The sequence below is a fragment of the Lampetra fluviatilis genome, chromosome 3 (genome assembly GCF_964198595.1).
Source record: "Lampetra fluviatilis chromosome 3, kcLamFluv1.1, whole genome shotgun sequence".
NCBI lineage: Eukaryota > Metazoa > Chordata > Hyperoartia > Petromyzontiformes > Petromyzontidae > Lampetra > Lampetra fluviatilis.
This window is the reverse complement of record NC_136277.1, coordinates 26,516,324-26,631,894: the sequence shown is the minus strand read 5'-3', so window position 1 is coordinate 26,631,894 and position 115,571 is coordinate 26,516,324. Positions and strand designations below refer to the sequence as shown.

Genomic DNA, 115,571 nt, shown 5'->3' with positions numbered 1-115,571 from the left:
TATTAAGGGAGCCCTACAACATGCATCCCTGATTGGGCTTTGATCGTGGGCTTGCAAGTTCGATAATGAATCCAACGCCAGGAATTCGAGAGCGTAATGGGATGAAGATGTCTGAATGCTCCGCAATGCACTCGCATTGCACTGTAACGACTGACTCTGAGCACGTGTCTCCCGTCAGCATCTTGACACTCTGGGCTCGGATGCACTCACCCCTGCCTCTGTGCATGACAATAGATACCACACTGATACTGGTAGGAACGAAGTGAACCAGCCTACAATAGATTATATCGTCCGTCCGTCCGTCCGATGTCCGATTAGGTGTAGCAACATCGCCCCCTACTGCAAACACTTGACAGGACCCTACAAAAACCTTTAGACTCAGTGAGGCTTTCCTGGCTAAACAAGTGTAACATTCCCTTATAATTCCCTGAGATAGTTTTTAATTAAAACATTTAAATTAAAAATTAACTCACAGCGGCCTAAAGCCTACAGCTAGGCCTAAAGCCTAGAACTAGGCCTCAAACTCTCCCTTCGTATCGTACCCCCGCCATTTCATTTTATTATAGCCATTCATTTGTTCGTTCCTACCAGCCCACCCCGCAGGGACCTGTTAAATGTGGAGGAATTGTAGAAGAAACAACCTATTGTTTAAAAGCCTCGACACAAAGGGTAAAGTGATGAAACAGCGACGGGGACAAGAATTTAGTTAGACAAATTAACAGAGGTGTGGACTCGAGTCATGTGACTTGGACTCGAGTCAGACTCGAGTCATGAATTTGATGACTTGCGACTCGACTTGGACTTGCATAACAATGACTTTGTCCCACCTATGAGATGTGGACTCGAGTCATGTGACTTGGACTCGAGTCAGACTCGAGTCATGAATTTGATGACTTGCGACTCGACTTGGACTTGCATAACAATGACTTTGTCCCACCTCTGCAAATTCATAGTTTCTAATAATTCTAAGCTCGATTGCATCAACTACACACCATGCGATTTCAAATGGCACTGGCATGCATTGGAATTGATGGAGCCTTCTGCTGGGATGAGTTCTCTGGCCAACATTGGGTGGATTCAGATTGGCCATTGAATAAACTCGAATTTCGGCGGCCTGTGAGCCTCGCCCGTCGGCCCCACGAATGTCCTCTTACCCCCCTCCCTCCCCCAATGTGTGCAGCTACTCCTGACTCTCTTGTACATAGGATGTTTAGGCATATATAGTCAGTAGATAGAGGATACTACTGACTCTAATAATTATATTGTATATAGGATGTGTAGGCATATTTGACTACAAAATACATTTATTTTGGGGGGGGGGGGGGGGTCGATAATTTTTGTAAACCTGTTGGATCAACTTTTTACCCCACATCTGGGGGGTGGGGGAGATTACTTTCTATAACTTTTTCATTCAGGTCTTCTGAAAGGTTTTCATATAATTTAGCTGACGGACAAACGGAACGCCGGGCTTTTATAATAGACAGATGGAGTTTTTGGCATGACCTTGTTCAACACAATGGGCCTAATCGAAACTTTTGTTTCGTATACATTTACAGTCAACAAACATTAAGTGTGTTGAAGTGGTAGCACTGGCAGAGAGCGCGTCGACTAACATCAGTGGCAAGTGACATCAAAACCAATCCTGGCACTTACCCACCCTTCACCAAACCTGCACTGAGCAGCGTTGTGATGTATGATAAATTAATAAATCACCCACCTCCCCCCCCTATTACTGACATGACCTGGAGAAGAAGCCTTCATTCACTCGTGAATTGACAGTGGCTAGGATCAAACAAAACATGTTTATCCTGTACATTCATGGATACGAAAGCGACTTTATACGTCAAAAGACGAACGGTCTGGATTTGTGTTCAAATTCAGAAATGAAATTGATGCAGTCTGGAATTGTGTTCAAATGAGAAATCGAATTGATGCAGTCTGAATGTGTGCAAATGGAATAGATTATAACACACAAGAGGGCTTAACTGTGAACGTAGAGGCGACTAGAGATGACAAGCGCTAGCCTAACACGTGAGCCCTCGAACATGTGGCAATTATTATCGACGCAGCAACCGCTGTGTGCCAGGGAAGGACATATACGTCCACTGGCAGTAATTATATTTTTTTTCATCGCCGGAGGCGCACAAGCTTAGTTCTCGGCTCACGTCGGCTTGCAAGTAGACGTACACGTTCCAACATGTACAGCCCATTGTCAATCTGCTGCTGGATGAGGGCCTCCCCACACCATTATGCTGATAGTGGGTGTTATTTGTAAATAGAGTACTTCACATTGCTTAGTGAGGGTTGGTGAAGATAGTCAGCATATATGTGGAAGTATGAACGTTAGAATTATTTCGCTCCGTACGTAGCAAACCGTGATAATCGGAGGTGCGGTGGGAGGGCCAACATACTAAGCACAAAAAGCAGTTGTGAATAAATTATTTCTCAATCTAGGTTTAAAGGTGCATAGCTCCAGTGGGCTTCTTAATAAGGGAAGCATTAAATGACAAAACTGCAATTCCCCCTCGCCCCCCAGCCTGTAAGGGCTGTCATCTACTGTGTTCAACAATTTATTTACGATTCAAGCTCAACCCTGCTCATCTTCTGAGATCTGATGAGACAGGGAGCATCCCACGTGATTTGGTCTCGGTCACAAGTTTAAAAACTCTGGTTTTCCTGTACAGTCAAAACTGCTAATTCATCGAAACAATTGTCATAATCGAACTTTAAAAAAACTAAATCAAGCGTTGACTTGTAAATACGGGCATAGATTCTGCCCGTTTAGTTGTATATTTTTTAAATACGCAACTTTCACATGCCTGATATCACTAGTTGCTCATTGTTATACATTACTGACGGTTAGGGACAAGCTACTCATGTTTGAATGATAATTAATCTTCTTAATGTGTACTAGGATTAACCAACACTACATCTGTGACATCATAACCTGCTCGGCACTCTATAACACAACAGCGTTCATATACTCATAGCTTACGCTCTCTTATGTGCCATTAGTTTAATCTGTGCCGTGTGACATCACAGCTTGCTCTGTAACTACACTGCATGCTGTTCTTTGTGACATCACAGCTTGCTCGGTGCTCTATGCCATGACCGCTTTCTCTGTGCTCTCTAACATGACAGCATTGTGCACTGATATCACACCTTGAACTCTTGCTCTGTCACATCACGGCATACCCTGAGAGTGACATGTCCTGCCTAAGCCCACTTACTTGTTCGAACAGTGAAACTGATGTCTAATCCGTGTGTTCCTCCTCCTGCTCTTCAGTGCAATGCCAAGCATGCTGCTCTCCGTCGCTCTTCGCGCACATTTCACCCTTTGTTCCATTTTTCTTTTGCCAATGTCCACATTGATGATTAATACATTTATACCGCATTATCATGAAGCGTGCGCTCACCATTTTCCATCATATTTTCGATACCGCAAAAGGCGTCACGATGACATTTAACATTTGCCATGCATGTTGTACGTACGTTGAACTTCTTTCATGCCGTACGTAGCCGACCGCGCTACTAATCGTAGGCGCACAAAGTGGTAAACGATGGTGACGTGGCCCAGTGGTTTCGCGTTTGTCGCTTGTTGCAAAGGTTCGCGATCCTGGTGCATGAATCACAAATACTCGCCGTCTACTTCTCAGCGGCGTTATTTTAAAACCAGTAGGCCGTGTGTACCAGTGTCATGGTGCGCAGTTGATACATTACTCGCAAATTAACTTAATTTGGAAAGCAACGTAACAACATAGCCCCCGACTGACACTTGCAGGCGAGCGCTGTATTCGCCTTGCGCCACACAGGGACAGCTGCCAGCAGGGGCTCTCACGTCGCAGGGTGCCTGGAGATGTACTGCATGGGTTATTAAGTGGCGGTGATGGTTATGATGAAGGGTACGTATTGTTACATGGCTTTTTTTCAACTATGAACCTCACAGTCCTATACAAATATAAAGGCATGCTTTCTAACGTCGCTCATTCAACAGTTACTTGTATTACCTTTACCTCGAGTACAATTCATTGCAACAGTACAATTCATTGCAACAGTACAATTCATTGCAAGAGTACAATTCATTGCAACAGTACAATTCATTGCAACAGTACAATTCATTGCAACAGTACAATTCATTGCAACAGTACAATTCATTGCAACAGTACAATTCATTGCAACAGTACAATTCATTGCAACAGTACAATTCATTGCAACAGTACAATTCATTGCAACAGTACAATTCATTGCAACAGTACAATTCATTGCAACAGTACAATTCATTGCAACAGTACAATTCATTGCAACAGTACAATTCATTGCAACAGTACAATTCATTGCAACAGTACAATTCATTGCAACAGTACAATTCATTGCAACAGTACAATTCATTGCAACAGTACAATTCATTGCAACAGTACAATTCATTGCAACAGTACAATTCATTGCAACAGTACAATTCATTGCAACAGTACAATTCATTGCAACAGTACAATTCATTGCAACAGTACAATTCATTGCAACAGTACAATTCATTGCAACAGTACAATTCATTGCAAGAGTACAATTCATTGCAACAGTACAATTCATTGCATTCATTGCAGGTCAATAAAATATTATAAAGGGACAGACAAAGTCTACGTGTTAAACGGACAGATTTCAATATACAGCATTACTTTATTAATGATCAAAAAGGTAGAGGCTATACATCGTAAAAGTTGCATTATTTATACAAAAAAATACAACTGTTGATACCGGTAAACTTTTTCAGCTTTAAAGCCAAGTTATGGCACTCTTTAACATACACAGTAAATATATATGGAACAAATATCAAAGTCTGAGATGTTAGTGAAAAGATTGTCGATACTACATTATATATGAAGATAAATAAACAGTTACGTGATAGACAAACATTTAAAACGCACAATGGAAAATCTCGTGATAGTCATATGCTATGTACTATATACTAAAACAAATCATGCTACAATAAATTAATAAAACATGCCAAATAGTGTCCAGCAGTAGGTCATTTTCATTATGGTTTCAGTTTTAAATTAAAAATCTTGATGGCAAATTCCGTCTCGTGAAGAGACAGGGGAACGCATTTCACTAACTCTGGTTAAACAATTGATTTGGCGATGTCAGCAACATTGTGTGTGTATTTTTTTAGGTTAACAATGTGCATATGCCACAATCACATAACGTAATACATGAGGTTGCTATTACTTCAATTTTTTTTAAAATAAGCTCATGCCTCGCTTGGTTGCGTCAAGCAGTCTAGGTCATTTATTCGGAGAATGTTGGTTTTAAAGGTAAGGCATGTAACGAGTACACGTTCGTATATTTCAGGCAAAGTTCAAGATACATTAAACTATTTTTTTTATTTGACCAGGTAAGGCCCACTGAGCTATACAGCTCTTGTTTCAGAAGCGAACTGGCCACAAATTGCAGCCAAACACTCTAAAACGCATGTTGATTCTCAAATGTCGAGGGAAAAATCAGAGCACCACGGAGAAAAAAATCCACACGACCGTGGGGAGAACATACAAACTCCAAATATAGAGGCATCAGGGTCGAGGATCGAACTCCACGTCCTCCTGTATACCAGGCGAGGGAGTTAACGTCTCACCACCGTGGCGCCCCCTATATTATAACTATGCCTCACATCTCTATGATTAACTGCAGTCAGTTTACAACAACCCCGAGTTCTTATCGACATTTTCAAACTCAAAATGTAATTATTAGCACCACACTAGTCTTTAAGTAATTCATAGTTGTTGAGCACCTTTATTGAAGTCTTATTTTAGACAATGAAGTCATCTGTTGAATACTGCAACAATATCCACATCTGTGGGTATTGGACGTGTGTGCACATGTGTAATTAGCAAAAATCCAAAGCTTTTTGTGATGCCAGCTGAACCAGCTATTAAATTAGCATTGTTGATTCGTGATCCAAAACATTGACTTGAAAAATATCCAAGGCTATTGTGATATTAAACATATCACTGTATTTACAACAATCTCTGCTATTGTTCCACTGCGTGCGTGTTAGGCATGTTGGTAATGTCATAATAGATCTACTTGAAATTATTGTTCAAATTATTATGAGCAGAGGTCATACGGAAAAAATAATATTATGAGTAAAGGTCAAATACACGATAAAGTGATGTTTGGCAAAAGCAGCCAATTACATTTTCAAGTGCAAGAACTGCAATGAAATTGAATGGCAGTTGAATGGAATTTTTCCAGTTTTCATCAGCCACCGAAAACGATTAACTGCATTACATCATTTCACCGTGCACAACACATCTTCACGTGGACAAAAATACCACATATTTATCACAAAACAGAGACGATGCTGCTACTTCACGTGACGCAAGCACACGTCCCACTCTTTTTTTTTTGTCCACGTAAATATTTTGTCGGTGGTTCGCCGCTCGGTTGATGTCCGCGCCCTCATTGGCTCGCCCTCGCCGCGCCACCGCTCTGCATTTCGCGGACTCTGGCGAAGGCCCTGCCTCCGCGCACCGTCGCTCCCCTCCGCCGCAGCCCTCCGTTGCGGGTCCTCCCTCCGGAGGCCACGCTGACCCGGGACGACTGCGTGCGCGTGACCACGGACGGGGAATTGCGCACCCTCTCGAAGAGGCTCTCGCGCCCAACCGCCCGCTCGCGGCAGGCGAACATGAGGCCGATGCCCACGTCGCTCTTCATGACACGCGACGCCCCGTCGGACGTCCCGTCGTAGCAGCGGCCGAGCGCGATCTCCTTGGCCGTGCGAGGGTCCTGGTCCGTCACCGTGTAAATGCCGTAGTTGTGGCCCAGTGGGTCAAGCGGGGCGAACATGGTGAAAGCTTGGCTCGCATTGTTAGTGGCAAGGGGAGGGTGGTTGGCCAGGTATTCCTGCAGGATGGCGTTCACGCTCTGACGCTGGCAGTCTCCCTGCGGAACGACGGTCACCAGGGTGCGGTCGATGCGGCTCTCGTCGTAGAGCATGCCCCCGCACTTGAACTCAACGCAGGCAGCCGACACGTTGGGATAGGTCATGTCCTTGACGCTGCGCACGTCGCGCACGCCGTACAGTTGGCCCGTGGTGGCTGGGTGCGTGCCGCCAACGTTAGTCGAGCGAATCATCACCTCCTTGGGCCCAGTGATCTTCACCTTGACGTAGCAGGCACGGAACTCCTGTGGCTTGGGCCACCAAGACAAATAGTTGGCCGTCCAGGACATGAGGTCATTTTCATTAAAGGGTATCTTGTTGAACTCGTACCTGTCACCCTCCACTCTGTAGAAGCGGAAATGGCTGGCCGAGTACGGTGCCTGCTCACACTCCTTGAGATTAACAAAAGCATAAATGGGGCCATTAGTCTCGTCTGGGAGGTTGGGATCAGGCTTGGCGAGGTTGATTTTAAAAGCTGTCTTCTTTACGGCCGAATCTTCGTGGTCCGTCCGCTGGTACTGCAGCTTGTCGAGGAAGGGGCGCGTCACGCCCACCAGGTTGGGGTTGAGTTTGGGCGATGATGGAGCGGCCTCTAGCTCCTCGGCACCCAGACTCGCTGTCACGTAGGCTGTGTAGGCATCTGGCTGGAGGCTGTCGCAGAAGGCAGGTAGGCAGGCTCCGTTGGGTCCAGTCACCACGCTGTCAAAGCGGCCCCATGCCCGCGGATTACTGGCAAAGCCGGCCTTGGGCTCCATGTTTATGAGCGAAACCACAACTCCTTGAACTTGTTCGCTCTGCATGAAGCTTTCACTTCGATACGTGCGCACTTTGACATAGCAGCGCCGCTCCTCGGGAACGTCTAGGTTAAACATTCGCCGTTCACGGATCTCAACATTTCCAATCAAGAATGTACGCTCTTCCCTCTTACTACGGCGACTCTCCGAGTACTTGAAATCAGCCTCTTCCTCCCAAAGCCCCGTCTCAGTGTTTAATGACCAGAGCTTCATTTTGTTGTGATGCTCCGGCATTTTTATTTGGTTGGAGTCGATGTAAATCTTCACTTTGCCCGAGTTGAGCGTTTCCTGCAGTTGCTCGTCTTTGAAGTCCACGGAAAACATTCCGTACGTCCTAAGGGGGAATATGTCACCTTCCGTGTCAATGTAGTTCAGGTCGCTCGGTGCAGCAGCTGACGTTGCTATCACGCGTGGATCTAAAAATGTAACACTGGCTTTGACGAAGCCGCTGTACACCTCTCCGTTAGCCAGGTAGAAGGAGTTCGGCGGGATTTCCATCTCCGCGATGGGATCTTGGCCCTCTGCCTCCCCAAGAGGGACTATATTAGTGACGGCTGGGTTCAGCGTGACGTGCGGCTTTTTCCGCAGCATCTTGACCTCAATGAAAACGGTGCCTCCCTTTTTGTTGAAGGGCAACACTTTAGTCGAGTCCACCAGCTTCTGCGAAGGGTCGACGAACGTCACGACCAGCCTCTCGGTCTCCTCGGGCACCGAGAAGCTGAAGGTGCCTTTGTACCCCGTGAACCCGACGCGGTTCTTGCCGATGTAGATCTGCCCGAAGCGCAGGGGCTCGTTGTTGTCGGCCGCCACCGCTCGCCCGCGCACCAACACCTTGGGCTTGACGCACTTCCCGCAGCCGCACTCGGTCACCGCCATGGTGGTGAGCTTGTAGCCCTGGCAGGCTATGTCGCGCTCCTCCATGCGCGCCACGCCGCAGCAGTGCTTGGTGGGGTCGCCGCACTCGCCAAAATCGGCGGCTCCGGCGCAAGGCTTGCTGGGGCAGGCGCCCACGTCCATGTAGAGGGAGTTTGAGTCGTTCTGGAAGCAGTCGTGTGGCAGACGGATGAGATTCGCCGTCGGCGTGGGGTTACAGGCCGGGTCCTTCGCAGCTAAATCAGGAGCGGCACGTCCACACAAACGCAACGGCAAAGATGTCACACGGGGCATTGAACGCAAGTGCGGTATTTTAACGAGCTGGAAATGAGCCCCTGTAGTCACATTACATTACCAGTCACGTATTGGCCATTATAATACACATTATATAGATAAAGAAATCATGCAAAACGGCACTTCTTAATTTTTTATCGGTTCTTGCTAGGTAATATTTATTCTGTAATATTTATTCTGTAATAGAATATAATTCAACAATGATGCATCGTGCTTTTTCAATCCACCGCTGGGGGACGGTCGCCTCCCCACGCTCTGTGGGTCACATGTTATTTGACCATACTTCACCGTGCCAGTCCGTGTGGGTTGGTGGAGGCAGGGAACATAGCCATGGGGGTATAGAAGGATAGTACAACAATATATATTGGTCTGCACTGTCCTCTGCTGCTCATAATGTAGCCCCCCACAGAAGCCTATAACACCTGTTGTGCTCTGTGCATATATGCCTCTGTATATGTATGTATGGATATATATTTTATTAAACATTTATTCATGCTATGCACATTGTGTTGTTCTGAATTGTTTTTTTTTGCACCTATTTTACTGTGTATTTTGTACCTACCCCAGGGCTTTCTTGTATAAGAGACGTATTCTTTCAGTGGCAGTACAACTGGTTAAATTAAATAAAGGCAGCTACTATGGCCGGTATATGTGTACATCTGCTTCATATAGGGTGCTTCAGAAAAATATTAACACTTCTGAGAATTTGCAACAACACCACAATAAATATGCCTCCGGGCTCTGGAGATCACCTGGAGAAGATTCCAGGCACGTGTTGACAATGATGGCGAACAAGTGGAGACTCTTTGAATTTTTGAAGCTATTAACATTACATTTGTTATCATATTACAGCGTATTATTACCCGCTCTTTTTCCATTAAAAACGATAGTTCCATATAAGTGTTAAAAAAGATTTTAAGCATCCTATATTTACATCATTCCTACAATACACAACCCTGTCATTACTGTCATCGGCCAAGGTGCAGCCCTGCAAATGCTTGCACAGACCACTGCTGGCAGAAGGGCCTCCATCGGAGCGAGCTCTAGGAAGCTCCTTTATAGAGTACTTGGCCTACTCTTCCACGCTGGACAGACATCTTGGAAGAGGTGGGAGTACCCACACTTTACCCTATCACATGCGACCTGCCAATCGTCTAATGGAGGTGTTCCCGTTCACACAGAGGCATGGGCAGAGGCACGTGCGTGGCAGGGGTGTTGAGCGCCGCAGTGGCGGAATGTTAACTCCCTCGCTTAGTACGCAGGAGGTCATGGATTTTATCCTGACGCGGACGCCTGTATATTTGGAGTTTGCATGTCTTTCTCCCCGTGGTTGCGTGGATTTTCCTCCGGAGCCTCCGGGTTTTCCCTCCACATTTAGAAATATGTGTTGAGAATATTTGGCTGCTACAAATATCCACGTGATAAGCCACTTCGTTGAGCTATCGCTTGTGGCCAGGTCGCTCCAGAAAAATAGCTCTACTGCTCAGTGGGCCTTCCCTGGTAAAATAAAATAAAAATGTAGTTTAGTAAAAGAAACCTGCACTATTGTTTTAAATGCCACACCAAAAGATCAAACCGTCGACCTGTAGATTGAAAGTCCAGTGAGCTAATCATTACATCACGGTATCATTCAGTCGTTAAAGTACACCTTGTTATTCATGGCAATATACACACTCTTTTTGTACTATTGCATTGCAACAAATGACCTGTTAATGTGTTTTGTGTTCTACATCGAGTAGCACAGCGTGGTAATGTAATTGCCCTCAAGAGTATATTTTCTGGGAACTCAATATTGTTTTCTACAGCCGAGAACAATTAATACGATCTCTGGGGGTGGAGGAAAACAGATTGTGGCCTCTTAAAAAAACAAAACAAACGAAAAATAACTGCTGTCAAAAGCCACAGCAGCACATTGGCAGTAAACACGGGGGCTCTTTTGTGGGGGGCTTGAAAGCTTAGATTAATTAGCCGGGATGATTAAAGGGAACGAATGTTGCATGGTTGGGTGTGCATGCGCTGGCACCAGAATGAATATTCTTAGTCGTGGTTCGGCTCTGGCTTGGCCTCTAACACTCAGTGCTCAGCTCAAGGCATGAGCCGCTCACTTTCTTCCAAAGACGCCATGACAGGCTCAGCCGTGGCTTGGCTCAGGCTCGTGCTTGTGAAAATCCTGAGCCTGGGTGGTACGCGTGCTCAGAGCCGGCTCAAGTTAAGCGTGACTTTGAGCTGGCTCGCTCGAAGCGAGCCAAACCTGAGCCGAGCCACGACTAAAAATAAGAAGGCCTAAGGTGCAAGGAGGACACTGTGCGTTCTCCGTGAAAAACTTACGCAGCAATGAGAGCTTGGCTGGGAAGGATTTCACAGCACCAACCTCGCTCACAGCCTTACAGTGGTAATCGCCGGCTTGGTGGAGCCGAAGATTAGAAAGCACGAGGCTGCTATCTTGTTTGTGTCCTCCCTGCAGCATGGAGCCATTGTGGTACCTGCAGACATTAGAACACCAGCCAGCACACGCATAGTTGTACACATGCATCGCAGCATGATGCAAGCCGTTATTCTGTTTAGAAAGAGTTGTAAACGACAGCAGGAGCTTAGTCATCTTCACAAAGGTCATTTGAGATACTCTAACGGGGTTTACCGTGATGCTACAAACGACGCCGTGGGTTTTTAGATGCAGGCGATACGTGTAGGTGGTTAATTAACTATGTAATATGCATTTTTTAAAATGTAATATGCAGCCCAGCATATTACAGCAAAACAGTAAAAATGTATTCTGCGCTATCACGGTGTTCTAAAAAGGTATACCCACTGCAAGCAATTTGCTACATCATAAAAATTGTGGAGATATATTTAGTTTAACACGTAGGCTTTTGCGACCAATATCATCCATAATTTAGTTTTTTTGGGTTAGATCGCGTAAATGCATGCCTACAAAGGGCAGCGTACTTCAATAGAGATTACCGTTGGTCGGGCTATTTTAATTAAAAAAACAATAGACAGGAACGACACGTTTAAAGGGCTCGCATAATGCACATGCATAATGTACGTTGCCTCAGTAATCCCCCCCCCCCCCCACATTGTGCAAGAGCGCAGAAGGGTGGTCAACACATCTACGCCTCTATATAAGGAACGAAACAGGTAAACTTCTCGACAAATCTGGCTGTCGCCTGATGAAGCTAGTTGTAATTACTGGCGAAACATCGTACTCAGTTTGTAAATGTTGTGGCTTGCCTCTCCAACACACCGGTGTGCTGTCCTAGTGACGAATTGGCACGTTCTGTTCACGTGACAACCCTTACTAGTTGGCTGTGTCGGGTAGTGGCGAGTTTTAACGACACATTTATATATTTACGTGATCTAACCCAAAAAACCTCTATTATGGAGATATATTCAGTAATTAAGATAAAGTGTAAAACTACAAGGTGTCTTTAATGATATCATCCATTTTGTTATCCGAAGGCTTTCATGGCCAATGTCATGATATTATGAATCACTAATGAATAATTCAAACGTTGTGATTAGACAGCAGTTTGAAGTGCACAGCTAAAATATCTTACTATGCGCTTAAGCTTTGTAAACCAAAAAGCTTGAGTGATCTCGACAGCACGTAACTCATAAAAATCACAGTCAGGATGTTGTAGAATACCCAGGGACCCTCTAAAATCTCAATAGGACAAACATCACCGCCGCTATGTCTGACATGCGGAGGTTTAAAGGGTTTAAAAAACCCGCGCGAAAATAAAAGCTACGCGTTACCGAGTGCGTGTGTTTGCCGTTGCATTGCCCAAACATACGCTGAAGATGATAAACACCGTTTGATAAAGGGTCCCTTTGTGAAGAGACCGCATCATAGTACCCACCAGATGTATTTGGTGGGCAGGGGGTGTCCTGTGGCTTTGCAGCAAAAGGTGACACTCTGGCCCTCAAACCGAGCTCGGCTCTCTGGGTGCTTGACAATTTGTGGCTTTTCTGCGCACGTATAAAATAGACGCGGTTAGTGTACGTTTATACAACTTTGGCCATCGAAGGTGCAAAAGCAATTCATTTATGAATCGCATAAACCAGCTTACATTGGGAGGATGTTACCTCCTGAACCATTCTATGGTAGTGGCGTTTTTTTCCCGTCCCAAGCCACATGTTCATCTTTATTAGTGCCCTATTTATGTTTATGATAAATAAATTATGCAAAATGTCTGCATTATAATTCAAACATCGAAAGGTAATTATTAGCTTTAATTGAATATAATGTTGTAATAACAATAATTTACAGCTCCTTATCAATCCACACCTGGATGACGACCTCCCCATATCAAGTTGGTGATAGGGGTTGTTTGACCATACGTCACCATGTTGGTCAGCGCTTGTTGATCAAGGTGGGGACTGGAACCTATTCAGATATCACTCCCCACTGACGTGACCAGGAATCAAAATTAGGTCCCCAGGTATTTAGCGCAGATCATGAACCACTGGACGAATGCCACCCCTGCATTAATAGAACTGCTGTCAAATGTACAATAACACGGGGATGTTACATTTTTCAAGCGACCAGACAGATGTTATGTTAAATGTGGGAAAACGTGAAATTGGGGAACCACTGTAATTGCGTCAATGTGAATTTTTTTGGTGACTTTAATTTGTTTTATATTGGATGTGGGAGAACTCACAAAGGTGGTTCGTAACAACGGGGTGCCACTGCATCGCAAAACAATGCCATATCTTTAACTCCAGTGCCATAAAAGCCAATCAACGTTTGAAATTGTACGTTAAAAAAATGTATTGACCAAAAAACGGTCAACTCTGAATTGCACCCCAACAATAAGCCCTGTGAATAAGGCCCCACACGGCCCGTAACACGAGGTAGTTTCTTTATTGTTGGGAGTGTACCGTGTGTCGGAAACGTGAACAAAGGTGGTTAAAAAACATGGTAGTGGCCAGAATTACGCGGCTCTCTCTCATCCGTGTGAACCCACCGGCCAGCTGGAGGGTGGCACGCAGGATGCCTTTGCCGCGAAGTTTGGGCTGCACCCGAAAGACCGCCGGGGCGAAGCGGTCTCGGTGCACGCCCAGCTCCGTGTGGTTGTTGGCGCACACGCCGTGCATCTCGAACACGCCGTTGTGGTCGGTGCGGGCGAGCGCGCGCTCGGGCACGAGCTGCTGCACCGCGGAGGGCGGCGTGAGACGCATGGTAGCGCCGGCGAGCGGTGCCCCGCCGTCCGCTGCCACCCGCCCGTAGATGGTGTGGCCCTCGCAGAGGCACACGCGGCAAGACGTGTCTGGCCGCCCCTCCGGACACTGCAGCGCGCAGGCTGAATGAGAGGTCGCACATACATACGGAGACAAAGATCCCCCGTGTAGCCTTGACGGACTGTTGGGTCAAATGCTGTTGGCGAGTAGCACCGATGAAGGCTGGCGTGGCACACGAGGATGTGGGTGGTCAGCACATCGCACCAGGTACCCATTTGAGGCTGAGTCGACCTAGGAAAGGCTCAGGACAGGTTCAGATAATCGTCACCTGGTGTTGGTGGTGTGCAGGAATCAGACTTGGCTTGCTGGGTCATAACGCATCACGCTAACCGCTACACTACCGCAAACACACACACATTTTAGTATAGCACTGCGAAGATCTTCTGATGTGTTTTTGAGTTGTACTGCGCTGTAGTCTTCAATCCATGACTGAGTCTAATAAGGTTGTTTCACTCGATTTCTTAATAATTTTGCAGACCCTACAGTGTGCTTGTAGGTAAACGCAAGGAGCTGTTTAATATATAGAAATATATACACACACACACACACACCTTTAACGGGAGGTCCCTTGCCACGTTTGACCGCTGGCCGGGTTCGCAATAGGATACAGGTTCGAGGAGGCGGGAAGCAGCTTCGTTCCTCGACGTTCGCGCCAGGGCACGACGCGTCTGGTGCGCTCGGCATGCACTCCCGCTGCCGGGTCTGCACCCCGTCCGGCCCACAGCTGACAGAGCAGCCGCTCCAGCCCGACCACTTGGTCCATCTGCTCGCCGACTCTGCCAATGACCATCCGATAATTCATTTTATTTCATGAAACTGAAGCTGGCCCTTTTCACATCAACGACCACGAGGCAAAACTACGTGACACAAAAGATTAATACGTTTGCAGCGGAGTCTGAACAAAGGGGTCGCATTTCCTTTTGGATGTTATTTGTGAAATACAATGTCTAAATATATATATAAAACGCACAGATGTAAATATGCATTTATAAATACATATACATCGGTGTGAACGCACACAAATACCCCTTTGCAAAAATAAACGTGGGCTCCATTCATGCAGAGTTTGCTTTCACACTTTTTCATAATTCTGACATCTGGAATCTCCAACAATATTTTAGTACCGCGTGTTGTTCGGTATAATAATAATAATGTCACAATAATTACTTACTTACCCAGGTAATCTACACCTGAATCCAAGGACTCTTATTCACGAGCCACGCATTGGGTTAAAAATTAATGTCCTTTCAGCTATTTAGTGAGTGCTTATGCGTGGTATTATCTCTGGGTTGAACTCCACACACGAAAAGCTCCTTCACCTGCTCACGCGCTAACAACCCGATAACACACCGCAGAGCTGTACGGCAGCACGACCACAAAAACCAACGCGGGATTATAAAGCACTCCCGCAATGCAGCATCTAAGCGTCAGCCACGGGGACTCGGTTTACTTCGAACCCCAACAGGACATACTCTTGTACACTGACCGACTGGACAGAGGAAGCGCACGTGGTAGTTGGAACACTCGCTGCCCGCCGTCTGCTCCTTGTTGATGCACCAGAAGCCCTGCTCGGGGCTGAAGTGCACCACCTCGCCCGTGTGATCGGCGGGCACCCAGGTGGTGGTGCGCGCCTCCACGTCCAGCGGGCGTGCGCACACGCGGCCCCGGTAGTAGTAGCGGATGGCCTCCAGGCGCTCGTAGTCCCCGTTCCCGCCGGGGTGGTCAACGTTGAACCACGCCGTCCATTCAGTCAGCTCTGACAAAATTTGCGGGGGGGGGGGGTTATGAAGACAGATACACTTTCAATCGTGAGAGCGGAACGCTGGATGGGCCGAAACAATATTTGTGGCCATTCCCGCGATAGATTTTTTCGATGTAATATTTCTGCTTCTTCGTGCTTTTTGTCACGTATTTTTGTGAGAGTTGCAATGTTCATTGCACTGTACCAACATATTTTTGTACCATCCTTTGCATCCTTTGCAGGTGCTTCCAACGGTGTGCACCTTGCAAAAGGAAAGTTGAGAGTTCAAATCCCGATTGGAGGTTCACCCAACCTTTGATCCCTCCAGGATGGATAACATTTTAATTCTTTTGTGGGGACGTCAACAGTGGTTGTCCTCGAGAAATAATTACCCTGGCATAGGAATGTGGAATTTGTACCACTGACTCAGGGATATAAATTGAAGAGTACCACCCCATGCTTAATTAAGTAAGAAACCACTTTTTTACCTTGCATCCCAGGCAAAATAGACCAATGGCGGAGCCAGGATTTTCAGGTGGGGGGGGGGGGCAACCCCTCCAGCAATGAAAAATGATAGGAGCTCTTAGCAAGTAAGGACTTGTCCCTTGATTTTTATTCGACGCATGTGCGAAAATGGCGCAGCCATAGATCGAGGGTCGAATTCGAACCATGTGTGATCTCCACTGGCTCTGCCAGTGAAAGAGACAATTATCTCAATGGGCACTCATCATCATCAGGCTAGTATCTATCCACTGCTAAATGAAGTCCCTCCCAAAACTTTCACCATTCCTTGCAGTCATGCGATAAGTACAGGTAGGTATCACCCCATGACTCAATTACATGTTTAACTGCTTTGTAGGACTGACTATTTTTGCACAACGTTAAAATTGGTTTCAATGAAAACATTACTCGGTATGTGTCAGTCACCACTTTCCGTACAGAGCAATATAATTGTATCAATTGTCAATGGTGTGTGTGTGTTTAAGACAACTTTAAGGCGTGCTGGTAATGGACTTGTTGCCATGATCCGTGGCGACATCAGTGCCGGATTAAGCTCGTGCGGGGCCTGTAGCATATGTTATAAAGGGGCCCTAAATTAAAAAAGCATACATTTTCATTTTCTATACAGCCAAAAAATACCAAAAATCGCTAACCTTAAACACCCAGTCGTTCGTCAAAGTTGAAGGCAGTATAGTACTATAGTAATAGAGCAAGTGTAGAATCACTGAACCGAAATTGATAGCTTGAAAGCATTTAGCGCGGGGCCCTTAAAAGTGTGGGGCACGTAGCAAATTCTACTCTTGCTACTAGGATAATCCGGCACTGGGCGACATGCGCTAAAATATTGCACCCAAGGACTGTGCATGAAACTCAGGTCCCAAAAAAAATATTTTGAAAATAGTTTGAGCCCTTTTGTCACTCCACTGCCGGATGAAGGCATTCTCAGACAGTGTCAGTCAGTGGGTTGTTAAACATCGTCCACCACGCTGGTGAGTGCGGATTGGTGAGCTGTGGGGGTGTGTCCATGTAATTAAGGGTTAAGGTGCAGCCCCGCATTTTCTAGTTCATGCCACTGCTGGCAGAAGGGGCTCTAGAGCGCCCCTCTGGAGGATAATTTGGCCCGCTTTTCCACGCCGGCCAGACGTCTGGTCAGCGTGTCCAGGACCAATTCAGATGTCCCACGCCGCTGATGTTAGCATTGGCCAGGTATCTAACTTACGTCACCGAGTTCACAGTGCGGTGCTGCTCCCCGCCCCCCAGGTGCATAAATCACCCTATAAATACCGACCTTGCGCGAAGCAGCACGTGAGGGACAGAGCCAGCACTAGAGCAAGCAGGCGCCCACCGCCCATGTCGCCAGGAGGCCGCAGGCACGGGGACACGAGGACAACAGCAGCAGCAGGGATCCTGACCCAGGCTAAATCCGGCAGGCGACAGGCGACGGGGATGCGCACCTTTAAATCAAGGCGCTGTCAAAACATGCATCGAGGCACAATGTCAGCAAGCATGTGCATGACGACGACGGCGATAAGCTGCGTATGTAATAGAAGGCATTGATGTGTAAATACATCTCTATTCTGTACCACCACGTAAAATAAATGTTTTGGTCTGTCGAAGCAGTACATCCGTAGACCATGGCTGTCAACGGCTAGGATGCAAAGGTGGCCACTTTTAGCACTGGTTTGTGTCCACTATTGAGCAACATTTTTGCTCAATTTGGCCGGTTTTCAATCAAATCCCTGGCAGACTTTTGGCTGATATAGTATCTTTGCGAGCTTTACCATCCACAGGCTGCAGCTCTGCCCGAGAAGGCATGCCTCAGCCAGCAAGGTTGGCAAGCCACAGCGAGTCTTTTTAGCGCTGTTTTTTTGGTCTACGATTGGCAACCCTGTCGTTACGTTTGTTGGTTGCCAATATGTCTCAAATAGCGACACAATTTTATGCTAAAGTTAAATTCATGTGAATCATCTCTGTGCGAGTTATCGTGACCCTTGTTACCATGTTTCCCAGACGAACAAACAGATTGACGGACAGAGCTAATGCGTATGTGCATTCTGCTCTATTTGAAAAGTGTAAAAAAGGAAATTCTTGAGCCAGGATGTCATAATTTAATGTGGTTTATACACGTTTGTTTACCTCCTTGGTATTAATGATTAATTTTCATATATTGTGCATATAATTAACATCATCAAGCATATATATACATGATTTGAAACATTATTTCGCGAATGTAATACTTTATATTGATTATCGAATCAACACATTGTTACCATGTTCTTCATATTACAAGACACGCTTTTTTACACCGTAATTTCAAACAAAACTTGGGGGGTAAGTATAATCTGGTGGTTGTGTGTATGTGTGACCAGATTTGTTGGCACGGTAGGGGGCACAGGTGGTGCATCGGCCAGTCATCTCAGTCAGTCAACCCATGGCACCTGGGTCTGTCCCCGTGACCTCCTGCCAGCGTGCGTCCGACACTTCACGTGGCCTTAAAGTTCACTTAGCCTGGCACAAGCGCCGTGGTAACGTCACCGCCACCTAGTGGCGAATAGCGGTTGTTGTGGTTCACCAGATTTGCAGAACATTGACACTGGGCACAAATTGAAAGTGCGGCTTAATATTCCGATCATCTTATCATCTGGAGAATACGGGGTATGCCTAATAAGTATTACACAGAACAGAAAAACAAGTCTTTTCCCCCCCCCACAAAGTTCGCAGTGACTTAAACTTGCACAGGAAGCAGACACTACATAATCAGGCGTGTAGACTCGTTGCAAGTTAATTTGCCCGCTCGTTCAGCAATGCGTTAAATCGCTGAACATTAATGTTATTTCGTACGCGGAGTTCAACAGCTGCATATCCTTATGTAACGATGTGAAAACAGCTCGAAGGAGACAATTATATCTCGTCTCCCCAACTGACCCTGCCATGGACGTAGCTGAAGCGACCGGGCGTAGTCCGAGTGATCTTTAATTGCGACTCGAGAGCGGTGTTGTGATAGTGATGGAATTTCATTAAATCAATATCTCGCAACCGGAGATGAGGTTAATTTGGCTTTTTTTTTCGCTCCGCAAGAGCGAAACGGCGGTGTGAGCGACCCGCGGCCGATTCTGAAGCCGAGCTTCGCTTTGCCAAACGGTGACCTCAGCCGCTTGCTATGCGGACAGAAATGGCTCGCGGTCACAGGGACACCAGCACCACACTCTCTGCTCTGACGCTTGCGCTCATTTTGGGAATGTCCCACAATAACGGTCCGTGCCGCTATATATATCTGACTCTCTTGGACGCAGCCACCAGTAACGAAAGATTGAAATGCTCGTTCTGCAGCCGTTCCCGAGCGCTCAAACCCCCCCCCCCCCACCACCACATCTCGATCCCCAAACGTGCCCTGCATTTCCGAGTCAGCGATACCTGAATTGTTCTGATATCATGCATTGTTCTGTGCCGCGTGCTATGGGCGGTTAGCATACGTTCCGTTTGCGTCGGTAGAAATAGAATTAACGCAGCTTGGGTCGTTTGTGTCGATAGAAATAGAATGATCCAGGGCACATCGAATTCAGTGCGTCATGGGTACTGACCTCAGGTCTTCTCCTGGTTTAAATGAAGGATGTAACTATCTTTACATGAGATAATTAATGTAGGTATTTATAATCAAGAACAAGTTGTGAGATAAATAGCCACCCGAGTATGTTTTTTTCATCAAGTAAAGAAAAAGGAAAACCATGTACAATGTAAGCGATATTAACGATGGTTCTGGAGAATAAATACTCGAGTACACACATTGTAATCAGGCAAACATATTAAGTCATAGTCTTTGGGTCTTTCGGTAAAGCCACGTAGATGGTGCAAAGAAAATAACAAAAAACTACGACGTTTCGATCACAACACAAGCGATCGTCATCAGGAGAAAAGAGCAACCATCTACGTGACTTTACCGAAAGACCCAAAGAATGTGAATTCCTGCAGTCACGAAAGCTTTAAGTCATATTATTAAGTCCCCTATTCCAAAGAAGTTACTGCTTCAGTGAACTTGTACATAAAATAATGTTGATTGAAGATAACATGTCTTAAAATGTACCGGTAAACCTCAATATTTCCCAAAGAAGGCCAATCAGCTGAAACACCAAGATCTTCCTTTCCCCTTTTTTTTTGTAAACTGCGATTGTATTCAATTTTATATTATGACAACAGGGTTATCAACAGTGCATATTGCATCTGTATGCAGCTAATGTTTTGAGATATATGGTATGCAAGTTATTATGTTAGTCATCTGCAGCAGCCTTCACTCAGCCTCAGGGTAGCATAAAGAATATATACAACATTGTAATTTAAGTACAGCTTCTGGAACGGACATTTATAGTATAATTTCTATACGAACCAACTTCCAACTCTTTAATAATAAATCATACTGAAACAGCAGCAATTATTAAAAGTATACAATAGCAACAAAAAAGGAAGCAATTTAAAAATTAGAACCTTGGCAGATTGTTCACATTTCTTTACGACATGAAACGGGTCCATTTGCTTGCAATTGAAAATTTTGCGACGTGTTACGCGACGACTTAAAAACAAATCCCACAATGCTCGCGTCGGTGTCAAGGCGCACTTACGCGGACGACTTGGGACGGAGGACGGCCCCGCAACGACGACTCACGGTCGCAGAAACTACGTAAATCGGCGAGGTCCTCGTCCTTTTAAACACGCGCCTGGCAAATCCCCGGGGGGGGTGGGGGGGCTGTGTGGAATGGGGTGGAACGGAGGGGAGCGGGGCTCTCTTGTCTGTCCGTGGGGTGGGTGGGTGAGCGAGTGAGTGAGTTTGTTGTTGAGGATAGAAGCTGGGCAAGCAATTGGGAGGCCACAGTGGGAGGGGTGGGTCAGGGCTTCGGGGGTTCGGGGGAGGGTGGAGAAGGGTGTCTGGGTTTGAAGGAAATTGTACGCTCAGAACAGCGTGCGGACGCGTGCTGAGAGTTTTCGTGCGAGGACGAGTCAGTGCCAGCGTGCGCGTCACGCGTCATTTTGCGCGCTTACGCATTTTCCTTAATTACGGTGCTGACGGTTTTCTCAGAAATCACGCCAAGTTTTCTTTTTCTTTTTAAAGGAATCATTAGATGACGTTGTAACATCATTTCACGTATTTAGATCGGTCCAAATTAAATTGCTTACAAAATACACCGAGTGGTGAAACATATATATAAAAGTGGTGTTCTTTTCAAAACAATGCATTTTGTGGAAATACACAAGTGTTATTCGGTTATAAGGGCTTAAAGCAACTGAAATCCTACAGGATGAAAACATGGCTTGTTGTCTTCAGGGGAAACCCCCCACGGTGCCATGGCAAGGGGCCCCTATTGCACCACACACCTGCCGTTGGCTGTTGCACCCAAGCCAGGACTTCTAAATCCATCCACTTTTTAAAGCTGTTCAGCAGATGCGCAGGATACGGGCGAGACTCTTTATCGCCATCCAAAAGTATGCACCGCTGCAGATACAAGCAGCAGATTGGGCTGGAGGCTTGCGCTTAAGTTACATTCCGTAACAAGCCGCTAAGGTTAAAGCACGACACGTTTGGCGACACGTTTGGCGACACGCGGCAAAATTAAAATTAACCCGTGGTGTTCGTTGTTGAAATTGCGTGCATTCCCGTATTGGTGACTTAAACTTCAGAAAAAAACATGACAATAGGCTTATGATAAACCAAATATTAAATATGCTAGTAGAAAAAAACAATAGCATTGTCAATGCTTGCCAACATAAAAAAAGGCAAACATTTCCTAAGATATTATTCAAATAGGTGACATAAGTGTTAATTGCTCTATCTAAAAAAGGTCATACGTTAATTGAATATTACAATCAAACCTAATACTGTGTAATGAAAACTACTGAAATGAATTCATGAAAGTTCTATAGAATATGGATAGCTTTAATACATGAGCATTACGTTGACTGGATTGTCACTGTTTCATCTGTAACCAAAGAATAAACTAACATTCCACTTATATTAATGAAGAGGATTAAGAAAGTAACTCAATTAAGATTTAAAAATGAAAAAATGAACACGACTGCATAGTGTTATGAAAGGAATGCCTCAAAAACGTCAACACTGTTGTCTTACATATTTATTTTACAATTCAAAATACCACAATTAAAGACCATTCAATCCATGATAGATTAATCTTCACAATTCAAAACATATAACTACCAAAAAGCAGTTGCAAAATAAAATACTCCATAGCAATGAAACATCTCGAATGAAGAGCAGTGCTGCATTTACAGTCTGTAGACCCTTGGAAACCCTAGCAGATTTAGCCATACTGCTGTCGAAATATCAAACATAATTACTCGGATTTAAAGCGCATTGCAAAATGCTGATAACACAAACGAACGGAACCTGACACACATCTTGCATTAACAATGTCAATAATAATTGGTTGGCTAGTACTGTGAAAAAGAAGTTCAACACGCATACAAATAAATCCTAGCCTCGATGGCTTGATAATCTTTCATGTCACGATGCATTTAATTCGAATCCTTATTTCGTGACCTTGAAATAAACCTGAAAGTTTTTTTGTTTGTTATATACTGCTACCAGCAATGACTAGAGAAGAGAGAGGACACAGCTAGTGCCAGGGTATTCGGGGAGAGTGAGGTTGTACTTCCTAGCCAAATCGGGCGGGACAAAGCGGCCGCCCATGAAGTGGTATTTCCCACGGAAATGTAGTGCGGCTCGCTTGGGTGCCGTCAGCGAGATGAGCATCTGCGGTTGAATTCCGTCCGGATTACCAGCCTCCACGTCCCAGCCTTCAGCATGAAAGATAAAACAAAGCAGACAGATTACATTGCAGAAGGACTGGGGCAAGTTTTCATTTGGCAGCCTGAATGTTTATGGAATGTCGAATACGAATTCTATTTAAGTAAAATACAAAACTCTTGTTATTTAAAGGGTGGCCACATTGAAGGAAAACGCCACATCCATGTCCACAACTAAAGAATAACATTTATCACGAGAGCAGATTCATTCGGCTTTTGGCTGGACATCGAACAAAGACGGTCACCGCATCGCGCACTTTCAGATGCGCTTCTGTGGCCGTCTGGAATGTTCTTCCTTCAAATATTAGGAAGCCACTGGAGCTATAAATGTTTTAATTTAGATTAAAAACTAATGTCTTTAGAACTAATTTTTGTGTTTAGTTTGTCGTCCTTTCCCGCACCTCTGATTAGCACAGTTGGCAATGTATGGTGCGAAAGACGTTTAACATACATACAGTCACGGGCGTTTTTAAGATACTCAAACACGTGTTTATATTAGATTAGTGAGACAACCTTGAAAAGCAATGGTACCTGAAGGCACGTCAATGCTGATAATGGGCATGTTGACCTGCTTGAGCGTGGTCAGAATGGTCCCAAATGGTTCGCGTACCTCCCCAGAGAAACTGAACCCAAAAATAGCATCCACCACCAAGCTGTAGGCATCATTCAGCAGCTGCACCTGCAAAAGAATAAGTTCGATCACAGCCTCCACAAGCCTGTTTTTTGATGTGTAGCACGATGTCATTTGTCACGTGCTGACCAAGCCATTCAAACTAATCCTTGGGGATCGAGTCTCTATGCATGTTAAATGTGTCACACTTGTCCATGATCATGTGGAAGACCTAACTAGGCTCACAAAGCACTTACAAGTGTGCTTATTAGTGTGATGACATATTTCAGCTGGCATGTCTATTGGTGTAAACATTCATTAAAATGACAACAGCGATGACTGAAGTGTGCAAGAGTAAAGCCATGCATGTGTTCTTTAGCCCAGCGCAATGTGGGGAAGCTTTCTGGTGTATTCATGTGAAACACCCCACCTGTGTTGGCAGGTATGAGAGAAATGGGATGTCCATCCGCTCGCATTGTGTTGTTAAAGCTTGGAAGAGAGGCTTGTTGGGACGTTTAGGATAGAAAATTGTTGGTTCATATCCCTGACACAGAGTAACACATATGCATTCTTTGAAAAACAGGGCTTATGATATGAAACAATTCTCATATGCTGTCATTTAAAACAAACAAAACCTTGCTTGTGTTTTTTTTAATATACAAAATGTACGATTAACAGCAATATTTTTCCACATTTTATTTTTTGCCTTGAAATAAAGTCAAGTGTGGCTCTACTCCCAGGATAATTGTTGCACCAGTGCAGTTCAAGGCCATGTTTTTTTTTATTTATAAGACGACTAACAAAGAGATCTGATATGCTCGATAAGTGCCAGCAACGTCTGGTTTTGAAGCGGGCCTCTATAAATGACTTCTAGACTTTGGCAACGCAGCCACACATACGCCAATTACTCTGCAGCATGTGCAGTGTTCTAGGGTATCCTGCAGTGCACCCATTTATAACTCCTCATCGATGGATGTTAAAACAAAAAAAAATATGATCCCAATGCAAGGTTCTTGTGTTTTTCCTTTTAAAAATCTTAGATCATAGTTTTTAGAAGACAAGTCACTTAGGTGCCGAAAGAAACATCGAAACAACATGCTGCAGATTGCGTGAAGGATCACCAAAATAAACAGCAGCTGCTTGGTGTTGTCTTTCCTGCTACTACTCTGTATGGCTTCCATCCATTTGTCCAAGCCATCTAAACTAAGGGAAGAGTATACAGACATTTTTCACATTTCTTGGTGATGTCAAAACGCTGAATGGAAAACTAAAGTTATACTTGATATGTTTAATTTTCTAAACTTTTGACTACCCCCTTGTGCACTCCATATCCCAATTTCCAAAAATACAATGGATGTGTTTTTCTAACATCTTGAGCATGCAGCATATGGGAATACGCAACATGTATTCACCATTACGATATTAATACACTTAATATTTTGAACGTTAAGCTACATTTTTGCATGGTAAAGTAGGTTTCTGATGAGTCCGTCTCTTTTGAGTGTTGTAAATTACAATTGTTGCTCATACTGGAGATAATTCAAAGTATGACGACAATGACAAATAACTGTATACACGAGGAATGTCTTTCATGTTTTACTCTGGTATTTTATCCCAGTACTTTGCTAAATATATACAATTTAATCAAGTGATTCATACTTGACGTTTTTCTAAAGAAAACTGTCACATGGAATTTACATTAATCCATAATAATTGGTGCATTAAATTCATGTATACGAGGCATTTTAATTTGCTTGCCTATACCAGGTAATGGAGAATCTTATCGACACAAAGTTGGCCCAATCATTACGCGGCCTAACCCAAAAACCAACTGCTGCAAACACCTGCATTTTGTTTTAACTTCCACCAAAAGTAGCTCTTTTGGGAACAAATGTTCAGCCTATACAAATACTGCAATTGGATGATGAATATAATTGGATGCAAAGCACATTACATGTTACATCTCATGTGGACTGTCCTGAAATTCCTAGAATGGATCATTGTGCTAAACTTTGTTCAGCTGATACCAGCTTAATAACCATTGCTACAGTCTACATTATAGACTGCCAGTACACTCACCAAACTTAATAACCAGGCTAGTCTACATTATAGACTGCCAATACACTCACTCCGATTAAGAACCAGGCTACTGCATTATTTTAATATTTTTTATTAACTTTATTTTAATTATTTTTCTATCTACGTGACTTTACTGAAAGAACCAAAGAATATGATATCAAACATTGCATTTCGCATAAAATAAAAACAATACTTACAAAGAGCTTGAGATGTCGGGCACATACCAGCCCATCTCCACCATTATTTCCTGGACCACAGATGATGAGCAGTGTATGTTTCTTGGCTGGCAAGGTTTCCAGAGGGTATGCCTGTATGCAGTAACCATTATAGGACAACAATGTTAAACAATAAGAAAAATATATAAAAAAATTGGAGAGAAACAAAATCATGCAGCAGTATGTTCCAAAATAGCATTAATATTGCAAATATATTTTAATTGCAGTCTTTACACTCATTTTGGGGGGTTTTATATTCGATAACTGACAAAAATGTACATTGGTTAAAATAAAAGATCATAATGTAAGGTTTAATTTCTGACGTACGTACTATACCATTCACATTAAATGCGTATGCAATGGCAAACAGCTATGAACTTGAGTGTAGACTACAGAAATCAATGTAATCATACTACAGGTGACCCCTGAATTACGACGGCTCTACTTGCGACCCCCCCGCTTGTACGACCTTTCTAATAATAAGACCCCCACAGTAACGACCAAAACTCTTATCTACAACAGCCTAACGACTGCTAACGAAGCCGAGTCGCCTGATGGCGCTGCTTTGCTCTTCCGCCGTATGCATATGTAGAGTATATCCCGACAGTCTGCAGCTGCGCCTAGAGCGAACGCATCTCTTTCGCAACGCTCTTTACTTTTTTGTAAACTTTCTTCAACTTTTGAAAAAATGTCGCCTTTTGCGATGTCTTGAGAAGAGGTAATGTGATGCACATGCAGAAACGTACTTAAGCATTTTCAAATGTTTTCATTTTTACTTAACAAATGTTTGCAAAAGTTACGTGAAGTTGCAATAAATATTTGTTACGATTATCTTCATTTATTTTCGTGGTCAATTTTGGTATTTTAATAGTATATTTTGGGTTTCCAGGAACGGAACCCCAATTTATAACCTTGCACCTATGAGAAACGAGGGTTCGGCTTACAACGGCTCCACTCGTGACCGTCGTTCAGGACCAATGAGGTCGCAGGTGCGGGGGTCGCCTGTTCATTAGAAAAGAAAGTGTCTCTGGCTTTCTGGATGCCTGCCTGGTGCTGGGTGTTGACGTCACCACTCACATCTGCATAATGACGTCACTGTGCCGGGAACATAATATGACAACGTATCACAGTGTCATGTATCTGACGCATGTAAAACTAGTTCGTAGCTGTTACCAAGAGAAATACAGCAGTATGGAGTTGAGATAAACACGTTGTTTCTTTGTGCTTTCAACAGCAGTCTTACACACTGGCTGCATGAACCCTATTGATAAAAAGTGCACAATTATTAAATAGGAAGGAACATAAGGGCCAAGCGATTCTGAAGAAAAACTGAAGCAAATGAAGAACAATAACCGCTAAAGAGGTTAAAAAATTATTTTAATTAAAAGCAGAAATACTGTTGATAGTTAATAATGATCAATTAATTAAGACTCAACACTGGCCCAAAATTATAGCAATTTGTAGTGCACTGGAGATTTCCGGCTCGATAATGCACGTGACCAATCTGAATCAAATGAAGGTTCAGGTCCAAATCCACCCATAATCAAATATACCAATTATTACCAAACTTGTATATGTTTCCTGCATACCATGAATTTTTTTTATAAAATTTATTTCAAATGCAGCTAAGATTCGAAATTTGTAGTGTTCTGATATATCTTATACATATTCTAAAGCCACGTAGATAGAACAAATAATAAAAATAATAACAATATCACGACGTTTCGATCGCAACACAAGCAATCGTCATCAGGTGAAAAATATAGCGGGAGAGCTGCTGAGAATATATGGTGGGAGCGCTGCTAAGGCAGAGAGTTATAAAGGTTTGAGATGGGTGTAGCCCAAGGGTCAGTGGGCGGGGCTAGAGATGAAATTTGCATGTAAATGTAAGCTCAGAGAAATCTTGACAAACGAAGCTGTGGAGGTGGCCATTGTATTGTGAGAGATTAGCCTGTCAATGTAAGAAATTTGCTTGTAAATGTAAGCTAGAGAGAGCTCGGAAAGGAGCATCACCACATCTGCCTTATGTTCACGAACCCGGTCCGAGATATGTCGCTTAGTTTCCCCAATGTAACTGCTACCGCAGACACCGCTTAGTTTGTAGACACTGGGGTATTGCATGTCGGGGATCACATCCTTCACAGATGGGATCAAATCACAAATTTTATGTGCTGTTTTGACTCGTACCTGGATCTTGTGTTTGCTCATGATTTTGGAAATCTTTTTGGTGACTCCCGCTATGTATGGCAAGGTGATGGTTTTGATTGGGTCCTCAGATGGTTCTTTCCCAACGGTTGGGGTGATAGCTTTATGGATTGTGTAGTCTGAATATCCATTCTTCTTGAGGGCTTGGTGTACGTGCTCCAGTTCACTGGCTAGGTGATGATGGTCAGAAATACATCGAGCTCTATGGTGTGGAGTTTTGATGAGGGAATTCTTCTGGGGTGGATGGTGGTGGGAGTCAGGTTTTAGGTAGGCATCCGTATGGGTGGCTTTCCTGTAGACAGTGTCCCATTGAGCCATCTGGTCTCTTTTCGATTAAAATATCCAAGAATGGTAACTTGCCATCCTTTTTCACCTCCATGGTGAATTTGATGGCTGCGTGTATGGAATTTATGTGGTTGAAAAATTGGTCCAGAGCTGGTAGGCCATGTGGCCAGATGACGAACTTATCATCTACGTACCTCTCCGTGCCTCTCTCATCTCCTTCCATGTCCCCTCTCATCCTCTTCGTTCCCAATATTCACTGTCTCTTCCTCCGTCCCTCATATTCCCTGTGCCAAATCCTGTTTTCAGTCCTTCTCCTTCCTTGCACCACTCCACACTGGAATACACTTCCCTTGTAGCAGGCCCCCTCCTTCTTCCATTTCTCTCTTAAAGCCTCACCTTTTCTCTATTGCCCATTATCTTCCTCTTTCCTCCCCTCACCACTCCACTCCTTCCCATCCCTCCCTTACCCTTTCGTGATCCCTAAGTACCCTCTATCGCTGTCACTCATGCCTCAATCAATGTACGCCCCTGTCAAATACATCATTCCAATCTGTCATTATTTTGCAAGCTATGAATGAAGGTGCCCTATAAATTAGATTAGATGTATTTGCTTTATATTTTCCCCTGTAAATGATTCCAATTGTTCATTGACATCATGTCATGAGACGGAGAGTCCGTTCATAAATATTGCAAAGCAGCACACCCAGTACTTGAGAAAATGGTTGCGGAAGCAAACTTTTCAAGGATATCTCCCAAAACATCCTTCAAGTGGCTTTAAATTTATTTTATTTATATGGTAAGGGGAACACTTTCCCACACGTTATGAGAGGAGATTATCACATTACAGCCAAATGCTTAATCTCAGTTGGAATTGATCCAAACTAAGTAAAAAACGATTTAGGTGTTTTGTGCAGTCATTTTTTTCACTGGAATTAGACCATCAACTAAATACACTTGAGAACCAGGTTTAATGACGGGTGGCTTCCCAGAAGATTCAAACCCAGGATCTCAGCAGTGCTGGATAGCACTCTGACCTCCGAACCATCTATTTGGCAGCCTCATGAATGTAAGTTTAAAGTGTTTTTTCATATTTTTTTCAATAAATGTGTGGTATTGACAGTCTTACGGACCCATTGGGGATATACCATCCTTAGACAATGAGTGGATAAATATTTTTCCATTGAAAACTTTCTTTCCATAATAGTTGACTTTTCCCACCTTGTGACAACCTTCATACGAGCATGTATTGCAATATCACATGTAGAGTACAAAGGACATAGTTTTCCCCAATTACTTCGTTTCTGTTTCCAAAACAAATAACACTAAATCTTTCACCACCATGAAAGTTTTTTTAAACACAATTATAGCTGCAACTAAATTAGAATATACATTTTCTATATAAAGACTATATGAATTAAATGTAAACAAGCAAAGGGTGTTTTTGTTTAAAATCATACGCAGCACAAACAAGTTTCACAAACTAGAGGGAACAAAAACAAAATGAAAGACGTGCATGTTCTGTTTTTTTCACGATGCGTCGACAAAACTTAGACAGATGTGTAGTCATGTGCATGAAGGATGGAGACATACAGCGCTTAGGGAAAACACATGCTTGTGCCATCATTCGGTGAAGTCCAAAAAAAACACACGTTCTACGGAAACATGGGTTTATCCTGAGAAATTAATCTGAAAATACCATGAAATATTACTGTGGACAATTAGCATATTTATAAATATATACATTCACATAATTTAATGATCAGACATATTGACAAATGATGTCAAAGAGTCATATGTAAAAAACATAACCATCACTTTCAAAAGGAAACTCAATGTCATTGTAACGGATTCCAGAAAGGAAACACGTCCACAGTTATTCATTCCCGCAGCACTCTGTTCTGTACTCAATGAATAAAAGAGTAACATTTTGTCACAGGTTGCACACTTGAAGAATGTTTTTAGCCAAAGAGAAAAGGAGCCGTGACAAAGCACATGAAGATACCACACTTCCCCATGTGTGCACCCCCCCAACCTTAACCTCAAGTTCACCGTCATCACATAAAAAACCCTCTGTTCTTGTTTTTATCGGCGAAAGTGCAGCTGCCTGAATGTCACTCACAGAGAACACCCAGATAAGCCATTAAAATGGCCTGCAGAACCTTTAACTAGAACCCTACATGCCATAATGTTTAGAAACTTTCTGCAGTCACTGATATGTATGTGTTATGTATAACAAAAACAAAGATCCCCTGTATAGTATAGCCTTTAACAGCTAGTGCTGTGAGCGGCACGATTGGGCCGATGGCTAACACCATGCCCGGCCGCCTTTGTCTCCCCAGTGCTGATGTGTAAGCACCACACCAGGTACCCATTAAAGGGTGAGTTGACCTAGGGGAGGCCCAGGACTGTTTCAAATATTCTCCAGTTATTAGTCGTCAATCGAACTTGAGTCACCGAGTTCTTCCAGTAGTGCACTAACCACGATGCGTCCGGTCTCCGTAGATGAATGTTTACACATACACAAGAGGAGCTGCCAAAAAGGTTTGAAGACGTTTAAATAGATCGAACTCACTATGACCGGTATATGTGTAATGATCCAGCAATTCAGCGGATAACATTTATTTATGTTTACGATATACATATTCAATTGTGTGCGTGAAAACCGCTGTGTTCAAATTCATATATGAAGCATGTAATGACAGAAATATGTGACCCTAACAACCATTAGTGCTAAAATGCACCACAATGTTTAAAAACACATCTAGATTTTTTAAAACAAATTACTACCCAAAATTGTAACCATTTGTTGAATTACGAGGTATGAAAATCGTTACGAAACGATTGTTAAGCTTTTTTCAAGAGACATGTCTTAGTTTAAATAAAGAGGGGGAGTGAAGGGAGGGAAATTACTTGATGGCTCCTTACATGAAGTGGGAAATGTGAATGATTAATTTTAAGCTCCCTGGTGTCAGTCGTCATCACCGAGTATGTGATGCATGGTGAGTGGAAAGTGGTGAGTACCTGGTGAATGCCAGTGTCTGGTGAGTGTCAATTAAGTGGTGTCTGCCAAGTGTTAGGTGGTTATCAGGTGAGTATATATATACACAATTGTGAGTGATAGGTGAGTGTCATGTGAGTGGTATGTGTCAGATAAAGATGAGTGTCTGACAAGTGGTGTCTGGTGAGTGGTGTTGGGTGAGTAGTACATGTAAAACAGAGACAAGTAAAGAAACGTGCATTGATGTTAGTGATTGTTATAACACACAGTATTCAATCAATAGGTGTGAGTACGTTTCTGATATTCTGAATAGATTCTCACAACAGTTAAACCATCCCTCAAGGTATATTGAGGATGACAACAACACATTATACACTGAAACATAAAGCTAGAAACGAGAAAAACATTCAACACACAAATACATTACCGGCCGTTCCTGGTTTGTTTTAGATGTAGGCTGTTATACAATTGTGAATTTAATATAATTATTTTAAATAAGCAAATAAACACTACAATTAGTCTATCTTACACATACAATGTAATGCAGGCATTTGTTTCAGCTTTTAGTAAATACGATGAGGAACTTTAGATGTGTGTGCATTCATAGGATGCAGAGCTTTACCTGAATACTCGCTATATATGTGAACAAAACTGGAAGTGATTTTCTATTGAGCTATAGTGTCATAATGTGCATGAACACAATTCATAAACCCTGACCATATACACAAATAATATATATTTTTTAAACCTATAAAGAATACTGAAAGACTCTCAGTAAACAATGATGTTTCTGATTTTCAAATAAATCCTAATATGGTGTTGGTTTCATCACAAAAATATTTCCTTGTAATGCAGCACATAAGAGACGGTCAACATCCAATAATTTTCCTCTTTCTCTAATTTACAATTGCGTCAGACTGGTTATTAGAGTATAGCCAAGTGAGAACATCTGCAAATGCGCTATTGCCTTCTTACGCAGCCATCACATTTTTTTTTCACATCTGTTTGTAGCCTGCAGATACTATTGTCTGCAAAGTATTTGGCAAAAGTTTAACTACGTCACATTTGCCACAAACACCTAACCACTAATCTGTTAATGGACTACTAGACTATCAGCTAGAACCATAGCCCGATTGGACTGACGTACTAAATATGGCACATGCCTCCCATTACATCCGCAAACACGCACAGATTTACGCACATGTATTCACGCACACACCGAAGACAAAGCACATTTAGCTACATCTATTTCAATCAAGCATGGCATTGTTGAATATCATTTTACAATAAAACCAGTGGGGTGGAGTGTTGGAGCAGTGGTCTTGCGCACTGCCATACGAACCCGGAAACCTAAGTTCGATTCCTGGCCATGGCTCGCACCAATTGCAAGGGATATCTGAACCGGTCCCAGAACCCCCTGCACCAACCTGTACTAACCAGCCTGGTAAAGTATGGTCAAACAACCAGTCTGGTAAAGTATGGTCTAATTTGGCTAACAAAGTCTAAAATGAAAAACTACAAACACTTAATTCAAACAAATGTAATGTATTAATCATTGAAAAATGGAAAGTCAGACAGACAATTACCTCCTCAATACTCAAGGTCAGTACAGAATTGGATGGCTGCCTCTCGGTTTACAAGTCCCTTATTGCTTATTTGAAAGTCAACCACTGGAGAAAAGCCATTAAAAGCATTGCAAACAGAATTAGCAGCATGGCCACTTGATACGATGTCCGGGTGGTCATGGACAAAGGAAATATTAACTATGATTGACCTTGGCGATGGCAGTGGCACAGCTGAGACCGGCAAGCTCCATGAGCTGGTCGACGCTGAAGCGATACTCGTTGAAGAGCTCTTGATCAATGGCTTGGGCCTCCTCTTGGCTAATCATGGGGATAAAAATGGACATGCAGAAACAAATTCTTAAATCAGTAAAACATGCACAACAAGTGAAACATTTGAAGTGTACCCTTTGTAATGGCACTTTAAACGAAGTATAACATTGTTTATTTTATGTAAAGCAATTTGTCAATCTACTGCTGGATAAAGCCCTCCCGATGCCATGGTCATCGGGGTTATTTATCCATACTTCACCATTATGGTCAATGCGAGTTGGTGAAGGGAGGAGGCAGGATTGGTTCATATATCAGTCACCACTGAAGTCAGGTGCGGTTGGGAATTGAACTCTGGTTGGTAATAGCGCAGTGTGCCCAGCAATGAGCCACTGTTCCACCCCAAAACTGTGCCACTTTTTAAAAGTTATTCTCAAAAGATTTTGCTATATATTCAAACATTACATTTTATGCCTAAAAATTATATAACTACATCTATTGAAATCATTGAAATGGAAAATTTATATTCGAGATTTAAGTACAAATGGAATATCTAAATGTTTTTCATAATAAAAGTGTAAGCACACTTTAAAGAGACTTAGGAGTGTCTTGTAATAATGCTGGGCTACATATTTAGAGAATGACTCATTTGGAGCGGGAAGACGACTTACACAGACTGAACAAGCATAAAACGACAGCTGGCAATACCATTCGCTGAACACAAACTACGGTATGTATATTGCTAATACATTCCTACTACAAGGCAAATCATCTTTTCCGATTTGATGTGGGGGGCATTTGGAGATGATGCTATTTTCGGTGTTTTTTTCCGCACAAATCACTCATTTTTATCCGAGCGGGTAATCGAAGTTAAACATGAATAGGATGAAATTGCCACCATTTCTGGGTCACTCTACTTGCCTCACGAACAAAAGGCTGAATTTAGCACTTCTAAGAGACCACTTGTGGGTGACCTTTATCCATGCAGAGGCTTGAAATTTAATGTCATGGTTCTTATCCGAGAATAGGATCGAATAGGAATAACTGTCATGCGAATAATACGATTTTGCATGGATCGATTTGGAGGCATGGATATGATTAGAGGGTAATAGGTATACAGAGGTGTAACTGTACTTGAATGTTAAGGCCTTTCTATACTGTATAGGTTGTGAGGCTTATTTGACCATACCTCACCGTACTGGGTCAGTGTAGGTTGGTAAAGGCAGGCAGCATAGATGGTGGAGCATAGAAGTCTAGTATAACAAAAATAATCTGCCCCCTGTTGCCTCCTACCTAACCCTGCAAGCCTTATGACAACCTGCTTGTGTATTGTGGCTATTCTTCCAGGTAATAACCTGCTTAGCTTCTGAAAACTGACAAAATCGGGCACATTATGGATGCTTTGGTAATTGGGGAAATACCTCATTAGGTCTTCAATATTCAGCCAAACAGTAAAAGGTGCTGCTCTGTGCACTTCTAATTATATACCCTTGAATGCAACAAAAATTCTAAAGCATTCCACCAAGACATTGAATATCAAAACACTGAAAGTTGTGGAGAGGTGTTCATCTAGCAGTGGATTAACAAAGGGGATGAAGATTTAAACTACCATATTTAAAATTGTACAATTCATACAACATTCATGATCATTTCTGATTACTGAACCCATTTGTATTGAATTCTAAGAGGCCCAATAAGAGATAATTTTTACAAAAGAGAACTATCAATAGTTATCCACAAGAGACATACATGAAAGAACACAAAGCTCCAGGTGTGTTATCTTCAAAGGTTGTTTCATCAGTCACTGACATACAGAAATCGCGAAATATACAATAAGCTTTATTTGTGAACAAGGAAGCCATTGCTCTTTTCAAATAATGTTCTATACTGTTTATGACAACTTACTCACAATATGAAAATGATATATCCTTTTCAGGAAGGGTAACGCAATCTTTTGTATTTAAAGTAGTATTTTTATTTCATACACAACCCATCAGTAGTCATGAAAAAGCTCAAACTGTATTAGCACGACTTTATGTAATAAAATACACACTCTCCTCATTTGTTATATTTCATTACACAATCTTTTACGATCAAATCTATCTTTATTAAAAAGGACATTTATTTTTGGGAAACCGTCATGGTTAATATTTTACGTAAACGTCATTAGTTATTTCCTTACCTGATATACGTCACCTCAGGAGCCATTTCATCCTCTGTGTTATGAGAAAACTTGGACAAAAACTGTTTCATGCTGGTGCAAGGTGTATGTCTCCTATCAGCCGACGAAGATGCTCAAGTAAGACTATCTCTCAGAGAGATGCTGGCTATATCTGGCGAATGATTATCTGGCTAGTCTGACGCAGCAAGAAGCAAAACCAAAAGAACCCAACAACACCTGTGCACACTCTCACACCTCTCATAAATATCAGTGTACAATATACAGCCAATTTTGTAGCATTAACCAACGCGTGGATTACCTCGGCACCTCAAAATACACACGGAGCAGCCTATATGTTTTATGAATTCGTAGAAAAACATGAATGAATGTTTCGTGGAAAATTTCAACTGATAATCGAGTGCACAATTTTAATGCTTAAAAATGAAGCGCACCTGCTAACATTGTAAGTCATATGGTACCATCCAAGATAAAATTATGGCATGCAAAACATAACAATTAGACGACATCCCACTTGTGATCTAAAAGGTTGCAGCCAAGGGCCCCATTGTTCGTTCCACTTTAATTAGGACTCGTTCAGTTCAAGCCACGAGCCGCAGCTTATTAGCTGCTGGAGTAAAGTGCCCAGCAAAAATGCTATCCTTTACAAGCTACACTGACCCGTCACCTGGGAAACATCCATTAGGAGCAATCTTCTCACACATATCAGACCTTGTCAGAGGTAAAAAAAAAATCAATTTGCTTGAACATAGTCTATGCATTTACCAAGGCAACAGGTATTTGTTGATATTCTTGGTTCTTTCAGTAAAGTCACGTAGATAGAAAATAAAATAAAAATAACAGATAATGAAAAAATAATAATCATAAATTGAAAATAATAAAAGCAAAAAACCCAAGACGTTTCGATCGCAACACAAGCGGTCTTCATCAGGCGGAGAGAAAATGTTTTTGCTTGACAGTTATCCGATGTCCTGCCTACCTGTGGTCATACAGTATTTCAATTTCCTCACAGTAACATTGAAAATATTCTGAAATATGTAAGCAAAATTTGAAATAATTTTTAGAGAAAATTGGAAGGTTCCTCAAACCGAAGACAATATATTCTCATAATTTTAGTTGAACTGGGTTACATTGATAGCCACAGAAACAGCAACTTCACTGCCAATATTTACAATAATAGTACAACATAAATTGTATTAATACTAATTGAATTCATGTTTACATGCATTTGAATTGCACACATCAATATACAAAATAAAACCCATCATCAAGAGTGTTCACGATGGAGACTGAAACATAAAACGCATCACATCCTTATAAACAGTGGTACAATGAAAATGACTAATATTATAAAAGACTAATCAGTCTACAAATTGGCCTGGTTGTATCTGTGTTATTGAAAAAACAGTATTATACTCGACAACAAAATACCCTACACATTCATCAATAACACTGCTTTAAAATAACAAAATATACTTCTAGATTTGAAGCTTTCGTGACTGCAAGGATTCATACTCTTAGGTTTTTTCGGTAAAGTCACGTAGGTAAAAATCAATAATAAAAATAATAGAAATAATAATAGAAATCAAATTATAAATCACGACGTTTCGGAGGCAACACAAGTCTCCGTCATCAGGTGGGACCGTCACAGCGAGATTTACTGTATCAGTGATGTATCTATTATTATTTCTATTATTTTTATTATTTATTTTTACCTACGTGACTTTACCAAAAAAAACCTAAGAGAACAAAATATACCATAGGTGATATTTTGGGCAATGGCTCTTCAAGGCAGTGTGATTGACGAATATGTTGAGTTTCTGGTGTTTATACTTGTGCACCAGAGCCACTGCTGAATCACCAAATAATGTGTTACACTGGGTGGTGGAATGACACTGGCTCCCATCCTCCTCACTATAGCATTAACATAAAGAGTCCTCTCCAGCCCCCTGAAAATCCAAAAAGGCAACCACTGGACCTGTGCCTGCCGATGGATTTCTGGCAAAGAAAGGAAGGCCTCCAATAAATGGTTATAAAAAGCACCATCCTGACATCCTCCATTGCTTGGATTGTGTACTCATTGAGAGACCCCTTCAGGCCAACTAAATTTTAAACAAGTACCTGTTTTACCAATCTCTGGACAGATAATTTAGGCCGAAGTAGTAGTGCATGACTGGCAGACACAAAAGACGGCACTAAAGCAAACAAGAGACAGGAAACAAGTCTCCTTTAAAACAGCTTGGCAATATAGTGGCTTCAAGACTTTAAATGCAGTTTTTTTTATCATTTGATTTAATGTATGCCAGGGCCTTACATGTTTGACAGACACATTAAATGCTGTATATCCTCAGCTATTTTAGAATACTCATAAAATTGTACATGGTATATGGGCCACGAACTTGTTACAGAAACAAAACATACAGAAATAAACGTCGTGCTCCAGGCATAATATGAGGTGTTCTAAGTTTTGCTTTAGAAAAACAACCTAACCTTCTCCATTGGGAAACCTTTATTCAGCTTTCTGGACAAAACTTGGGCTGCCTTGTGGTGCAATTTACAAGGTAAGTGTTTGCAGTTGTACTGCTGGCAACATGTTTTATTGGAAGTATTTCTTTTTGTGCAGCTGCTGCAATATAGTTTGGAAACAATTATTTTAGCAATGACAGAGTACAATTCTCACACATGGATGGGAAATGCGATTTGCCCTGGTCAAACATTTAATGGGTATGAGACCATCTATCATAAACTACATCCTAACATTATGTTTTCACTAAATTTAAGTAAATGTTCACAAACACCAAAATGAATCCTTCTGAGCAATCCACTGCTGTATGAGTGAAGGCCCATGCTGTGGAGGTAATGGGAGTTACTTGACTATACTTCATTACCATACTGGTTATTGCAAGTTATAAACATTAAAATAGATGTAGAAACGTAAGAAATAACTAATATTTAAACATCTATATAAATTACAAAAGCAAAGAACTGGATGAAACAGATTGTTAAAGCCCACCCGAGGATTTTTTTTAGAATAAGAAACGTATGAACTTGGGACAGGCATAAGAACATAAATATATAATGGCCATCTGTAATGTTAAGGGCTACATAATTTAAAATAAAATATGACTCCAACATAATGGCCTATTTTAAAAGAAAAGTATGCATGAATAATTACCATATACAGCTTGCAATGTCAATTGTAACTGTTGCAAAGATACAACCAACTACTGTTGCATGTGGCAGCAATTATATGTACAATTTGTATAATAACAACGTGTAGAATTCTCTATACGTATGGTCACCACGCTGAAATGTACAATTACCATATCCTACATTTTAGTTTTAATGTGCATTAGTTATACTCCAAATTAAATCAAGGCAATACAAGCTTAACCTTTTTTTGGCAGACTTATTAAAATATGGTAATCACTCCCATACTTTCATAAAAAAATTATGATGAACTTCAGTTTGCATTGTAAGACTGTAGCAACAGTACATTTGAATTTTAGTTAAAAGAGGTTGTTATGAATGAGCAGAAAATATGGAAGGGGAAACTATCATTTGATTTCCAAAAATTATTAAGAAAAAATATACAGTGCATTAATATTTTGTGAAAAATCCTCTTGGTAACTATACTAAATGTATTTATTTTGTGTATATAATATCCATCATTGTTTAAAGACTAAAATGTAAGTACTTTGTCGCTAACAAAATGTGGTTATTGTGTAAAAGTTAATGTTAACAATGTATATGACAAAATAATTTAAATATTTTAAGTATGGATTCTGAGCAAGCCTCTCATGTCAGTTGAGATATCCAGTAAGCCTAAAAAATGCAATATATAAAAACGCGTTTTAAACCACGTAATAAAAAATAGTGTCAATATAAATTGAGATTTATAGTGCATTTTTTCACCGTGAGCCTGAACAAAAATGTTATATTGATGAAGTGCAGCATTGTTATTAATTTGTAACAAGCTGTAGGGCCATTTCATGAATTCTTTGATCTTCACTTGATGGCGTAAAATTATTTTCACCCTCATTTTCAAAGTGACATTGTGATGTATTAGCAGTGCTACAGTGATGTCATGCGCTTTGGAATAAAAAAAGGAAACATTGTTATACTGTTCATGTCAGCTGATTCTTTGTAGCCAGGCATATAACGCATGAGTACAATTACGACATTGCAATGTTATGGTTAAACAGCTGTGCTACCACTGATACTAATGTGGGGTTGTCACACGAGGAATGCAAGTTATAAATTCAATTGTACAGTACTGCAATTAAAAATCCTTTCCTTTCGGTTGAACTCACCCTAAATACTTTATCGTTTTGTCTGGAGTCTCACGCATGGTACCCTCGTCAGCCATGCTGCGTGCTTGTTCTGTCCACCACAGGTGCTGTCTGACGCATACAGGTAACTGGACCCTGGATTTAAACATAAGAATAACAAACCACAACGGCTGTCAGTAAAAATACAGCAAACACACCACATTTAAATTGTGTGAATGCTGTGCAGTAAAACAGCAGTATATTTAGTATATTTTTATTTTATACACACACACAACAAAATTTTCCACTACACTTTTTTACAATCCAAAATAAGCACCAGTAAAATATTTCACGATCCCTAATAATAGTCTTTGATTATTATTTGTTTCTTTCGGTTAAGTCACGTCTAAAGATAAAATAATAAATTAAATTAAATAATAGAATACGACGTTTCGATTGCAACACAAGCAATCATCATCAGGTATAATGAAATAGCGACATAAAATCTAACCAGAAAACTATAGACAGACATATTAGCAGACAGATATCACCAAGCTACATAGCGAGAGCAACACAGGTAACAGAGAGGGGTGATCGTCTCTGTGGGGTGGCCTTAAATAGACAGAGGGGGGGGCGGAGGCAGAGAGAGGGAGGAGGGTTAGAGAAAAAATCAGCATATCAATGAGTGGTCAACAGACGTGGTGCTGCGAATGCGATGGCACGGCAAGCAAGCCTGAAAATCAGGAGAAGGACACACTAAAATTAAATAACCTAGTAAAATATCGAAATGTAATGTAATACAACACAGAGGGTCGGTCAACACACAATTAACGCATAGCCTGGTTGATTACGTATTTCAAAGATTGCTAAGTTAGAATTTAAGTGTGAACAATCTAAAGAGAGGACACAGGCAGAGAAAACAAGTCGCCAGAGAGAGAGAAAAAAGATTAGCTTAAAACTTCCCCGTAGAAGTGGTTCAATCTTAATTTTAGAACTTTCGTGACTGCAGGAATTATTATTTGTTTCTTTCGGTTAAGTCACGTCTAAAGATAAAATAATAAATTAAATTAAATAATAGAATACGACGTTTCGATTGCAACACAAGCAATCATCATCAGGTATAATGAAATAGCGACATAAAATCTAACCAGAAAACTATAGACAGACATATTAGCAGACAGATATCACCAAGCTACATAGCGAGAGCAACACAGGTAACAGAGAGGGGTGATCGTCTCTGTGGGGTGGCCTTAAATAGACAGAGGGGGGGGCGGAGGCAGAGAGAGGGAGGAGGGTTAGAGAAAAAATCAGCATATCAATGAGTGGTCAACAGACGTGGTGCTGCGAATGCGATGGCACGGCAAGCAAGCCTGAAAATCAGGAGAAGGACACACTAAAATTAAATAACCTAGTAAAATATCGAAATGTAATGTAATACAACACAGAGGGTCGGTCAACACACAATTAACGCATAGCCTGGTTGATTACGTATTTCAAAGATTGCTAAGTTAGAATTTAAGTGTGAACAATCTAAAGAGAGGACACAGGCAGAGAAAACAAGTCGCCAGAGAGAGAGAAAAAAGATTAGCTTAAAACTTCCACGTAGAAGTGGTTCAATCTTAATTTTAGAACTTTCGTGACTGCAGGAATTATTATTTGTTTCTTTCGGTTAAGTCACGTCTAAAGATAAAATAATAAATTAAATTAAATAATAGAATACGACGTTTCGATTGCAACACAAGCAATCATCATCAGGTATAATGAAATAGCGACATAAAATCTAACCAGAAAACTATAGACAGACATATTAGCAGACAGATATCACCAAGCTACATAGCGAGAGCAACACAGGTAACAGAGAGGGGTGATCGTCTCTGTGGGGTGGCCTTAAATAGACAGAGGGGGGGGCGGAGGCAGAGAGAGGGAGGAGGGTTAGAGAAAAAATCAGCATATCAATGAGTGGTCAACAGACGTGGTGCTGCGAATGCGATGGCACGGCAAGCAAGCCTGAAAATCAGGAGAAGGACACACTAAAATTAAATAACCTAGTAAAATATCGAAATGTAATGTAATACAACACAGAGGGTCGGTCAACACACAATTAACGCATAGCCTGGTTGATTACGTATTTCAAAGATTGCTAAGTTAGAATTTAAGTGTGAACAATCTAAAGAGAGGACACAGGCAGAGAAAACAAGTCGCCAGAGAGAGAGAAAAAAGATTAGCTTAAAACTTCCCCGTAGAAGTGGTTCAATCTTAATTTTAGAACTTTCGTGACTGCAGGAATTATTATTTGTTTCTTTCGGTTAAGTCACGTCTAAAGATAAAATAATAAATTAAATTAAATAATAGAATACGACGTTTCGATTGCAACACAAGCAATCATCATCAGGTATAATGAAATAGCGACATAAAATCTAACCAGAAAACTATAGACAGACATATTAGCAGACAGATATCACCAAGCTACATAGCGAGAGCAACACAGGTAACAGAGAGGGGTGATCGTCTCTGTGGGGTGGCCTTTAGACGTGACTTAACCGAAAGAAACAAATAATAATTCCTGCAGTCACGAAAGTTCTAAAATTAAGATTGAACCACTTCTACGGGGAAGTTTAAAGCTAATCTTTTTTCTCTCTCTCTGGCGACTTGTTTTCTCTGCCTGTGTCCTCTCTTTAGATTGTTCACACTTAAATTCTAACTTAGCAATCTTTGAAATACGTAATCAACCAGGCTATGCGTTAATTGTGTGTTGACCGACCCTCTGTGTTGTATTACATTACATTTCGATATTTTACTAGGTTATTTAATTTTAGTGTGTCCTTCTCCTGATTTTCAGGCTTGCTTGCCGTGCCATCGCATTCGCAGCACCACGTCTGTTGACCACTCATTGATATGCTGATTTTTTCTCTAACCCTCCTCCCTCTCTCTGCCTCCGCCCCCCCCTCTGTCTATTTAAGGCCACCCCACAGAGACGATCACCCCTCTCTGTTACCTGTGTTGCTCTCGCTATGTAGCTTGGTGATATCTGTCTGCTAATATGTCTGTCTATAGTTTTCTGGTTAGATTTTATGTCGCTATTTCATTATACCTGATGATGATTGCTTGTGTTGCAATCGAAACGTCGTATTCTATTATTTAATTTAATTTATTATTTTATCTTTAGACGTGACTTAACCGAAAGAAACAAATAATAATTCCTGCAGTCACGAAAGTTCTAAAATTAAGATTGAACCACTTCTACGGGGAAGTTTTAAGCTAATCTGTTTTCTCTCTCTCTGGCGACTTGTTTTCTCTGCCTGTGTCCTCTCTTTAGATTGTTCACACTTAAATTCTAACTTAGCAATCTTTGAAATACGTAATCAACCAGGCTATGCGTTAATTGTGTGTTGACCGACCCTCTGTGTTGTATTACATTACATTTCGATATTTTACTAGGTTATTTAATTTTAGTGTGTCCTTCTCCTGATTTTCAGGCTTGCTTGCCGTGCCATCGCATTCGCAGCACCACGTCTGTTGACCACTCATTGATATGCTGATTTTTTCTCTAACCCTCCTCCCTCTCTCTGCCTCCGCCCCCCCCCTCTGTCTATTTAAGGCCACCCCACAGAGACGATCACCCCTCTCTGTTACCTGTGTTGCTCTCGCTATGTAGCTTGGTGATATCTGTCTGCTAATATGTCTGTCTATAGTTTTCTGGTTAGATTTTATGTCGCTATTTCATTATACCTGATGATGATTGCTTGTGTTGCAATCGAAACGTCGTATTCTATTATTTAATTTAATTTATTATTTTATCTTTAGACGTGACTTAACCGAAAGAAACAAATAATAATTCCTGCAGTCACGAAAGTTCTAAAATTAAGATTGAACCACTTCTACGGGGAAGTTTTAAGCTAATCTTTTTTCTCTCTCTCTGGCGACTTGTTTTCTCTGCCTGTGTCCTCTCTTTAGATTGTTCACACTTAAATTCTAACTTAGCAATCTTTGAAATACGTAATCAACCAGGCTATGCGTTAATTGTGTGTTGACCGACCCTCTGTGTTGTATTACATTACATTTCGATATTTTACTAGGTTATTTAATTTTAGTGTGTCCTTCTCCTGATTTTCAGGCTTGCTTGCCGTGCCATCGCATTCGCAGCACCACGTCTGTTGACCACTCATTGATATGCTGATTTTTTCTCTAACCCTCCTCCCTCTCTCTGCCTCCGCCCCCCCCTCTGTCTATTTAAGGCCACCCCACAGAGACGATCACCCCTCTCTGTTACCTGTGTTGCTCTCGCTATGTAGCTTGGTGATATCTGTCTGCTAATATGTCTGTCTATAGTTTTCTGGTTAGATTTTATGTCGCTATTTCATTATACCTGATGATGATTGCTTGTGTTGCAATCGAAACGTCGTATTCTATTATTTAATTTAATTTATTATTTTATCTTTAGACGTGACTTAACCGAAAGAAACAAATAATAATTCCTGCAGTCACGAAAGTTCTAAAATTAAGATAGTCTTTGATTGTTTCGGTAAAGTCACGTAGATAGAAAAATAATAGATCACGACGTTTCGAACGCAACACAGGCAATCGTCTTCAGGTGACTTTACCGAAAGACCCAAAGAGAATGAATAATACTGGTCGCGAAAGCCTACGTGTTAAATTAAGTGCCACTTGGTGAACTTGGGAAATCACAATAGCAACCTAATACTGTAGCATTTTAAAGTCACGTCATTTCATTGCACCTCGTCGAGTGTCTGATGGCGAGAGGGTGTGTGGAGGTCCGCCCAGCCACCAGCAAGCCGAGACTCAGAAGGCTTCGAACAGCCAGCATGTGGCGGGGCAGGCACGGCACCAGCAATCTCACACAGTCTCTACCATTGCAAAAAATAAAAAAATACTTCAGATTAAATGGTGTGCACAGTGCAGCACCACTGCACATAACTGCTTGGTCTCCCATAAGTGTATTTATTAGCATTTTGGGAATTAGTACCAATGGGCTTCCTATAAAAATGTTAAATTTTAAGTAAAATGTGATGCAAATAAACATTTTGGAAAAGGATACATTTTTATGGATCTCATTAATTTAAATGCACTGTACTCAATCATATTAGCTAAAAACATCAGGTTCCTATAAATTATATATAATGTATTTCATGTACATATATGCATATTTTATGACACAACAAATATAAATGTAATTTATTTTTAGATTGATAAGCTGCCATTTGAAACTAACAAAAGTGCATTGTTATTAAAGTGGTAAGTGCTGTATAGGATTTGCATTTATTGGGTGTTTAAAAGGCCCATATACGTATGTCATACTGATGACAATACTATATTTTAAAAAATATATATTTTAAACGTACATTTTATATGTTATGTTTCGGCTTGGGTCTAATTGTCCACGTTCAACTCACGTTGGCTGTAAATCACCACAGTTGTAGCAAGCTTCGGGGCCACTTCCTAGAGTCGTGGAGTTCTACCATTACTAGTATGGTACATATGATAATTGGTTTTTTACCCTTTTATCTGGCAACAAAACTGACACCTTTTTTTTTTTACAAGAAGTCATGTTTGCATAGACCACAATACCTGCAATCATAATGCAAACAAAAAACATAACTCTGTATGCACTGTCCTTGAAGTTGATTGGTCCACACCCGAGACAGCTTTCCTTAGAGCCTAGTCTCACATGGTGTTGGACCAGAGTTATGTTTTTTGTTTGCATTCCGACTGCAGGTATTGTGGTCAATGCAAACATGACTTCTTGTAAAAAAAAAAGGTATCAGTTTTGTTGCCAGATAAAAGGGTAAAAAACCAATTATCATATTTTGCTATTGGCAAATGAGGTTCCAATGGGGTAGTATGGTACATTTCATTAAAGCGTGTTTAAAATAAAGTATTTTTAAATATTACTTATTGTTATTTACTCTTCCCAAACAAACGCGGAGGCCGCCGTGAGCGACTCGATGCTGCCCTCTCGTGGAATTGAAAGCTGCAAAGATCATCAGCCACGACACCGCGGCATTCACCAACAACCACCACCACCATCTCTATTTGTTTTACGATCAGAGGAAACAAGAAAATGCTCGGTGTAGTCGCCACTTTGCTTCGTTCATCATTTAGTTTTTTTTTGATGCTTTGCTTTATGTAATCCACCCCCCTCCTTTTTAAATGAAAGATTTCACAATAAATGTCACGTTCTGCTTTCCTCCCGGTTCAACGTACAAAGCGCCGTGCCCAATGCGTACTTACAAAGACAATCAACCCCCACCCCCCCCTCTCTCGTCTCATTATCGTCCAGCGACGCCTTAACGTCTATGTTTTGTTTCTAACAAGAATTACAAAGTTTAAAAGACGCTGTTGCCTTTGCTGTATTAGCGCAACGCGCTACTGTAAATGTCTCAGCCGGGAGGGGGCTTCTACGGCTTCACTCGCGGTAGCGTGATACCAGCAGCAGCAGGAGGCCTTTTGTACAATTATAACGTTATAAAGGGGTTAAAGTTGTACGCATGGGGGCAGTCCGTCCACTTCATAAAATGCGTTCACTTTGACGTGCAGCGACAGATCCATTCACAACCTCAGCTTCTAAGGCCCCCACCGATCGCTTTGACGACGGCCTCCGCTGGGTGAACGTTCAATGTTGGTTAGTCGGGGGGTGGCACGAATTTACCAACGATTCAGCGTTAAACTTTCGTGTTTTTTAAAATATCTACACAATGTAAGGAATAGTCAATTGGCGACTGCTGTGTCTCAAAGGTGATGTTGCCCCAAACTCACCGTCTCCAGTCCGTGGATTCGCTCCACTCTGTGTGAATTGCAGTAACAACTTATCGACATTTCCACGGTGGCGTTACAGCACACCGACACCAGATGGCGAAAGACATTCGAGAAGTTACTGCCACATGAGAGTTAATATTCTTCAGCGCGTTTTAAGATGACACTTTTTTGTTTTGTTACAATTTCAGCACGGGTCTCCAGCATTACGACGATTGTCCCATTCCGTCTTTTATGTGTGAGTGGCATGCAGTGGGGAAAAACCAGAGTAGCCTTGTGGAAAAAGCCAAGCTATAGGGGATAACACTCAAAAGGTTCGCACAGATGAATTCAATTAACCCTTTGCATAGTGCGATATTTTCTAGGCACCTTGAACAAAAGTTTGATGTGAGATCCACAAACTTTTCCCTGTATGAAAGGCATTACTGTATTAATATTGAGGCTTGATTCAGATGTCAGATGTATGGCCTGATTTTAATTTAGTGGAAATGCAGCTTTGTTTCCTTTCACTTGAGCTGTTTATCTGGCATCAATGACTGCGAAAAGTTGTTGCCATCGATGCATGGCTTAGGCCAGGGGTCTGCAACCTTTAAGACATAAAGAGCCACTTGGACCCGTTTCCGAAGGAAAAAATAAACTGGGAGCCGCAAAACCATTGCAACTATTAAAACAAATATAACACTGCATATATTGTTTCTTACCTTATTGCTATATACAGGATCGTGCAGTCAGCTGTCAATCTGAATAAAAAAAGGACTTTTTCACTTAACAATGTAAAATATATTTTTGCAAATTAATAGCTAAATTACCTGGTTAATGGGATTTTTGCTCCTGAACCTCAGTGCACAGTGTCTGCACATCAGGGCTGTAAGACGTCACCTTCATTTTCACACAGGCTTGCAAGCTGTCATCTGTGAGGCGTGATCGATGTTTGTTTTTAATATAGTTCATGTTGGAGAAGACCTGCTCACATACATATGTGGAGCTGAAGATCGACAGGACTCCAAATGCATACTTTTTCATGTTTATATAAGTGTTGGGGATGGCATTCCATGTTTCGAATACAAGTTTGTCCTGTTTGGGAAGGTTTTCAATATCACTCCATTTATGATTCTGAGCCAGAATGGCCTTCTGACGGGCAACATCCTCAAGAGTAGCGGTCAAGCATTTGAACTTGGACACCCATATATCTTTGTCGGCTATATCGGCCAGTTCCATCTCAAGATCAGGTTGACTTACACCTGCAAATGCAGTCATATTCAATAGGGATGGATCGATCGCCAGGGGAGTGACAGGGAAGGATAATGTCGTTTTTTCCTCTCTGAACTCACAGAATCGTTTCCCAAACGAACTTTGCATTGTGGTGATTGCAGACTTGAAATATTCCAAATTTATCGTATCATGACTTTGTTTGAACTCTCTCAAAGAGGGAAAGTGAGACAGTGTACCTCTCTGTAAATCTTTGACAAACACTGTCAACTTGCGCTCGAATGCCAAAACCTCCTCCAGCATGTGCAGGGCTGTGCCTCCTTTCCCCTGAAGGGTTGTATTTAGCGTGTTTAGATGTGCTGTCATGTCTACCATAAAATGTAATTTTTCCAGCCACTCTGGCTGTTCCAGCTCAGCAAAGGTGAGCTCTTTGCTGCCCAGGAAGGTTTTTACTTCTTCCAAACATGTGACAAAGCAACCGCAACGTTATTGCCTGTCACCGGGCGGGCAGTGTGGAGCGGAGCGGCGACCTGTCAGCAGCGGCAACGCCAGAGCAGGTGTCACAGTGCGCCTCCTCCCCTCGCTAGCATCCGCCCCGGAGCCGCGGTCAAGGTTCAAAAGAGCCGCATGCGGCTCCGGAGCCGCAGGTTGCCGACCCCTGGCTTAGGCCAATACAATGTTGGAGTTTTAAACTATCCATTCTTTCTAGATTTGAAGCTTTCGTGACTGTAAAATCACATAGGTAAAAAAATCAAATAAAGTGGTTGTGCTTTCGCTACGTTGTCCCCACCTGAAGGACGCTTGTGTTGTGCCCGAAACGTGATTTAATTTAGTTTTCATTTTTTTTTACCTACGTGACTCCACTTTTAAACTATCGCTGCAGAAATATTTTGTAATGTTAAATATTTGAAGTCTCCAATACTGTGTGAGTAAAACAAGCGATGTACAAGTTTCCTAAATAATTTAAAATATCTGTTTAGGGTGACACAAATCGAAAACACATCCGACTATGACAAAATTGAATGCAAGATGGAAAGTGCAAAAAAAGAGTGCTGATGTGCATGATTGGATTTACACTGAAAAGAGCAACACGTGGATTATAGAACAACTGCAAGTCGGAGACATTTGCTGTTAAGAAAAGTGGACTTTGACAAGAGGACATCCACAATAGATACAGCGGCGTTGAAATTAGTGCATGTGCAGCAGCAATGGATTATTGCATAACGAGGCGGTGAGGAATGGGGACAGTTTGGGAAGAACTCCATCCATCAGTGGATAGAGCACAGCTGTTGATGTCCCATAAGTAACACCCTCATCTAACTGGTATTTTAAGACATGTAGAAACCATGCATGAAGAGTGCCATTTTTACATCTTCTAAACACATATGAAGTCAAACTGTTAACATCTGGATTGTTATTGGGTTTGTTTCAGATCATTTTAATTGAGCAGAGATTTCCAAATTTTTGTCACGGATAATGCAGTATAATAGTGTTTGGAGGAAAGAAATCGTATTGACAACTGTTCTACAGACCACTTTCTCTGGTCTTGCAGATAATACTTTGTAACGGCTGGTAAAGAGGTTTGTGTTGAATGAATGCCTCGATCACAATTACATATTGTACATGCAAGCATATGCACGTGCAAGTCCCATTATAAAACTAGTTGGCATTCGTTATTTTATTGGAGGGTTGAGGGACAAGAGACAGGTTTTGTGATGTGCAAAGGTTAGGAAAATTTTAATCAGCAGAAAAGCATTGCAATTGCATTTCTCTGTCACATCTAACCTTCCCCATCTAAAAAATCAGAGCAGCTCCTCACTGACTTATGAAATACATTTATTCCCTTTACAGAACCTTATTGCGGCACTGATTAAACAGGGAGAATTCCTGTTTTATATACGGAGTATTAGGCATGATGCAGTATTTGAAAATAAGCATCTGATAAAATATGTAAGTACACAACAGAGCTTAAGAACAAGTGAACTGTGCAGAACGGGCATGGGGTGTTTGTTTCCCCCCTGAACTCTTAGGATATTCGATAAGTTGCTTTCATTTGACCGTTAGAGCCCTTTGACATTCACACTGGGTTGTAATCATCCTAAACGTGGTCTGGTGTGACTTATGTAATTTGCAGCAAGCCGTAGCTCTTAAACACTGGTTGTGAAGGTATTTGCTTAATTTTGTATTAAACTAATGCTTATTATCACATGCTTGTGTTAGCAGGTGTTGGCTTTCTTCTAGATGTATTCCGAGTTCATCTCTATCTAGATGGCAAAATCTGACCCTTTTGCTGTGTAAATTTTTTATTTCTAAATTGCTATCTTGTAAAAAATACATGCTAGCATTTCCATGACAACTAAAGGTCGAGCTTCTGTGTGAAATGAACCTCAAGACTTGTAGAAAATGCGTGCAGATGAGTTAGGGATACAATATATATTTCCCTGAGTAAATATATATCTATAGGAGAAACAAAAAACGTATCCATGTAATATATAAATAATCCACAGAGGTGGTTGAAGTTTAAGTGTTGATTTATAAAAACAGAGCACAGAATTTTTGGTACATTAACATACTTTATTTTTCATCAATATTTTGCATGATCATTTTACATATTTACAAAAATATATACGCTCAGACAAACAACCCAAATATATTTTTTATTCCACAGCAGCATAATGAATTATGAATCTTGAAAATGAGATTTTTTCTCAATGCGGCCATTGCAACCTATGACAGATGGAGGCGTATGAAAGCTACCAGGACAGTTTGCAGCTCCTTCAGGCTCCTCGCCCGGCTGTGTGCTCTGACCAACAGTGCTTTCTGTGTGATGCCCTTCTTGGAAAAAAGAGTGCAAGTAGCCATTGTAGAAGTCACTTGCAGAGAGTTTCTTCTTCAGCACAAGTGTCCGGAAGCCAACCCAGCCATCCTATGGGAACATCACATCAGAGTTTTACACATGGGACCCAACCTGTCAAAGATATTTCATAAAGATAACATTGCTTAATATTTGTTTAAACACTTGCTGCCAACAAGTGGCTTTTTTTTTCTCAGCTGCTAAAAGATTGAATGTTTCAATTAGACAAAGAGAATAATCATACCTGACACCTCACACACAGCATGTTGGAGTGCTTGCAAAAGTATAGATCTCCAGGATGTGCATTTGGCCTCTTTTGGGCTGCTGCACACATGAAGATTGGAAGGAAAAAAAACATGAACGAGGCAAGAAATATACTTTTTGTCAGCTCAGCAACCACATCAGAAACCATTAAGGTGCAATATGTACCCAATTTCCATGAGGCATTGTGAAAATCCCATTTGTTGCATAAAATTAGCTTTGATTCTGCAAAACCAAAGCCATGTAATCATGCATATATATTTGAAATGTTAATTTAAAATATATCTGAATATATAACAAGTATAATAAGCATTAACAGACATCCTGGACATATGACTATCATTACTTAACTTCTTCTTGGTTCTTTCGGTAAAGTCACGTAGAAGGGAAGTAATAAAATAATAAAAATAAAACATAATAAAACAATTCTCACGACGTTTTGGCCACAACGCAAGCAGCCGTCCTCAGGCGAAGAATGAAACACCACCAAGCTTGGAGCGTATATTTAAGCTGGGTTAGAGGGGGGGGAGGTGGGAAGAAGAGCGCCTAGACAAAATAATTTGCATATCAAGAGGAATTCAGCATATGGAAAATGCGTAGGAGGTGGGCTGGGGGGGTTCCAAATCAATACTATGCCCGTGCATTATGCAGGATTAGCAGCATCAAAGGGGGGGGGGAGGGGGTAGCATTAACAAAGGAAAGGAATGTTAATAGTATGTAGCTGCAGTTACTAAACAACCACGTAAAAAACGAAAGTATAAACTGCATAACAAACTAAAGTATAAACTACATAGCATCATCAGTATACTTACTATATTCTACAATAAGCTGAGTTACTAACAGTAAGTAATACATACAAAATTCTACGTTGTAAAAAATTATATAATATGCTTCCATCTAAACTTTATTCTCTTACATCACACGCGTCTATACCGTACTATATACTGCCATAGACAAACCCAACATTAAATTACATACTGTATTGCTATAAACCACCCTATACCTTATACATTTTAATATAACACTATGTATTATTCTACCCACCCTAATGTGTATCGAAATGGTTTATTACGTCCTTCCAGTGATTGCTAAGCCAGAATCCATCTTCTCGGTTAAAATTGTCTCTGTGTTTGTATATGTGGATCGCCTCATGAACGAATCTCTCATGATAGCCAGATGGCTTGCAGAGAACCTCTGTCTTGAAGAAGTCAATGTCATGTGAGCCCACTGAGTTGTAACAGTGATCTGCCACGGCTGAGGTGTTTGTCCTACCGTGTTTCAGGTCAGCTTTATGCTGCTAATCCTGCATAATGCACGGGCATAGTATTGATTTGGAACCCCCCCCAGCCCACCTCCTACGCATTTTCCATATGCTGAATTCCTCTTGATATGCAAATTATTTTGTCTAGGCGCTCTTCTTCCCACCTCCCCCCCTCTAACCCAGCTTAAATATACGCTCCAAGCTTGGTGGTGTTTCATTCTTCGCCTGAGGACGGCTGCTTGCGTTGTGGCCGAAACGTCGTGAGAATTGTTTTATTATGTTTTATTTTTATTATTGTATTACTTCCCTTCTACGTGACTTTACCGAAAGAACCAAGAAGATGAATCCCTGCAGTCACGAAAGCTTTAAATCGAAATTACTTAACTTAGTTCTGTTTATATACAAAGCAATTTACAGCTATATGAGAATAAATACAAACATTTGTACAGTTTTTATCACAGCTACACTGTATATATATAAATAAAAATTAAGGTCAGGATAATAACCACCATACCCATTAAGAAATACCGCTCATTGCATTTTACTTCATTTTCAACAATTACAATGCAATTGTAATGTGCACAATATTTCACAGACATAAATAACCATGAAGCATGGAGCCATGAACAGTGTCACTCAAAGGCCAGGCGAAATAGGTGGGGGCCTTTTCGTGCCTCTTAAAAATAGGTGAAGATTGAATTCCGCAAATGTGCAGCGTGATGGTGGGGCTGTCACGGAAATTGAAGGCTAAAATCATAGTACCTTAATCTCACCATCAACCAGACAACCAACAGATAACTAATCCTTCCCATTACTGGATTATGAACAGGTTAAATGTGTTTTGCAAAACAAAACTTGTAAATATACCTAGACTTGTTGACATATCTTCAATGTCCACCATGTTCATCAGTTTTATTGGTCTGCTCATCCACTGTGTCCTGAGAGGAAGCTAAAAGAAACACTCATGCTGAATGACAGGTTTACTTGGTTCATTTTACACATATAATATTTATACAATTAAAAACCCACACATATATTGAAATACTCATAAGACATAAAGTTTAATAAAATGCATTAAAGTTTTGTTTTGTAATGACAGAAATGTACCTGTGTCCCAATAGCACGGTACAGCCTGTCAATGTAATCTGTCGTTTGTTGGTCCCATCTCACCCAACACATGGACGTATTCACCTTTGGAGCTGTGAGTGAAATTAATTTAAATGAATCTCATGGTAATATTAACAATAAATAACATTTATAGTATACCTTTTGTCAAAGGATGACTCCAAAACACATGTTTTTTTTGTTAGATTGCATTGTAGAAATGTGTATGCTCAATATGAGCACAGATTGTCACAGACAACAGAAGTATTGTTCTCTATAAGGTAAAATTAGGCAAACTGTGGTCAATGTTCATAGCAAGCTTGAGGTCTCATGTATGTATGTTGAACTTCTTTCGCACCGTACATAGCCAACCATGCTAATCAGAGGTACATGCGGTGATTCATAAAAGTATGAATTGGCAAGAATCAAAGACTGACTGACCCCCTTGGACAATGGGATTTACAGATTAAATTGTTGCAAGTATTTGTCAAAATGACAAGGTAAGTATTTCTGTCAGTTATATAAATACCTCCTGAAGCCACAGCCATCCCTCATGGTCTCACAATAGAACAATCCATCCAGCTCCTGCATAGGAGCTGATTTCATCTCTCCATGACCACTCTATGTACGTCCTGTCAATCTTATCTCCTTTGTCCTCCATTCCATCGTTAGTCACGACCACCGGCCATCATCTATTCTAGTGATGTGTTCTGCCCAAGGCTATGTATGTTTCTGAACCATCAATATGTTTCATAATTTGCATATATTCTCTAATCCATGTGTTTCTATTTCTCAGTTTGATAACAAGCAAGTACTTATCCATGTCTAAATGCACACTTTTCATCGTTTTGTTCCTTTTTCTTTGTCAATGTTCATGTTTCTGATCCATGTCATGACAATTAAAATATACGGATTAAAAAGACATACAGTACTTGTTTTGAAAAGCTTAAAATATGACATTTAATGCAACACACCCAATGTTAATCCCTCTTTAGGTTGCTCTGTGCTCTTCTCAGTGTATCCTGGGAGATCAGACAGTGTCTTGATGAGCTGTAATACAAAACAGTACAACCATCCATTGTACATGACATACATCAACACCCACAAAATACTATACAGAATATGAATAGCTAACCAAATATCAAGCACAAATATTATGAATGTGTAATCTGACCAGCTCTGCTCCGACACGTGACAGCATTTTCCGCAACTCCACAGCCGTGCATCTGTGTGGGACAGAATGCTTTTCCTGTAGCAAAATATTTCCTACATCAAACCTGACCAAAGAAAAACACATACACATAATAGTAAATGTTCTTCACATACTGTGTTAAAGAAATAGATACGATTATTAGATATGTAAATGACACCACTGTGACACGTGTACAATTTGAAATGAATAAAAGTAATTTTGACTCTCAAGACTGAAGGTAGCCAAGTGGTGGTTGTGACAGAACAAAGGTGTGTGCTGTTCATTTGCTCAATGTGTCACCTCTGTGGGCGGATCTTCATGACCGTGACGCCAGTGACAGTGTCTCCACGCAGCACCGTGTGAATAAGTGGTGAAGAGCCCCTCCAGCGAGGCAGCAGACTTGGGTGAACATTCAGTATTCCGCTGAAAATGTAATAATAACAAAAAAGACAAAATCTTTAAGTTTGACAATATCCACAAGTCGTTGCTACAAGTAAGGATTTTGGCCATTCATAAATGTAAAGTTTTCTTTATAAATTGTTCAGGTTATTCTAAATAATGCTAGAGTATAATAATGCCTTTAAGCTGACTGAAATCCCACGAAGACACAGATCTAGAAAGAGAGACCTAAGAATAATAATGTAGCTACTGTTGGTTGAAGGCATCCCCACATACTGGCATTTCTCTGCCCCACAAACTAATTATCTCCTATACGTGAGCTTATGTCATCATTCCATGAAAACAAGAACATCACAAATGTGAAGGATTAAATCAGCATTCATAAATTTACCAGGGGGTTGTTGTTAACATCAAAATGGTACTCACTATGGGAAAGAGGAGATGAGATCCTGACTGAGAAGACAGCCAAAAGATACAACAACACCAACATGGAACCCTACACTGGTTGGTCCATCAGGCAAAGACATTGATGGAGATGGTGGTACATATGGCCAGTCATGCACCACCAGTCCCAGCTCTGAAGCAAGGCTCCGTACCGGTATTGTTTGTTTTGGAAGGGCCACAACTTCCAATGTCTCCAACAATCCACTGTTACTGAAAACCCACAAAGCAACATAGATGAGTCACGCATCTGTAAAAATATACTGCACAATGTCCTTTAAATAAATCAAGTTATATATAACCAGGCTAAGGCTCAATGCAACACATCTTTTAGGGATAACCTGAGTAAGATGCAAGTAGAAAGTCATAATTGCAGAGGTACAAGCAAGATTCACCATGTAACAAAACGTATAACATTTTAAAACAGCATTGTACTCAAATGTGTGAACAACCTATATATATGAATGTTCATCTACAATCTAAGACAGCTTTTTTTTTTTATAAGTGGGTTTATGCAATATACATATTGAAGGCATGTTCTCCAAGTGAAACATTTATAATTAAAAACTTACCATGCACTCTTCAAAGCTTGCAAAGATTCCAATGCAAAATTGTCAGAGCCAAAAAAAAGAACACGCCACGGTGGCTTTTTTCTAACTTCTGAATGTTTATTATCCAACACATTGGCATCATCGCTGTTTAATGCCTTAGCTGACATGTGGTAGCCCACTGCAGAATTCTGTGAACCCACACACTTTTGTATTCTATTCCTGAACTTTTCACACAGGCCCAATGATGTTGATTTTAATAAGCTGCAGCCTTTCCTTGCTGAAACAGAGACTTCTGGCCAACAGCTGCTATGCACAGAAAGTGAATGTGTTTTGTTCATCGAGTTGACAAATATGGTTGGGCTTAACCCAGATTCTCTTTTGGAAAATATTGTTCTTGAAAATAAATCTCGGCCACATAATTCAGCAGCCCCAGGGCCAGAGGGTGTTGTTGAATTGTGGACATGTTCCGTGGCATTTGAGCAGCCACATCTCTTCACCAGGTTCAAGACAGTACCACTCTTTGGTTGCTGGCTGCTTGTAGGTCCACAAGGCATGCGTCCCATGCTTCTGAGGACTGTCTGAGCCCATCTCAATTGCCAGAAGTACATTTTAAGTTTAAGGCCAGCAATTTCAGCATAAAAGTGCTTTTTTGCTATTCATGTAGTACCATCAGTGCACCACTACGCACAGTGACTACATTCCATCCCACGCACTGCGTTGTGGTTGGAGTGATCCTTGTTGTGACGACACGTCCTGCAAGTACAAAATCGTGTTTATTCATGAAACAGTGAAGGAAAATGCGAGGCCTTTTCATCTGGAACACAGTTTGCATTTCCATTTCTTCCGATTACTGGCTGCAATGTTTTTTTTTATTTCGATTTGCTCACGGTAAGAACTGGAAGACATTAGGTTTGCTGGGTAACCAATGGGTCAGTGCTTTTTCACTTTGGCCATTTTGCATTAAAATAAATCATCCGTTTGAAAGCTACAAGAGCATGTCCCATTCTTCAATGAACAGTCCCAAAGGTGCAAACGTCACGAGCAGATTCTGACATTACCGAACATGGGGAAAACTACACATAAATGCATTGTCTTGATTGGTGTATTATAATTAAACTGACACCAACTGGGGACTTCTAAGGTCCTGGGAAGACCCAGGACAGGTTCCTCAAAAATAAAATGCCATCGGAAATTTAGGACAGATGGCAACTACAACTGTAAAGTGGATGTTAATGAACCCCATGACAATTCATACATGTCAAGCCATACGGTTCACCCGTATTCTTGTACAGGGAAATTTAGTTTCCAGGTCCATACGGTGTACAGCTATTTCAATACGGGCAAAACATGTTTAGTCTATTTGTTTGTGTTTCTCCCTTGTGATGGGACGTTGTAGGATGAACGTTGAGATTTATAAGGACACGGGGTGACCAATAAGGTCTGCATTGTTCTGCAATAAGGGGTTGACAGGTATGTGACATAATTCCCAAGATGACGTAACAATCTCCACGTAATGTACATAGTAATCATGTTTTTGTATCTTGCAAGGCGAAAATGTATCTGCACAATACAGTACTATATTGTAGATTTTAATTTCGTTACCGTGGAGGGCATCTCGTACGGACCATTACAGTACAGTGTACTCTAGCCGGTCAACGTGCTTAGACTTGCTCTCCTTGACTTAATATCCTTCCTAGTTCCCCCTTTGTAAACAGGGACACATGTTCCGACATAATTCACTCTTACCTTGGTCGAAAATAATGGTTAAATCTCAAGCATAACCTCAAACGCCACCAGCCAATGCTGCCACGACCAACACGTGCTGTGTGCACATAGGGGGGAGGTACAGTATCCAGCACTGTACCGTGTATCGCTCTGTCACCAAGTGCACAGCGGAGGCTTGGGACACATACACACACGTGTGTTGGAGGTAACACTGCTGACTTCATAACCTTTCATTAAATTCACAAACAATGCAGAACATTTCGCCCTTCCGTGAGAGGAGGCGCTCCGACCTTTGACACCCAATAACCCTCGTAACCCCTTGCCCCCCGACATCCGAGTCCCTTTGCCAGAGCTTATTTTAGTAAACGAAACAAGAAATAAGTAATCAACATTAATAACGTTCACTGGTGCGGTAACTTACCTGAAAGGGATTATCGATTGCTTTTTTGGTGGGTGTCTCTCTCTGCTACGCCGATTTGTGCCTCGCACGGCGCTAGGCCTCTTAAGGCGGCTCCTCTTAAGGCGACTCCTCTTAAGGCACTCACGTGTACAGCTATAAAGTAAAACAAGTCTGAATATTCTTGGTTCTTTCGGTAAAGTCACGTAGAAGGGAAATAATAAAATAAATAGAAGACAATAAAAATTCTCACGACAGCAAGAAAACTTTTTTCAAAATTTCTTGCTGTGGATTTCACACCTGATGATGATTGCTTGTGTTGCAGTCGAAACGTGAGAATTTTTATTGTTTTATATTTGTAAATTTGAAAAAACAAATTTTTTCAAATTTTCTTGCTGTGGATTTCACACCGGATGATGGTTGCTTGTGTTGCAGTCGAAACGTCGTGAGAATTTGTATTTTTATTATTTTATTATTTCCCTTCATAACGTTTTTTTTAAAATCTCACATCGCAGTACTTTATTATGTTTAATTGCACTGAAGCGGTTACTTTAAAAATTTTCTTACATAAATCACCAGCACTGCATCTCAATTCGCAACCTATTCATTCATGCGGGGTTATTCATTATTGACATGGGGAGGTCAAGCGGGCGGTAGGTAGGGCGGTGCGAGCCCCGTGGGCCTCCCTGGTTAATACTGTTGGTGTACGAACCGGTGGGCATGCGCAGTCCGTTTCGCGGTGGAATTTTAAATATAGTTAGGGGCCGTCCATAAATGACGTCACGCGATTTTGGACGATTTTTGACCCCCCCCCCCTCGTCACACGGCGTCACAAAAAGTCAGACCCCCCCCCCTCAAATATGACGTCACAAAGCTCTTCCCCCCCCCCAAAAAAAATATTAAACATGCTTCAAATCGCTTTAAACTATTGTCATTGTAGTGCGTATTTAATGTGCCACTGCACTCTGATGTTGTAGGAAAAAACATTTATAAAAAAGTATATTAAATTAAGTAGAACGTGTTGTCTATATGCATTTAAAGTTGGGCATTTTTATGTGACGTCACATTTCTCACCCTCCCCCCCTAGGTGCGTGACGTCATTTATGGACGGCCCCTTATGCCGACATTTGAAAAAAGTACGTGTACATGTGACTGGGGAAACAGCAATTCTCGCCCTCGACTGAAAACGGAACAGGACCCCCTCCTGAAAGTTGTGAGACACTGGTTTCTTGAATAAATACGTATAATATAAGAGTTTAAAAAGTATTGCAGTACGTAATATATTTTCAAATACAGGACTGCATCTGTTTTCGTGTAAATGTGTAATCTCATGTACTCTTTGAAGGACCTGCTTTGGTATGGTTGTCCAATTCCATTTGTAGAATAAAACCCAGAGACAACCCACAAGTATGAGATGACAGTCAAAAGGTCTGTAAAAGTTGGTTCACAACCCACTTTCTGTTCTGCCATCTGGCCACCTCGCAACCCATCAAGTGTGTCCTTATGAGTCACACGCATTTGGTGGTTGTATGGTTACTCAAGGAGGAAAGCACCTGCACATCCGTTATCTACAGTAATTAGTCATACAGCCTCATTGAAATGATTACCACCAGACTACATTACACATTTTGTTGCATGATGTACATTGTCCTTTGTAAACAGGGACACGTTCCAGCTTAATATGCTCTTACCTTGGTATAAAATAAGGGTTAAATAAGCATAATCTCAAATACCTCCGATGAGCACGGTCGGCTATGTTCAATGCGAGCGATAGAAGTTGAAAATACATAAAAAAGAAAGTTGCATTGATGAAATGTCATGTTATGCGCACTTTCTGGCTCTTAATATATTTCGTGTAAGGTAGCAATTGCTTTAGCACAAATGAAAACCCAAAACACCACCTGTTGTCGATATAAACTGCATGTTTTTTTATTTCCACGTGAAAATAAGAGCACAAAGAACGTTGCCATTTCGGTTTCAATACTGCAAAATGAGCACCAACAATGTAATCTACCAATACCGTGCAAGTATGTACTCTGTACCCATCGCATAAACAATAAGGTGCAAGCTCCCTGTGCAAGTACTGGTGTGTGATTGGGGTTTCTGCTGTCAACAGGTGCCCTGGTAGCGAGATGTTCACTCCCTCGTCTGGTATACAAGAGATCGTGGGTTCGATCCCAAGCCCGACGCCTGTACATGTGGAGTTTGCATGTTATCCCCCGTGGTCGTGTGGATTTTTTTCCGAGTCCTACGTGTTTTCCCTCCGCATTTAGAATCAACATGCGTTTGTAGTGTTTGGCTGCTATAAATGTACACATAAGCCACTTCATTGAGCTGTCATCTGTGGCCAGGTCGCTTCTGAATCACAGCCAAATAGCTCAGTGGGCCTTACCTGGTAAAATAAAATTGGTTTATTTAGTTTAGTTATAGACATAAGGGTTGTTGTATTCTATCACTACCTTCTCTAGAGCTGTCTGTAATGGCCACACACCCAGCAATTGCAATGCTAACCTCCCACTGTACAATGACCAAAGTTGGTATAAGAGTTCAGGAAATGATAACTTTACATATTTTGAACTTCAATTTCGAGAGAAATTTTGTTAAGCCGTGTTTAATGTATGCTCTTAGGTTTATTCGGTAAAGTCACGTACCGAAAAAACCTAAGAGTATGAATCATTGCAGTCACGAAAGCTTCAAATCCGTGTTTAATGTAAAGCATACAAAGAGTACTGTATTCCAGTGCTATATGCTTGTAACATTTTCTACAAATGAAGTTTTAATTGTATGCTGTTTGCACTGCAAATTGAAAATACAGCCCTTATAACACAACGAAATGCAGCTACGGTAACTAAAAATCGTAAGATTTTTTCACAAATATAAATCTGTGTTCAATGCAATAGGCACTATTTGAAAAAAAGGCAATGCTTTGTCAAAAGCTGTTGAAAATTGGTTCTGGTATGTGACAACTGCTCCATATAAAAAGATTAGGCATATGGTGATACATACATTCAAATACGACCGATTTTTATGCAGTTAAGTAAAGAAAACCACCTTACAGACGAGAAGTAGAAATGAGTCATGACCCCATATCGTGACAATTGTTCAAATTGACGGCAGTGAATAGGCAGATAAAAAAAAATATACATGTATTAAAGATTCACTATATGGCTACAAGTATTGCAGTAATACTGTACTTTTTATTCAATGTAAAACTGCATGACTGTAGTAAACACTTCTCAATTTCAGTTTGAATTATGTGATGTGTTTCATAAAAGGTTATATACAGTGAAAATAACTAATTCAACTTTAACCCTATTACCCATAACTCCTATTATCTGTGGCAGCAGTATGGTTTGTGAAAACTCTTATTTGTGACCCTATTCTTCCAATTATCCCAAAGATCATTGCGGAATTATTTCCTATTGTCCACGAATGTTCTTGACTAATGGAATTTGGGTGAAAAATCACTCATTATCCACGATTATCTGTACATTTTTCCCGTGGATAAAGGGAGTAAATTCAGAGATAATTTTGCAGATAACAAGATCCGCAATTTTTGGTTCCTCACAAGTTGAGGTCTATACAGTATTTTGAAAAAAAAGGTGTAATTACGTGGCACTTGGCAATGTGTGTATAGTTACTGGAACTTTTGTTTAAGCATTTCCAAGTTCTTCTGTCTTTGCTTGTAAAGATAATGGGAATTGACGATAAACCCTGAAAATAGAAATATGAGTTAGAAATATTGAAATGTATACACATTTTGACGAACATCATTTAAAATGTACATATATTAAGTTACAAACATGATACACAATTATACTATATTCTTGCCTATTAGAGGCAAACCATGAATGCATAAATGCCGTTTGCTGTAAATGACAAAACAGGAAAAAAAACTATCAGTCTTACTGAGTGGCAATATTAGCAGCAAATAAGTGTAGAGTACGTAAGGAAACAGTGCTGATATGTTTAGTGGCTCCTGGAGATTCAGAAAAACCTCTCCCGAGTGCTCAAAATGTTCAAGGGACTGCAGGACGCAAATCACTGTAAAGAGAAAAACCACGAAGATCCAAATTAAAATTATTCACAGCACAGACAGTCCCACTTTTTTCAAGGCATCTGGCCAGTGTAGAATAGTGGGCCAAATATCCTCTAGAGAGCCTGTCAAGATCTCCCTCTTTTGGAGGTCTTACTGCCAGCAGTGGCACGAGTGAGCAATTTCAGGGCTGCAGTTTGACCTTCTGTAAGCATTGAAAGGAACATTTTAAATAAAGTACAGGAAGTATATAAAATGTGGAGCAATTCTTCATATTAGTGTATACAACATAAACAAGTTTCCTATCTATTTTCTGAGACAGTGTGGATTTCGGCATACAGGAAAAGGGTGTTGCTCTCCAGAAGCGTTTAAGCTTTGCTGGTCAAACAGGTTTGAAGAAGTGTAGCTATCCAACACATTCCTGCGGAGGGAGCTGGTAGGAACGTTGGGTTGCTCGGTCAATGGCCAGGGTCAACGGCGGCGTGGGGTATTCCTCAAATGTGGCCCACTGTGAGGGCGGGCACAAGCCGGCGTGAGTAGGTTAAACGTTGAGTTTTATAAGGGCACCACGGGGTGACCAGCCCCTCCCCACCCAGCCCCACCTCTCCCACCCCCCACCCAGCCCCACCCTCCCCTCCCCACCCTCCCCACCCAGCCCCTCCCCACCCTCCCCACCCAGCCCCTTCCCACCCTCCCCTCTCCACCCAGCCCCACCCCTCCTATTTTTGGATGCACGACGGACGGACACAATAATCCCATGTGGGCTGGTGGAACCAGGTGGTTCCTACCAGTACAATTTACTTCCCGACAAGCAGTTTAGCAGCGACTTTCAGTGCACTTATTTAGCCGTTTGTTGGGGAGAGGCAACAAAGCCTAAAAACAAAACTTTACCATAATTATAAGACCAACTACTATCCTGTATTAATGGATTTAAAACGAAAACTCAGAAGATATATTTTTCAACAAGATGAGAGCCAGATACCATACCTGTGTTGCGACACTTTTTTACATCTGCCATTCAGGAGTTATCGTTATACGGAAATATGCAAAACTGTACTGAATTTATTGCAAGCAATCTGTTTGCTCAAACCTTCAGCAAACAAGAGCAGCGGGCAGAGTGGAAGCCAGAAGGAGTAGCGAAGCCATGTCAGGAGCTCCCACTCCATGCTCAGGCTGGCAAGCATGTAATACGGATACCTACGTGAAACACATCCATCGAAAATGCATTACTGTACTACACTTCTTCAGAGAAGATTAATACCTACATTTCTTACGTAAATATCTTGCCATCTGAAATAGTGACATTTATTTTTCGATTTAAAGCTTTCGTGACTGCAGGGATTCATCTTCTTGGTTCTTTCGGTAAAGTCACGTAGAAGGGAAGTAATAAAATAATACAAATAAAACATAATAAAATAATTTTATTATGTTTTATTTTTATTATTTTAAAACATAATAAAATAATTTTATTATGTTTTATTTTTATTATTTTATTACTTCCCTTCTACGTGACTTTACCGAAAGAACCAAGAAAAAAAAGTGACATTTATACTTGAATGTGGTTTTAATTCAGTTTGGAGGGACGATCTAGTGGAGGTCGAGCGTCTACGGTGCCGCAGATGTGGATTCTGGTCGAGGGTAGAAAGCATTGGCGAGGTGTGGGTGGAATCAATAATGGCTTTGTCCAGGACATCTTAAATACAGTAACATTTGTTTGCAAAGACTCAAGTTTCACTTTAGTTTTCAACCATAAACATCCCTGTGAATACCAATCCGGTTCTGCATACACACTCACCCGTACACGATGTGGAATGCACACCAGCAACAAACGCCCGTCAGTCCACGCACATTGATGCATGTATTTTCGGGCTATGTGAATTGACTCTCCTGCAAAAGTTCAAGTGACTTTTTTGTTGCATTGTTGCTATAAATGTTATCATTACAGATTGGCCTCATTTTGAAGGTGGACACACTTAAGGAAGCACTGTCGATAGCAAACCAAAAACCATTACTGTAGTGGAAAAGTGATGCTTTACTGTATTATATTATATACATAGCAGTGCCTAATTATGACAACATATTATATTCGCCCAATAAGTATATGTGGATGTCAAGCCACACGTTGCAATAAACCAGTTCCAAATGCTACATTGTATACAATAATGTAAAGTGTACTATGTTTTCAGCACTTTTTCACCTGAATATTTCAATGGAGCTCCACAAGTAGAAAACCGCAAACACCACCACTGTGTTTTGAAGTTCCTCTTGGTTCCAGATTACGACAAACAGCAGAAGGTTCCTACTGAGCACCTAAGCCAAAGACACAAGAAATACAGTATATCGTATCCTATGACCAAATCGCCAAGAATGCACCCGATCCCGTCAGACCACAGAAGCCAAGCAACGGTTGAGTCAGGATATTGCACGGATGGGCAACCACCATCATGCACAATAAAGAGGTGTACACAGTAGGCAGTGTGGGCAGCAAAGAGTGACCAACGTAGAAGTAAGAAAAAGGTTTCATATAGAAGACCTGATGCAGGCAGTGATGACATAGAAACTGGTACTAGTTGGACACATATGTAGGATGGACAACAACAGGAACATCAAAAGTGTGTTGTTGAAATTGAAGGAACCAAAAAGAGAGGAAGACCTCAGAGAATGGCTTGGCGAGATAAGAGATTGGTGCCATAAAGATGCGCACTACTTGAGAATATTGGTACAAGAAAGACGAACGTGGAAATAAATGACGAAATGTGCAGTGCACACCTACGGGCTATCTGTCCATGGATCGTGATGATAATGGTGACTCCCCCCATCCTCACCAACCCGCACTGACCATGCAGTGAAGTACTGCATGGTCAAATACAAGTGCAGCCCTGAAATGTCTTGCTCACGCCATAGAAATAAAAGAAACAAATATCTGGGTCATTCAGCTACAGTATTCCAAATGCATATTGTAAGAGTATTGTGTCTCCATCTCACCTGTAATATCGTGGGGATGAGAGCACTTTTCGAGAGGCCCAGTAGCGAATTGATTACCTCCAGAAGCGACAAAGCTTGACAGTAACTCATCACTTCGCCGATTGCATAAAAAGTATCTATCATTGAGTCTGCAGAGTAAAATAGACTCCAATTAATAACGGTTATGGACAAAATTGTAAAAAGTAGTATATTCCGAGTTGTAAATAAAACAATATATCTGTACACGGTGGTTTATTTCTATCCGTACCTTCTCCAAAATGAAGCATGCGAACGGTCATGTTGACAAATACCCAAGAATGTCCAAGGAACTGCATGAGGGAGTAAATAAATAAGTAGTACTTCCTTGCTGGTTCAAAATCTGCCACAAGAAAAGGGTGGTTATGCTTTAGACTTTTGCTTACTTACTCTGATGTATCTGTCCTTTTAAACTGGAAAAATATTAGTGTTATAAAAGGGAATTTTACATAATTGAGTCTAGGTTAAATTGACGTTTTAATTTATCTGGCAAACAATGGACATTTATCACATGTACAGCGTATCCATGCTGTATATGATTACTACATTTGATATTTCGAGTACTGTACCAAAAACACTAGTAATACTGTAATTCTTACACGAATAAATGATGACCCTTTTGTCAACACTTAACACCAGTGGCCCTTTCACGCTGAATAACAATGCAATGGAATAAAAATCTAGTGTTGAACCTTTACGGATGGATTAAAACAGCAACATCAGTGTGATATATTTTAGAAAAAAATATATTAAGCTTTAAAACAATAACAATACCAAGAGTAACTGTAACTTGGGTAGTGTGTGGTGTCCACCTTATGTAGTGTAATGCTGGGAACATGAAAGAGTGTGCCACTCACATGAACTACTGACATCGAATGAAGATTCGCTGCTTCCTTGTGAATTCTTCATCCGTGGGCAAAAAAAAGTGAAGAAAAAGCAAAACGCCATAGCATTTTAATACGAGAGTAGGGAGTTGATGATTAAAAGGGTTCACTGTTATTATACGTAATAATACTAGTGTAGATAGTGCAACAATTTCAATCGCCACTTGATAATTATATACGCATCAGTGATCTTTCACATCTGCTTGGCATTTCGACTCATAATTTTCAGTCATCGTTAAGAAAGCTGTACACATTACATGGGACTTGAGACACGAGAAATTGAAATGTTAAAAATACTTTTTTATGTTTTTTTTTTATAATTGTACGTCCTGAACTTATGTTCTGTAAAATTAAATGTCACACTGATGTCAGTGTATTTAAGGAGTATAAGTCAGGATGTATGTTTAGTGTTTACATTTTATTCACTGATGTAATTATTATTTGGTTCTTTCGGTAAAGTCACGTAGATGGAAAAAAAAAATTATACAAAAATTCATTGAAACCAAAAAAACTCACGATGTTTTGATCGCAACACAAGCGGTCGTCATCATCTCCGTGACTTTACCGAAAGAACCAAAGAATATTAATTCCTGCAGTCAACGAAAGTTTTAAGTCACTGATACAAGTGTTTGTTGATGTACGTATGTGCTCAGAATCATCAGTCGTACTTTTGTTATAGAGCACAATACTGTCTGTTTTTTTGGGTAAAGTCACGTAGGTAATTTAAAAAAAAAATGAAAACTAAATAAAATCACGACGTTTCGGGAGCAACACAAGCGTCCGTCATCATGATTTAATTGAGTTGTTTTCATTTTTTTTACCTACGTGACTAAGAGTATGAATCCTTGCAGTCACAACAGCTTCAAATCTAGAGCACAATACTGTCATTACCCGCTAGATGGCAGTCAAATAAGCCATGAAGTCCACACTTCGTCTATACTCTATACAGTACTGCATTATCCTGCAACATAATGACATGACAGTACTCTGTTCTAGAGCACACTGCATTACTTAAGACTAATATATACACATTGCACTTAATAAAGTACAGACAGTAACTAGAATATCAACTCCACTCAGTAAGAACAGTATTTAAAATAAGTACAGCCGAGAACACATTCAGATATGGGATGTTCACCACCGATGCAAACACTGTCACCTGGAATTTGATGTTAGTTTAATGTTTTCGCGAAACAGTATACGGAACTTTAAAAGCACATGGTCAAGGTGCTCTTTAATGCGAGTTGCTGCCTGAATGCCACCGTTGACTTCCGATGTATCTATTCCAGAAGGTTGAGTTGGTCCCAACTCGACTGAAATCGAGTCATTATTGCGAAGAGAATACCAAGACAATAGATGATCAACATCCCACATGAAAGGACCTTACGTGCTCCAGGAGTCTCACAGCACATCATTTAAATACCAAGTAGTCGTACGTTGCTCTTGAAACATAAACAAAGACACGCTGCTTCTCCCAAGCTGAAGCAATATAAAGTTAAATCATTGACTTAAAGCTTTCGTGACTGCAGGAAATCATATTATTTGGGTCTTTCGGTAAAGTCACGTAGATAGGTACAAATTAATAAAAATAATAAAGATAAAATAAACAAAAAACTACGACGTTTCGATCACAACACAAGCGATGACGTTTCGATCACAACACAAGCGATGACGTTCGCTTGTGTTGTGATCGAAACGTCGTAGTTTTTTTTTATTATTTTATCTTTATTCATTTGTACCTATCTACGTGACTTTACAGAGAGAACCAAAGAATATAAAGTTAAAACCATTCAGTATGCACCAGTGAACTTGATGTCGCCTTACGGTTTACATTTTAAAGAAACCGTGCACCGTCACCCTAAACGAATAACATTGTAAACAATTCGATGGAACCACTCAACAACTATACTCTGGTCTTCATACATTAGATTCAAGAACAGCCAAGCGACCGTATGAAATACGGAACCATACAATCAAGTCAACGCATTCGGCGGAGAGTTTAGACTATACAGTAACATGCATTTAGAGAGGATCTTTGCATTATCTAAGCTTCCAAAACTCAACTTTTACACTCACCTTTCTGTCCAATGCTTGCGCTCTGCCCACTCCTGTTGGCCTGAACCTAGTAGTTTTCATAGCCATTATGCTTGTTCTGAGGATATATATTTATAGCACGGTTACATTTCGTTATACATAAACGTTTCGGTGCCCGAAATGCTCACAAGTTCCCTTTAGGGAGGGGCCATGCAAGTGCCCTGTGCGTTAACTCGTTGTAAGATAACCCTGCCCCAAAGGGATGCAATGTGTGTGTGTCTTAATAAAACGTTAAACACTTACGTTATAAACCAGAAGTAATGCCAGCACCCGGCAGCTGTTACTGAAAAATGCAGTTTTTCTTGGCTGAAAAGGTTTTTTGTGTGTCTCTCTCTCGCTTTTCTGGGGGTGGGAAAGATTAACCAAATCCGGTCTTGGCAAAAAGGGGGCTGGGTTTTGTGGCCTGCGGAAGCAAAACGAAGCAGGCCAGGACGGGGGAACGTCGTGTTTTGAATGCTTCCCACCAGCAGCCAGACGTATAAAAGAAGAATGCACCGCTTAAAAAAAACAATAAATCCTTCTTCAGTTGTGTAAATTCGCTCAAAACTTTAATTACCGTGCGAATTCGTTTTACACGTGGTTGTTCTGCGTATAGCGGCCACTTGTTTTGGTCAACTTATACAAAGTATTGGCACTGCTTTAAACTCCATGGATGTAATTTTTTTAAAAGACAGGATGTGTGCATATATCCTGTCGCGCTGAACTACTGCGGATAAAACCGGAGTACTAAAGAAAATACCGTTATTGTTTGTGTTCCTCTGACACGAAGTTATACGTCTACAACTTGAATTGGGATGATAGACACTTGGTAAACATAACACGGTCAGGTGGGAGAAAACTACGTGTACTTGAACCTTAATTATAACATGGCATATTTTTTTTTAAAGAAATATTACTCAAGGGAAATATTGTTCCCTACATTTTTTATATTTTCAAGTGAAACCCAAGTCAGATGTTATACGTTGCGGTGTTCCCTATCATACATTTCAATTGTATACCCTTGTTGAAAATATTTTGAGAGCCTAACAGCTACACAACTTACACGTATGCCACAAATGTACTATGCAAATTGAAAAACTGAGGCATAGTCCAGTGAAAAGGAAGATAATGTTTATACATCACAATTTGCTGTAATTTACATTTTCGTTTGTACCATTCGCTGCTTTCCCCAATTTCACCCATTCATGTTGTCTATACTGTAGCATGTTTTAATACACTTTTTTGACAAACCAGAGTAATTTTGGGAGCTTATCTTTAAATTTTAACCACATTTTCACAATCTCAAACATGTTTGGGCGCTGGTCCCCATTTGTGGTCTTTTCACATTATCGTGTGTTACACATACATTTTCGTTTCATTGTACATCATTGTTATGCACCCGCACACACACAATTTATTCGTATGAAGTGCGATTTATAACTACTTTAACACTTAGCTACGGCAGATAAACTGCATAATGAAGCTTTCAGAGTACAGTGTACACTTTATTTAAAGAGAAATTACATTAACAAAAGTGGTAACACTACATGAATGAATGGGGATAAAGTAAACAGACTCATAAAAGAAATACGCAGTCATAAAATCAATTCCAATCCCCTGGAATATGTGCAGTCACATAATACAACAAATCACATCACATCAGATTCTCAGTCTATCCGAATTTAGGACACTAACAAAACCACAGGAATTTAAGTGTTTAACTGCAATTATACCAATTAAAATAAAATGCAACACTCATCAGAACATGACTTTGCTGTACATTTTAAGTGTATTGTTTGTAAAAACCCACGTCATTTGCAACAAAAATCTGTTATAAAACTTTTACATTATGTTTTTTAGATGCATTTTCTACACTACATTTATTTGCAAATACACAGACATGGATAGAAAACTTGTTTTGAAACATTTATAAAGCAGATCAAAAGTAAAACTATATTTTCACAACTAATATGCATTACATATACATTGAAAGGCAATTTAGATATACAACACAAAAGAGCTATTACAACGCAAACCAGCAAAGCCTAAGGTAATACAAAACAAAGCACAGTAAAACACTGAAAACTGGTATTCAGTGAGATAATACCACATGATTCTGGACAATACATAAGCAGTTTAAAATTGGCATACTGGTGCACAAAGGAAATGTTCACTTGAAGGTGGCATACCAGAATAATTAATGTATAATTTGACTTCTGGTTGACAGAATTAAGTCTGAAAAGAAAAAAAGGAAAACAAGTTGAATGAGTGTTCAGCATATTTGAATACTCTGTATATGCCATCAGTTGTTGGTTATATTTAAAACAATTACAATGGACTATGCAATATTTAACTTTTTTTTTATGCAAACACATTTGATATAAAAATATGCCATGGAAATTATGGTCATGTTCTTACATGGTAAGAAAAATACATGAGGCATGATGATTGCAAATCCAATGTTATTCAGGTGTCCTTCAAAGCATCCCAATGATTTTTTTTTATCGTAACAGAAGTCACCTCATCGCTGGGCTTTTCTGGAGAGTTTGCAACCTGCTCCGTGTTTTGCTCGTGCTCCGAATTACTGTCTTGATCCTCTTTATTTTCCTGGTCATCTGACCTTGTCCGCTTCCCTGACTTGAGAAAAAATATATATAACATACATTTTATTTACCTTAATTTTAAATGCGTGATCATAGTTGTAACAAGACAAGCTATGTGATTTCCTTTTTCATACCTTTGTTAGTAAAGTTTTTCCTTAAATCTTAATAGCAGATACATTCAACTGCTCGTAAAGCAGGATGGAATGCTAAGCTTACAGATCAAACGATTAACTACATATAGGGCCAGGAAAAAGTTGTTACTTATGAGCCTGGTAACGAATGTAAAAGTGTCAACTTAGCCTGATAGTTATACCAACTAATTATCTGTAACAATGTATAATTGGATTTTTTTAAATCTTAAAAGCAATTTAATTAAGATATAGCCTTCCTCTGCAAGCAGTAAGAGAACATGAAATACAAGAAATAAAATCGTAATTGTTGAGTTTTTACACGACTAAGCAGCTAATTTAATTTACTGTGATCAGACTGTGAAGGCCGGTAATCAACCTTATTGGTGTCTATGTGGAAAGTGTGCTAGTTTTGTACACTGTTAATGATCAATATCGCAAGTGATGTAATTTACATAAATATAACTATAATGGTCAAAATAACTATATACATTTTAAGTTAATTAAAACTAACATCTTCAGGATTAAACACTTCAATACAACAAAACAAAATCCATTAATTTGTGCATCAATAAAAACCTAAAGCAATCTGTATCTGGAAAGTAACATCAACTTAAAATAAAAACCTCTTCATTTGGAGACTTCTTCCGTTTTACAGCAAGCTTGTTTCCCTTCTCTATCTCCTTCTCTTTCTCCTTTTCTTTGTCTTTTTCCTTCCCATGCTCATCAATGATCAACTTGCCCTCCTCATCACTGCTCTCCTCCACCTTCTCGCCCTTCTGATCCTGCTCCGTTTCAGAAGAGCCCGACTGCTCCTAATGCAAAGAATCAGTGCACAATTAAACAAAAAAACACACAAAAGCAGGAGAAAACATTTTTTAAAAGTGCATTTACATCCACGATAGCAAAGAGCAAAAAATTGTGCTTGATGTTACGTCCTCTGGCCCCCTCTGCTGTATTTAAATATTGCTTGCATTTATTCCAAGGAACTTTCACCCCAAGTAATCACTTACTTCATTTCCTCTGAACTTTACTGTGGGATTGTTTTCTATTTCCCATAGTCCTTCGTTGAATCCTTTCCTCTTCCCTGGCTTTCCAAACTTGTCCTTGTATTCTTTGTATGGAAAGATATCTTTTGCGTTGATGAAGGCACTAATGAAACATATGCAATAAGTTATTGACTTGTACACCGTGGCCAGAAATTAAATCCCTTACAGTCAGTAAGGAAGCAACTTATTTTACAATGATAGCAACACAAAAATGTATCTGTTGTACACATATATGCAGCATATATACGGTGTATTTATTTACTATGTGAATTATAATATAGAGTAGTCTATATGATTAATACAATGGTGTTTGGGCTTACGTTTCATGGGTGCCAAAGAAAAATATGGGATATTTGTTTGGCGGTTTTACGGCTCCATCGGAAAGTTCGTCGATCTGCACACACCACACAATTCAACAGTGAAAATACGGTGTGTTGTTTTAAGGAGATAAAGCCACTGTGTTGTGCATGTGCAATACTTACTGAGCTGTTAATGTGCAACACTGTACGCATGTGCTGCAATGAATGCAGTCTCAAGTCACAATCTGTAAAATCAAATTGCACATTTACCAGACACTATTGCATCATTTTATATTTTGGTGGACCTTGTGCGTTTTGTTTATACACACTATTGCATCATTTTATATTTTGGTGGACCTTGTGCGTTTTGTTTATACTGTATAATGCAATCAATAATGAAATTTGGCTCCATGCATAACGCCAGTGGGAATGTATATCACCATAATTTATGTATTTTATCCAGGAAAGTATCACTGAATCTCAGCACACTATTTTCCAAAGGATCCTGCCCTATGATGATTATAGACATCAATTTTAAAGAATGTTTTGAGTACGAGGTTCATAAGCCAATAGCTGTGTTATCTCCTGGTCACATTGCAGCCCAGTAGTATTGGGAGTTCCATATATCTGTGATTCGCCGTTGGATTATATGCATGCATCATGGCGAGGGAGGGAATTGGAAGTTTAACTGACAAACGGATGCACTAATTTAAAATTTGCAATATCCTGAGTAAAATAATTACCATTTTAAGCCTACATGCACACAAAAATGCTAACTATATTTGAATTCATATTAATCCACATTTCACTTGAATATAGTTTCAAGTTGGCTGTTACAAAATTGATAAAGGGCTTGCGACATTTATGCAGATATAAGTTTTCCAAGATTCAGAAAGGACCCTTGGCACCAAACACGTGCGGTTTTGCCTGTGCAGTATTAAGATGCTTCCTGTAATAAATGGAAACAAGTTTTGTTTGTACTTGCACTCGGGTACAAAACATGTACACAATTGAGAATAGGTTTCCCCCTTTTTTATAGAAACAAAACACAATGGCCAATACACGATGTTTGTGTATACATTTATCTAATGTCATTGCAAAAATAAGTTTTCCCGCAGCGGTATTTAGAAGCAACGATACGAACACATCGGTGCAAAAAGCCTGTAACTATTCAGATTCATGCAAATTCATCACCGCACCAGCGCACGAGGTTTGCCTTTACAGCTGTTACAGATGCCCCCCCCCTGCCATGAGGTTTGTCCGTACCCGATTTCAGGTATAAACGTAATTCGTGCGCATCAATTAAAATGCATGACGTTTTCCTGTAACCGAATTCAGATGTATGGAGCCGCACATAAATCATCAGCGCTTGACATTTGCCGCTACGGCCACGTTATTAAAAATACGTCCCCTGGCAGTGTGAGCCTTTCTCCGTACCTGTACATTTCATGTGCAAAAAGCATCATTGCACATCGGTTCAAAATGCACGAGCTTTGCACCGTAGCTGCAATGCATGTGCAAACGATGAATAAAATAAAAAAAAAACATCCGTGCAAAACCATCGCGTACCGAGCCGGGCCCCAGACGAAAAAGCCCGCGTCAGGCCGCGGACAACTTTTAAAGCCGATCTGCCTCAACCACCACGAGCAGCGGGCGTTTGCATGCACGCAGGCAGGAGGATGACTAACTTTACTCCCCCCTTCCCATGCGATCATCATATTCTTAAGCTTCCCTTACCGCCACGGAGAATCGACAGACGGCGCAAAAGGACCGGGGAAGGGGGGTGGTGGTGGTGTGGGAGCAGAGAAGCCGCGCGATTTTGGCGGCCACAGCGCTCTTACCCTGGCAGGCCAGTGCGGGTAGCCCTTCATCTTAGCGAAAACCAAGTCACCCGGCTGAAACGTTCGGGCCATGGTTAGAGCATAGACGAAGGCTGGGGGGGTTGTGCTGTTTGCGTTTGTTGTTGTTGATGTTTGTTGTTTATAATTGATTAAGAGGCATTAACAATGCGCGCCTTTACGCCGCGGAGCCTCGCTTTGGGCGAATCCAACTGCGCGCCCGACGTTGGGGGAGGGTGAGGAGAAGATGGATTTGATGGTGTTCGTGGTCGGTAACCCATTGTCACTAACAGTCCAATTATATTTTAAATTTGTGAACACACGACATTTTATTTAAATAACATAGCGTTACATAGTTATTGTGATGTTTGGTTAATGGGCGTACGACGCAACGAGCGGTGGATTTCTTTAAAATGAATTGTTCTGACCTCGTCCCCCCCACCCCGCACGATGAGATGCGCTCACCCGTAACGATCTGGAATGGGTTACGGCGGCCGAGAGCGGTCAAAGAGAGATTTTTTTTCTGAATCGAGACTTTGAAAATTAAGATTGAGAACGTTCAGGCAAACTTATTGTAAAACATGAATGCTTCTCAGCTTTTAGGAATTATAAATAATAAATGTTTACTACAGCAGCAGCAACAGCCATTTAGTTGTCTTATTTTATACAATTCAAGGCATACCTATAAAACCCTTTATGACAGCCTTCTTATTACAGACCAATTCAGACCTTATTGGTCACCCTGTGCCCTAATAAATAAATCTTAAAATGCATCCTACAACGTCCAATATCGTGGGAGAAACACAAACAAATAGATAAACACATTTTTTTGCCGTATTGAAAAGGCTGTACGCCATGTGGACCTGAAAACTAAATTTTCCTGTACAACTATACGTGTAAAACGTATGGGTTGACAGGTATTTAGTTTTTTCAATGCATTACATCTGAATGTTCGTGAATTGCTACTAAAATCGTTAATGGTGGGATATATGTAAAGTAAAAAAAGATCGATAGCCATTATCGAAAAAAATAGATTTTTTTCGATGTTCGACTTAAAAAAAAGTGAATATTCAAAGGCGGTGTTTATTGTTTAGAGAAACAATGGGTTACAAAATAGCTTAAATTCGCTCGCACCTCGGACATTGATCCCATAATTCGCGATATTTCGCGCCGGCGCCGTACGCTCATGATTACTGCAAGAATTCGCCAAAGAGATCCATAAATCCGCGGATTTTAAGATCAATGGTCTCCGCCGATATCGAGAGGTACAGCAAACTCCGTGTAATCCCCGAATTACATGAAGTTTTAGGGTTATTGGAGCCTGGGTCATTCGAGTCCCCCATGTAATAAAACGTGAGAGGGCTGTGATTCAGGAACAACGATGAATAAAACACCCAATACGTTACTTTCCATGAGAAATCGGAAAACAAATTAATAATAATTTCATAGGAAAAATACAGTGTCACGAGGCTGTTGTTGAAGGATCAAAACATTCATATACATCGGAGCCAAAACATTAGTGTCACCGATGTATCAATGTTTTTTTTTGCCCATCCCAAGTTAGAGCCAATTGGGAATGAGTGTGTGGAGGGGGGAGGCCATCTATGTTTATTTGTCAGTGCCAAACATTGCTTTTTGATAGATTTAAGATGCAAATAAACGAACGCACAGAACTGGTTAAAATTCTGAAATTATTTTCAGCCTGTGTTGCTTCATAATCAATTCAGAAGTAATTCATAATTTTCCAATTTAGCTGACCATTTAATGGATTTCATTTTCATTATAGAATTAGTCATGGATGACTACATTAGAATCGACTCAAGGTTGTCGTACTTCCTACTTTCCTGCAATAGAATACAGTACAAATGAAAATAAAAATATTTTCATCTTTGTAATTTTGTAGCAATGTTACTGAATATAATTCTCCACTACATTCAGGATGCTAGTGTATCGTGTAACCGGTGTATATCTATACAGTATTGAATTTATACAGCACTATATTAAAGTATTACATAAACGTTTTTTTACAAAAACAGTTCGATTTGGTTAAATACTTTTCATTAAAAGTTATTTCAATCTATGGTAGAATGGCGATGCTTACACAATGCACCAGGTACTCATTTGAGGCTGAGTCAACCTAGGGGAGGTGTTGGCCGTGAGCGGGAATCGAACTCAGGTTGCCAAAATTCGTAGAGCAGACCACTGACCGCTTACACTACCACACACAGTCACGGACACGTGCACACGCATTCTCCATCAATAAACAAATGGGCTTGATGATCAGTGGTGAAGAATAGTGATGGAGTGGCAGACAACGAATATAATCTGTCCCAGAAAACGTCAACCAAGAATATGGAGCGTAGAAATCAGATCGTGCACGAGTGCGAGGTGGATTAGCACATCGCAGGATTGTGAGAGATGGTGGCAGCTTGCGGATGCATTCGTCCAGCCCAGTGGTGGCTTCATCTTGGCTGATGATAATGATTACAAGTATACAATGATGGATAATATCCAGGTATCCTGCATAACCCAACAAGCAGTCAGCTGTGTCATTGCAAACATCAGCACCGAGATGTGATGTGGTCTCTATATGTGAAGTGAGGGTTCAACTCTCAGGGTCATTTCTTTCCGATGTCAAAGATTAAAGTCAATATCTCTATAAATTCTAACAATTCATAAAACCTAAGCTCTTTTTAAACATTGCCTCCGGGGAAAGAAGATGAAATCACAGAGCCCCATTCCAAGTGAGGGTAATTTCCAAGCCATGTGAAAGCAATATGAGGCTATTTTATGTGTCCACTTTGTCCCTGTTGTAATACTGAAGCTGCTCTGTCATGAAGTACAGTACATTAATTGAGGAGCATCACAATTTCTTACATTTATGAAATCAATGCATAGGTATTCTGCGTAGTTATTTTCAATGTCACACTAATTTTCAGACCCTCAGCAATGCCACCATTTGTCTCCAATGACTTACAATACCCTACGTATATCTCCATTAATAATGTGGAATTTAATGATAATTTCATCATAGTTGTTAATTACTGCAGCTAATAATTGGGTGTAAAATCTCCTTTAAATATTCGTCGTCATTAAGCCGTCAATGGGCCCGTTTAGAATGTTCCTCCAGGTTTCATGATCCATCGCCTCTCGCCAGGTATCCTGGCATGGTCCTCATCATCGAGTCCGCGATCCGTGAGCATCAGGTTGAGCATGGGCAAGGTAAGCTGGAACTTACCAATGCCAGTACGAGATCGATGATAAAATGTTGAGTTACAATCCAGTACTAACCTTGTCTCGCCACGAGTGCCCTGAAAAGAGAACTCATGTTGGTTTCACAAACTTATTGGCAAAACCGTGATGTCAAATTGGCTCGTCAAATTGTGAGCACATACAATAACGTATCAAATTCTGGCCGACACAATGAAGATTGTACTGGTGGCCTCATGTAAAAAATACAATAAATTTGATGTGGTTCGCGTAAAAAAGTGGATAACATTCACACGAAGTTTGGGATTAGTGTTATTGCCACAAAGGACATAAAAGGCACTATAACGCTATGGGGTTCTATTGATTGCAGTAAAATATTATGGGAGGTGAGAGTTCGTGTTAAATAGAGCTCAGAAAAGTGAGTAATGGTGGCTTTAACGGTCTGTCAAAGAAAGTGAAAGGCTGTTGGTTGACATGTCAAATTTAGCTTTTCAGCAGATTTTTCAACGTTAGTCCTCACATTGCTCACTTGGGAAACCTACGAGTGGTGATAGTTAAAAACAGAAGGGAATCAATCCTCTTAAAGCAAGAAAAACACCCCAGCGAATAAACTCACTCTGTTGGTTACTGAACGTGTACAGCCTCTGTGTTAATCTACGACTGGATGAGGGCCTACTGAACGATGTTGGTCATGAGGGTTGTTTGACCATACTTCACCACGCCGGTCAATGCAGGTTGGTGAAGGGTGGGGGCCCATGCCATTGTAGGGAGCTCTAGAAGATAGTGCGCTAACCGCTGCACCACCACTCCCCACTGCAGTATTTCAATGAGAAACACATGATTTGATGGTACCATACTGTGTAACCAGCGGTACACAAGCACAAATAACAAAACTCGACAGATTTGTCAATAAGGGGCCGTCTATAAATAACGTCACGCACCTAGGGGGGGGGGGGGGGGTCAGACATTTGTGACGATGTGTGACGAGGGGGGGGGGGTTGAGAAATGTGACGTCACATCAAAATGTGCAACTTTAAATAAATATAGACAACACGTTCTACTTAATTAAATATACTTTTTAATAAATGTTTTCTCCTACAACATCAGTGTGCAGCGCCACATTAAATACGCACTACAATGACAATAGTTTAAAGCGATTTGAAGCATGTTTTATATTCAAAATGGAAATATGGTTTTGGGAGGGGGGGGCAGCGCTTTGTGACGTCATATTTGAGGGGGGTCTGACTTTTTGTGACGAGGGGGGGGGGTCAAAAAATCGTCCAAAATCGCGTGGCGTCATTTATGGACGGCCCCTTAGAGAGTATGAATCCTTGCAGTCACGAAAGCTTCAAATCTAGAACGTTGAATATTGTTTGTTTTCCTTTTAAGGCAACAGTGTTAATTACAAATATGTCGAGTTGAGCTATCATCTGTGGCCAGGTCGCTTCTGAAAAAGAAGCAAACAGCTCAGTGGGCCTTACCTCGAAAGATAAAAACAAAATAGCATAAATATCGACTTAAAGCTTTCGTGACTGCAGGAATTCATATTTTTATAGCATAGTTTTGTATGTTTTTGTTAAGTTTTTTATTTACATTTCTTATACTTTGCACTCCAATCGTCATTTTGTATTGGTTGTCTTTGTAACGCTCTGACCCGCCCCCCCCCTTATTGGACATCTGCAAAAAAGAGCTTCATGGCTCATCGGATTCCTCCTGCAGTACAGAATGTAGAACAGCTGTTTGCGTGGGGGGCGGGGTGGAATTCCGCGTGACGTCCCCCCTCCCCCACCGTGTGCGTCACTCATCCCACCGGCCAATCAGCGCGCGTCATTCATCCCACCGGCCAATCAGCGCGCTGCCGGAAGTGGCGATTACAGCCAACGGGAGAAAATGGCGTCCGATTCAAGCGTGCGCTCCGTCGACTGCTGGCGGTGAAGAGAACAGCTGAGGGGGGTGGTGGTGGTGGTGGTGAAGAAGACCGGCGCCTGTCCGTCCCCTCACCCTGTCAACTTCCCTGTGCGACCTCGAGAAGAGATAATAGAGAGAAGAGAGAGAGAATCCGTGAGAAGGTGAGGGATTAAGAGCACCCCGCAACGCACACCCGGTGCTTCGCGTGGCTGTCCGTCCTCTCACCCTGTCAACTTCCCTGTGCGACCTCGAGAAGAGATAATAGAGAGAAGAGAGAGAGAGAGAATCCGTGAGAAGGTGAGGGATTAAGAGCACCCCGCAACGCACACCCGGTGCTTCGCGTGGCTGTCCGTCCCCTCACCCTGTCAACTTCCCTGCGCGACCTCGGGTAGAGAGAATAGATAAAGAGTCCGTGAGAAGGTGAGGGATTAAGAGGACGCCGCAACGCACACCCGGTGCTCCGCGTGTTCCCGCTGAGGTTGCCGCGCTTCTTGTTTGGCAGCGCCCGGCACCCCCCGGGCGATGCGGCGTCTCCCATTGCCGTGGCAACGCAAGGAAAAGGAGCTTACGCCGCCGTGTTGTCGTAGTTTTGTGATTGATGAACATTTGTTTGTTTGCTTTTATTTTGTTTGTTTGATGATACTGCGTTGGCAGTGGTGCATGGTATAAGCGACGATAGCCCAAACGGCCAACGACGCCGGTGTAACACGTCGGCTTTCGCGACCAATATCATCCATAATACAGGTTTGTTTTGGGTTAGATCGCGTAAATACATCAGTGTCCTTATACCCGCCACCACCCGACACAGCCAATTAGTAAGGGTTGTCACGTAAATAGAACATGGCAATTCGTTACGAGTACAGCACACAGGTGTGTTGGAGAGCAAAGCCACAACATTTACAATTTGAGTACGACGTTTCGCCAGTAATTACAACCAGCTTCATCAGGCGACAGACAGAGACTGTGGCCAGTGCTGGGGTGCATTGTTGAGTGACATTTGAAACAAATGCAATCGTTATTAATGTGGCCGATACTTTTTGGTACAACTCTTGCAATCAGTTGTGTTGGTGCGGTTGCTGTACTTATTGTAGAGTGCAGTGCTCTGGTTAACATCGTAGCATCCAATCAGGGTCCGTAAACTTAACGGCTTTTCTAACGGAGACAGTGGCCCCGGCCGCGGGAATGTGGAATTTCCAAAATGACTCGGGATCGAGGCAAGAGGTGAGCATCGCGCCACTTTTGTCGGAGGGTGGAGACACTCTTTGAGTGCCGCTGGAAACAATTTAGTACAGCTAGTGCAATGTGTTTTGTTTTGTTCTGTTGCTGGTAAACATTTGAAGAATATGTAATTTTCATTAATCCACAGATATGGAGGCTGTCAACAGTGATTTAACGCAGTCGCTGCACCCTGACAGCAGCGACCATGACGTACACGGGTATGTGTCGTTTTTTAAACAATAGTTTTTAACGACTGTATTGCAAATGCATGGAACGGTTGGTTTAGCATGGCTTCCAATACTGACTAGAGTTGGTTAAATTCGAGTACTGTATGTCATCATCGATTCCTTTGTGGTTTTCACACGATTGCCGGTTGTCTGCCAAAACATCACTTGGTTAACTTTACTCGTACTTTCCAACATTCCTCCAGTTCCTCTTCTCATGTCTCCGCATCTCATCCCTGCCTCTTCCATTATTTTCGCCAACCCTTGCAGCATCTCTTAGTAACCCTTTCAATTTATTTTCACGATACCTTTGACCACCCAAAACGACCACATTGTATAAGGGCCCGTCCATAAATGACGTCACGCGATGGACGATTTTTGACCCCCCCCCCTCGTCACACGGCGTCACAAAAAGTCAGACCCCCCCCTCAAATATGACGTCACAAAGCTCTGCGCCCCCCCCCCCCTCAAAAAATAAAACATGCTTCAAATCGCTTTAAACTATTGTCATTGTAGTGCGTATTTAATGTGGTGCTGCACTCTTATTAAAACATATTTAATTAAGTAGAACGTGTTGTCTATATTTATTTAAAGTTGCGCATTTTGATGTGACGTCACATTTTTCACACATCGTCTCGTCACAAATGACTGACCCCCCCCCCTAGGTGCGTGACGTCATTTATGGACGGCCCCTATGGAGTTACAGTATAATGGTTGTTTTTGCTATATTACGATACAATGTCTTGAGGTAGTGAGTGACACATGCACATAAGCACAGAATATTGATTTGGTGAGCTTAAAAGATAGCAACATTTGCATAACCAACATAAACATCTGCAAGGGTGGTTTCCTTGCAGTTTGTCCTGACGATTGAGTCAGTTTACCATATAGTGGCTTTAAGTAGCAGCTTTTGCAACTGCAGTGCCACACCCTGGAACCTTGCCTTGGCTGGCATACTTAATGGTGACAACCGTTGGTGGATGGTCATGGATTCAAAGTAGAACACGTGTAGGATTCTAGATGATTGAAACCAAAATTATGCTGGCTGGGTCGCCATCCCGACAAAGAAGTATCGCGTCCACAGAATATGCATACTGGAATTTGAAGAATAGGAATACCGTACTGCTATTTTTGTCACTCTGAAGCCGTAATACAGCACTGTATGTTGTGTTTTGCAGCGTTATTTTTATTTGGAAAGTTTTCATTTCGAGACTTTTGGAACTTTTATTTGTCGTGAAACTCTATTCTGCCTTTTCAGTGTTCATTGGCATTAAGTATGCATCTAACGAGGTTTCTGATCTGGTTTTCAAATACATGTTATTTAATAAAATTAACCTTTTTTTACCATACACAGTACGTATTTGCTTTTCAGTGTTTACATATGTCTGCTAATTATATCCGGTTGTTTTTAGGTTGCAGGACACTGTACATCTTTTGCAGTCTCAACTAAGGCAACTACAGGCAGATAATGCAGCTGAATATGAGACAATCACAGACGTTCGTCGGAAACTAAACCAGTCTGAGAATGAAAAGGTGGAGCTTACAAGCAAACATAATCAAGAGGTAAATGCCACTTGAATATCTGTTTTACATGTTTGATTTTGTAGGTATGGAACTATTGGAGGCTTCATTTTATTGAGATCAGCTACACACAGTGTTTTCCGAAGGAAATTACAATGTTCGGCAACCGGACCTTTGCCGTTGCCAGCCCATGTGCCAGGAACGATCTGTTACAAAGGAAATATTTGGCTATGGAGGTACAGTTATGCCATACAATGACAAACAGTAGATATGTTTTTCATGTACAATTAGGGAAAGTATTGTTAGAAATCAAAACCATTGCATGAATTCCAATTTGAAATTTGTATTATTGATATCTTGTATTGGTATCTAATTGAGGCCTCTGTTGACTTAATCTGCAGTTGATTATCAGCAGCCCTGGACAGATTGAGATAGTTGAGCCATGTCAGATAATACATACTTGTCAACACAATTGGCCCAACAGCAAAACAAAACTAAATGTGATTATTAATTTATTTTGTTAATTAGTTTCCAATTATCGTCTATTTATTTAGGTATACACTGCACCTCCTCTCTTTTGATGTGATGTGGGGTTGCTGTGGGTGGTTCATATATTCTGAGCCGGAAAGTGTGGATAAACAAATAGCATACATGTTTTGCCAGTCGATCCTCTTTGTGTAAAGGCTTGGAAATTAGGATGAATTTGCCACCATTTTTGCATCACCATTTTTTCCTACGCAAAATCTCGGGTAATAAGAAGACTCATTGAGAGGATAATATATGTTGTGCAGATAGATTTGGGAGTGTCAATAATATGATTATAGGATGATAGTTATTTATTTAAGAAGATTTTCGATATAATTATGTTCGCGTAATTTGTACCTTAGTTTACTTTTCAAAGCACGTTCTTACGTATAACTGCGCAGTTGATTGTACCTGTGCGTATTTGTGTATGCATTTTCATATATGTAGGTCCTAATTTTGGACAGTCAGGTGATGAGGCTACGAGCTGAGCTGGAAAAGGGTGAGGCACTTCGACAGGATTTGGAATATGACCTGGCCCTGAGCAGGAAAGAGGCATGTGCAGAAAAACGCCTATTTGAGGAGAAAATCGTGCTCGCTGTTCAAACAAATGATGAGATGAAAGGTATGTTTTGCCTGTTTTGTTTCCAAAACAATGACACAGCATGCAATTATTATGTCTGCTTTTACATTTGCTGAACAAATTCCAGAGTTAAAAAGCTGTAATATTTGTTGGCATAGCAAGACATTTGTAATAAATAACACATTACAGTGAACTAAGTTTTAATACACAGAATTTAGATTTTTATATATATAAAAGAATGTTATTTTCTTAGCAACATGTAGGGAATCAGGCATCCCATATCCACGGAGTGCCTGCTGTGCTTTTCAACTGATATTTCCTACCACAGTCGTGCAAGTGGCATAAAAAAGCACTCATTTGCCATCACACTGATAGTTTGTGCACAGCATGAGCCGTGTGAATACAACATGAGGTATTTAAGTTTTGGTGATTCAGCAAATGGAATTATTAAAAACTATAAGCCCTGTTTAAAACTACAGTGCTGTATGTACTGCAGTGACATTTATATGCATGTGTATAACATGCGTTTACAGCGTATGCCTTAGAGTTGCAGCAGAAGGTGTCTGACCTGGAGCGAGCACTGAGGATTTGCAAACAGACGGCAGAAGAAGAGCAGTGCAGGCTTCGGCTGGATTTGGACAGCCAGAAGAAATTAAACAAAGACAGTCACTCTCAGACTAAACGCATTTCCGCTGAACGTGTCCAACTAGAGCAAGTTATAAAGGTACTTAAATGTTTGAAATAATATGACTACGAAGAATGTTGTCACTCGATGAATTGAAATGGCAGTGCTATGATCAAAGCCAACAACTCTCTCCTGTGGGACAGGAACAGAAGGAGGTGCTGACTAAACTTCAGTCCACTCTGCATTTAGCGGAAGAAGAAAAATGCAATCAGAGTGAAGTTTTGCGTCGGCAAACTTGTGAACTTGAGTCTTTTTCTCAAAGGGAGGCCAAGATGAAAAAAGATTTAGAGGTAATTAGGAAATGTTGCTTGTATATCACTCGTGAAATGTAAAACATGGTTGTCAGTGCCTGGGAAAAATATAACTACTTTTACGGACATATAAATTGACGTTTGCTTTTACAGTTTATTTATGGAGTTTTTTTTCTGCAGGTCGCCCAGCAGAGATTGAGGAGCTTGGAAGACAGCAACGAGGCAGAACGTGCTTCTCATCTGGAATCTAAGTTTAACTCAGAAATAGTGCAGGTATGTGTGGCTGTTGTTATACAAATCAACAGCAGAGGGTGCTAAAACACCAGCGTTTTGCTTGAAATAATTGCACACAATGAACGAGTTGACTATCCATAAAACAATGAACGTGGATGGTTTCACACGATTATACTTGAGTCTTTTATCAGGCTTTCGTTTGCTCAGTAATTCAATGTGTTCTACAAAGTACCTGTTAGACCTGTAGTTCATTTGAAAGAGGTAGTTTTTAACCTGCTAAGAATGTTACGTTATATATTACTTTGTCTTTGGCCATTGCAGCTGCGCCTCAGGGACTTGGAGGCCTCGCTAGAGGTAGAGAGGTTGGCCAGAAGCAGTGCCGACTCCAACTTGGAGATGATCCGAGACCAGTTCAGACAGCTGGAAATGGCCTATGAGAAGGAAAGGGCACAGGTGCAACAAACCGCTGAGCGTCTGCACCAGTAAGTGTGGTGTGTGCTCAAACCACAGCCGTGCTTAATATGAAGTCGGTGTGTGAAATTGGGATAGCTTCCCAGACATGGTGACTATTCCTTGGTGGCGTGGATTGTCTAAAATTCCACAGTCTAAGATGTGTATGGATTCTAAACTTTACGAGTACAAATGCGTTCAGAAAACTCACGAACAACACACGTGGTATTTATTAATTTGGTAGATATACGTATTTGGGAAACATTTTTGAGGATAACCCCTGAACTGATCATAGTTTAGTTCAAAAAAATTCAAAATTCTCTGGACAAGTGGAACGTCTATGTAATACTGCTTTGATTTGTGTGCCAAAATATCATCCAAGTTACTTTTTGAGACAACAGTTAATTTACTTTACATGCAGATTTGAAAAGGAGTCAGCGGCCACGGTGAAGCAGATGTCCCAGGAGATGGAAGACAAGAAGAAAAATATCGCAGATCTCTCAATACAGCTGCAGACAAATGAGAAAATCTCAGCCAACTTCAACAAAGAGCTTAACTTGGTAAAGACACCTGCAGTGTCATTATTATTACAATTATTGTTAGCTCTGTAAAGATCACGTCTGTAAATTGAACAAATATACCCGGTAACTAGTTCACAGATACGTCGTGCGTCTCCTGTGCTTAATGAAACAAATGGTATAATAATCTGTATTGTGTTCATCTTATATAGATTTACCATAGGTGAATATGGATGTGATCGAAGGGTGAAGAGTGAAATATGTGCATGATGGATTTTCTGCCGTATAGGCCAAGAAAAGGCAGGCATACCTGGAAGAGACGTATGGGAGACACATCCGAGATTTGGACATGTTGCTGGAGAACTTTGGAATCGGTTCCTTGACACCTGGTCTGTTGAAGTTTTAAAGACTGCTGATGTGTTGTTCTTTAAAATGTGCTTATTAAAAATGTATTTTTAAAAAATGTTAAATCAATTACATTAACCTTTGAAATTAAAGAAAATATTCAGTACATTTGGCACTAATTGGAGTGCGAGTAAAATGTGCGAAGCAAATATTGCAAATGTGATATTGTTTTAAATTGCGAGTGCAATATTCATTGCAACAAATGTGGCATCGTTAAGTAAACTGAATTATTTAGTTTCAACGACACATCAAAAGAGTAGTGCAATTATATGCAGCATTTATAAACAATGAATATGTATAATTCTAAAAATTTGTTTTATGACAATATTTAATCAAAGTTGGCAGTGCTGGGACTATTTGTCAGGGCTGAAATATTTTGGTCCCTTGTGAAATAAAAGCACAATTTACTAAATGTTAATGTAGAACAGCTGGCTGTCACAGTGCCTTGTGCACGTAAACAGCAAGTGATGTGATTTTCATCTGTGTAAAGACAGCAGGATACCCCCTGCAGCAACAAACATTGCAGAGATATCATGTCTACTGTGGGACTTAATATGTTTTGGTACGCTTGGGTAGTTTTTATTTATGTTATTTATTATTGTTATTTTTTATTATATTTTAATCAATTTCTAATCATGGTCATGAGTTATTATCACACTGCTTATCCATAATCATGAAAATCTTTAAACCCTCTGCATGTAAACATAACCAAGTGGTAATGTAAATATTTGTTTTTTGTTTTGTGGCTGAAAAACAGATGTTTATATCCTCAATAGAGGGGTGTTCTTTCCTGCCTTGGCAAGCTGCATGCTCTTACTTGCCTGAGACATCTTAGGCTTGTCAACTCTGTCTATTGCTGTAACCATTTTTATTCAATTTAATGTCTCTTGCCATGGATGTTTCATCTGTATTTTGCTTCCTCTGTTTGGTATCCCATTGGCATTCCTTTGTTAAACCACATCTTCCTGTACCTGTTCTGCATATTATTTTATGTCACTGGTTTAAGCTTTGTTTTTGTTACATTTAAATTATTAAATAGTAAATCATTCATGTAGAAAGGAATGCATGTGGAGAGTTTGAGAAATACATTTTCTTCATCTCAAGCTATTTCATCTTTTCTCTTGGATCATTTCCATGCTGACTGCATTTTTTTGGTTTATATCTGAAGCAAAAGCTTTCTACTAACTTAGCTTCACTGAAAAATACATTGATAATTAAATACCCTTGTTCCGTGTATTTTTTTGCCTGATCCTGAGATTTATGTTTTCTAACTGCTTGCTGTTTTTACTTTACATTCTTATTGCCTTTATTTTCGCAAAATTCCACGGTATGAAAGCTGCAGGTTTCAAGGCACTAAATTAATCATGTCGTGGTGAGATGCATGTTGCGGCTCCTACCATCGGTCCCCTCTCTGCTGTCTTTTTGTGTCCTCTCTCCATATCTTTTGCTTCCCTTTTTAACAGCGGCGCATACGGAGCAAGAGAAGGGCCAGGGTCCCTCGGCAGTGCTGCAGAGCCTGCGGCTCACCCTGACAGATTACCAGGGCCGCTTGCGAGAGAACTCTAACGAGGTAAGGGGGTGGGGGGGGGGGGAATGGCTGCAGCGGGCGCATGACTGTAAGCAGCCCAGCAGGGGACGTACAGCCTGCGGTCATTTACCGCGAAGCGGCAGGATGCCACAGGGTGGGCACTGGGAGCAAAGGCTCCAATTGCTACGCAAACAGTTGCATTCATCAACTCGTTTTTAAGTCCCTTGCTTACAAGAGCCATTGCAGAGTAATTGCAGGTTTATGACGTAAATGAACACACAGTTTTTATTTGTCGACCGTGTGTATTTTTTTTCAATATCGAAGTATGAAGGTAACTAGTTTCACACTGAGGCTGCAGGAATTTAGATTAGGGGAATCTCTGTGAAGAGGCAGCATTTGACTGCAGGAGGATTGGACTGTAGGATAAAAAGAATTATAAAAATGTCATCTGCACATCTACAATCAGGTGTAGCCAGCGGCACTACAGTACAGATTTGTTTATAATATGTACACTGCTGGCGCTCCTATGTGCCACAGTCTCCAAGTAAGTAGAACACTTAGAGGAATTATTTTGTAGTTTTGAAAGAAAAAAGTTACACTCTCAAATATTTCTGAGGTATATTTTATCATGCTTCGGAGTTTGCAGTTTTTATTTTTTTATTTTATTTATTTTAAGCAATTATCGTTGTGAATTTATGTTGCAGTTTTAAGGCCAACCCTGGGTTGTTAGCCAGCCCAAGAGGGGCACTGATCAGCTCGCACCATGTCCTACCACCCCCTGCCCAGGACGGGATAATTGATGTGCTTTGGGGCCCAGGCTCCGTTTCAGCACACCTAGTTAATTTCCCTTGCCCCGCGGCCCTGCGCTGTAAATCTGTTGTTGGTGCTTTAAGTAATGACCGAGCAGATGCTTGGAGAGAGGCTGAGATTTAATAAACCTGATCTTCTCTCTCTGCATGACTTCATTACATGCTGGATTAACTGATGGAACATCTGGAAAAGGGGCCTTTATTGCCGCTTGCTCTGGCGGAGGTGACACGAGACGGCCTGCTCTGGGACAGCTCGGACTGCAGTTCCTGGCTCCGCGCCGCAAATTATCTGCGAGCAGAGAGGCCACCCTCCGGCAGTTAACGTGGTTCTTGAGCAGGAGAGCCAGAGAGTGCTGCTGCTGCCACAGACGGGAGAGACAAATGAGTGCGTCTCGGCATGTACTCAGTGAGGATAATTTGTGCTGTCGCGATGAGGGATGAGGGGGAAAGGGCGTCCATGCAGGCATCTGCAGAGATCCATACGGGGGTCCGTGTAGCCAGGGTCAGGCTGCGTTTCACCCAGAGAGTCTCATTACTGGCCAAGTGTGGGCCTCGGGAGACCACAACAGTGGGACTGAGGCCAAAAGCCAGCAGCACTGAGTGATCTGGTGGTCTAATTACGAGCACAGCATTGGAGTCCCTTCAGTTTTTAAGAAATCCTTGTAGCTTTTTGAGAGCGTAATTGGTAAAAAAAAATAGGAGCACACCACATTTACTTTGAAACAGATGTTACCGTGTTTACATGTTTGGCAACTCTTTTTTGGAGATGTTTATAGCACAGGTGGATTTGAGGTAGCGAAGCAGTATCAATTCAAGGAATATTACTTTACATTTTTTCACATGTCGGATTCTTATACCATCCAGAATTCAGCTGAACTAGGTTTTAGTGTAAACCCAATCCAGGATGTGGTTTTTGTGTTAGGTCATGTGTTGGTCAGCGTATTATGTTGCAATATAATAACCTATAAGATGCACAAAAATATGCGTGTAACACTTAAAAAATGTGCTCAGGTTTTAAAAGTAGGTGTAGATGATAGGACTCTGAATGCCCCTAAAGAGCCATATGCTCTACAAGACAGATGTTAACAGTGATTCTAACAGTTCTTCATATTTCAGAATAGGATTTTATGCTTGCTCTGATGCGGCACTTTGGCAGTGGCTGCTCCTCGTTTGGCAGGTGGAGTGGTGGAGCCGTCTTTGTTTGCTGTGAAAATGATGATGATGCATTTACACCAATATCAATGCCTTTATTTCGTATTAGGGACCGTAATCCCTGGAAGTCAGAGTCATCCGGAATGTGGCGTGCGCAATTGCAGGAAGCGCACTAATGTTTCTGTACAGTTGCATACATACATACTTAATGAATAAAAAAGCGTTGCAATAAAAACTTGTGATCCTCATTGAAATTAAATTGATCCTTTAAGTAGTTAAATGCAAAAGTTCAGCACATTGTTTCATTTAACAGTTTAAACAATGCAGTTAGGCTATTAAATGTCTGCTATTTAGTGAATTTTAAGCAGACATTCTTTGTTTTGAATTAATTGCAAAGTATTTTATGTCTGGTATGTGGGTAAAACATCTTGTGAGTCAATTCAAGAGCATTTTTGAACCCATGAGGACATAATGCTGGCGAGTGTATGGTTTTGTGTGTAATAGATGAGGTGTGAGAAATGGATCACATCCTAACAGGCCTGATAGATGCTCTGCCACCATTCTTTGCACCCATGGCACCACACATTGTCATGTTGTGGCTTCGCTGTTATATTCACACAGCTTAAACATTTAACTCTAGTCTGTTTGTATAATCATGCAACAATGACAGTTTAAGAGGAGGACCATTCAACCTGATGGTAGTGTATCAATTTTCGTAATGGAAATACTAAATTTAGTGATAGCGCATTATTCTAAGCTTTAAGCTTCTAAAACATCAAAGAAAGAATATTCAGAGATGTGATGCTAATACTATGTTTCCCTGCTTGTATATATTTTGTATTGCTTAGCTTAACATTTCTATAGATTGTTACGGCCTTTTTGATACACAACTGTTACAAAAATAGATGTCTCGTGAAAAAGAAACAAAAGTTTGTTTTGTATCAGGTGTGTACAGAATATCATTGAGCACTGTTTGGGTGATTGGCTTTATCTCAACTGTAATACAAATTTGATGACATGTTTCGGTGCTTGTGGTCTTCTGTTTGCAGTTGGACAAGATGAAGCGACTCTGCGAACAGATGAGTGAAGAGTGCCAGTCCTCTAAAGAATTGGTTTGGACACGCAACAAAACACTGGAAGTAAGCCTAAATTACAGATAGCATTGGTTAGAGATCATTTTTTTAGATAGACTGTGTTAAAAATTTATACTGCCTTCACTGAGGATATTTTTTCTCTGTAAATGTTACAGGCATCAAGAAAGGTCAATGCATCACTCTCACTGCCCAATAATAATGTTTCATAATGATCATTACCCGTTCTATACTTTGTTCCACTTAGATACAGCAGTGTGCAGAGGTTGGACCTTTCAAGAAGGGTTTTAAGCACTCACAAAAAGGGGGATACTGACAAATGTTTACTCTGGCTGCGATGTGGAATTGTCCACCCTGCTCGCAGTATGAGGGACTGTTTGAGTTTCCAACCTATTCCCAGATGTACACCCCCTCCATTCTTCTGGCTAAAGATGAGCCACCTACCTCAGCTACTACCATAAAATAATCCTCTAAAACAAACATTTGCGATACCACAACAAAAAACTATACATCAAACATTTCCTTACATGTCCCATGGTGAGTATACAAAAGCTATATACATTAACGATGGCAAATACAATGTAGGGAAAAAAAAGATATGTCTCGTAAAGCTCTATGTAAAAACATATAAATGAAGGAAATTATGTTTACATGCATATTTCACATGAGGTTGGTGCAGTGGTATAGTGGTTAGCAAACTGCTATGAACCCCATTGGCTTGAGATTGATTCCCAGCCATGGCTAAAATTGCTGTTGATTGACAACTGAATTGGTCCTGAGCCCCCTCTTTATCAACCCACACTCAAGAGTGTGGTGAAATATGGTCAAACAACTATCACTTTTCTCAGGAGTTGATGTACAAAGGGCTGAAATTAGTGTTTTATATTTCAAACTGCATGCACATTTTTAGAATTAAAACATCTGCAATGTGTTAGTATAGTGGTAACCCAACAACAATATTTAAATACTCACCTCAACATTTTAAAATTGTAATTGTCATCAGGCTCCATGGTGTTGAGTGCAGTCTCAAACCTATTAACTCTCCCTTTCTGGCCTCTCTATTTATGTGCTATAAAGAAGGCTCATTGCCCGAAACATCACCTATTTTATAATTTTCTTTTAAGGCAGTGTTATTAACGAATATGTAGTTTTTTCCCCAAATATACTATAATTCTATAAATTAATATTAAACCAATGTACACACTATCAAATGTAAGAATGCAATGTTGCTTTGAAAAGAGTTCTTAAATTATAACTGCATTCATTGCATGTCTACTTGTTAACGTCATTGGCCACTCAATTTATTTTCTCTAAAACAATCTGGTCAAAAATGTATCGAATTGGAAACTTTGTAAGATTATTTGGTTTCCATATAATTGCAAATAACTAGAACAGCAGCATTTGTACACACACCAGAGAATGGCAGGGCTCGAGTTCATGACCCATTGACCTTTTAACCATGAAATCATTCCCACGTGGAATATTGTGGTGTTGGACCACTAAACTATAAGACAACCTAACAAAAGCATCTGCACATTGACATTGAGGTGATTGATAATTTCCCTTGACCAATATGTATGGAAACTATATCAGTCATATAGTATTGTAGTGATATTCTAATACAGCATTTCGATCAATATATGTGTTTATTCTCCACTTACAGTCTTGCCAATGAAAAGATAACTAAATTGTACTATGCTATGAGTATTAAATTGCTAACTGTGTGCAGGACTTGCAAGCGCAGTTGCTTGCAGCGAACACTGAAGTTGTGAACCAGCGCGCCCAGGCAGATGAACGCGTTGGGTCCATGGCATCTCTGCAAAGCGAAGTTCAGAGGCTGCAGGCCAGTTGGGATGCGGAGAAGGCCCACTCTGCTGATGCCTACACACAGCTTAATAAGCTGCGTCAAGCCTTTGAAGAGGACGTGCAGGTAGGAGTGAACTTAAGAGTACATGCTACTCTCTTTGACCGCTAAGCCACCAAAAGGTTATCGACAAGGCCTTTCCCAAGGTCAACTCATTGAATAATCTCCACTTTTTGCAGAGGCGCAATCAATTTGTAATGAATTTTTTACTGTTTGCCATTGCATTTCTCACCAAAAATTACCTTTGAATGCAAGTACTCTGGTATTCAAAACTATAATATGTATCATTAAGTCAACACATTAAGTCCTGATTTGTTTTGTTCATCTTAAATAGATCAATATATTATTTTCTAACGATTCCATTATAAGTACCATATAATTGTTATGCCGATTGTAAAGTTTTAATGCTGGTTATTTGACATCCTTTTTCTTACACCTTGTTGAGATTTAACATGGAGTATAGCTTTGATGACAATAGATGTATTTATAGTGCCGCCTAAATCAACAAAGTGTGAGCATGCCACAAATGTAATTTTACAGAATTGTGTTGGCCACTTGCTTTGTATTTATATGCACTTTGCACACCTTAGTAGCAGAAAATCAAAGTCAATTAGGTTAAGCTGCCTATTTTCTGAGGGCACAAGTTCAGAGCTCACGTAGAGGTTAGATAACACACTCAAAAAGCATTTGCTGTCGGATAGCAGCAGTTGCGAGCTGAAGTAATAATTTCAGGCTATGTGGCTAGGCATGTAAAGAATGAGTGTGCTGAACAGTGGGCATTTATCTGCCGTGACCCAGGGCTTCCATCACACGCTGCTCCATCCGTTTGGGTAACACATGAAGTGTGGTCGGGCTGGCTGTTTGTCCTGCTGCCACCTCTCCACCGGTGTTCTGGGTGATGGATGCGACATAGCGTCCCACATTGCTTACCACTGCTACATGTCTCCATTGCCATGTGCTCGTCACAGCGATACAACAGAGGTCTTAAATTATGCTGAGAAGGATAAAAAGACCCCAAATGCCCACTTTAGAACTGAATAGCAGATTACTGTAGAGGCACAAGGCAGATAACTTAGAGAAAAAAGAGAGCAACCTTAATATGCATAATATTAGGCATATACATTTTTTATAAAATAAGTTCCTCCTAAAATAATAATATCTCAATGGGATCGTGGTGTAAAATTGAGCCCGAATTGACTATACCGTGAAAAAATGTTCACCAAATTATTTTTTATATACCCATGCCATCTATATAATATTTTAAGACTTGGAATCTTACATTGCATGGAGCTGGTTACAATCTTACAATTCTGTCATCTGCAGCATCTCAGTATAAAAAATTACTTACCGCTCCCATTACTACACTGATTAATTCTGCATTCCACAGGGCATATATAGTATTAATTAAATAGTCTAGAATTATTGCCGCCACCAATAAATAATCAAGTGCACTAAAATTTGTTTTATTCAAGTTATAGGTGGTGAACTATTGGTATTGATTTTGTCTTTTACTGCACAATTTCGAATTGGTTCCAAAATTGTATGCATTGTATAATGGAATAAACAATACACGCCTCCCAGAGGTCGCAACCGGGTACCCGATACCCGTACCCTACCTGATACCCGGCTACCCGTACCCGGCCGGGTACGGGTAGCCGTTTGCGACCCTGGTGCGGCCGGGTACGGGTACGAGTAGGCCGTGAGTCACTGGTGAGTAACCGTTTGTCACTCATTTCGGGTAGGGTACGGGTACCCATTTGCGACCCTGGTGCGGCCGGGTACGGGTAAGGAATCAAAACCCGTTTGCGACCTCTGACGCCTCTTTTCCCTGCGTAGGAGAAGCTGACCTTCCTGCATGGGCTCTACCAGCGGCTTGTGGCAGGATGCGTGGTGATTCACCCTCCCAAAAGCATCCTGGGACAGTTTACATGGGCTGAGCTGTGCAGCATTTTGCAGGAGAATGTGGACGCTTTAACAATGGACCTCAACCGTAACCTGGAGAAGGTGACAAAATGTGAAGTACTCTGAAGGCCCAGCACCGCAATCCTTCATCTCACTGGCTTTCACACGTTAAAACTACTACACTGTTAACGTTGGTAGGCTATGTGTGCTGCAATCGCAATGCGAGATGATATTGATACCGATTGTTGATGTACATTTAAGCTATGACTACAGAGTTTCAGCAAAAATTGTTTAAATCCTTCATGTTATGTAAGAATAAATCTTGACTTAAAGCTTTCGTGACAGCAGTAATTCATATTCTTGGGTCTTTCGGTAAAGTCACATAGATAGGTAAGAATGTACAAGATACTTGCACAGCCTCAGCAGCCCTTGTACAATATGCGAGTGGTGTTCCTCTCAGTGTCAAATTGTGGTGGATTTTAAACTCACGCCGGTGATGTGTGCTGCATGCGCAGCATGTGTTTTGGTGTTTTTTATTCATGGTGCTGTGCTTGGTTTACTGACATGCAAACAACCCATTGTTGGTCAATGGTGAGCTATTATGTGTTGCCATGTCTGAACGTTCATAGTGTGCATTCATGTCACTATTGAAATTAGGAATGTGTGCTTATACTTTCACGTTAAATAGTTAAACCTTGTAGACATGGTATTATTTTATGAAGACTTGCATTGATGGCACGAATAAGCAAAACTTGTGTTTATATGTGCCATGGCTTTTGTATAGAATCAGAATCTTAGGCTCGAGGAATCCGATGAGCTATGAAGCTCTTTTTCACAAATATCCAGTCGGAGCGGGTCAGAAGCTTGAAGGCATAAAGCTTGAAGCTACATTCTCAGACATGCTTTAAGTGCACAGTAATTCGTTTCATAAGCATACAAATTATCTTTAAAAGTAAATTCTTAGATGGCTAAAGTGTGTGCTATCATTAGAGATAATTGAAATCCATGCAAAACACCACTTAATATGTTTATTCATTTATTTTTTCCTTACATGATGCACAACCAAAATGTAACCTCTATTTTTACAGTGTGGATCCTATGGCAGAATAGGGTCACATCCTTTTCCATATTCAACATGTTACATAAACATGACCTGTCATAAACAAATATTTATGCATATTTGGCAAGCAAGGCAGAATGTGCATAAAAATGAAAAGCACCCCACAGGCAGGAAGCTGCATAGTCATTACAGAATAGGTAAAATATAAAATGACAAATATAATTAGTCAAAACAAGATGCTATGTGTTGTACAAAACCGTTTTTTTCAATATATTTTTTCTTGTGAAATGCAGCAAATATGCCAACGTGTTGTGTGGTGCACAAGAAACATTTGTATTTTTTTTAATAGGACAATGCCTCAGCTAAGATTTGCTATTGTCCATGCAGGTGGCCCACCTTGAGAGATTGTGCAATGGCAAAGAGGAGGCCATGAAAGAGCTAAATAAGCGGCAGGATGCCAGCGTCAATCGCTTGGTGGAAGGAATGCGGGAGAAGGAGGAGGGCTGGCACAAGGCCAAGGTGGCGCTGGAGCAGCACTACACTCGGCTGCTGGGCGAGGTGCACACGCACGCGCAGGTAGTGCCACGGCTCCTGAAGGCCACTCTGATTTTTGATGGGGAAAACTGTATTTCCCAGTGTTGTTAGCCCCAAAGAAGTCTTCACGGAGGGCTTGTTGCTGTATGAAAATGGTTTTCTGGCAGATTAACCGATGGCCTCAATTACATCCGATTTCGCGAAGTTAATTTGTTGTGCACAAATAAAATCCCATATTTTCATTTCATATGGTATCTTGCAAGCGTTGCTCATGCAGGAAAGGGCCACATTTAATGTAGCAAGTTGTTATTTTTCAGTTTTAAATGATAAATGTATTATATAATAAGTACAGTGCACATATCTCATCTATGGTTTAAAGTCATGCTTTCTGTATATACACTTTTATATCTGCACAGGGATGCCTGGGTTAATTGGTAGCATTGTCTGAAAACAGGTGCCAGGTATTGGAATTGGTATCTAACTTTGCCAACAGAGATAATGAGATCACATACAGAGTACTCGGAATTAATGTCTAGGGTTCAATTCTTTGGATGTTGTGTTATATAATTTGCACGTGTAATTAAACTTTTTTTAAGCTAACATATGTGCCGCAATTTTCTTGGGCGGTAATTGGAGATTCTTTCCCGTTACCTTTATTTAAAAGGAGTTGTTATCAATTATGTAATTCAGAGAGAGATGATGGTGTTTATGTATTACACTCAGAGTAACAAGGACACTCCCAATTCTTCTTAAGTATCCTAACTCTTGTAACTGAATATAGGCTTCTTGACAGTGTTAATAAATTAAACGTCCATTTATGGTGTTTTTGAACATCTGGCTTGTGTGTTTGATCTACAGAAGAGCCAAGCATCTGCAAGTGATCTCCGTGGGAAGGTGAACGAACTGACTTGCGAGAAAGAGCGCCTGATGGCAGAGCTAGTGAGCCTGCAGGAGCAGCTTTCCCGTGGCGTGGACGAGCGGGCTGCCCTGCTTACAGCCTGTGCCCTCCTGTCGGGTGCTATCATCCCATTACGTGCCCGAGCCCAGGCTCTTGCCACCCAGCGGCTCTTCCTGGCTCAGCGGGCTGCTAAATGTGACCACTTTTGTAAACAGCTGGCTGCCCTAGGTAAGGCTTTGTCACTAGAGCTTAAAGGCGTGCAGCAGAAGTCACCAGAAACAAGATTGGATGAACTGGCGTCTGCCTCAAAGGGAAAACTTGCGTCTTCTTCAAAAAGAAAGGGTCTGCTTCGATTTCGCTTGGCTGTGGTTGTTGTGCTTGGGGCCAATCGGCTGCAACGGCTGGGTGGCTCCACCCGCAGTCTTTTCACGTGGACCGAAGGTACAGGAGATAATGGTGCCATGCTGGTCTGCACTGGAAAAGTCAAGCCCAGTGAAGGCCAGATGAGTGAGTTATTCCATATTTTTTTCAAAATATATACTTTGTTCCAAATGTGAATTTATCTCAATCGTATTTTTTTCCAGAGCTCAGCCCCAGACAGCTCCAACTGAAATTTCAGAGCCATGCTATAAAGATATTCTGAGATTATGTACAATACATGTTGTTTTTGTGCTGCAGGCTCCAAACAAGCGACAAAAGACAGAGTGTTCGCTGCTTTACGCTGGTTTTCCAGCCCTGAACTGCAAACAGCCATTATACATTCAATGAGTGAACTTCAGCAAGTCATCAAACAAACAGGTGAAGTGCACAGAGCCTGAATGTCTTCATGCGTGACTGAAAGAAAATATATGAGAGTTGTGGTACCATTTTGGGTTTTTGTATTAAACTTGCATGGACGGAAAGTGGGTTCAAGACCAAAAAAAAAACTGCAGTCATTTTTTAATGCAGTATTTTACTGAAAAGTTTGTTTCATAACATTTTCTTTTTACAGAATTACATGGTGCCTCACTTGGACAGAGTATTGTCACAGCTGCACGGGCAGCCTTTGCTAATTTGTTGGACCATCTGAGCATTGAGATGGAGTGGTCTGTGGGTTCCAACAACCTGCACTGTGAGTGGAGAGAGCCTGACTCACTTGCGTGGTTACTAAACCAGAGGTTGACCAAGATTACAGCGCGTGGTCATGGTGATGAGCAGCCGACTCAGTACACCATGCAGGTACATTTCATCATAATATATGTACATATCTTCAATTGCCAGTTTTGAAATAAAACAAATCAATGCCAAAACATTTTTTGTTGTTTTAGGTGGGAGATATTCATTATTAGCAATGCTGTGAACTCAGTTTTACCATTTTATATAATTGATTTCATAACTCTGAATGTTTGATAAGTGTAGCAACTTGCATGGGTGTGACTAGCATGTGTATCTTGCAGCACTGTGTGGGCTTGGTACAAAAGCAGCTGCTGGAGTTCACGGAGAGACTGCATGCAGCTGAAGTGGAGCGGAGGGCTAACCGGCTGGAGCTTGCCCAAACCCGTGACTTGAGAAAGCACACAGATCATTCTCGCAGCCTGAAGAAGGAGCTGCAGGAGCTCAGACAAGCGGTGAGCCACCACCTGGCATTAGCTGTCACGCCCTCACATCACCTCATGACCCATTCCGAGTTTTAACTATCTCCAAGGGAAGCCCCGCACTTATAGTGGCTCTTTCTCTTTGATGTTAGCTTAACCATTATCTCAACAATTTTCCATAATTCTGACGTGTAATGGTTTTGTCGGGCAGTAGCGGTTAATTCACCTAATTGTTTCGCACTGATAAGTACCACAAGATGCACTAGAGGGAACAGAGCTTGTAGCGTTTACTATGAAAACCAACTTCATCTTAGAAAATATGTTTTTTATTAAAAACGTTAAAATAAACACAACCGTTTTTTGCTATGCTCTTGTGTAACCAAAACAGTGTGTGTTGCCTCCAACACATGTTGGCTTCTATTGTTTTGCATGGCAGCGTGTGTATTGTTTATGTGCATGTGGTGCTCGTGTACAGTTTAAATAGTGTGTTTGTGTTTTTTTTAACGATGTTTTGCCTCGTCCCTGCTGTGTCTTGTGGTTTTCTTTCTGGATTTTTTTTTCCAGGCCTTTTTTTGCATTCTAACCTATGCTGTTGTCTGCAGACTCAAAACCTCGTCCCAGTGGAGCAGTTTAACGGAGTGTGTGAGGAGCTGAAGAGTGCACTGGCCAGGGAGCAGCTGGCTCAGCACCTCCTCAGGGATCAGGCCCACCAGCTGCAGGAGCTTGGGGATCGCCTGCAACAGCATGCCAGCCAGGACACGGAAAAGGAGCAGACTCTCGCCGAAGCCGTCAAGGTGCCGTTAAAGAGAACACATAATATGGCAGCAGTGACTTTGGTTCTGTTATTTTCGCCAACTGTAACAAAAGTCATAATGCTGCGTTTTTTACGGTACGAAGCTGACCGCGAAAGGTATGTTGTGTACGTCTATACGTATGGTTAATTTATTTTAAACTGGTTGTGAATGTGGCAAAAATGAAGTCATAACATAAGTCACATGTGAATGCAGTAAGTTTAGAGTAAGTAGGTGGTGGAAAATTTGAAAGCATATGCCCGTGTGATGTAACTACGATATGACTGAATGCAACTTGTTTTTGAATTAGGGCTTATCGGAGGCCAAGCTGGAGGTGCGGAGAAAGGAGCATGGCGTGCAGCAGCTCAATCGTCGTTTGGCCCAAATGGAGGATGAGCGACGGCGGTTGCACGATGCCATTAAGGGCACTGAAGATGTTCTTCGCAGCAGGACCAGGTGAGCAAAGGACTGCTCCAACGGGCATCTATTGTCAACGGTTCCACAGTGACGAGCGAAATTGATTGTCTTGTGCCGCATTTTACGCAGTACAGTAGTGGTATCCTTTATGCAACCAGGAGATGAAAATAAAGGTCCGGTGAGACGTGTGATGCATTTTCTTTTTTGCAAGGGTAACTTGGGCTACAAAAGTCAGTTATATTTCAGCAGAATAATGAAAAACATTTTACATTTAACAAATACAAATTATATTTAACAATGGTTTGTATTGTCATAATGGCTGCTGAATGCAGAAAGGATTAGCTGATTTCTGTAAACCTAAAACATAAATAATCAGTATTGTAATTGTAGTATTTATTTGTCTTTCTTACCGACAATAAAATGTGCACACTGTTTCATTTAATATATATATGTATACTCATTAAAAACAACTATATCTATCTTTAACCAGGAGTAAGGAAAATGTGACAAATTATATGAAATGTCTGGACCAAAGTCTTCAGCAGGTAAGGCATGATTCTTGTACTTTTTTGTCTTCTTCAGTCACATGTTTCACATGTGAACTAAATCGAATTTTTATGTTCACATTAGTATTATTATTACTACTACATAATACAGTGTAGTTGGTTACTGTGTGGTGTATTTTTGCTATACGTTTGCCAGGATGTAGGCTCTCTCCCAGCAGGTAACTTGCTGACATCCGGTGGTTTTATGTAAGTCAGCATCAACACTGCTGAGCGGCTGAAAGTTTTGACCCCATGGCTGCTTGCTTTGCGGGAGTAAACAACCTCGGTTTGCACCTTGCGTCATGCAAGTGACATTTGGTCACTTGGGTTTCATCACTTTGCTAGCTCTGTTGCCTTTTTAAACACTCGTAACTGGCAATACAAATTGTCAAAAATATAGACCCTTTTTTTACCAAACATTTTTTTTCATTACATGTACAGCCGTTTTGTCAAGCTACTGCTGTATGAGGGCCTCCCTGTCACCGTACGGGTTGTAGGGTCTTCTTCTTGCATAAGGTATCAAAGCTCACTTTGATCACAACTTCATCCAGATTCATTTGCCTTTATCTGTTGTAAAAGACGGTCCTCAACGATGTGGATGGTTGTTCATTGGGCAGCTTCACAGTCACATATCAGAGTAGCCCACAAATCAAGACGTGGCACCAGGGTGCCAAAACACTCATCGCCACACACAAGTCTGTTGAGCCTGGTCCAAAAACAGTCTGTATAGCTGGGGGTTATTTGACCATACGTCACCATGCCGGTCATTGTGGGTTGGTGAAGGTGCAGAGCAAAGATGTTGGAGTACAGTACAGCAATTGCATTTGTTGCAGTGCTCTCGGTTGTCTACTGCCCAGGCCCCACAGTCTTGTGATATCCTGTTTGTGCATGGCGGTTACTCTTAAAAGCACTTAGATACACTCACCTGTATAGCATCGAAAATCTGACGAGATCAAGTACATTCTGGGTGATTTAGTCAAAGGCTTTTCACATCACACTTCACTTAAAAAAATATCAACAATTGCCTTATATATTTTTTGAAAGATTTGTTTTGATCGTTTCATCATAGTGTACGTAGTAAAGCACTTGTTTAATTTAACACCGTGAAGGAACATTTTATCTGGCAATAATGTAATTGCATTTCTCTCCCTGTACACTGCACAAGCACTTCCACTATTTCAAATGGAGTGCTGTCAAGTACCAGCCTTCACATTAGCTTCCCAGCCACAGTGTCCGATTGGAGCCACCGCTCACGGCTGAATTAATTTTGGGTGAGAGAAGAGAGTCCGTCTGCCGCTATTACTTCAGGGGGCCGTAAACCCAGCGCAGATGTTACCCTGGAAAGTCATTACCTCACTGTTTAATAATTACAGGGCATCTGTGCATCATTCGCTGATGATACATAAACTTCGCACCAGAAAACAACCTCAGCACTTCTGTGAATTTGATGTTAACCCTTTAAACCATTTAAAACTGTCCACTGCAGCGGAGCCTAATGAGGTATGGTGACCAACATATATTGAGTAGTGCTCACTTCTGATTTTCGGAACTATTAGTTGTTGCAATGAACAAACTTGGAAAGTTTTGTCACACAGTTGTAAGAGATGGAGTAATGCATTTCAGTTAATATCGTCAATATGAATAAGTTAACAAGATGAGGTTGCATACAAATAAGAGTGGGTTTTCAGGGGGGGGGGGTGTAAAAAAATAGTTAAATCTGACAATCAATACGCATTATTGAAAATAATCTTAGTTGGTCAACAAGTACCAATGTGAATGTTTCAGAAGCTGAAGCAGTTTGAGGACTGTTTAATAGCAACATGTTTTATGTTAAGCATTGCTTGCTTACAAATATAACATGGTAAATTATTAGTAGAGCCAGGATGCTGAATTCCCACTTCCACGTATCGTAATTGCCAACTAAATGTTCAATGCACAGAGTTTATAACATACATTTAAATTATTATGTTCGTGTAATAAAAAAAAACAATTGCTTCATAAATAATTTTTATATAAATAAACGTAGTGGATATGGGTTTCCCTAATGTTTTGACACAAACAATCTGTTTTGGGAAAGACAGATGCTGTGTAGGGGAACAAATCTCAGCAGACTTGCATAACATGGTCCCAACATGTGCCTGCAGTTCACAAAACACTCTAATCCCGATTACATTCTCCTCTCTTGGGTTCACAAACATTCTCTCTGTAGTGGCATCTGAATAACTGGTATCTAGCGATCCAACTCGAATTAAAAAAAAATACTTATACGCTATCCTGCATCACCATTCCCTCAACACCTGCCAGAACATTAACCCGTGCAATATTTGGAAAGGGTGCTTCTTTAAAACACAATCATTACGATGCATTTTGTTGCAATAGTTTTATCATATAATGTGCAACAAAGGTGCAAATACTCCAAAACAATCATAAAAAAGTTGTATAGCTTTTGGAACTGGATATGAAGGACATTTTAGACAATACTGACAATAGTACCATAATGGAAACATGCCACTTGGAGCAAAAGTTACACAACTGTTTTCAAGTACCTTTAAGATACCCATCATTGAGAATTTGGCTGGCAGTCTTGAAAACCCAATTGCAGAACATATTGCTTTTTTTGGGGGAGGGGCAGGGGGCACCGCGGGGGGGGGGAGGTGGGGGGGGTAAATTCCTGCATATGTGTTTTTGAGCTCTGTCACATGCATGTCCCTTATTCTTTAAAGTGGCACATTTAAAACAGTTAAAGAGCCATTAAGGATGATATAGCATTTTATCGAGAGGCGTGCATCAACAGGCGGGCTGTAAATTGTTTGGTTGTTGTGTTTTATTGACTGTGACATTTTATGAAGCGGCTGGAAAATCCAGCCCCCAAGAGGGGGCCCCCTTGGTAACATGTGGCAGTTTAATGCCCCATGCGACTGGCCTCGTTTTTATGATGCTGTGATTTATTCTTGTAGTGTCATTGAGTTTGTAGACAACAACGCCAAAACCACCTATCGGTGCCTGTCCAGCTCACACATTTGTTTATCAGGCGAGTTTAAAAATGCATTGTGTGTGCGGTATTTATTTCTAGACTGTAAAACTCATTTACAAATAATATGCAGAGTATTTCACAAATAAGCAGGCAGCCTAAGGGAGACGGTGTTGATTATAGATCTGGAAAGTTAATCAATGGGACCTTTACTAAGTGGCAGTAATTTAACATTGAAAGACTGACATTATGATGCAGGCTTCATATTAACTTGGCTGTTTCTAAACTGAGGAACCAATTGCATTAATGGCAAATTGAAATAGATTTGGCGGAGAAATCCCGTTCGTTACGTCTGCTGAACGGCAGGGAAGAGCTATAGTCTTTTCTCCAAAGCCTTCCTCAAGGTCTAATGGTTGCAGTTCCCAGCTACCAATTTTAATTGAGGTCCTCCATAATCAGGCGGGATGCATTGCAAAATCGATCCCCTTTAAATTTATTCATAGATACATTTTCCATTTCCACAGCGCAAGATCGATGGTAGGTCACTTGCATGTCTCTCTGCCTGCAGTGACTTCATCCTGTCTGTGTCCCATGGGGAGTGGTACTGGTGTACTTTTTGGTGGGGTGTAAATCAACAGCCATTTGCATACATAGATTCAGTAACTCGCAAGATCACTTTCTTTACTTGCTGAGCATTCCAGAAACTTTTGTTTCAATCAGTATATTGCTTCGTGGCTTTGGCATTAATCTTGCTAAAATGGAGTGAATTGGCCTTTAATGTTGCCAAACTCGTGAATCCTGTGGAATAGTTATTTACAGAACTTTGCATCATTATTTCAGGTACTTCAGATTTGTGGTGCGGTAAATGTAAAACCATTATCGTTCGTATGCATTGTGTATTTATTTTGTGTCTGAAGAGAGATATTTAAAGGAAATGAATTACAGTACCGTTATGGAATTCAAAGTCTATATTATGTCAGCGTCGTATATCTAAACTGCGAAAGACATTCTTGATTAAGACTGTTTGGGAAATATTTATGTCCGGGATGCCATGATTTGTACTGTCACGTTTTACGAGCTGTAAATAATGTAGACTACAGTATAATGATGTGATGCCTCCACTTGTTTAAAAAAATAGTAACAATAAAAATGTTAAATAATATTGATGAATGTTTGCTTTTATATGTGGTTACACTAAATTTGGACACAGCACAGGCTTTCTAGAATCATTGCAGTCTGGGTTATGAGGTTTAGAACAGTCTAAATCATCTTGAGGAAATTTTATTGGGTAATTTTCAATTATCTTTACAAGGATATGTCAGCAGGAGTATTGAAACAGAGGCTCATACTATCTCACCACCATTGTCATGAACACTGGTTTGCAACAAAAATACAATTAGCCAATGTTTATGGCAATTACCTTACTGTGCGGCAGGGAGTGGAGGAAGGTGTGAGGTTATGACATAATTTATACTGAAAACGAATGTGATGTTTTGCAAAGACTTAAATATTTTAAACAAACAGTATCTTTGGACAGTTGTTAATTGTCTTATTTTGGGTATCAAACAAACCTCAATTGCTAAAGCACATGTATTCTTTCACTAAGCATATAATGTTACATTTTAAACAAAGCTCTTTTAAGAGAGATTTCAATTGTTATCCACCATGATTATGTATGTTGAACCTCTTTCGCAACAGTCATAGCCAACCGTGCCAAACGGAGGTGCGGGCAAGGGCGACAACAAACTAAAAACAAAAAGTAGCTCTAAATAAATAATCTAATGCAAGTGAAGAAGCGCATACTCGTCGGTGCAATCTGACCTTTGGCACTGCAGGTGAGGGAGCAGCTATCCCTGTCGTGGGCCACGGGCGAACTGGCACTGCAGCCCGCCACACTGGTCCTGGAGAAGGCCATTGCAGATGGGGCCTGCCTGGGCGTGGAGGCCGGCATCTGTCAAGTACGACATGACACCCTTGGACATAGCCGCACTGGTTACTTGTATACGTCTGACTCCATAATAGAGGTTTTTTGTTGGGTTAGATAATGTAAATATAAATGTGTCGTTAAACCCGCCACCACCTGAAACAGCCAATTAGTAAGGTTTGTCACTTAAATAAAACATGCCAATTAGTTATTCGTTCAGCACACCGGTGTGTTGGAGAGTTTACCCACAACATTTACAATTTGATTATGACGTTTCACTGGTAATTACAACCCAAACAAACCTCTAATGGCTCATATTGGTCACAAAGGCCGATGTGTGAAACATACATTTGACTGTTGGCTATTTACGTGTGCAGTTATTCTTTGGCACAAGTCATAATTTTAAGTTATTTTTTTGGAGATTATTGCACTGATGGTAAAAAGTTACGTGTTACAAGTTGAAATGTGTTGCCATCAGTAGGCTGGGAATCGGTCAACTAAATAACTGTTTTGCCATAGATATTCCACTAAAATATATAATTGTTCATAAAATAAGCAATGGTTAATAACCTCTATCTTTCCTTCTCCAGTAACGAGTTTAAGATTGTGAGTAGACAAGTTTTTGAGTCCAGACAAGGCGTCCCTGAGCACCACCTGACAGAACGAGTGTTTTTGCCTCCCTGTAGAGCGTTGTGCGAAGCGTGTCGGACGTGCTGCAGGCTGCCTGGCTCAGGATATCGGCCCTAGAAAAAGAGATCGCCTCCCACAGACAGCACATCACTATGCTCAAGGGCGAGTTGCACACTGCCTGCCTCAGGGCAGAAGGCCAGGTAAGAGTTAAAGTAACCTATGTGTAGTGAGCGGCTTTCGAGACACGTCGTGTAGACGGCTTCTTATTTATTAGGAACACACTGGGCGATACATTTATGTAACGCAGCTACACATAGCCGACCCTATCACACAACCCCATCGTCGGCGTCCAACTACGTAGCTCTCCGACTAGCGCAGCGACAGCGACGATGAGAGCCTTGCAGAAGATCGGCCACGTGGTCGGACGGCGAAGAGAGATGACGGCGAGCAGCGACGCAGCCAGGACCCAGGACCCGCAACAGCACCGAACCTCTGGTTCAGTCCCCCTTACATACACCCCAGCGCAGCCAAGCCCCGCCTCCGACCACACCCCGCCTCCAGCCACACCCCCTTCCAGAACCTCCGAGCAGGTTCCCGGAGTTTCCCGACTGACTCCGCCTTTCACCTTTACCCCAGATACGCCCCCCTCATAATTAGACATTACGTAACTTGCCCATAACTGTGATTACCCCTTCAGGCCGACAGGTGACATCCTGTCATGACATCACCCCCCCCCCCCCGCCATGTTTAAAATATAGCCGTCCCGGCTAACAATGATAACAAAAACACGTGAGGCAGAAAAAGTTCCGCCATAAACTGGAATAACAAACCCAACAAAATGTTTTTTTTTACAAGGCAGAACGATCGGCAAAGACAAGAGAAGGACCCAAGCCAAGCAGCAACTTAGGAAGGTAAGAGAAGAGGCAAAAATAGGAACAGAGAGGAAGAGGAAAAGACGATATTCCCTTCCGTATAACACGAGAACGCAACCCCCCAATTCCCCTCATACACACAACGGAATGTTCTTGGCAACGAAATCTGAAACATTTAGACCGAGTCCTCGACGCCAGTCCATCCATGGGGACAATGTTCGCCTTCTTCACCGAAGATGTGGGCTCTGCCCGAAAACTCGAAGAAGGCGGTTCCACTCCCGGCTTTGCAGGCGTTGTGGGCCCAGTCGCAGTCAGCGACTCCTCGCGTTCGGCGAGATCACGGGCCCCGCCGACCTTTAGGGGTTCAGAAGCTGTGGGCGGCACAATAGAATCCTCCTGACGCACGCTCTCCATCGGCGTTTCCTCCGGCTCGTCGGACATAACAGACATCAGCCGTACACAATTTGGAGATGACGTGTCAGTTCGAGGAGGAATATAAGGCTTCAACCGCGACGGATGAACAAACCAACGGTGACGGCCCACTCGTATATGCACGCACTGCGGCCGCTTGACTTCGACTACTTCCACGGGACCTTGCCATGGCCGATGTAGCTTAGGGGACGTTCCGAATGGCATTTGCGGGCCATGCAACCATGCCCGATCCCCCACAACCCATTGCAACACATTGTCCCGCCGCCCCGCATTCCGTTCGTTAGCCGCCTGTGCTTTGGTGGTGTTTTATTTTGCCACTTCACGAGCTGCCGAAACACGTTCAAGGCACAGGCAAATTAGATTTTCTCTTTTTCAGACAAACCCAATGGAACCTCCAAAGGAGGTTCACACTCCCTCCCGTACATGAGAAAAAAAGGCGAAAATCCCGTGGAAGTGTAAGGCGCCACCCTGTATGCGGCAACACTCCTTGAACATGCAGATCCAAATCAGTTTGGGCTGCGCTGGCTGCCTGACTGAGCATAGATGTCAAGGTCCTATGCAGCGCTCCACCAGAGGCTGCCCCCAGTCCCGCCGTCTCTGGTGCAGCCAACTCTTCCACCGCGGCTTCAATAACCGGGACCGCGGTTCCCGGTGCTGTCTGGAGGTCGTGTGTCTCGTTTTCATCGTCATCGAAAGACGCCACAGGTGGGTTCTGCTTCTTTTTATTAAAATTGTATTCTGCAAATGTAGTGAGCGGCTTCCGAGACACATCGTGTAGAAGGCTTCTTATTTATTAGGAGCACACTAGGTGATACATTTATGTAATGCAGCTACACGTAGCCGACCCTATCACACAACCCCATTGTCGGCATCCAACTACACAGCTGTCCGACTAGCACAGCGACAGCGACGATGAGAGCCTTGCAGAAGATCGATCACGTGGTCGGACGACGAAGAGAGATGACGGCGTACAGCGATGCAGCCAAGACCCACAAAAGCACCGAATCTCTGGGACCAAACCTCTGGTTCGGTCTCTCTGGTTCGGTCCCCCTTATATACACCCTGGCGCGGCCAAGCCTTGCCTCCAGCCACACCCCGCCTCCGGCCACGCCCCCTTCCAGAACCTTCGAGCAGGTTCCCGGAGCTTCCCGACTGACTCCGCCTTTCACCTTTACTCCAGATACGCCCCCCTCATAATTAGACATTACGTAACTTGCCCATAACTGCGATTAACCCTTCAGGCCGACAGGTAACACCCTGTCATTACATATGTATTAAAGAGCACGAGTGCTAGAGATACAAAAGTTGCACAAGCGATAGCACTCCATGGTTCTGTGTTTCGGTTTTCACAAACGTTGGGTTGCTCATGCAAGCTGGTAAACTTGAAATGATAAATTTCCTATTGTGAAGTAAAACACCGTAAATGGTAAGTAAAAGAGGGGATTATGTTTTTGATTATTCATGATAATGGCCAGCTCAGACATACTCTGTTTCATAAAGAGCACAAGCAGTCGCTGTTATTCGCATTTGTTAAATATTGTGGTATACCAGCACGGATATTGTGCATCGTTTCTTTTTGGAGGATGCCTAATAAAAAAAAAACCTTTAAATTTCTGAGTATAAATATGGGCGCTTGTAATTGACATGTATATGAGTATTCAAATTTAAGTTGTATAAATGTGTATGGCAAAATGTTTTTTTTTTAATGAATAAGACTAAAAAATATCTGAAAAATAACGTGGAAGCTGAATTTTTTTGCTTGAGTAGGGAGTTGAGGAGGGGATTGAGTACAGCTGAAGCTGGGACATGGCAGGCCTTCACTATGGCAGCTGGAGCTGGCTTTTATCGATAGTGGGGAGGACAAGACAAACCGCCCTGGCATAAACACAACCAGGCAAACATGCTCAATGCTTAAACGAGAATGCAGAATGTACATCAACGCCAAGAAATGTGTGTATGCATAACCTCTTTTGCACAGTACGTAGTCAACCGTGCTAATCGGGGGTGCGGGGGAAGCACAAGAAACTAAACACAAACAGCGGTTCTAAAAAAATTTACACAAGGGATTGCCCTGCAAGAAAAAAAATGCCACTCCTTTAAACTTCCCTCGTGATTTAGAAATTAATTATATTGCTATGCATTTCTCAGTGGAACATTACAATTTCGTATCTTATTTTGGTGTAAAATTGTGCTGTGTAGACATTTAATTTAAGCATCTTCTGTGCGTTTTGTAAACTCTTGTTGATTCGGTAAACACGTAGACCCCAAGTGGGTCACACATTTGCAGCTGATTTGCAAATCTAATGTTCTTTAAGCTCAATACAGCTTCTGTAGATGTAAAAAAAAATCATTATTTTTCTGCCAATGTGATCCCTTGGTAATGTACATCTGTAATTGTTCCTATTTGGCCAAGGACTCATTTGTAATCTTAAACACAGTAAATTTAAAACTTAGTACTCTTTTCCTGGGTAATGTTTCCCAATCCTCTCTCCCCAGTGATCTGTTACAGCAGAATTGCCTTTGAAAAAATGTGGCCTGATGGACTTTCCCATCAATTTTGTGCAGAAATCACCATCCGCATTGTGAAAGAATTGAATTGCTAAAATTTGAATTCCTCTGTCAAATAGACAACAGTACATTGTGCAGCAAATATGTAAAGTTGAAAAAAAGCTTAGTTTTTTCCTGTATAATTAAAATTCAGAGTAAAATGCACAAATAATGAAAAAGTTTACAAAGCAGAAGTCTTGATGTTTTTTATGTTAGCCTTTGACCAATGCGGTTAAGATCTACAGCTGTAAAAACCTTGTCAATCAAGCTCATTGACATTTCCAGGAAATAATGTTTGTACCGTGGGAATAACCTAGGGTTCCCAGCATTGATTAAAGGAAATTCTGTGGCTGATGAAGTTGCAATACACGTAACCACAACTGTTCTATCTTGCCACATGATCAAAGATGGTAACTCTTCTTTAAAAAAAAATATATATAGAAAGTCTCTCTTGTGTTCATTTTAATGGAGCTGTTTAAGATATAAAAAAATTTGTCTAATGTACTCGGAGATCATTAGGAGTTTAGCTAAGAACCATCGCTATATCACGGACCATTGAATGTATGTTGGTTTTTGTATCTTAAAAAATATTGCAGTTTACATACGCTCTCAAGAGGTACATTTGGAAGTGGGAGAGCATAATACATTGTATTTGGAAGGGAATGCAGTGGAGGTTAGCTTGTGCGCCTCTGTACCAGCCACATACTGCACGACTGCCAACATTTGTGGCTGCATTAGAATGTACAGTATAAACTCTTTGTAGCTTACATGATCAGATACTTTGCGCAACTTTCTGCTCCCTTGTGCATATGTTTGATCAGTCATTCAACAAGATTTTAAAATAAACTTTTTAAAGCTATATTAACACGAGGTATGATACAAATTAATTACCAAACTAGACATCGAAAGCTGCAATTAATTGTACTTGGCTTTTTTAATGTTACACATTTAGCAGACTGCAATTAATTGGCATTTACATGTTTAAAATCTGCATTAAGGTTACATATTTAAAATAAACTTACTTTGTTCCATTAATACAATAAGCCTTTTGTGGGTCAAAAGTTATTCGTAAATTGAATTTTGTTGTGCCAAAATAAACTCGTATAAATCCAGTAAAAGCTGACGACAGTGCCTCTTAGGAATTAGGCTCTGTTCCAAAGCAACTATGTGCATCAAAACAATTTCCAAACATTTCACACAATAATTTCTGACATTTAGAAGACTGATTCTTATATGGTATGGATAAAACACCCTTAATGGCAGTAACAAAGAAGGAGAAAACCAATGAAACCCATTATTTGCACAACTACGGCTATATTGTTTGTTGAGGTCACATTCGTGGGGTCACTAGAATGCCCCAAAAGGCACATATGTAGTGGGCTGGTGAGGCAATGGATGAATGATGATCGTCCCTTTTCCTGATGTTGCAAATCCTGAAAATGGATACCGGTAAATATCCTCCAAAGGAGATGGTTAGGTCCTTGTCCCAAGCCGTCGTGCCCATCAGTGTCAGAAGTAGCTGACACCCCCCCTCCCCATCTTGCTCAGGAGGGTGAGCTTCCCGCTAAAAGCTAATAGGGAAAGCAGGAAAGCTGCTGACAGGGCCATTTTCGGATGAGTGCCATCCCTTGGAGAGGCAGCAGGCTTGACAGCAGGATTGAGTCCAGTGGCCGCTGAAAGCTTTCTAGTGCTCCTTGATGGGCCTGGAGATGATATGTCACTTTGGATAAAAGCCTGCTACCGAGATGTTTTCATAGCTTCTGTTTTAAAGTGCAGCTCGTGCAACATACATAATGCATCGCTGTTCACCTGTACAGGACCTGTTTGTTTGATACATTCAAAGCAAACGTGTCAGACCGCAGTCATCATACCACGCTTGTCTGTTATGTATGTTGTTCTGGAGCGAATGGACAAACGTGTTTGTTTTGCTGCCAAATGACTCAAAATGGACAGAGATTGACCTCATCCAGCAAGTTGTTTGCAACACCAGCGTGGAATGAGTCATATCAAATGAGGTGCAGTAGTTCAGTACTTTATCAAATTATCTTAGATCAATGGTAAAGGAGGTCATACAAAAGTTAACGCCATGGAGATTGTGGACTTTTGCAATTATACTATCCTATTTCTTCCGAAGGTGTAAGGTCTTAATACGACTTTACGACCTTTATTTTAACACTTGATCCTTTGCAATCCTGTTTATAACATGAAGGTGTCATCTACCATTGACACATTTTTTAAATAAAACTTTTTTCCCCAACGTCAGAAAAAAACATTCTCTCAACTCTGATTAATATAACACGAACACCTGTGTACAATGATCTTACACTATGCAAGACCACATGAGTTATAGAGCTGCTCCGGGTGACAGAAGATCTTTCCTGTCAGCTCTCACACCATCTTGCCAATTATGTTGTAGTCGCCTGCCTCCACCAGTGTCGAGGTGCCCGTAATTGGAGGGATTAGACAGCTCTGAGTGCCCGGGTGTTCAGCAGTGGAGGGGGCGTGGTAGGCCTTGACATCGAGTTACGGGCACTTCGGAGTTGGGCAGCCACGTGCGAATAGATAGGCGCAGGCTGGAAAAGGGGATGTAGTCTCGCCCTGTTCTCTCTTGTCTTCTGTGTCCCACAGTGGCAGAGGAAAGAATGAGGGTATGTCACATCCTCTGTCACACTCCCAATAGCATGGCATCTATTCACACTTGGTCCATCATCAGCTATTGATACAATTATCTGCCGTAATCATTGCATTTCTTTGATTACAGCACTATTTGAAGACCGTTTTAACATAATGATATACGATGCAATTGGGTTTTATAATACACATTTAAATCAACTTGCATGTTTTCACGTATATATTGAATGAAATATGAATGTTTCAAATATGACCAAAAAAACCCCACGTAACTTCTCTTTTGCCTTAAGCAAACCGATTGCATTAAAATGTAAAATAAACGACTCGGATTGTATCCTTGTGCTTAACGCGGCAAATGTTTCACTTCTTGCAAAGGTCACGGACGCATGTGTGGACGCGTGGCGGAGCGTCAGCAAGCTGGAGCGGGGATGTGCAGGAGAGGTGCCGCGTGGCTCTGACCAGGCTCACGGGGCCAGCTTGGCAGGGCATCACACTGGGCCACTGGAGGGCAGCCGTGGACTCCCCAGGGACTCCATTCCTGCAGCGGAATTGCACGTTGGCTTAAGCAGCTCCGAGCGCGACGCGTCGGAGGGTGGCCGCCCCCGTTCACGCGCTCGCTCCGACCCCACGGCCCGGAGTATTGGCACCCGTCACAGCCAGAGGCGATCTCCGTTCAGATAGGCAGGCCCATCGATCAGTTGTCATCCAGAAGAACAATAAAGGCTTCAGAAGTAAACTTGATAATTTTCCCAAAAAATTAAATCACCAATTCTATTTTTTGTTTTTTATTTTATTTTGGGGGTTGGCAGGGCAGAAGGATATGGTTGTTATTTTTCCCGTAACAGGTCAAATTAATAATTTATGACTGGTTTTTGATGTCTTGTGATGACAGTATATGCCTTCATGTGTGTAATAGCAAACGAGTACACAATGTATTTGTACTCATTTAAAGTATTTTATTTATCAGCCATTCATTGATACATTTCAAATACTGTATGTAATTTAAATTTTAAGGCTTAAGTGGTTTTATGTATCATTCTTTAGGCACATTTAAAAAAACACGTCTGATCTGATATTTCATTTACAATGGAGTACAATGCTTATGCAGTTACTCATCCAATTAGAGTTTGCAACAATGCTGTTAGAGGATTTCACATTATATAGTGTTTTGTATGTTGATTTTATCAAAATATTATTTCAAAAATTATTTGCACTTTGGTTTTGTTTGTATTAACATTGCTAACAGAAATACTGTAATCTGATGACAGTCAATATTAGTGGAGATTTCTCTTGGTCTAAGTGAACAAATTCCCTTGGCTTTCTCTGGCCATATTTTGAAGAAACAACTCTTGGTTTTATAATATCCCTGTTGGGAACTTATCATTCATATATACATTAAACGCATAGGTGTCTTGATACAAATTTCTGACACATTGTTTTTATCTGTGTGCTTGCATATATATTTAAGTATCTTGATTGTTGTAGAACTTAACCTGAATGTTGAGTCTTCTTGGTTCTTTCGGTAAAGTCACGTATTTCCCTTCTACGTGACTTTACCGAAAGAACCAAGAAGATGAATCCCTGCAGTCACGAAAGCTTTAAATGGAAACTGAATGTTGAGGTTAAGTGCCTTAAGATGCCTACCTTCAACATTCAAGTACTAATCCGAGCGGTTAGAAAATAAACAGTGTAAGTGGCGCTGAGAGTGATAGGTGCGTGTAAAAGGAAATGTCATATTCTCCCAAGGCGATTACCCAGAACAGCGAGCCTGCAAGGGCTAAATGACACCTACCCCCAAATTATCTTTAAACAACACTAAGCAAGCAATAAATGCTCGGTGAATAAAAGCCAAGCCACCCTGTATCCCTTTAACGGCTTTGCAACAGTAAACTAATCAGCAGCAGACACGGTTCATCGCACACGGCCTGACCTCATTTGCTCTGGCAGAGCCACCATAAGGAGAGACCGTACAGGCTGGGAGGCCAGCAGCTTTGCCTCTCAAAAGTTTCATGACAAGCCCAGTGGGGGAAATCGTTCAGCAGACATGGACCCCTTAATCTTTTTCATGCTGTTGGCTCAACAACCTCTGAAAATTATCAGGTAGGAATGCAGGGTGTGCATCCATTGTTAAATAATTATAATCGGGCAGTACTTTTAACTGTGCGGTTAAAATGTTGGCAATATATTCATAATGTAGTCCGTAGTTTGTGTGACTAATGCTGGAGTGATCGAATACAACACGGCAGTCATTTCAAGCAATCACACTCGATATGTTGAAAAGCACCGAGGACTTGCATCTCCTAGGCGTGTGGTGGAATATGGAGAGAGGGATGGAACTCGTGGTAAAATATTCATCAATCAAGTTTTGTGTGCATATATTTGTCAACCTAACTAAAACTGCTGGTATTTATTTCATAATAATATCTTTATGGACATGTAGTATTTCACATTTACTACAATGGTTCAGATTGGTACTGTTTTTGTCTCTCAATCACCGATCGCGATTCAGAATGTGGCAAATGGTCTTGTTTCAACTGCTTCCCATTATGACTTGCCAACGATGTGAATGCGCTGGTCAATATTTTACAATGCATAACGGACAATTAATTGCATAAGTGCACTCCATTAAAAAAATGCTAAGTAGGAGGATCATAGCATCAAGCTGAACATTGTCAACCTGTCTTGCTTAGGACCAAAAAAAAAGGACACATTCAGGCAGTGTGACCTAATAAAGCTCAAGGAGGGGGGGCGTGTTCTCAAGTGTCAGATGGCGTTCCCTTGCATTTACAGTGGATCAATGTTAAAACATTTCCTGAGTTTACATTTTTATTTGACAGTTGCACGAGCAGAGGGCCATTACCGTTTGATCCGGTTTCGCTTGGTCAACACCTTTGGCCGTGATGGATCGCTCGCACGCGTTGGACGACCGGCGTTGGAGATGAAGCGAGGCACAGCATGTGGGCAGAGTAAATGCCATTTTATAAATGACACTCCACGCACCGTAAGCTGCTTAAGAGAGCCGGCGATACTCTGCATTTCCTTGATCGTGGCTTTTTTTTATGTGTCCTGGTCATCTTCCATTACTGTTGAAAATTACACTTAAGATGACGTTAGTGGAATTATAGCATCTAACTCGTACTTAATAGGTCACCAAAGGGTTACTTAAATACATTACTTATTTAGCAGATAGTGAAATTATATTTTTAAAGCAGTTTTTTGCTTCGTAAATCTTTTATTTGAAATATACAATTAACGTTGAAATATTCCACCGCTATTCCTCGGTCATATTTTAAGTACAGTATTACATCAAGCTACTTAATCATTTAATGCAATTTGTGGTGCTGGGTTTTCATTTTACAAATTGGGCATCAGGAATACGCCTCCGAATTCACTTAAAGCAAAAGTTTATCTGCCAAATGTTATCCGCAAAATATTTTCGCACAGTTGATCAGTTTTCAAAATAATTTCAGTGGAATGTTTATGAAAAAAATTAAATAAATGGTCTGTCATGCACATGAAACAAGTGATGAAAAAATAAAACTTCACAAAATTAAAGCAAAATTGACAGTCTTAGATGCAAATGTCTGAAGTTTTAACTCATTCTTGGTTGCATTTCTTTCTAAATCCCAAGTCTTGAGAATCCACACAACATACATTTCATTGCAGCTACCATTTTAACAGCAGTAATGACGATGGAGAAAAGAAAACAATCATTGTTTGCTGACCAAAT

General features: G+C 41.1%; 6 protein-coding genes across 15 annotated transcripts; 1 reads left to right on the top strand and 5 right to left on the bottom strand.

Annotated features, from left to right (window-relative positions):
- Nucleotides 1-4,654: 4,654 nt before the first annotated feature.
- CILP (cartilage intermediate layer protein) lies at nucleotides 4,655-21,107 on the bottom strand. The gene is made up of 8 exons (XM_078885954.1): nucleotides 20,995-21,107; nucleotides 17,670-17,850; nucleotides 15,626-15,895; nucleotides 14,691-14,915; nucleotides 13,866-14,201; nucleotides 12,756-12,864; nucleotides 11,224-11,378; nucleotides 4,655-8,837 (listed from the first exon to the last, which is right to left on the bottom strand). The coding sequence occupies exons 2-8, from the start codon at nucleotides 17,731-17,733 to the stop codon at nucleotides 6,454-6,456; spliced, it is 3,543 nt and encodes a 1,180-aa protein (XP_078742080.1). The 5' UTR covers nucleotides 17,734-17,850; nucleotides 20,995-21,107; the 3' UTR covers nucleotides 4,655-6,453.
- A 1,390-nt stretch (nucleotides 21,108-22,497) lies between these two features.
- NAXE (NAD(P)HX epimerase) lies at nucleotides 22,498-46,680 on the bottom strand. Its single transcript, XM_078885952.1, has 8 exons — nucleotides 46,640-46,680; nucleotides 44,602-44,730; nucleotides 39,908-40,021; nucleotides 33,358-33,466; nucleotides 26,078-26,188; nucleotides 24,232-24,345; nucleotides 23,723-23,870; nucleotides 22,498-23,182 (listed from the first exon to the last, which is right to left on the bottom strand). The coding sequence occupies exons 2-8, from the start codon at nucleotides 44,688-44,690 to the stop codon at nucleotides 22,980-22,982; spliced, it is 888 nt and encodes a 295-aa protein (XP_078742078.1). The 5' UTR covers nucleotides 44,691-44,730; nucleotides 46,640-46,680; the 3' UTR covers nucleotides 22,498-22,979.
- Nucleotides 46,681-50,410: 3,730 nt separating this feature from the next.
- MTFMT (mitochondrial methionyl-tRNA formyltransferase) lies at nucleotides 50,411-58,181 on the bottom strand. 8 transcript variants are annotated; one of them, XM_078885945.1, is made up of 11 exons: nucleotides 58,055-58,181; nucleotides 57,655-57,807; nucleotides 55,930-56,661; nucleotides 55,343-55,570; nucleotides 54,818-54,940; nucleotides 54,500-54,602; nucleotides 54,300-54,375; nucleotides 53,329-53,420; nucleotides 53,089-53,170; nucleotides 50,944-51,023; nucleotides 50,411-50,771 (listed from the first exon to the last, which is right to left on the bottom strand). In XM_078885945.1, the coding sequence occupies exons 3-11, from the start codon at nucleotides 56,514-56,516 to the stop codon at nucleotides 50,526-50,528; spliced, it is 1,617 nt and encodes a 538-aa protein (XP_078742071.1). In that variant the 5' UTR covers nucleotides 56,517-56,661; nucleotides 57,655-57,807; nucleotides 58,055-58,181; the 3' UTR covers nucleotides 50,411-50,525. The 8 variants fall into 8 exon arrangements, with proteins under 8 accessions (XP_078742071.1, XP_078742072.1, XP_078742070.1 ...); XM_078885946.1 differs by having other exon boundaries at nucleotides 57,655-57,730; nucleotides 58,055-58,104; XM_078885944.1 differs by lacking the exon at nucleotides 57,655-57,807.
- Nucleotides 58,182-59,875: 1,694 nt separating this feature from the next.
- Nucleotides 59,876-68,523, bottom strand: LOC144949580 (very-long-chain (3R)-3-hydroxyacyl-CoA dehydratase-like). 2 transcript variants are annotated; one of them, XM_078879529.1, is made up of 9 exons: nucleotides 68,288-68,523; nucleotides 68,027-68,102; nucleotides 65,924-65,969; nucleotides 65,299-65,409; nucleotides 65,052-65,179; nucleotides 64,264-64,376; nucleotides 63,157-63,263; nucleotides 61,940-62,074; nucleotides 59,876-61,744 (listed from the first exon to the last, which is right to left on the bottom strand). In XM_078879529.1, the coding sequence occupies exons 2-9, from the start codon at nucleotides 68,090-68,092 to the stop codon at nucleotides 61,668-61,670; spliced, it is 783 nt and encodes a 260-aa protein (XP_078735655.1). In that variant the 5' UTR covers nucleotides 68,093-68,102; nucleotides 68,288-68,523; the 3' UTR covers nucleotides 59,876-61,667. The 2 variants fall into 2 exon arrangements, with proteins under 2 accessions (XP_078735655.1, XP_078735664.1); XM_078879538.1 differs by having other exon boundaries at nucleotides 68,027-68,523.
- Nucleotides 68,524-69,072: 549 nt separating this feature from the next.
- On the bottom strand, nucleotides 69,073-76,382 carry LOC144955786 (hepatoma-derived growth factor-related protein 3-like). Of its 2 annotated transcripts, XM_078885942.1 has the most exons (7): nucleotides 76,318-76,372; nucleotides 73,944-74,152; nucleotides 72,124-72,197; nucleotides 71,768-71,906; nucleotides 71,381-71,569; nucleotides 70,544-70,660; nucleotides 69,073-70,258 (listed from the first exon to the last, which is right to left on the bottom strand). In XM_078885942.1, exons 2-7 carry the CDS (start codon nucleotides 74,013-74,015, stop codon nucleotides 70,253-70,255), a joined length of 597 nt encoding a protein of 198 aa, XP_078742068.1. In that variant the 5' UTR covers nucleotides 74,016-74,152; nucleotides 76,318-76,372; the 3' UTR covers nucleotides 69,073-70,252. The 2 variants fall into 2 exon arrangements, with proteins under 2 accessions (XP_078742068.1, XP_078742067.1); XM_078885941.1 differs by lacking the exon at nucleotides 69,073-70,258 and having other exon boundaries at nucleotides 70,315-70,660; nucleotides 76,318-76,382.
- A 2,670-nt stretch (nucleotides 76,383-79,052) lies between these two features.
- On the top strand, nucleotides 79,053-113,065 carry CCDC171 (coiled-coil domain containing 171). Its single transcript, XM_078885940.1, has 25 exons — nucleotides 79,053-79,219; nucleotides 80,425-80,494; nucleotides 81,913-82,063; nucleotides 82,994-83,168; nucleotides 83,660-83,850; nucleotides 83,955-84,101; nucleotides 84,243-84,335; nucleotides 84,618-84,778; nucleotides 85,168-85,306; nucleotides 85,554-85,653; nucleotides 87,133-87,239; nucleotides 90,208-90,297; nucleotides 91,979-92,179; nucleotides 93,950-94,117; nucleotides 95,463-95,651; nucleotides 96,468-97,014; nucleotides 97,186-97,305; nucleotides 97,499-97,725; nucleotides 97,944-98,114; nucleotides 98,684-98,875; nucleotides 99,183-99,328; nucleotides 99,780-99,834; nucleotides 104,641-104,763; nucleotides 105,416-105,559; nucleotides 112,217-113,065. Exons 2-25 carry the CDS (start codon nucleotides 80,427-80,429, stop codon nucleotides 112,520-112,522), a joined length of 4,011 nt encoding a protein of 1,336 aa, XP_078742066.1. The 5' UTR covers nucleotides 79,053-79,219; nucleotides 80,425-80,426; the 3' UTR covers nucleotides 112,523-113,065.
- Nucleotides 113,066-115,571: the final 2,506 nt, after the last annotated feature.

Coding starts and splice junctions, on each gene's coding strand:
- CCDC171 (XM_078885940.1), top strand. CDS start 80,427: ATGGAGGCTGTCAACAGTGATTTAACGCAGTCGCTGCACCCTGACAGC. Junction 87,240..90,207: donor TGCGAGAGAACTCTAACGAG/GTAAGGGGGTGG, acceptor TTCTGTTTGCAG/TTGGACAAGATGAAGCGACT. Junction 97,015..97,185: donor GCCCAGTGAAGGCCAGATGA/GTGAGTTATTCC, acceptor TTTGTGCTGCAG/GCTCCAAACAAGCGACAAAA.
- LOC144949580 (XM_078879538.1), bottom strand. CDS start 68,092: ATGGCTATGAAAACTACTAGGTTCAGGCCAACAGGAGTGGGCAGAGCG. Junction 65,970..68,026: donor CGCAAGCATTGGACAGAAAG/GTGAGTGTAAAA, acceptor CCACGGATGAAG/AATTCACAAGGAAGCAGCGA. Junction 61,745..61,939: donor GCTGCTAATATTGCCACTCA/GTAAGACTGATA, acceptor TTCTATTTTCAG/GGTTTATCGTCAATTCCCAT.
- MTFMT (XM_078885945.1), bottom strand. CDS start 56,516: ATGTACTTCTGGCAATTGAGATGGGCTCAGACAGTCCTCAGAAGCATG. Junction 54,941..55,342: donor CTCATCTCCTCTTTCCCATA/GTGAGTACCATT, acceptor TTACATTTTCAG/CGGAATACTGAATGTTCACC. Junction 54,603..54,817: donor ATGAAGATCCGCCCACAGAG/GTGACACATTGA, acceptor TTCTTTGGTCAG/GTTTGATGTAGGAAATATTT.
- CILP (XM_078885954.1), bottom strand. CDS start 17,733: ATGGGCGGTGGGCGCCTGCTTGCTCTAGTGCTGGCTCTGTCCCTCACG. Junction 14,202..14,690: donor CAAGGGACCTCCCGTTAAAG/GTGTGTGTGTGT, acceptor CCTCTCATTCAG/CCTGCGCGCTGCAGTGTCCG. Junction 8,838..11,223: donor AGCCAAGCTCTCATTGCTGC/GTAAGTTTTTCA, acceptor CTCCTGATTTAG/CTGCGAAGGACCCGGCCTGT.
- LOC144955786 (XM_078885941.1), bottom strand. CDS start 74,015: ATGGCCCGAACGTTTCAGCCGGGTGACTTGGTTTTCGCTAAGATGAAG. Junction 71,907..72,123: donor TTCTTTGGCACCCATGAAAC/GTAAGCCCAAAC, acceptor ATGTTTCATTAG/TGCCTTCATCAACGCAAAAG. Junction 70,661..71,380: donor AGAAGTCTCCAAATGAAGAG/GTTTTTATTTTA, acceptor TTTTTTCTCAAG/TCAGGGAAGCGGACAAGGTC.
- NAXE (XM_078885952.1), bottom strand. CDS start 44,690: ATGCTGGCTGTTCGAAGCCTTCTGAGTCTCGGCTTGCTGGTGGCTGGG. Junction 33,467..39,907: donor AAAACGATAAAGTATTTAGG/GTGAGTTCAACC, acceptor CCCCATGATTAG/CCAAGAGGAGGCCCAAGCCA. Junction 24,346..26,077: donor CCCGACATCTCAAGCTCTTT/GTAAGTATTGTT, acceptor ACTCTGTGTCAG/GGATATGAACCAACAATTTT.